Raw genomic sequence first — 144,179 nt, 5'->3', positions numbered from 1 at the left:
TTCTTGCTAGGTCTTGCTTTTGCATGGTGATCTGCTGTCACTGTTTTGCAGTGAAATTTCAGTTGTGGTGAATTGTCAGTTGGTTGGAGTGTCACCTGGAAGGCTTCCCCTGTTGAAATCTTATTTTGTTGACATAAGTGTTGACATAAGTGACGTGAACAGGACATGGAGGTGTGAAGTCTTTAAGTAGCCTTTTAGCTCATGGCTGCATTTAATGATAATTCACCATGATGGACTATACCATAATTTGTCTTAATCTCTCAGTCTACTTTTTAGAAACAAAGATAGCAACCATCAGCTTTGCAGAACTAGTCTGTCATGCTACAGAAGATAGTATTTTAACCATTGCTATTAATACCTTAAATGTATTATTCAAGGCTTACCCCACCCTTGCCTTACAAACTGTAGCTGTCTGCCAGACTCAACTCCATTTGCTCCCATTTAATAAAGTGTTGTAATAGTTTCTCCAAGAACATTTTTTTGCAGATCTTCAATGAACCATTGCTATTTACTAATGAGAAAAGTCCTTGGTGGTATGTATCTTGGTTCCTTGCGATAATGAAGAAATTGGCTTACACAGTGAATAGCTCTTCCTTTGCCATCGACTTTATGTTAACATTCACAGTATCAATTACACAACATTTGAGGATCAAATATGTGACAATAACTGGAGGGGCTGAAATAATTGCAAAGGTTAGGTCACAGTGATCAAGCTTCCAAACGCATTTTACAGACTGCTGATGTGAAGTCTGCAGGTTATTTCTTTTTCCTTCAGGTGTCAGAACTCATTTAGGCTTTAGACATTGCCATAAAAGGCAATCAGATCTTCCTTTCCAATCTCCAGAATCATTTTAACACAAGTAATATCAACAGAGTCACATCATTTAAAGCCTTTTCCTACTGCCATACAGCTGCTCAGGCAGTTAATTACAATATGTTCCTAGGATGAGAGACTGAATAGGCAGCCACATCTCTGCGCTTCATTAAAATGAGCTTAGCAAAATTAGGCTGATAGGGTAATGGGGATACCTTGTGCAGTTTCCACTATTCCCAGCAGCAAGGATGATGCCAGATGTTGCTCTCTATGTATAAATTATATACCTTGTATTTGTTGACTAGGAATAAGTAATGGGCACACGCTTTCATCTTACATCAGGCTGCTAAACAGAATTATTTTCAAGCTTTATAAATGAATGCAGCTTCTACTCATGCAAAATAACAGTATATCTACTATCAACCTTATCATTTAGTGCTGAGGAGAGATAGGAGCTTGAAATATTTTTGTTAGGAAAGTACAGAAAATGAGCCACTCCATGAGAACAGGTGCCTTATATGAAATACGACAGTTTTGCATCTTCATCATTTCAAGTAGAAATGTGCTTTCTAAGTTTATGCAGCTTTTCTGTCTCACCTTCAAGAGTTATGAAGACTGGAATTTCAAATTATTATAATAGCGATGATTTGTCCATTGCTGATTCATTTGAAATGGGTCAGGGCCCCAAAGGCGCGATTCATCTCATCTGTCTCTCTGAAAAAAATGTCAACTAGTTAGCTACATTCAGTGTAAAATAATTAGGGGAACAAACTGTCCTTCAGGGGAGTCTGTCTTAGGAGAGGAAACACCTTTGATTACTGAAACAGCTCCAAAACCAGCTTGAGACAAATCAGCTAATTCAGACCAAAGAGGCCCATTTTTTGAACCCATCCATTAATAAGCTTTACAGGATTAACAGAAAGATGTCAGATTCCGGTAAAATAAAGTCATTTATTGATGGTTGTTGTTTCTTTGGGGTGGTGGTGGTGTTTGGTGTTTTGTTTTGTTTTTCAGGCTGTACCTCTTAGTTTCTATTCTTCCTTTTCATGGTAACAAATGAGGGACTTTGGCACTCCCTAGCATTGCCCTCTTGGCTTAGCACGGAGTAGAATGAATACAGCAGTGCAGATTATGCTTTCCCAAGTCCTTTTAGCCATTTCTCTGAGTGGATAATGAGGGGACAGTGTGTGTGGCTCCCATGTACGAGGTTAGGGAATGAAAAGCGCTATGTCCTGTTCCAGAAGCTGGTTTTCATCCTCATCTCTGGGACATCTGCAACAAGCTAAGTAGAAACTAAACTGGAGACTTCCAAGACCCAAACAATGAACGTGACTGTTAAGTCTGATTTTAGGTGACTTGTTTGTCCTCAGGTGTAACCCACTGGATATTGCAGACCAGTCCCTTTGCAGAGGGAGCATATGAGGCATATTCTTCTGGATACTTCAAACATTACACCTGCAGTCTTGGAGTTTCATGGTCAAATGCCAAGTCAGAAATAAGCCTTCAGTATCTGTTCCTGTAGTAACCACACTGCAATGAAAATGACAAATAGTGTGAGGCTATTACTTTTAAATGGCCACGGCGGGGAAGTAGGTGCCCCTTTCTTTGCTGTTAGCAAGAGCTGAATTCTAAAGATAAGTGAGTGAAGCAATTGCTGAGAAAAGTAAGATGTTATTCCGTACACCATCCATCACATATATACCTATTATTTATGATATATGGACAAAACAGGAAGGATTTTAATTTTTTTTAAATGCCTATTGTTCTATAGCACTGGGGTGTGTGTTTTTATGAACAGACATAAGTGTAATTCCAGTGTGTGCAGTTTTATTGTATTCAGAATTGATGAAAATAATTAGACACAATATCAATTTCCTTTCTTGAGATTAAGAAGAAGGTTGAGAGCAATGGAGTTATTATGAATAATTTCAGAGCAGTAAATACAGCTATCTAATCATCTATAATGGCAGGCTAGACATCTACATTTGACTGAAATGAGGAAATATATTACTGCACATTCTATTTCACTGAAAATATACATACATCTATCTTGCATGCAGCAAATGTGATGTACAGAAAACATTTTTCAAAACATATAATTCCTTCAGTGATCAGCTCCTAACCCTTACTCTTGCCTCCAAAGTATTAAAACCAAAACACTAGATAAAATATTGCACCTATTCTGTTATGCATCTTGATCTACTAAAAACTTGGAATACTTTAAATATATTTTATATAGATATAAAACCCACTCTAGATCAAAGTCTACATCCTGGAAGACAATGAGAGTCTCACTGATTGTTCAGTTGTTAAATTGATAAGGTCCTGGAGATCTTGTTGACATTCAGTACTGGGTCCACATCAAAAATACAAGTCAGTAGTTGTGGAGCTGCATTAGCAGATGGGACTGCTGTTCTCAGCTCTGCAGCATGCAACGTTCATGCCCCGTCAGCAAAGCATATGGTCTAATAAACAAAAATGAGGGTCAACATTTAACTCTCTGCTCTTGAGGTATTTAGTATTCACTTAATGCCCTTCTGACAGAAAGCCTTATGGGACATATGTGGCCAACACTTCCCATACAGCGTAAGTATAACCATTTATATTCTGCTTGGCACATACTGTTTATGCTTCATATTTTTAGTTTGTGAAGGCTGCAGCATTTAACAACTTTTGTGATGCTACATTTAGAGATGAGATCAGTAATATAGAGAGGCAGCTGAGGCTGAGCTTGTCACAGATTTTGCAAATTTTATTGTCTTTGGAGAATCTCAGTGATACAGACTGACTGTGACCGTAATCTGGGCTCCACGTGTTCGGTGCATGCACTGGCCTGCATCTGCTGGGGCGGGCAGTACAAGCCAGAGCTCTCCCTCACAGGAGGAGAACCAGGTGGGCTGACCCTGCAAACCGCAGCTGGCTTTGCTAAGGTATTTTAGTAGATTACCTTTGCCATGATATTTTAAGAGTCATACACTTTTTAAAGGAAAGTTAGACTCTCAATCAGACTAATGTTAGATGAAACTCCCTAGTGCTGGTTTCCTGTTTCCAGGTGAGATCACCTCTCTGCTCGCATTCACTAGTCATCTCCCATCTGCCCACAGGTTGATTTTGACTCAGCAGGGCTCATGGTGAGTTGCTCTTTCCCGATGCATTCCCGAGGTATGGCTTCTGTTAGGTGCTTCCATGTGTTTTCTCACATGGGCCTGATTTATTAAGTGGAGCAGGTGACTCTACGTGACTGAACTGGCCCATCAATATCTGGTATTTCATTGGCCTGGATGTGGTTTACAAACTTTATCAGGGTTCGTGCAGATGCACTTATTGATGACCTTCATCAGAAAGATACCAGGTGGCTGACAAAGGTGTCTTCTGGGGATCAGGTAGCTCAATATTAAAGTTTTTAAATATGTTCATAATTTCTACTTATTTACTTTTCTAGTAATTGTATGACAGTACGTTATAACTTGAAGGACCTTCACTACACAGAGCATGCAGTGAAAAAGGTGACCAGTGAGCAGCTTAGGCTTGCTGCTGTAAGTGGCCTTCACCCCCCCAGATGACATTTAACTCTCTCTCCATTTAAAAATAGACCAGGGTTGTTAGTTCATATCTCTATGGCTTTTCTGAGTTTGGAAAGTCTTTGGGTATTACTTTCCATCTGACAAGGAAGACAGGTAAGAAAACGTATCTATTCAGAAAATCAGCATCAGGCACAGCTTTTCAGAGAGGTTGTTTTTTTTTTTTTTTTTTCTCTTTAACACTTTCAAGGTTGTATCACCAGACACGATAAATAGTAAATGTGCTGTGAGAAGACATTTAGCACAGAGAACATTAGCATCATCGCTGCTACTAGTTTAAAAAAAACAAACAAACCAACCCCCTCCCCAACAAAAAACCCACCCTCCAATGATTAGAGCTATTTTCTTATGTAATTAAACCCACTATCTCATTAGCATTAACTATACTATACATTCTAATGACCCAATTTATTTTAAACTACAGATCTAAGCAGATCTGATAAGGTTACAGTATCCTAATTCTGAAATAATTCCCAATTTAAAGCAGCCTTCTAGGCATTGGCTGCCACATCAAACCATATCCCATTGCAATTGGACTTACTCAGCAGACCAATCCAGTTCAATGTGAAGGAATTGAGAGAGAGAACTTACAAGCTTTTGACTCAACATGCTCTTTATGGGAATTTGCTGAATTTATTTTAATTTAAATGTGTCTAAGGTCTAAAAAGCAAAACTATTATGGAAAATGAACTCTTTTCTTTATGGTACAGATTCTTCTCTCTCCCAAGGGCAGCATCTGGCAGATGGTATGATACGTTGTACTGGAATGCAGCTCACACGTATCTAAGAAGCAAGCTGTAACTGCAAAGACAAAGCTTAAAGGGTGATTTCTTTTGACACAGGATTTTAGTCCCAAACACCAGCCAGATCTTGGCCCTCCTTGGCTTTAGCGCTTCCCGTAAAGAACCATAGATGCATTCCCAGTAGTTTTAGAATGCATCCAGACAGTGACCATGCTTACATGATGGTGACTACCTCGGAATGATGAACTGCCTGTGTTCTGAGCCCCCAGGATCCAGCCTGGGTGCCCTGCAAAAGCTGTGTGACTCCATCAACACAGTGCTGGGCCAGACCTCCTTCTGCTTGGTGCCACCTTAGTATGGTCAAGGGGTTTTGGCCAGCTCAAAGCACAGGCAGAGCGTGTTCACATCTTCACGCAGCATATCCCGTAGTCATACGTTGAGTGGAGTCACTGGCTGCCACACTGGGGTCTTCCCTTCCACGCAACTTCAGTGCTTATCAGTGATCCTTGTTAGGAGAGGATTTGGAGTTTAAATCCCGTAAGCTCAAGTTATCTTCAAAGAGGAAGGTCATTTGCTGTGATCAGAGGAGACACTTGCCTTTCAGAAAAGCTCCATTAAATTAAAAAATAAACCTCTCATTAGTGAGGAATTTAGCTCAAGTTGCTAAAAATCTACACCCTGGTATTGATCCTGGACACACCTAGTAGACATTTTAATTTAAATGTTTACTGTGTCTAATCTTTCATTATGTGCATCTGGATGTTTCATAAACCAATTTACCTTAGGTATGGAAAGATCAAGCAGTAGAGATACAAACTATATATAACTTCTATGCAAGAGTATCAGAACATGACATTAATCTCCTTTCTAATTTCCTACACTCTCATTTTTGTCATACGAGGTGACATCCCTCACAGCAACTGGGTGATTTATACTGTGGAGGGTAATTCTTAACTGTCTTTAATATTGGTGCAATAGCTCATCCATCTTAAAGGAAACGATATATGCAAGATTATTTATTCAGGACAGGCATTGAATCGTTGAAAAAAAAGTCTTATTCCTGAATAAATACAGCATATCTGTGTTTGTCTCTCTGGTATCAAGTAAATTACATGTGTCCATTACAAGTATATGCAACCTTCCCCAAATAAACAGACTGTAAAATCTTATGGTGACATACCCCTGTGATACAGAATAAGAACTTGAAAAATAAAACTAAAGAGAACTTATCCTCTTATTTCCACAATATAAAAATTGATATAAGTACCATGACATGATGTCAGAAAAGCAGAACCAACAAAATAATTGTATGTAGTCTATTCTAGTCTAACGCTGTCAAAGATTTTTATGTGGACTGCATGAAGGGCAGCATTATTGTTTATCCTTATCCATCTATTAACATCTTTACGTGTATATAATCAACTTCCTCAATAACACTCTAGTTTTGTTAGACTTGAAACTTTCTTTGTTATTTCTCCCCAAATTGATAAAGGCTGTCAACTGTAATTACTTCAAGTTTCTGCTTGCTTATGTCTGGGAATGAATGAGGTTGGGCTCTTTGACTACATTCTGGTGACCAGAAGTTTTCCAAGATCTCTTTGGGTTGACTGCTTTCCATTGAGAAAGCATGTAGCAAATCTAATCTCCGAGGGCTGCACGTGTTATGTGTGGAGAAGGGAAGAATGATGAAAGTCTACTGTTTCTTGGCTTTAAATTGACAAATGCTCTCTTTTACTAACTGGAAACACCCTGTAACACAGGGACATGAGAGGAAGATGAGGGGATTCCAGTGAAAGGCATGGGGTGGTGGAAACAAGATACTTTCTCCCAGTTAAAACACTGAGCTACTATTTAATGTCAGCTGGGTAGCTTTTCTGAGGCCCACACAAGAAGGGCTCATTCAGGACCACTCTTCCCTAACTACCTTTTGAAGGTGTTGTGCAAGGCAGCATCAAAAAAAAAAAAAAAAGCCTTGTAGAGGCTGGATATATGGTGCCTGCTGCTTCTTCCCCAACCCAGACCTCTTGGTCATTCACAAACAGTATTAGATTGCTCCGAAGTGACATGGCAAATCCAAGTCTGTAGTTACCTGCCACTTCATTCTCTTCTAGATATTCACAGATAGTTTGATTACTTTTTATGCTGTTTTTCTTCCTACTACCATGTGCTTGCATCAAGGGTCCCCCCCAGTATAACAGCCTCTGTACTTTGAATTCCTCCATAATGATAGCAACAGAGATAGCAGCTGCCATCATTACTAAGTTCAGGCCAGTCTTGACCATTTTTTTTTCCTTCGATTCATTTATTCTCATGACAATATTGCTCTCCATCTCCTTTCCCTCCCTAGTAATTGCCTCCTTGTGGGTGAACTGCCTTGTCTCTTCCAAGCTTTCGTTTTGCTAAGCCAACAAGTCAATTTTCTACAGAAGTGGCAAAGTAAAATATTGCCCACATATACTAAAATCAGAGATAAGACAGAGGTAGAGAGAAAGTTCAGAACAGACCGAGGAATTCTGGGATAGCATTGGAGCCCTGTCAAACACAAGTTGAAATAAGCAGTTTTAAAAATTTTTGGTCTTGGTTTTCAGTTAAAATGCTCATATTCAATTGTCTGCCTCAAACTAAACACACAGCCATTGAGAGAGGAGGGACTGTTCATTTTTAAGCACATTTGGCTATGTCATGCTGAAATCTAGGAAAATAAAAACCAGCAGTCGTAGAAAACAAAGCAGACCGCAGCTTGGCCTGATCCAAAACTCATGGAAGTCAATAGAGAGATTGTTGCAGTCCTCAGTGTGTTTTGAATCAGTTCTCCTTGAAAGCAGCCATCATCAATTCCTGCTGTGAGGAGGACAGAGGAAAAAACAAAGACAATTGGAATAAAAATCCAACCCTCTACTGAAAAATCCCCTGGTCTTTATTTAAGTGTCAAATGTAGAAGAACAAATTACTGCATATTTTTCTTCCATGGGAATTAACCAAGTAACTTTTTCCTTTGAAAAGTTGGGGTTCATGTTTTGTGGCATCACTTTTCTTTCTTTTACAGGAATTGCTTCAAATATAAAATTCATGCCTGAAGAAAGAAAAATCAATCAAAGCATAATAACTTATTCAATAGTATAGACTAGTGCTGCCAGTGAAAATTGATAAAGGAATAATCAGAGTGCATTAGACCTGATCCTTTCCTGAATTACATGAATGCAGCTCTTGATGTAGCAGAGGCAGTTTTGATACTTCAGAATCTATACAAAAAGCATGGGCCCAAATCTCCTTCCATATTAATTTTATGCCAGGGTAATTTCATACATTTTAATGAGATTACTTTGAATTTACACCAGTGACAGAGACAGAAAAAGCTTCCACAAATGCTGTCTCTTTTTTTTAAAATGTGGAGAAAAACTATAATTTGGACATAGTAATTTTCAGAAACATGGTTCTTTTCCTTTGTGGAAGGGTGATCTACAATACCATAAATACAAAGAATGGCCATTGAGCAACTTTCATATATTATACTGTCAACAAAATACTGACCCGAAGACCCAAAAATGAAAAAAAACAAATCTCTAATAAAAATATTGATTTTAACGTGGGGTCAAGTAAATAAACTCTTTGTTATAAGAGCAGCCGTCTAAAAGGGGGAGTTTAATCCGGAACTATTTAGCTTCCTTTTTTTTGTTGTTGTAATTTTTTTTCTTTAACCTTCATTCAGTTTGTATCCTGAAGAAGGTCTCCCTGCTAATAAGGTTACTCGTTCAACCCTCCTCACCTCCTGTAATTTGCCTAAATTACGGAAGGCAAATTAAGCCAGCTCAAAACGATATTAACAGACTGGTGCAACCATCATAATTAAATCAGAGCAGATGCAAAGGGACGATGGAGACTTGGTTGTAAATATATCAAGTGGTTCTGATGACAGTAATGCATTTTATTAGGGAAAACTGTCATCATTTTTATGATCAAATGCATATTTACCCTTTTCTTGCCCTTCAGTCACCAGGTAGGATGTAAGGTAAGTTGGATTCCTGTATGTTAGTGGGTTTTTTCCTAGTTAACTGATATTAATGTTATATTCTACATTACTGAGTGGTTGCTCTTGCACCTGCACTAGGTGCTATCGGTAAGGGAAAATCACTTTTTTCGAGAGGTACTGGTGTCCTGTTACCTCAACAAGAGCCTCATCCAATGGGCTCCACAAGAGACACAGACTCAGCTCTGCCTGTTCTTCCTCTGAGCAGCCAAAAGCCTCAGTGTCCTAAGATGGACCCAGCAGGAGACGAGAGGGCTGGCAGGACCGTGAGGAGCATAGGACAGAATCTTCTCCGCTGGGGGGAGGTGTGAACCTGAACTTGCAGTCTCTGGCGGTGTGCACTAATCACTCGGATAACATCAGGCCCGCTGCCTCCTCCAGCCATAATTTAAAAGCATGCAATAGGATATTTGACAGAAACAGTGCTGTGGCTTAACCCCAGCCAACAAGTAAGCACCACACAGCTGCTCGCTCACTCCTGCTGCGGTGGGATGGGGGAGAGAATCGGAAGGGTAAAAGTCAGAAAACTTGTGGGTTGAGATAAAGACAGTTTAATAGGTAAAGCAAAAGCCGTGCACACAAGCAAAGCAAAACAAGGAATTCGTTCACCACTTCCCATGGGCAGGCAGGTGTTCAGCCATCTCCAGGACAGCAGGGCTCCATCACGTGTAATGGTTACTTGAGAAGACAAACACCATCACTCTGAATGTCCCCCCTTCCTTCTTCTTCCCCCAGCTTTATATGCTGAGCATGACGTTGTATGGTCTGGAATATCCCCTGGGGTCAGTGGGGGTCAGCTGTCCCAGCTGTGTCCCCTCCCAACTTCTTGTGCCCCACCAGCCTCCTCGCTGGTGGGGTGGGGTGAGGAGCAGAAAAGACCCTGACTCTGTTTAAGCGCTGCTCAGCAGTAATGGAAACATCCCTGAAATATCAACACTGTTTTCAGCACAAATCCAAACCAGAGCCCCATACCAGCTACTATGAAGAAAATTAACTCTATCCCAGCCAAAACCAGAACATTCCTCACTACTTATTCCATACTATTTTTGTCATGCTCAGGTCCCATACTATCCAATACATCATCATAACCATCCCCCCCCTCCCCCTTCCCATCCCTTGATATAATACACAGGTATCGTTCCCTTAGTCTATGGACCACCCCTGTGAGATGTCCATAAAATGCCCATAAAATGTCCACAAGTGACCATTGAGTTCATTTAGTCCACAGCTTTGGGCTCCATCTGTTACGGTGGTCAGTCAGGACAGGAGAGGTGGTGTGTTGTGTGGAGTTACTGGGCACCAAAGCCAGCTCAGGTCTGGTCACTGCTGCACTTGCACTGCTTCTTGTAAGGCTTGTCCTCCGTGGTTCAGGTAGTTCCTGCTATAGTAGCTCCTATAACCTGCAACTCAAATCATGGGTTACAACAATTTAAAGGTGTTTCCATTACAGTCTACACCCCTGGTCCCTTTGGACCAGACCTTAAGGTTTAACATTGCAATGCACTTCTCCCCTTGCCCTGCCCTGGCTTGGATTTATCCACAGCCACAGTCGCTTTGAGGTGCATCTTTTCCAGCGTGGTCTTCTCCATGGGCCACAATCCCTTCAGAGCTCTACCTACTCCAGCGTGGCCTTACCAACAAACACAGTGCCTTCAGGAGTGAACCTGCTCCAGTATATGGCCTTACCCATGGCTGCAGTCCCTCCAGGGGTGTACCTTGCTCTGTTGTGGGCTTATCCATGGCCACACATTTTGAGGTGCTCCAGCATGACCTCATGCACAGCCACTGATGCTTCAAGGTGTACCTGCTGCAGCATGGGCTTATCCACAGCCACAGATGCTTCAAGGTGTACCTTCTCCAGCGTGGAGACTTATCCTTGGGCCACAATCCCTTCAGAGCTCTACCTGCTGCAGCACCGACATAACCACAACCAGACGCTTCAAGGTGTCCCTGCTCTGGTGTGGACTTATCCACAGCCACAGAGGCTTCAGGGTGTCCTGCTCCCACGTGGATTGATCCAGAGGTCACAGTCCCTTCGGCTCAAGTTCACGCTGGAGTTCCAGCCTGTCCAGTACAGCAGCACGGAAACCGCAGCGATGCCCTGGCCATCTGCCAGCCCAGGAGCATCACCATTGCTGTTATCAGAATGTTCCCAGGCACAGCAGAGTAAGACGATAAGCAGTACAGCAGTGCAGCAAGCAGCGACAGCAAAAAGCAGCCACTAATGAGCAGTAGACTAATATATAGTAAGGCAAGCAAGCCCCATGGCAAGCACAGGAGCCTGCTGATTAATAGCTAAACAGCAATAACAGCTATAAGTTTGATCTGGCACATTCCAGTCAAACCTGTCTTGAATGCTTTGAGCCCCATGTTGAGTGCCAAAAATGACTGTCGTGGTTTAACCCCAGCCAGCAACTGAGCAGCACACAGCCGCTCACTCACTTGCCCCCAGTTGGGATGGGGGAGAGAATCAGAAGGGTAAAAAGATGTGTAGTTGGAGCTGAGCATCGAGGAGGAAGGGATGTGTCACCTCAAAAACTCAAATGTCATTACAGTGTCACATGATATCCTGTGCAAATGGGGTTAATGGCACCTTAGGATACATGGGCTTGGACACCTCAGATTCCCAGGCCAAAGAGAAATGTCAGTACTTGGTGACTGCTTAGTGCCTTCCTCTTTTCGGCTCTGCTCCAAGGCACCCTCCTCTCATCCTGCTTGCAGGGCAAGGGCCTCAGGGTTAGCACTGCTGTGCTCCAAGTGCTGACCAGGAGTAAGCACACAGTACGCTCCTTATACTTGCAACATGCTATAGGGTTGCCACACATAGCCTACGTCTTTGGGTATTTATGAGGTGTGGGTGGCCAACCTTGGAGATGTTGGTGCTTTTCTTGTCCCCACAGGACTTTGGGGTGTACTCAGCTGTGATATCCTTCATTTGATTTCAGCTTGTTGGCTTCCTGTGCTACCCATTCTACACATCTCTGCTTGTTTACACTTGAGAAAGAAAACCAGCTCAGAAAAACAAAGCTCTTTTCCTTAGCTTGGAGCATCAATCAAACCAAGCAAAGGGAAATGAAGTGGAAATGGAGTGTGACATCTGGGGAAAAGCCTTCCTTTGATCTTTCTTGATATTGTTGGTTACAGCTAAAGGGGAAAACATTTCACAATTCCTTCATTACTCTCTGGTATGTGAAGTAATTGTTTCGGATAAGGGTAGTGGTTGAATGTCTACATCCTGCAGCCTATGCTAGGGAATAATGTTGCGATGTTAACGTAGTACAAACCACAGAGGACAGTTTATCTCATGGGAAAACCTAATTTATAGACTTGTGTTCATCCAGACTTACTATTACCTATAAATTGTTTAACAAATTTTAATTATGTCAGAAAGGCTGCAAGATAAAGACATGATTGGAATATTGTAGACACTTTCCATCGCTCTCCTTCTCCTATTACAATGCTCTGTGTGCTTGCTAACTTGCCTGTATGTCATATCTGTTTACTGGATTAGATATGAAATACCTAAATTTTCCCCTGCTAATTAGCCCTTTAGTGTTATCCGTGGAGAAAGATAGCCCTACTGACTTCTCGGGTTTGAACTGCTGAAATGAAGGTCTGGGTGGCTTGTGGCTGTAGAATAGGTGCATGAAGACTTTCTAGATAGCACTGTAGTTTTTATCATAACTTTTGCTGGCACCAGGACATAGTAGCTTGAATCAGAAGAAGATATTTCTCATAATCAGAATGAACAGAGAAGATATTTTGATCGTAGATGACATCTGAACTCTCAGTTCAGCAATTATGAAATTCAGTGACCTACAGAGCATTTTTATTTTTATTTTTTTTCCTTTTAATGTCAAACAAAGCAAATTTTCCCCTGGAACAAGTGATGGCTTTGCCAGTCTAAACTAGAGGTTTACACAGATGAAGTTAACATTTGGCAGGTTGTCCTTTACAAACCCTTTACAGTCAAAACCTCTCTCTCCACGTAGTCAGAGAATTCCGATAAATCCATGCCATGGGTGCTCTTTTCAGACATATATCAAAACATTCAACCTTCCAGAGTGTGACAATCTGTGCTTTATGCGGGGGATCCCTACATAACAATTAGAAAACAACAGCAGAAGGCAGCTACCTGTGTCTGGAGGAGCATATTACACCTTGCAGAGTACATTACACTCAGTACCATCACCGACCTTAGTTTCCACGGTATCTTGGCTAGCTAGAAGACCTGGTCCCTTCTTAACATATGATGATCTGAATGCAGTTAACCACCCTTACATTACTTTCCACTTAGATGACCGCTGTTTGCTTGCCAACCTGTGGAAACTCCAGTTAGCGCAGGACATCCCAGTGGCCCCTGCAGCGAGGTGGGCTACCTTGGCATGCTCAAACCTCTTCTAGCCTCTCCAACTCCTAAGTCTTGGTCCTCATTATCAAGGAAACCAGCAGACTGGCAGAAGCATTTCTGAGTGGTGCCCTTATAGTTCCCATTCTAGAAATGTGATCAACAGTTCTGCCTTTCAGCCATAACAGAGTTAGCCCAAAAAGCAGCTAATTCCCCCAAGACTCAAGGGGACATTTCCAACACCTGTTTCTAATTCCCCCAAGACTCAAGGGGACATTTCCAACACCTGTTTCTTCCATTTTTCTAACTTCTTCCATTTTCATAACTGTTTATGAGAACAACAGACATTAAAACCATGCAAACATAAAACTGAGACTCTCACACCGACCTTCTCTGGAAACCAAGAGAAAAATGAGCCATGCGTGACAAAGACCAGGGACATCAGTGCAGTGCCAGGAGGTGAGGAGGTGCTCAGTGATGGGGTGGTATGGGCAGAATAAGACACCTCTGCAGAAGAGAACAGAACTGAAATTCCATTAACAATTCACTGTTACAGTTTACAAGTTAATTAAACCAGAAAAGCTTTCAGCCCTAGCAGCTTGTGAGGCCCTCCTTTCTTCATGAGCTTTACAGTTCTCCTGGTTAAGCAGGCAAAGGCTGGTGACTGCACAGTCCCAGTTAGTGGCTTCTAATGCTGCCCCCCACTACATCTTTTTACCCAAGTGCCTCATGGTCCATTTATCTTCAAGCTGCTCTGTGAAGCCTGTTCACTATCCTAAACAATCTGGGTTAATATAGAATATAAATTCACATAAAGGATACTTTTTTCATTATATGTGCAATAAAATCTCTAGCAAGTTTCTTTTTCCATGGCCTAAGCATCATAAATGAAAAAACCTCACACAGCAGAATACTGTGGGATCATTGCACATGTCTTTCTCCAATCTTGTTGGTGTGACAGACATTGAAGTAAACGGTCCAAAAATGGGGTTTTGGTTGTTTTTTTTTGTTTTGTTTTGTTTTGTTTTGTTTTTGTTTTGTGTGTGGTACAGCAGCAAAAATAGGATATTGTTTAACCACTTTTCTGAACTATTCAGAATTTGAGAAGCATTAGATCCAGATCCAAAGACTGTGATCTACCTCGCTAACAAATGATCAGTTAAACCCGGGCATCTAGTTTTGAACTTCGTGTTTGGACAAACCGCAATGGTCCACATCAAAACCATGCAGTAGAATAGCTTTCATCTCTGGTCCCAGGTCTCTTCTTCTCCCAGATGAGGGATTTTTTTGTTACTAAATTAAAGCAAAATTCACCAGTCACTAGAGTGCCCTGAAAAACTGAGAAACAAAGTGATTATTACAAGTTTCTCTACAGTAGCAAATTGCTTCTGTTTTAAATATTTCCCAGGAAGGACATTTTTTTTCCCAGGTCCCTCAAATAAAGCCAATTCCAGAGAGGGTGGCAGTACTTATATTTATTATCTGACAAACCTTATGTAGCAAAAAATTACATCTGTCTATATTTTCTGGCAGTTTTGTGGGAGCTGATGCCATCAGAAATGAAATAACCAACTTCTGAGAATGCTTCTTTTTGGTTTATTGCCTCATTCTGTTTTATGAATGCAGCCTCCATAGCTTTTTGTTTTTATTCTGGCTTTCCATGTTGCTGCGCCTGCTAGTCTAGCTAGTTGTGTCATCGCTTACACTATAAAACCTAGGGGCTCTGTCTGGACATAAAAATACACTCATATGAAATTTGTGAACCTCCACAAAATGAATTTGGAAGAAAAACAATAATAAAAAGCTTCATGCATTTAGAAAAAAATAAGTTTGTCCTTTTGTAATGTAAAAAAAAAAATCTTAAAAATGAAAGAGGATGAAATCCCACCTTTGCCTCAGTTGCAAGCCCTCTCTGTAACCAGTCAAAGGAACAAATTTCTCCAGCAGAGAAAGCCCATACAGAGACCACGTGTGCAAGCTTCTGCTCTAACCAAAACCACCCCTTCAATGTAAGGAAGACATTGCAAGAGAAAAGAGCTGGGGAACTGCCTTTTTATGCCAATTTCTATTCAACATATAATCTCACAGGCCACAGGGAATGAATGCACGTGGAGATGGGAGGGAAGAAGAGGGATATAATTTTCCCTGAATAAAATGCAAGTTACCTCAATAGATGTCTCCCTCCCCGACTCCCAAGAGCACAAATTTCTATCAGATCTTTCCTGAACCTTATTTGATTCCCAGCAGTCCTCCATGCCTTTTCCTCTGGAGGCCTTGCACATATGCACGTATTCCAGTTTTCATTTGCTGTGCCTGTGCCTTCTATTTTTCAAAGCTAATAGACGAGTCTGATTTTTTTTTTGTACTATTTTATATTCTGGAGAAGTTTTCCAGCAAAAACCTTGTGAAAAATTGCAGTATGCAGCTGTAGCTCACATGCTGCATGTTGCCCCATGGAATTGGAGCCCTGTGATTTTCTTCATTTGCCCAAGCAGAATAGGCTCCATGTGAGGCAGAGATGTCAAACGCACTCAGAGAAAAAGGACAATTACTACTTTTAGCCATGGTCCGTAGCCTGCATCTGTAAAGTTTCTGCCTCATATTACACTCAATAAACAACCTCTCTTTAAACTAAATATAGACCACTTGCTCATGCAAATTACATTATCCCGAGTGGAGCATACCATTACAGTAATTGCATTTACAAATTATGGGAGCATGCTAAGCCTTTTGGGAAAAGTTTTTTCCTCCACCTACATTAATCTTAAGATTCAAGCCTCCGTTGAGATGAAAGGCTTGTTCACACCTCAGGCTCCCTGTGACAGCCCTCCATCAATTCAGGTTGGAGAGCTGCCCTGGGAAGCAGGAGGAGGAGTGGGCATTTGCCCTCGATTCTCCAGACTGGTGTGACCATTCACATCTGAGAGGTAAGTGAATATAAAATGCCCTCAAGTGAAATGGGAACATTTTACACCTCCTTTGTTCTGAAAGTAATTGTGTAGGAAGAATGACAGCATCAATATGAAGCTATAGTTTAAAAAAAAAGAAGTAAACCAAACAAACAAACAGAGTTGCTATCCTTAGGAAGGAGGTGCATAAGGAGGTGAATAAGGCTGCAAAGAAAGCTGAGATTATGGCTTTCCCCACCACCTTTCTACTAATATTTATTTTTGAGAATTAAAAATCTCTTTGCTAATGCAAGTAGTTACGTAGAAAAAATGACCTTACGAACCACTATACTGCCTCCAAATCTTTCTGGAGTGAAAACCAGCAACCAGCTAGTAAAAAGGAAGATGGGAGTTCAGGTTCAGAGGAAAATACCACATCAATAAGAAGGTATTTTTGGTGCCTAAGATATAATGTGGTATGGGGAATTTAGACAAGCTTTCAACACTTAGACTCCATGGCTTATTCCAGAGCTGTAATGAAGATGTGATGGCCCAGAAAAGGCAGATCTGGGAAGACCTGTCTCATCTTAGAGATAAAACTGTAATTCTGGTAAATGGTGTCTTAGATAACAGAGAAACTCAGGAAAAAGGATAGGCACAGTTGAATAACCTACACCAGACTGATATAACTGAACAGATTTCAGGGAGGGCCTGCTAAGGCATTTTCAACAGAAAAATGGGCAGTTGGATCTGCTAGGAATTTCCTTGCCCTCCTGTGGGGAACAAAACTTCCAAAAAAGTGGGCATGACCATGTCAAAGCAGCTCTGCTCCTACCACCGAGTCAAAGGGAGCGCAGGGCACTCGCTAGGTAGTAGAAACCATTAGGAACCATCGAGGCTAAGAGTGAACTTGCAGATGTTCCCAAGGATTAAATAAAATCATGAGGGTGGTTGCATGGAAAGCTAAACAAGATTAAAGCAGTCTGTAGCTTGATGGCACATTCCCTGAGTGACAGGAGACACCCCTAGTCATAGCGAGAGCTCGAAAATATGCTAATGTCTCTTGGAGGAGGTAAGGACAGAAAGGAGAGAGATGTTTGCAGAGAGTAAATCTCTCCCGGGGAGGGGAGGGGGGCAGATGAGCAAATCAGATCGATTGTGAAGCTCTGCGGCAGCAAATGCTCGTAGGTGGTGGGTGGAATAGTAAGCAGGGAGGAAAAACCGTCTCCCAGATGGGTGCAACGAGCCCTGCGCTGGGCTGTCAGGGCAGCGTCAGCCTGGCGTTATTGCGTTGTTAGCAATGGCAAAGGGTGAGGGAAGACCTGTCTTCTGCAGGTCTGGTGGGACCAGCCAGGGCACCAGGGATGGGATGTTGCTCGCTGCAGGTGGCGGTGGGGATTTGCAGCTCCGCCGCTTACGACTGCTGGGTAAGGTGTTGGCACCACTGCCGCAGCAGCGTAGCAAATCAGCGTTAAAGGCTGTCAGGAGGACACTGTTATTAATGTAAAGCTGCTCTTAATCATTTCAAGGGAGCTGCAAAATTAGCCTCCCCTAGGAGAGCGGCTGAACAAATGTGGCACGGAGAACAAGAAGGAGATTGTTCGGTGAAGTCAGTGCGGGGAACGTGGGCTAGAAACCCTGTGATTTCAGTCCCAAGAAGGGAAAGCCATAAACTTAAATACATTTGTGTCTGCCTTTCCCTCCTAGTCCCAACGCTTCCCTTTCCTCTCAACCTGTCATTGGCAGCACTGGAGAAATGGAGAAAATACAAGTACAACCCTGCTGTGCCGTGGACTTCAGGGGCAGAAGGGTCAAACCAAACTTTCCCACGTGCTATCCACACGGCCAGACCTGAGGCAGGGTCCTTCTGCTTCCCTGGGTGCATGAGCGCTGGCAAGGCACAGAAAGCAAGACACCATCAGCAGCGAGGGGAAAGGTATAGGAGAGAAAAACCCTCTCTGTGGATGACCTTTAGAAGTGACTGTATACAAGCATCAGGCAGAGATGAGGAGGAAGAATGAGTAAGAGAACCCACCACTGCATGCAGTGTGATTTGATCCCAGGGTAGAGAAGGAGGGAGGGAGGGATTTGCTGCTGTTGTACAGAAACACGACAAGTGAATTTCAGCTGGCTGGAGCCTTAAGGGAAAGCGTGATTGCGGTAGCAAACATCCTGCTTAGCCTTATTAAACCAGAAAGCTCCAAGCTCTGTAGTATAGGCGTGCTGTAGCATTGCTGTTGTCTATAGCTCTGGGATGGCTTTTTTGCTGGAGTTAGATGGAAATGCTCGGAAAGCAGAGTGGGCAGCTCTCAGCTCATCCCAGGCTAGCTCAGCTCCGAGAGCAGCCGCCCAGGATGCAGCACCCCGTGGCCTGGCAGGACCTGGGGACCAAGAGGACCTCACCAGCTGCCCGCAGCAGATACCTGCAGGCAGTATCCTGGGGCTGCGAGGGTGCAGTGCTCTCAGGAGCCGGCATTCCGGATGGGGCTCACCCCCCGGTATGGCAAAACACGTGATTGCCCTGCATCAGACATGCGCTGAGCCCTCTAGACATCAATTTCTCTGCAAAGACCCATGTACCCCTGCCTCAGAGCCCTTTTGTGCAGCCAGACCAGCGAAAAAGAGTTTATAAATGCACCGGTTATAAAGTCGGGTCAGCCTCTGCCAGTCCCCAGGCAGTTTTCGAGTGAGTTGTAGGCATGCAATGTAAGATTCAAATACACCATCTAATTTGTTTCGAGCAAATCTTTCTCTCCAGGACATAAAACACTAAATAAAAGCTGCTGTAATGCCTGGGGTATTCAGTTTCTCTAATGGTATAAAGCAGACCAGCCTCTTAGGGATTTTTCTAATTGACAGAAGGTGATTAAATGGAGAGCAGTGAGACAGGAAGTGCCCTAGGTGTTAAATACTTAAAGCTGTTTTGTGCCATTGTGAGTAAATGGAATCAATGCTCTGTATCATTATTTAAACACTATAATTAAATCTGGAAATTCAGGTGCTTAATATTCCCTCTGGCCCACAGCCAGAAAAAATTACGGTCAAAGGAGAGGGGGCCAATAAACCAGCAAGGCAGCTCAGGTGCACTGGAGATCAGAGGAGAAATTAGTTCCAGGGTACTAATTGAAATCAGTGGACTTAAAGTGAGGCCCAATCAATCTCAGGGAGCTGAGTGAGGTTTGCTCTCATTTTGTATTGGTTCGGAGGGATGTTTTCTGGCACTCCGTGCCTCCGCCTTGGGTTGCTTCTCCATCATTTCTGTTGAAGTGACCATGGTGCTACCTTGGGGAGGATTTTACAGTGATATTTCCCCTTGAAAATCTGCTGTTCTCCATAGCATCAGCCAAAGCACAGCTGTTCTAAAAATATCTTTAAACTTTCACAAGCAGAAGAGAAAGGGACCACTGTTTCTAATGACGGAGCCTCGCTCCCAGAAGAAGGATCTACTCCTGTCCCTAAACAGATTGTCACTGCTCCTAGGTGGCCCTTGAGCACTTTTCTGCATGCCCTCCAGCAAGGGACAGCACTGACGCTCTCTTTGGCACCTCTGCAATTCAGTCCTTATGTGGCTCTGAGCTGATTATTTAGATAAGGACCAGAGAATGCCTGACCCGGTATCAGCCCACTACTTATGGTTTAGAAACTAGCAGACTTGGTCTAAGTTATGCTATACTAATTGAAGCAATTTTTGTGCCTTCTTTAGGTGGATGTACCTATAACCGCAGGCTGAATAGGAAGCATTACATCACGTTCTCTGGATACTGCGTTTTGGTAAGGCATTCTCCTACACAATAGGAATATTGTGTTCATATCCTTATATTTAATGTAACAGAATGGGGCATGATGGTAGTAATATTTCTGCCTCCACCACCTACAGAGGATAATTTAATTTTTGTTCCCCTCAGGTAGCCTAATAGCTGGGAACTGATGTCAAGGAAATCCATAGTGAAAATCAACTTTGATTGGCAAGGCCAGTTAGCCACTGGAGCGGATTGCAAAGATTTTCCAGCTGCAATGTCTTCAAATCAAGAATGGGAAATTTTCTGGAAGTTACTGGTTGGGCGGTTTACTGAGCTCAGCATAGAAATAGAAGATCAAAAAGTGCCTGATAGTAGGATAAAGTCAAACTAACTGATCAAACAGTCCTGTCCAGTTCTCATCTGTGAGACTCTATGTATCATTAGTGCAAAAAGTTTTTGCAGCCACTAAATTTGTGATGCAATGTTGGATTTACTTTTTTTTTTTTTTAATTTCAAGATTAATAGCTAAAGATAATTGGTGCCAAGGTTTTAAAAGCAAACTTCGTCTTATATATAACCGCAGGACAGCAAATTATCCAATCATATTTATGCTACTTGTGGCAACCTGTACCTCCCATTGCTTGAAAAATAGTATCGTGGAGCAAGGTTTGTAAGGAGGTTTCTTATTTTCATCTAACAAATTTTAAGGTCAAGCTCAGTAGTTTGTCACTGACAAGGTTTTTAGTCACTTTGAAGAATTGGGGAAAATAGGGCATTGAGTGGTTTTCAATGCCTTGTCCTACCAGTGTTGCATTCAGAGAAGTAAGTGTCCTTATTCAAGTTGCGTTTCTTTTAGCATATTTTAACAGGTATATCTGTCTTGGGCAATGCACTCTAGGGAAACAGCAAATAAAGATCAAAGAAAATTACAGTGTGAATTGCAGAAAGATACCTTCAAGTAGCTTCTATAGAGATGAGATTGCCTACTAGAGATGATCTTTAGAGCAGTTTCCATGGTATGTGCAAACAGCCTTAATGCAAAATTATGCCCGAGTCTCTTTCAGATGTTCCTTTATCTAAACAAAGCAGTATAAGTAGCTCATTCACACCACTACCTTACTTCACAAACAGTGCCACTGAAATCAGCAACAAGGATAACAAAATCAGTCCCTGGGTAATCATGCTTTTCAAGAGGATTTCAGTTCTCCAAGAGGCTCAGCAAATCCTGCAGAACTGACATGGACTTGGAGACAATTAAGACTTTGCAGGATCAAACTGATAATTATCAGGCTTTGATTAGTGTTACCTCCTGGGTATGAAGCTTATATTTCAAGTTTTGATCTCACAAGTAATTTCTCTAACTTTTTCTCATTGCCGCTTCTTGAAATAAAGTCATCAAATAACTTTGGCACACAGATATATGAATACTTCACAGTTTACTGGAGGAGGTGATGCTAATGTCTTTTGGGGCATACTAATTAACCCAATGATTCTTTTACGTTGACCAGGCTTGAGTAGATACCCTACCCCCCCCCCCCCCCCCCGATTTTCAGATACATTTCCCAATTTGTTTAAAAAAAAAAATATAAATAAATTATATACACAGACATTTTTATATAGTGAGGTGATAATTCTTATCTTGCTGAAGTACAGCCTAAACAATACACGTTACTTAGATGTGTATCTCTCACCCTTGCATCAGAGGTGTCACCCTTAGATCAAAGGTATGACCCTTAGGCAGTAAAGTCCTTGGAGCAGGCAACAGCCGTACTCTTGTTATGTAGTAGAAAAAGTTGACTTTACAGTCTGTTTTGTGCTGGTTTGTGCTTATGTGTGTATGAAAGAGGAATAGAAGTAGGACTTTTTGTCTTTTATAGTAATACTTACATGTGTGATGGGTTGGATGGAGAGATTAAGGCTTTTGATATGTAGGATAGGCAGACATAAGGTGAGTTATATACCCACCACATTCCATCTCAAGAAATGTGGTGGGTATATCGTGAATGCAGAGGTGTGGAAAGTGTCCATCGAGGATCAGTGCTTCTGGTGCTATGGAGGTTCCCAGCAGTGGTGGCTGTAATAAATGAGACCTCCACAGCCTGCTCCATGAAACAATATTGACTTCACAGTATCTGCAGTTAAAAACTTGCTGATATGTATGCTGATCCACCAGACATTTTGAGATTTCAGATGTTTTGGTCTGAAACCTTTGGGACCACAAGCCTATGAATTAGATCATTCATCTGGGAGGGAGGAGAGCTAGTTTCTCAAAAAGGAATAGCCTTTTAGAAAATAATGTGGATGGGAATTAGCAGGCTTGGGAAATAGCAGGCTTTAGAGTGTGTCACTGCCAGTTTACTTCTACATTTGCAGATAAAGGCAGTAGTACACACATGTGCTACCTCAGGTTGTGGCTGCTCTTCTGAAAAGGGTTTTAAGGCCACAATTTATTTTTAGGAGAGGATCCTAAAATGAATCATTTTTTTTTTTTTGGCAAGAGCCATACTTGGGGAAGGCTAAACAACTGTCTTAGCCTGGGCACAGACACACATGGGGCTGCATTTGCTCTGCAAATAGAGAGCTTCCATCTCCAGCCCCTGCTGTCTGGCACATTTCACATGTATTAATTCTATAGAAAAAACCCACAACATGAATTTTGTTTTTTTTTAAAGCAGATGTCTAATTAGCTACTAGCTGCTATTTTTCTCTCAGACATGCTTTTGGGAGATTAATGATAATGAAAAATTGCCGAATCCTCTTTATTCCAAAGAACATTCATTCCAATACTTTACATCCAATGCCATAACCCACAACATACTGTTGGATGCTCTACTGCTTTCAAGTATAATCCCCATCTCTGGTTTGGGGGAAAGGAGGGTCTGTTTGTTTTTGTACATCCACGTCTGCTTTGATTCATACGTAATTTATGGTGTGATTTCAGCTCTTCAGCTAACTTGCCTTCTGTGCATATTCCACAAAGTGAACAGTTTATAAGTAAGTCAGTTATACAAACTTGGAAGAGTTCTACTTTTTTTTATTATTTGATGGATTACATTATTTGTATAATAAGATGTGGTGCACACATTCTCACAGACCATGCTTAATGGATTGGAAGTAGGAAGCTTATAAAACCACTGTGACCATAAGCATCCGCTATGTTTGCGGGCTACTAGTCAGAAAAATCAACTGAAGCAAAACATGTGCTGCCAAAAAGGAAAGTTGTCTGCTGACAGTTGGCTGTTTCATCGCAGTAGGAAGAAAGGAGGCAGTGTACTGTACCCTCTCATTGCGATGGAGGCAGGGAGCCTAAAGATCTCTGTCTGTAGGAATTTCCTTGAGCTGAACTGTCTTCCTGAGCTCCAGTTCACTCTCTTTCTCACTTTCATTCACTCCTTTTCTGCTTCTGCCATAGACCTTTCTTCTCTGAAAACCCAGGGATGAAAAATCACTCTCAGTTGTAACCAAAAAGTTAAGGGAGATGGCCCAAGGGTGGCTTCACACCTCCATTTTAGCTGCTTTTGGACTGTGGTGGTTTAACCCCAGCCAGCAACTAAGCACCATGCAGCCGCTCACTCATGCCCTCCCTGTCCCAGTGGGATGGGGAAGAAAATTGGGAAAAGAAGTAAAACTCACGGGTTGAGATAAGAACAGTTTAATAAAACAGAAAAGAATAAACTAATAATGAAAATGATAACACTAATACAATGACAATAGTAATAATAAAAGGATTAGAATATACAAGTGATGCACAGAGCAATTGCTCACCACCTGCTGATCGACGCACAGTTAGTCCCCAAGCGGCGATCCCCCACCCCCACTCCCCCCAATTCCCATACTAGATGTGATGTCCCATGGTATGGAATACCTTTTTGGCCAGTTTGGATCATTTGCCCTGGCTGTGTCCCCTCCCAACTTCTTGTCCCCCTCCAGCCTTCTCACTGGCGGGGCATGAGAAGCTGAAAAATCCTTGACTGAGTCTAAACACTACTTAGCAACCACTGAAAACCTCAGTGTGTTATCAACATTCTTCTCATACCTAGCTCAGAAACATAGCACTATACCAGCTACTAGGAAGACAATTAACTCTATCCCAACTGAAACCAGGACATGGATACAACCTTCACATCAATTTTTGTCATATTTTTTAAAAAATGATGCAGCCCTGACCTTCTAGCCCTCCAGAATGTGGGTAGAAACTCTTCATATAACACTATATAAAATTTCTGTGTAATTCAAGTGCTCTATTGAAATAGAAACTCAGATGTTAATTGCACTGAGACATCTGAGTCTGGAAGAATATTCTTTTTCTTAACAAGTCTCTGCCTATTTGATCTCTGCAAGACAAGTGATGAAACCCCACTATGACAGCAGTGATGGTAGATCTCTCTACCAAAAGGGCATGGCTTCAGTAGAACTATTTTTATGAACACTTTCAACTGTTGTCCCATATGTTGAGCACGCTTGGGAGAGGCTTGGCTGTGCAATGGGGCATTTCATGCCAGATGAAATGACAGATCCCTTAGGAGTAAGTTATTCATACTGATGTCATGACCTTCCATTAAGACACTCACTTTGAAAAATAAACTTTAATTCTTTTTAATAAGTCTCCCTTGCTCCCTTGCTTTTCTGAACATCTTTGTCCTGGTTTCAGCTGGGATAGATTTTATTTTCTTCCTAGTGGCTGGTATAGTTCTGTGTTCTGGATTTAGGATGAGAATAAAGTTGATAACACACTGATGTTTTCATTGTTTGGAAAAAGTATGCTGTCACCTTGGCAATTCCAGAGACACACAAATCACTGCAATGTGCTGGGGCCTGGCCCATGCCTACTGAGCCCTGTTCAACACTACACAGTACCCTCAAGGGGAAGAGAAGGTCTCTGGATCTGGCAACAAAATGACAGGCACTGCAGCCACTCCAACCCCCACGACAGGTACTGCAGCTGAACCAGAGAACCAACCTGTGCCGGTATCAGTCATCTCTATACACAAGAAGAATTATTGGATGCAAAAGTTAGCTTGTTTAGTAAGGGAAGAAACTCCTACTAAGAAGGGGAAGGAGGAAGAAGTGGATGAGACGGGCTAGCCAGAAGCAGGGCTATCATGGGAAGAGGAGGAGGAAGAAGCAGAACTCATAAATGAGGCAGTAGCCACCCAATCCCTAACCCTGAGTGAGCTGTGAGATATTGCGGAAAGATTTCACCCATCATCCAGGTGAGCACATGGTCACCTGGCTGCTCTGATGCTGAGATAATGGGGCCAGTGGCTTAGAATTAGAAGGTAGGAAAGCCAAGCAGCTGGGATCCCTTTCTAGGAAAGGGGGCATTGGCAAAGTGATTGGAAAAGGGGCACAAGCCCTCAGCCTCTGAAGACAACTCCTAGCAGGTGTGAAGGAAAGGTACCCTTTCAAGATAGATGCTGTATGTCACCCAGGCAAGTGGACCACCATGGAGAGAGGTATTTGGTGAGGGAATTAGCCATGCTGGAGATGACTTATTATGAGCTGGACAACACACAATTACCCAGAGATCCAGATGAAGTCCAATGCACACGACCCATGTGGTGGAAGTTTGTATGGAACGCACCATCATTGTATGCCAACTCATTGGCAGTAATGACCTGGAAAGATGGAGAGGGACGAACAGTGGATGAATTGGCTGGCCAACTCTGGCAATACAAAGAAAGTCTTTCTTCCTCTCTACAGGCCTGCGTCTCGGCTGTGGAGAAACTGTCCCGGGAGTTCCATCAATTCAAAGACGGTATGCCCTACTCCCCACATGTATGGAACGGTATCTCAGCTACTAGGAATAAGTGCTCCTCTGCTCAAGAAAGAGGATATACTGGGTACACATCACAGGCCACCCTGTGGTTTTACCTGCGTGACCACAGAGGGGACATGAGGAAGTGGGATGGAAAATCTACCTCAAACCTAGAGGCATGCATACATCAGTTGCCAGGAAAAACAGTCACAAAAGGGGGTTCTTCCAGGAAAACTGCTGCTCCAGTTTCCAGTGGGCAGTTCCCCAAACAGTGTAGAACGGCTGATCTTACTTCTGATCTTAATAAAGGGACTTCTGATTCATATTTACAAGAAGTGAGTAACGAATACTATGACCAGGCCTAGAGGGGCCCTGCCTCTGGTCAGGTGGAGGAAGGGGACACACAGGTTTATTGGACTGTGTGGATTCAGTGTCCTGGCACATCACACCCACAGGAGTATAAGGCTCTAGTGGACACCAGTGCACAGTGTATGCTAACGCCATCAAGATATAAAGGGGCAGAACCCACTTGTATTTCTGGTGTGACAGGGGGATCCCAAGAGTTAACTGTATTGGAGTCCGAAGTAAGCCTAACTGGGAGTGAGTGGCAAAAGCACCCCATTGTGACTGGCCCAGAGGCTCTGTGCATCCTTGACATAGACTGTCTCAGGAGAAGGTATTTCAAGGACCCAAAAGGGTACTGGTGGGCTTTTGGTATAGCTGCCTTGGAGGCAGAGGAAATTAAACAGCTGCCTACCTCGCCTGGTCTCTTGGAGGACCCTTCTGTTGTGGGGTTGTTGAGGGTCAAAGAACAAGGGGTGCCAATCGCTACCACAACGGTGCACCAACGGCAATATCGCACCAACTGAGACTGCCCGATGCCTGTCCATAAGCTGATTTGTCAACTGGAGAGCTAAGGAGTGATCAGCAAAACTCACTTTTTAACAGTCCCATATGGCCATGTGAAACTCTAATGGAGAGTGGAGACTAACAGTAGACTATCGCGGCCCAAATGAAGTCACACCGCCACTAAGTGCTGCCGTGCTAGACATGCTAGAACTTCAATGCAAACTAGGGTCAAAGGCAGCCAAGTGGTACACCACAACCGATATCAATAATGCGTTTTTTTCTCAATCCCTTTGGCAGCAGAGTGCCAGCCAGAGTTTGCTTTTCCTTGGAGGGGCATCCAGTACACCTGGAATCGACTGCCCCAGGGGTGGAAACACAGCCCCACCATTTGCCATGGACTAATCCAGACTGCACGGGAACAGGGTGAAGCTCCAGAACACCTGCAATACACTGATGACATCATCGTATGGGGCAACACAGCAGAAAAAGTTTTTAAGAAAGGGCAGAAAATAATCCAAATCCTTCTGAAAGCTGGGTTTGCCATAAAAGAAAGTCAAGGTCAAGGGACCTGCACAGGAGATCCATTTTTTTGGAATAAAATAGCAAGATGGACATTGTCAGATCCCAATGGATGTGATCAACAAAATAGCAGCTATGTCTCCACCAACTAGCAAAAAAGAAACACTAGCTTTCTTAGCCGATGTGGGTTTTTGGAGAATGCGTATTCCAAATTACAATCTGATTGTGAGCCCTCTCTGTCAAGTGCCCCAGAAGAAGAATGATTTCTAATGGGGCCCTGAGCAGCAACGCACATTTGAACAAACGAAACGGGAAATTGTTCATGCAGTAGCCCTTGAGCCAGTCCGGGCAGGACAAGATGTAAAAAATGCGCAGCTGGGGAGAACGGCCCTACCTGGAGTCTCTGGCAGAAAGCACTGGGGGAGACCCGAGGTCGACCCCTGGGGTTTTGGAGTCAAGAATACAGAGGATCTGAGGCCCACTATACTCCAACAGAAAAAGCATATGGCAGCATATGAAGGGCTTTGAGGTGCTTCGGAAGTGGCTGGTACTGAAACACAGCTCCTCTTAGCACCCCGACTGCCGGTGCTGGGATGGATGTACAAAGGGAGGGCCTCCGCTACACATCATGTAGCTGATGCCGTGTGGAGTAAGTAGGTCACACTGATCACACAACGAGCTCGTATAGGAAATCCCAGTCACCCAGGAATCTTGGAAGTGATCATGGACTCGCCAGAAGGCAACAATTTCAGAATATTGCCAGAAGAGGAGGTGACGTGTGCTGAAGAGGCCCCACTGTAGAATAAACTGTTAAAAAATGAGAAGCAAGATGCCCTGTTCGCTGATGGGTCCTGTCGTATTGTAGGAAAGCATCAGAGGTGGAAGGCTGCTGGATGGTGTCCTATAGAACAAGTCACAGAAACTGCTGAAGAAGGTGAATCAAATGAGTTTCCAGAAGTGAAGGCCATCCATCTAGCTTTAGACACTGCTGACCGAGAAAAGCGACCAGTGCTCTATCTCTATACTGACTCACGGATGGTGGCAAATGCCCTGTGGGGGTGCTCACAGCAATGGAAGCAGAGCAACTGGCAACGCAGATGTAAACCCATCTGGGCTGCCACACTGTGGCTAGATATTGCTGTCGCTGGTAGACAACCTGGTTGTAAAAGTACGTCATGTAGATGCTTACATACCCAAGAATCGGGCCACTGGAGAACATTCAAACAACCAGCAGGTGGATCAGGCCGCCAAGATTGACGTGGGTCAGGTGGATCTGGACTGGCAATATAAGGGTGAGTTATTTACAGCTCGGTGGGCCCAAGACAGACACCTCAGGCCATCAGGGAAGAGATGCAACATATAGATGGGCTCGTGATCGAGGGGTGGACTTGACCATGGATACTATGACACAGGCTATCCATGAATGTGAAACGTGCTGCAATCAAGCAAGCCAAGTGGTTAAAGCCCCTGTGGTATGGAGAGTGATGGCTGTAATATAAATATGGGGAGGCCTGGCAGATTGACCGTATCTCACTCCCACAAACCTGCCAAGACAAGCACCATGTGCTTACAATGGTGGAAGCAACCACCGGATGGCTGGAAACATATCCCATGCCCCATGCCACCACAACACTCTCCTGGGCCTTGAAAAGCAAGTTTTATGGCAACAGAGCACCCCAGAAAGAATTCAGTCGGACAACGGGACTCATTTCCAAAACAACCTCACAGACACCTGGGCCAAAGAGCATGGCATTGAGCGGGTATATCGCATCCCCTATCATGCACCAGCCCCTGGGAAAATTGAACGACACAGTGGACTGTTAAAGACTCCATTGAGAGCAATGGGAGGTGGAACCTTCAAACATTGGGACACACATTTAGCAAAAGCCACCTGGTTAGTCAACACCAGAGGATCTGCCAATCAAGCTGGCCCTGCCCAATTAGAACTTTTATGTACTGTAGAAGAAGATAAAGTCCCCGTAGTGCACATGAAAAATATATTAGGGAAAACAGTCTGGGTTACTCCTGCCTCAGGCAAAGGCAAACCCATTCATGGGATTGTTTTTGCTCAAGGACCTGGGTGCATTTAGTGGGTGATGCGAAAGGATGGGGAAGTCGGATGTGTGCCTCAAGGGGGTTTGGTTTTACGTGAGAATAGCCAATGAATTAAATTGTATAATGTTAATTGCTATATAATACTATATGCCATCACTACTATGGTTGCTATATGCCATATCAACGGTATTACAGTAAGAATTACCCAAATTAATGAAGAATGAATTCTGATGAAACTGAGCAGAGTGCAGCAGTGATTTACCCAGAACTGGCTTCAGTATGCAACAGTCCAACACCACACACCACCTCTCTTGCCCTGAATGACTGTTATGACAGGTGGAGCCCAATGTCTTGGACTAAATGAACTCAATGGACATTTTAGAGGGATGGCCCATAGACTAAGGGAATGATATCTCTGTGTATGTATCAAAAGAGAGGAAAGGTGGTGGTGATTAATTGGGATATATTGGAAAGTGTGGGACCTGGGCATGATGTAGATGGTATAGAATAAGGGATAGATATTGTCCTGGTTTCTGGTGGGTAGAGGTAACTTTCTTCCTAGTAGCTGGTATAGTGCTATGCTTTGGATTTAGGATGAGAATAATGTTGATAACACAGGGATGTTCTAGGTGTTGCTGAGCAGTGCTTACACTAAGTCAAGGACTTTTCAGCTTCTCATGCTGCCCTGCCAGCGAGGAGAATGGGAGTGCACAAGAAGCTGGGTGGGGACACAGCCGGGACAGCTGACCCAAACTGGCCAAAGGGATATTCCAGACCATGGGACGTCATGCTGAACAATAAAACTGGGGGGAATTGGCCAGGGGCAGGCAGCCTGCTGCTCGGGGTCTAGCTGGGCATTTGTCAGCAGGTGGTGAGCAATTGCACTGTGCATGACTTGTATATTCTTTTATTATTCTTTTCCCTTCCTTTTCTGCCCTATTAAACTGTCTTTATCTCAACACATCAGTTTTAACTGTTTTCCAATTCTCTCCCCTATCCCACTGCAGGGGAGTGAGCAAGTGGCTGTGTGGTGTTTAGCTACCTGCCGGGTTAAACCACATTCATACTGATGTCGTGACCTTTCATTAATATACTTTGTTTCAAAAATACACTTTAATCTTTTTTTAATAAGCCTCCCTTGCTTTTTCTGAACATCTTTTTCTTTTAACTCTGGAACAGACAGATCCTAAAACTGGAATGTAAATTCCTGAGAAGAGTCTTTTTTTTTTAATCATTCTCTAACCTTTTTTGTTAATAAGCCTAGGAAATCAAGAAAAGTTCCTATATTCCTTTCACAAAACACACCAGTAATTTCACCTTCCATGGAAGAAAGTCACTGCAGCCCTATGTAATTAAACTTCCTACCATAACCTACTAATTACATGCCACTTCCTTTAGGGAAATTATTTCCCAATACCTGTATCATATCACAAGAAATGTAAGGTATAATAATACTGATTTATTTTTACAGATATGTCCCTTCTCATACAACTAATATCTCTTTCGTTCCCAAACTTCTCAGCTCTTTAATATTTAAGAGTTCTTACATTCATATTAGTAAATAATAGATCTTTAAATTTCAGCCTCTTCTAAGAGTCTTGCATTTTTCAAATATAAGGATTATCTCAGTATCATGATTTCTAATCCAAATTGAGATTACTTGCCTTGTTTAGACTTCCAAATGCAGCACAAAGCTTTGCTTGCATGCCTTTCTTTTTCTTGCATTTGCATTTGCTAACAATGGGTTTGTAAATCACCTCCTCATCCCCCAGCCCGAAGAGTATCTTTTAAATGATGGCTGATACATCTTGGGTTTCATCTAATTAAACCATACTCAACTGATGGATGCGCTTCTGTTTTATCTTTCCTGGTGCAATGATATTCTTCTCTTTACTAGGCTTTGTGGGTCACCTTCCCTTAGCATTTTTAAAATCCTGCAAAAATTCTGAAAAGAATACTAGGACAATTTATCCTGGGAGTCCTAGTTCATTATTTCAGATAGCATCTGATCCCATGCCCAGTGAAGTAAATAGAATGATGCCTTTTGATTAAACCTGATGCATTCAACTAGGTTGTTCTCAGAACTCTTAGAACTAGACCTTGTCTTTCTTCTCCTCTTCAATAGCTTAAGCATGGGCAAGGGCCAAAAGAAAGTTAGGCTCTTTACGTGACTGCTACAGAATAGAGATCTTTCAGTGAGGCAAAAGAGAGGAAGAGAAACTCAAAACTGTATAGGTCAGATATAAAGACCTGGAGACTCTGCTTGTCTCCCACTGCAGATACAACCTACCCCTTGCCACAGAGCCCACACTCTCAATTCTCACTTGACTTGAGAATCAAGAGTTGACTTTCCTCATATCTTCTTCCTGGATATCTATAAGTCACTCAGGTGAAGCAAAGACTTTCCCATCCTCTTGAAAGGTGAATGCACACACATCCCACCTCTCAAGACCTTTGAGACACAGTCTGTGATCAAGAGCAATTATACTCCCTCTTTCTTACTTTTATAAATGAAAGTGGTTAAAAGCATATGGTTTTCTACCCATCATCACAGCCTGAATTTAAACACAGATTTTGTGGCTGTCTGGAAAGAGAACAGCATCATTTCTTAGGGAGCTATTCCAGCGACAACTGTTATTTCATTTTACTGGTGGAAGCAATGCTAGTTCTTGGCTCTGGCTAAGATTATGGAAAAGGTGGCTGGGTTCAGAAAGGGGAACTTGATTATAATCAACAGTGCTGAATTTTTGGGCTACCTATCTATAAGGCACCTTCCTCCTTAGTGCATTTCTTTGTGTTCAGGCTTCATACAAGACTTCGCTATTGTTAGACGTCCAGGAACAGGGGTCACAGAGGTCCATGTGCTGTGCAGAGAGCTCTTAAACTTAGCCAATAGGATGCTTTAAGGGAAGGGTTAAACTCTTTGCCCTCTTAGCAATCTTCAGTGAAGTTTCTTCTGTGAATTCACACATTGCAGTGCTCCCTAACCCCCCTGTCAGGATTCAGGGACAAAACTATTACTGGGGAAAAAGTAAAGAAAAAAAAAAATAGACACATGGAAAAGAAAAAACCATGCACCTCATTTTGTACTTTGGTGATAAACTTTTATCATTTTGTGTGGGGTAACATCAAGACCTCTAAGGGCTATATGGGTTAAGCATTTACATAACATAAGGGTTCAGATGAGGCAGAGTACTGATGTGACCATGCCTCTTGGACATTTTATGTGTCCTAGCCCCTCTCCTGATGGTTAAACAGATCTACTCTAGTGGGAGTAGGGAGTTTTCAGTTCTAGTTTCAGTTCCTAGTACCATACCCAAAGGCCAGCAGTCCTTAGGGTAGGGGCCAGGACCATTAGTGAAAGAACCTTTCTCAGAAGGTAAAGTTAAGAATACAAATTCCCCCAGTCCATGCTCTTCTTGATCCTTGGTGAGCTACTGTATAACGCTTAGATGGGAGGCATAACACTGTCCCTTCTGGTCATCTTCTGTGAGGACCTTCTTCCAGTGTTTGGTAGACACGGTCCAAGCATACTTATGGGACTATGCAAGCTTCTGGGTATGGAGGCACCCCTCTGTACATGCCAGAACTGCAACGGGGAGCAGAACTATGCCCTCAGGCCATCTGTCAGTTTGAGGCTGTTTTAGGCAGCAGTTCAAACTGAGAGCGAGCTCGGATTTTATCTTAGGGATCTCCAGGATGGTTGAGAACAGCAACTCTAAGCAGCCTTCCCTAGTTCAGACACCTGAATTCCACTTGGTTTGAGTCAAATGTGATGTTTACATGTTCAGAATCTGGATCTAGGCATTTAATTCCCTCTTGTACGCAGCGAAAAATGAGGTCCCAAAATCTTTATTTGGGCAAATTGCTGTCAAATGTACTTAGCATGTACTTTTACATCTGACAATTTGTTTATATAGCTGGGCAAAAATACATGAATCTTTCTTTAAGTCTCCAGTTTTGAAAATCTTGTAAAGCTTACATGGCTCAAAAGCTTCCATTTCAGTGATTTAGAAAAGAAAGAAAAAGGCCGAGAAAATTGATTAAAGCAGAATTGTTCCTGGTGTCAAGATACTGTCAAGGATAAATATCAGCACAAGGATTTGCTTTATTTATACACATATTTGAAACAGACATGGAGATATATTCCTGTAGAAGTCTGTGCTACTTGTACCGAATGCAGCACCTCTCAGTTTTCATGTACTATTCTCCTTTGCACTTGATCTATTTGATTCAATATTCATTTGACCTTTTTGTACTGGATGTGCAGCTAGTGCACTAATACTAATTTTGGCATAATTTGGCATATCAGGAAGTAATAAGCCAACCTCAAAAGTTTCATATAAGCACCTGCAGTCTATTCCCTATACCCTGCAGATATTCCCTTCTTTTCACTAGTTTTTGGGAGCTAACTTAGCCAACCACATAAAACACCATCATCAGCTAAAAAAAAAAAATAATAAAAAAAAATTGCAAAACTTGATCTTTTCAGAACTGACTCATTCAGATCTCAATGCCCCTATTTGAGCTTCCTTGCTTTTGATTAATAAATCAGTTAAAAAAACTTGATTAAACAAAACATTTTTGCATCATGCTCTGAAGATAACCAACTTGATTCACCAGCGATTGCTTTATAAATGAGAATATGAATATTAATATTCATGTGATTTGTTGATGAAGCTATTCACACCTTTTCAGAATTCTGCATCTTAAAAAATATACTCCCTTCTGTACCTTCTTTGGTGTCTATCATCTTAATAAAGAGCACATTTAGAGCCTGCTTCTTCAATGTGCCGAGTGCTCTACTTAAGTCCTGAGTGCCCTTGCTTCGGAGAGCTCAGGGACATTTTGTGGAGCGCTGTTCGTGCTCGGCACAATAACAGCATATCCAGTTTCTTTGCTTTAATCCTTTGGTCCTTCTGTTACTTAAATAGTTGGTTTATTTTAGTTTAGACAACACTGCTTCAAACAACTCTCCTTTTATGAATCCTATTATCCCTGTCAAGGCTACAGAGAAATGGCATCTGATGTTATTTGGTGCAGAGGTAGGTGTTAGTAAGTAGATCTTCAGCTTAGCAGGAGTGGCCCAACCTCCCATCTGCCACAGGGTCTGTTAGGACAAGAGCATGGCAGACCCTTCCGGGAAAATGTTTTTACAGTTTAATCAAAGGACAAAGTTAAGAGGCTGCAGTATTAGGAGCTGTGACTGAAATATGTCTCCTGCTTAATTTCCCCAAAAGACTGAAGACTCAGCAGCAGACACAGCTACTACTTTCTTTTGGGATCTTGCCTCAAAGTTACATGTGCAATACCCAAAGCTAAAGAACTGCATAAGAGTCTTGCCTTTAAAAGTTTTGAAAACACAAAGCGTGCTCACAGATTAATCTCTGTCCTGAGAGGATGCAGTGGGTGGTGTTACAAGGTTTCTGTTATGGATTTGTGTATCTAATGCCAGCGTCAGGATAATACAACCATGGAGCCGAAGCAGTGCTGGTATGTGCATGCAACGGTCCCTTGGGATTCCATCGGTCGGTGGCACAGGACTTAGACTGGGGAAACCACAACCTGTCCCTTCCTACCATGCCATGCCACAGCTTTTCTCAGTTCTCTGCATCCACTGGGGGACTGGAGAGAAGTTGCAATGCCCTTCACAAGGCTGTAACAAGGAAATAAATGGAAGACAACTGAAGGTCCTTACCTCTGCATAACCTGTCCCTGACAGTATGAATACAGACTGTAGAAAAATTCAACGAAAACCTTTTTTGCTTGGTTTGTCTCCATCTGCAGGATCTACCCTTGGCTGCCCTATTCCAGATTGTAGGAAAACCTGAGATTCTGAAGCAACTGGCCTGAACAGTGGCATTAGTTCTTTCTGGCTTCTCCAGCAATGAGTCTGAGCTCCCAAGCTTGTCCTCTTCCTCGGATGATGTCCTGTCTTCACAATTTTTATCACCTTGCCCTGGGCTTGCTGGTCTATAATAAGCAAGTGGCTATCAGAATGTTTTAGGCTTTAGTTGTTGGGTAAGGAAACAGCATTTTTTGGGTGTACGTAACTGGCCAGATGTATTCTATACTGGGTTAGGTTCGTGTACGTTTTTTGTGCTGGTTCAGGCTATCTGAGGACATTTCTCTAAAATATGAGTACCTCTTTGGAGTGGACAGAGTCCATCAGCTCATGTTGTAGAGAGTCTGCTTGCCAAAAAGCTGTCAGGTGATAATGCCTACAGCCTCTCTTGCTGAGCTCGAAATGGTGACCTGGTGAGCTGGCTCTGAACCATTGGTTTGTTCTTCCAGGTGGCAATAATTCTGTGAGATCAGCACAAGCCTGTGGGATCCTGGTTCTGCTCTCATTACAACTCAGAAAGCGATGCCCAGGTTGATGAGGCAGGATCTGCAGCACCCACACTGAGGGACATCTGGTTACTTGATATTTTTTAAATGTTAAGTGCACTTCAAAAAAAACCAACAACAAACAAACCCCAAAACTAAGCACCCACAGCTTAAGCCAGTAGGCACATGAACATCCATGGGAAACATAAAGTTTTGCAATTGAATAGCTTCAATTTTAATTTAATTTTACAGCTTTATTAGCCTGAATAATCATCTCCCAGGAAAAAATCTCAAAACTCATGGTCTGGCAGGAAGAAAACCAAACAGGACAAAACATTAGCCAAATGTGCAATAATGAAGACTAATGGTGTCCTGGCAATGAGAAGGAACAGATGATCAAAGAAGTCTTTCCCATCTCAGGCCATGGTGGTTCAATAACAGCACCCTGCCAATAGTTGCCTTCATCAAAAAACAGTCCCAAATTTCTAAGCACAACAAAACATTATGAAAGAACTGAGTTACAGGCAAAATACTAGATTACATCATCTTTGCATTAAAGATGAAGAGTTATTTCTAACATGTCTTTAATTTTGAGCTCTTCACTTCTCAGCCCCAGAGTAGCTTACAAAAATAATTTCATATATGGAAAAACCAGAAAATGTGTAACTCAATATCAGAGTGCTCTATCTAGGTCATCAGGAAAGTTTAAGCTTTTAAATCCATAGCTCCAGATACTACAACTTGAGTGAATGGCATTCCTGATGCAAGCGAAGGCCCCTGTCTTCTAGGAGGAACAGTCATTAGTAGCATCTTACGTTTGTGCACACACAAGTGAGGAGTGAGGTTTCTTCTAATTTCTTCCTTGAAGTAGATAAAGTGGGTGTGAGGTGAAGTGGCTTGGGAATGGGTGTAACTTGTGTCTCCTTCCTGGATGTTTACCAGTGTCTAGGTCTGGGACTGAAAAGGGGGAATGAAATATTCCACATGCAAACAATCTTTTATTTGTCATCAGAAGCTGGAATAACAAAACCTGGGTACTAGAAAACATGTAAAAAATTGTAACTTCCAACTGTCCATGTGCAGAGGAGTATGTAGCAAACATACCTTGAACAGTGTCCCTCATTGTGCAAAAATAGGTGCAGTATTTGCAAAACAGGAGATTCAGAAAGTGAGAACAGATTACCAGTTGCCATCACAGTTAGGTCCATAGTCCGCATCTGGGATATGCCTAAATTGCCTCTGCCACTAAAGGAGTCCCTCCTCTGACCTCAGAGCAGGTTCCCAAAACCTCCCTAATTCTCTTACCAGGTTTGGTGGTAGGAAGGGACCCCAATTTTGAGAAACTACCTACCTTGGATAGTTAATCCTGGGACCCAGAAGCAAAAGCAAATAAGCAGCATGCATTGAGCTTTGAAATGGTTGCACAGTGGTCCTCGGCATCATAAGTTGCATCTTGTCTTGTTGGCAGCTCATACAGGTATTTAAGATTTTAAAAGCTAAGCAGCGTCTTCATACTTCCCAAGGGGATCCATTAGTATTTTCCAAAGTTGGAGTAAACCAGAAAGGAATAAAACAGCCGCACCACAGCCTATGTGAGGACACTGGGGTGCGTACATATACACGATTGTTTGCATATGGTACAAAATCTATAGCAGCACTGACATTTGAATCTACAAGGGAAAGAATCGTTTACAGTCATGGCTCACAGCTTCGAGTGATTTTCTGATTTTAACTTGACATAATTAAAGCCAAACACTGCCCATTAACATGGTGTTTAGGAAAACAAGAGAACCTGTAAGATGTTTTTCTTTTGGAATAAATTCTCAAATATCATTTATTCCAAGTCTTCCCTCCCCTTCAGCTGTGCTAGTCCAAAGTTTACATATTATAGAGTACTTGCCTTCTCCAAATTAATTGCAAAACTCAGTCTTTGGAATACTGACAACTGTAAAAACCCAAAACTACAGATGGCACAATTAGAACACAAAGGATGTGTTGACAGGCTGATAAATGGACAAACTAAGCAAATTTGCTCTAGAAAGTTTTAGGAAAGCATCTCTTAAAGAAACAGGAGATTTTTCTCTTTTCTTTGGCTCCATGTAAATATTTTTTTCTCCACAGCATTAGAAAAAGAAGCTTTATATTGAGAAAAGGTTAACAAATAGTGTCTTCAAAGACAGGAAGAGTAGATTTCTATCAAAACACTCAGCTGAAGAAATATGCTGAAGTTATTTTTACTTCCGAAGTCTTTTCAATAATTTTTGGCTCTGACTTGAGTGCAATTCTGCTTGAGAGAGTGAGTAGGCAACAGCAAGGTTTTCTTACTCAGCATGTTTTCTCCCTGTGTATTTGCAGAGTCCCATTTGCCTAATGCCAGAAAACTGATCTGTTTGTCCTGTAGTGCTAGCAATCATGGGAGCTGGAAATAGGTTTCATTTTGGCTTATGTGTCATTATTGGAGCCTTAATTAAAATATCTGATCTGATAACTTTGGCATATGAGTCACCAAGATGGAGAGAGTGATGAGTTTATGTTTGAAAATGAAATTACAAGTCAACTGATGAAAAAGAAGGGAAAAAGCAGCGATGGAACATTTTTATCCCAAATTTGATGGAGAATCAAAGGGAACAGCAACTCCAAAGCTGTAGCACAACAGCTGTCTTTCTTACATACAGTCCATACACCCCAGATTATAAACTTTCCTTCTGTGTCAAGTCCATATTAGCAACGCTTTGTTGGAACAGCCAATTTCTGAGTAAGAAAGGGGCATAAATTTAGGAGGCATCATCCGTAAACCCAGGTGGTGATGGAATTTTTTGACAGAGCTTTTTGATGACAACCTGCCTAGCTTTAAGAATACAGAGGCTGTTCCCTGAGGTTGCAGGCAGCATCCCACAACCCTTAGTAGAGCAGAATTAGATCTAGCATGGCACAATGGGCTTCAGCACCCAGCAGCCAGCTCTAGCAGGAAAAAATCAGGACCAATACAGCTGAGAAAATATTCAACCACCCCAGTCTTCAAGCCCATGAGTAGAAACCAAGGCAGTTCAAGATTTAATAAATAAATAAATGTTTCACTAAGCTAATTAATTTTCAGCTGTGAAAATGGAAAAAGAAAAACACACAGCAATTCATGGCTTGTAACTTAATATTACTGCCCAGAATCAAAAAATAAACATAAATCTGAAGTACTATCTGTCACAGTGGAATATATCACGTCAGGTCTTCATGAGGGAAAGTAACCTTTTTCAGTAAGTTATTCTTGGTATCTGAGTGGAAGTGGTGAAAAAAGCTTTTTCTGAAACACAAGGGCTGTAACTGAAGTGGGAGTTTTAATGAGAGGAAGTTCTGACATTTTAGTCAACTGCTTCAAAAGCAGTTTGGCAAAGCTTTAAAAAAGCCTTCATTAAAGTGTCCATCAGCTGCACTAATGTTTTAAACAGAGTCCATATTTTCATAGCGGCATGTGACTGAAAGGTGAAAGGAACTTGTGAGCAGCAGGTTCCATCTGTGTGAGTGGAAGGGAGACATATGCCAGGTGATTCCCTCTTTCAAGCTCTGTAATTCTTCACAGGAAGAGCATTATTCGCTCCAGTCAATTGGGGACATAGAAAAATCCTATTGAAAAATTGTTTCTGGTCAAACTAAATTTAGATTATATATATATTTTTGTTAAATATTCTATTAATTTCAAAGCTGATGAAATTTTATTTGAATCTAAATAAAACCTTTCTTCTTCATTTGGGGTTGTAGAAATACCTTAAGTACTTATTTATCTCTCTCTTCCTCTCTCTTCCCTTTCTAGTGAACGTTATTGTTAAACAAAGATGCTGCTTTGAACAAAATACAAAGAAAAATCTTGTTAAAAAAAAAAAAAGGGTCAAAACCCCCCATACTGACATTTTATAAATGAAGCAATGTAACTGCAAAGAGGATGAGAGTGTGATGCAGTTGTGGATAATAAGATATAGCACCATTCCAAAGAAAGAATATGATGAAGAAAAAGAAACTTAAAAAATTGTCTTCACAATGAAATGAGAGACTGAGCTCCTGGACTTTCCACCATCACTCTTGAGAGAGCTTCTTGTTCATGGAATACTTAAATTGGACATTACAGGAGGCACATACATGAACAGTGATAGAAATGGCCTTTTCAAGATGAGTAGTTCAGCATCATAGTTCAGGGGCCCTTTAGAGAATCAAGATAACCAAACTTTATTTTGTCTGCAAGATCTTGTCCTGTAACATTTGTAACATTCTGTAACATCCCAAAAATGAATCAGATACATTCCCAGATGTCCCTATGTTTATAGTTAATCAACTATTTCTTTTTCTTTTTCAAGGATGGTTGAAAAATAAAATGCATCAGCATGACATAAACACAATTTGTTTATTTCACTTTGACACTCAGAAATGAAAATTATATTAGATTATTTTCAATTCACATCAGCATAAGAAATGCCTTATGGACATCAACCTTCAGCAACGCTCTCATGGTATGCACAAAAATGACCGGGGAGTGTAGGTCAAGGTAAGAGGCAAGGAGATTAAATGCTAAAATAAACATATCAGAAAGGGTGGTGGCAAGAGAATAGTGTCTTTAGAAATGTAGGAAATGAAAAAGAACTGCTGTCCCTCCTTTCAGTATTCCTGTCTGCAAGGGAGCTGCACTAACCCGCCCTAGGGAAATCCTCAAATCCGAGACAAATGGACTTTTCTGCTGGTGCTGGAGTTGGAGAGGCTCCTGCTGTAGTCGCTCAAGTTTAATCTCTTCTTGAATTTCAAGATAAAAAAGTCACATGTTCTTTAATGCAAAGGAAGTGATCCATCCTATTCTAGAAGACTAAGTCAATGGACCACCACTCAGCATGGACATGATTGTCTCCTCCTCTACCTGTAATGCAAATCCTTGTCCTCTTCTTTGGGAGGAGGCTTTCCAAAGTGCATCTGGGATATCTCTCTCTCATTTTGGAAAAAGAACCAATAAAATGTCAAGAATATGAATCCTGAGCTTTCTTTACCTGCTGTTATAGGGCTGTAAACCTGAAAACTGAGATGCCAGGAGACCCTAGTACTGAGAAGCCTTCAGGCTGCAGGTCTAGATATCCTGGTTCACCTGGAATAATTTTGTTTGGAAATTTTTCTTATAGCTGATCTGCAAACAAAACCCAATACCATCCTTCACAACGACACAACTCTGGGAAGAGTTTTAACTGTTCAGTTTTCACATTTCCCAGTTTTACAGCAACCATTGTTCATAGACATTCAGTGTTTTCTATCATTCAACAGCCCATAAGCAGTGAAGATCAACATTCCTGGTTTTTTTGGATAGGGAATTTCAGAGGAAAATTAATTTTACAACATCATCCTATGAATAGGTGGCACAGTTCAGGACTGTGAGCTGTTTTACTGAGTCCTGAAAAGCAGCAGGAATATGGTTTTATTCCCACTAATAAAACTACTACTACTACTACTACTACTAATTAAAAAAAAAGTTTCAATAGAATTTTTTTAAGAGCTGAGCTATTCCCCTAGTACACAGGAAATTTTTATGATTTTATTTGGTTTTGTTCACTGAAAACACATTTTTCTAATTAAAAAATATATTCCAATGGGAAATGTTAACCTAACCTGTTTCTAGTTCCTTGCCAGATCTCAGAGACGATAGGTCACAAATCTTAAGCACTGAGACAGGGATTTCCTTTCAGCTTATTATTTTAATAAGCCACGAGCAATGGATCTACCTATTCTGGAGCTTTAGTCAATAAGTGTCAAGGGCTGGGATTTATTAACTGCCCACTTATGCAAATATGGTTTTCTGCACTCAAAAGATTTGCAGTAGAAGACAGCACCTGAGCTGACTTCCCTTATCTCCACATTCAAATGTTCCCCAATGAACCAGAAAGGCTGGCAGCAAAGTGTGCTGCTACATGCACAGTGATGTGACTTATGTTGAGCCCGTTTAGGGGCAACATAAAACCTGGTTGCAGTTTCCACTAAGGAAAAGAAAAAAAAACAAAGTGAAATCAATGGAATAGTAATTTTCAGCCTTACTAATTGTGTATGATACCAGCATCAGATAAATCCTCCCCTTAACTAGGTTAGATAAAGCTAAATTGTGTTATTCTTTAATACAAACACAAGCTGATAGAAATAAACATGTATAAACTTCCAGTGCAGTCTATTAAACACACTCCTACGGCTTTTGCAATCTCTTTGAGTGAGATGAAGCGCCAGTCTTCAGGTTGTAATTAACCTGCAATGATCAGGGAGGTAAGAGTTTGGGAAACCTTATCTCAGGCCAGTAACCACTAGCCACACTCAGCTTCAGAATAGATGGCAAACCGTTTTTGCTTTATTGAGCAAAATTGATGATATTTTCATTTGCTGTCCTCCTGACAATGTTAAACTACATCACAACAGTTTGGGACAATGACCGCAAGCTATAATGGGCATAATGGGAGATTTAAACTCTGTATGGAAGCCAATTAATGTTTTGCTTTTAATCTGAATTGCTTCTATCAGAGACATAAATATTAAATATTGCCCATTCTGTGCATAATGAATGACTCCCTTAAAAAACCTACAAAACTAAGTAGGAAAACAATAGTAAACTACTATTTTGTGATTTGAAACAGTATAAATTAGAGTTTCTCTTTAACTTTCCCTCAGCGAGGGGAGGTGGAAAGCTGCCTTCTGCTGCTGACTAGTTTAGGAGCCTCTCTAAGCCAAAGGAGAGGTTTAGGGAAAGGCAGTGATAGGACACAGGTATGATGCCATCCCACCAGGGGATGCAGGGGCAGTTACCTTTTGCTGTGGAAACACCGCAAAGACCATCTCACAATAAGAAAAAAATTTCTGCTCTTCTCGATGCCAGTTACACCATGGGGACTAGGTGCCTCTGCATAGCGATGCATAGGGGATCATAGGGTTGTAGGATAATCCAGGTTGGAAGGGACCTCAGGAGCAATCTTGTCTAACCTTTTCCTTAAAGTGGGGTCAGTTATGGCTTAAACCAGGTTGTTTGGAGCTTTATCTGGCCTAGTCTTGAAAACCTTTCAGGATGGAGGTAACAAAAATTCTCTAAGCAACCTGCCATACCGCTCAGCTGTGCTCACAGTGAAAAGTTATTCCTTATATCCAGCCATCTCTCTCCTTTCAACTTATGCCCATTGTCTCTCATCCTTACACCATGCACCGCTGCAGATTCCGGCTTCGTCTTCTTGATGATCTCCCCATAGATACGGGAGGCTGCTGTTAGATTCCCCTGAAGCCGTCCCTTCTCCAGGCCGGACAAGCCCTGGTTCCTCAGCTTCTACTCAGTGGGCAAGTGGTCCATCCCAGTGACCCTCTACTGACCTTGCTCCAGTTTGTCTATGTTCTTCTTGTACTCGGGCAAAAAAACAATAAAGTTGTGATTGAACATGTTTTTATGTGTAGGACTTAAGCCTACGTGGTCTTAGGCCAGAATTTCCCTTCCTCACAACCAGGTGTGTAGCAGTGTGCTGTAAGCCACCCAGGTGCTGACCTTTCCGCCGGTACCTACTTCACTTCACAGATTTTAAGCTAATGTGGTCTGATGCTTTGCACAAAGATGGTCTAGAGATACCTATTGATCGCTGCGTAAGCCCCAAACGGTTTATAGATGGTACATAGAAATAAGAGCTTGGGTTTTTTTCAATCGCCAACAGGACTACAGAATATCACATATTCTGAGTAAAATGCAAAGGTATGGAGAGTATGAGAGAGAAGTAATTATTGCTGGTTCCTCTTTGGAATGTCCACATTTAGCTTTCAACGCATCTGTTCAACTATTTATGTTTAAAAATAAAAGACCATCTGGTTCCATGGAGCTCTGGCACATCTGGATGGTATATGCGAGGAACATTTTCCATGGTTCCATGGCATCATTCCCCTTTTCCATACTTTCCAGTGCCCCAGAACTTTCTGTTTGGATATTAAAATGCAGAGGCAGGAGAGGGGCAGGATCACAATACTTCAGTGCTTCAGCTGTTTTTTTATTCTGTATGAAATTTGGGTATTAACTCAAACACATTCACTTCCTTAAATTAGGGTAGCAATCAAGCTGAGATGACGATTGTTGTTATGACTGTTAACATCAGATTTTCATGTCTATAGAAGGTCAAAACCAGGTTTCAATCATCAGACCACACTATTTTGTCAGAGATGCTCGCTCCTCAAACTAGATCATGTATTAGGTGTGGATCATGTGATACTTGGTAATGAAGCAAGAAAAAGATGAAAACGGAGGGGAATATAAACCACCCTTGAATGTTGATTTCAAAGGAAACAGAATATTAAAGGTTAGGTCCTTATCCTTGTGGCCTTATTTACTGACAGGGTCCTACTGACTTTGATGAGAATCTAATTTAAACAAAAGTGGAGTTCCTGCATTTAGGAGAAAGGACCATATGAAAGCAATGGCCAAATTCTTCCTTGTTGAAATTTTTGTCTTTTGCTGTCACTCTCTTCTCCATCTTAGGTGAGCTAAGCTTGAACCAGCTATTCCTCATGCATCTATAGCTTTCTTGTGGGTAAGCAGGATGTAAGAATCCAACTTATATTTTGGAATTTGGAATCGTCTCTTGGTCCTTGAAAAGATATCATTTTCTCTTTGAGTCCAAGACGTATCTGATGATCCTGTGTAATGGAAAATGCTCAAAGTAAATAATTCTGTTTTTTATGGATTTTTCTCTCTCTTCCTTAGCATCTTCTTTCCATGGAAACACATTCTGTTTAATGTTTCTTTTACTTAACAAATTCAAGCCCTAGTATGTTATACACCCTAACCTCTGAGAACTTGAAAAAAACCCCATAGGGCTCAGGGTTCCATGATGAAAATCTGCCAGAAAAAATTGTGTATAAATATCAAAAACAATCCTGCAAGCTGTTCTCCAGTCTGTTTTCACGGAAGAACTACTCTAGACAAATCACAGTACACAAGTGATTCCTCTTTGGATGAACTCAATATTTGGTTCATGAGAGATAGGACTGATGCCCACAGAGATTGTCACACCCTAAGCTCATGTCATGCGAGGGAGTGCTATTACACGCACAACGGCTTGTGGGAAGAGCGATGCTGGCAGCAGATGCTTGTGCTCAGAGCACATGGAGTACCCAACAGACCTACAGTCTCACTACCACAGTCCACACATACCTCGAAGTATTGACTTGAATCTCTGGGTGCAATAAGTGAATCATCTTTGAGGTGCTCATTGGATAAGGGTGTGGAATGATTGCTGGAGGTGACTTACTGATATGGCCCCCTCCTAGGGGAAGGTAAACCTCCAGGGTGGAATGCAGTGGATATACACAAAATCCCTTCCATAAGAATTCCCTAAGCAACGTAATCTGCAACATTAGGGGTTAGCAACACCAGGGGAGCTTGGTATGCTGACTCTGAGAAACAACAAGGAGGGTGGAGCGGAGTGGAGACAACGTGGTCAGGGTCTGTGATATCATCGCAGGGATAGGGAACTGGAATGATAGGAACCAGAACAGTAGGTCCCTGCATTGAATCCACTGAAGCAAGAAGGTAAAATAATGGGGTTTCTGTCAACCTACTGCCCTACTTTTCTGATTTATATCATAAGTGCCCTGTTCTGCATTACTGACATGGAACTTTGCTCATTAGAATCTCATTATAATACCAAAACACACCTCCATCCCCAAAACTACCCACCTTCAAGGTGCGCCCACCCCTCACTGAGCATATGCTCTGAATTTTCTCTAGCATATACCTTCAAAAGTAAAGAGAGGAGATTTTACACCAATCATCATAAAGGTATGTATGACTAGAGTCACTCAAGCTCCACCTAAAAATAAGAAAATATAAATGTGCTTAAGAGAGGAGGAATACAAGGGAAGATACCATCATAGACAAGTCAGAAGGACATGGCTGACGTCTGTGATCAGTCGATGGGCTGGACCTCTCTTCCCCCCCTAGGGATGCCTGTTGAGTAAGATTCAAACACTCAGTTATACTGAGTGCTTCCTTGGGAAACTTAGAAATCTCTTTAGAGTTTTTCCATAATTTAGTGTGCTTGTAGTTGACTGTATTATTATTTGCGTGTGTTTTGCAGACAATGTATTTATCACTGGCAATCCAAAAGAACCTGTACTCCTGTTGCTTTATTAAACTGTACTATTCATTCAAATCTAGCCATGATAGTTCATTGAACACGGCCAAACTCCCTAAGTCTGGCTGTTCTAATTCATTGGATGCGGCACAATTGAAAGTACAGTGCACTATTAGTGCATCCATAATCGTGATAATTTTAATATATTGAACGCAACGGGACTTATAGTGCTGAATTGGACATCACTCAGAATCTAATCCTAGCAGTCCCCAGCCCCTCTGATACCTGAGGACAAGCTGGAATGCAAGGGGTTTATTTTCTGCCAAACTTCATTACACTTTAACACAACAGAGGATCGACTCATCTCTTGGAGATGCTGCTCATCACTGTGACACTGAGACACAAGGGCTCTTGTTGGAGTTGGACCTGCCGCTGTCTAGAGAGAACTTTGTGGGACCCAGCGGAAGGACTCCGAGTGAGGAGTCCTATTGCGTGATCCTCTCTAACAATCATGAAATGAACTAGTCAACTCAGTTCAGATCCTTCTGCAGAATAACCTGTTTAGGGAAACCTTTCTGTAGCAACAGATTGTAGATAAACAGAAAAATGAAAGCAAAGTAAAAAACCCCAGAGTTTAATGGCTGAGTTCAGATACACCAAAGCAATATCCACTTCAATCCAATTATAAACCAGTTAGTATATAGTCCTTTGCCTGGAATACTGGACAGTGATGTATGACCTTCATATATGTAAGAAATAAATGTTCAGAGCCCATCAGTAACCAAGTTCAGCATTAATTGCATTACTGAGCAATATGTTGCTAGTCAGATGTCCTGAGACATGCCATAACAGAAGCAGTTGTTTTCCCTGAGATTTTCTTCTGGCTGATGGTGTCATCAAGTACCACCTCTTCTACAGTAATGACTCCTTTTCCTATAAATATAAAATACAATGCTGGGAAAAAATGTTCTCCACCCTGTAGGAGTTTTCTTTTTTGCCTCACGAACCCAGAATAACTCATGATGATCATTTGATTGTACTTCTCAAAGAACACTCAGATAGACTAATTTTCTGCACAGAAAATTAATAATAGTAATAATTAATAATAATATTAAAAAATAATTTCAGGGATTTACAATTCTTAACACAGGGGTTTTATCTGGGTAAGATTCCTTCAGAGCTGCTAAAATCATTGGGTAAAGCCCAATGCTAAACTTCTGTTTGATGGCCACAATCTTCTGGGGAATTTTTGTTCCATTAAAAAAAAAAGGAAGATGTATCTAAACACCTGGCTTCATGGGTACTCAGGTTCTATCTGTTCCTCATGGGTTTTGACATTAAGTAACCTCCTCCTGCAATTTGTTGATGGAAATATACTGAAGTATTTTGCGTGATTGATGTACATTAAGAATTCTCCAAGACATCACTGAATTGCCTACTCAAAGAATGCAGGGAAAGGATTTCTACCACATAGAACCCAATTAGCGGATGTTTAGGTGTCTACAAACTTATGTGAATTTGGACATGCAACTTTGGCCATAGTTTTGGAATTTGGCATTTAAACATCACATAAGTCTCTTGTTAGACTCCGAAGGACCATATGATATTCAGCTCTAATCGGCCTGCTAAAAGAAGAGAAAACTCCAGGCCACAACAGGTAGCAATATTCTATAACACTAAGCAACAAGTTAGAAACAACCAACAGAAATAACTTATTTTAATAGATGTTTGCAAATTGTATCTAGTTGTCAATCACCTAGCAAACTTTAACATTACCTTGAAATTATCACCACTTTTCTGCAATGATCATTTTTGCTAAGAAGGTTGCCTTGAACCACTTAAATATCAGGTGATAATTGAAAATGTCTGTTTAGGATTCTAAGGAGGTGTTTTCTTATGAGTGAGCTTTGCAAGAGAAAGCAGTTCTTACTTAAGCTTCTTTAAGATCCGTTCTTCCTGAGATCAAAAATGTCACTGTAAACGGCACTTCCTCTTAGCCTAATTGGTAAAGGCTTTCATATTTAGTCAATAATTCATCAGAGCTAAGTAAAATGTATAATATGAATTTTATATAAATTCATAATTAGCACATTATGAGGTCCTTTCCTGAGCCAGTTTCCTGCTGATGCACACTTGCCCTGACATGGATCCGTGTTTTCTGCTTTTGAAGTTTGCTTGGCTTAGGTGTCCTCATAATGCCCCACTGTATGATGCAAGTGTTGCCTTTCTCGAGTGAGAGGACCCTGGGTCATAAAATGCTGTTTGTACAAGGGACATCAGAGTTCAGTCCAAAATCTGATGTTGCGTAGGTTTTTAGCATGTATTTTTTAGACAGTTGTTGACATTTTGAAATGTCAGTAACGAGTGAACTACTAAAGGAGGGTAAGTTGCTTAGTAAACTACACAGAGCAGGATGAAACAAATCTGTAAGCCAGGAGGCCAGGACAGAAATCTATCTTTATTAGTCAAACAATATTTGTAGCCCAGAAAGGGAGAGCTTCATCTGCAGACTCTTTCCAAAAGGCTGGGAAGAGCAACACATATACCTGATTCCAGGTTGTCTGTTAAAATAAAACACTTTCCTTTTCAATGACTATTTGAACAACAAAAAGATTTACAATGTTCATAGCCTGTAACTAGTTTTAGAGATCACTGCTTCTATTACACATCTGAGAAGCCTAAAATGCTCAGAAACAAAGGTATTTTTTCCAATTGTATCATGCTCTCTAATATAATCTCCCTGCAAGTCTTTCTTCACTTGTGGACTTAAACTATAAGAGTTACAGCAACACTGTCCTTAAAAAGAGATAAAATCCCATGGGATTACATGAATAACTTGAATAGATCAAGCATCCCCTTGGGCAGTGCATCGGGCCATCCGTCGTTCCAGAAAAAAAAAAGAACTTCTTATTCTTCCCATTTTCTGTAGCAAATGAATTCCTAGTGAAAGCAACATAGCATCTATCCACACGCTCTGTGCATAGTTAGCGTCATGCCTTCCTGTGAGGAATTTGCAATATACAGGACTGGGAGTAGTAAAAAGGAAATGGTATCTTCTGTCATTGAACAGATAGTCACACCAATATCAAGAGACATGCCTGAGATTTCATAAGATGTCTGTAGCACAGCCAGGAATTGCTCTATATTTATCTCAGTGACAGGCCACTATTATCCATAAACCCAACCTTTTCAGGGCTGAATTAATACAGAGGCATCTGAATGAGAAATGAGTGCAGCATGTTGATTCTGCAACTTCAGTTAGAGATTTTTCATTTCTTTGTTTGCTTTTTCTTTACTGCATTAACACCATCCAAAGGATGGAGGAAAATATTACAGAAAGCATTCATTGCATTTCAAGGCATAAGAAAAACATTGGTAATACTCTCATTGCCTAAATGCAAAATGAATCTCAAAGCAATTAGAGGACAATAACAATTTTAAATTAAAATGTGTACAGTGTACAAATTGATATTGCTAAAGGCGAGCATAATGGCAAAAAGTAACTGGCAAAGTAGCTTTGAATATTTAGATCAAGTTTATTTCTTGATAAGGATTCCTAGAAAAGCCAAGAAACACTGGCTCTTGTGTTTATATACTATAGAATTTTTTCTGCAATTTATTGTTTAGTCTGCATATCCTTAGGTGAAAATGCAACATCTTCATTTTATTCATGCATTTGTTACTTTTCCTGTTAACCTTTGAAATGGGAGGCTGAGAAAAGGAACAGTGGGGAAGATAATAGCTGATGAGCCGATGCTTTTACATAGAGGCATGTTAATCAATCTTCTGTTCCAGAAACAGCTTTTCAGCACTGGCTACAGCTACTGTATGAAGCAGATCAGTAGCTTTTTATGTACAGTAAGGCCCCTGAACATGCAACCAAAAGCTTAAACACCTTCTGCTGTCTGCCACAGGAGGCTTCTAGCAAACAGAGAGAACATGCCTACAACAGGCACAACTTCAGGCCAGTGTTTCTGAATTTCCATGGAGCAAAGAGCATTCACGTGAGCTCTCATGCTGGAGACTGAATTGTATTGTTGGTTGGTAGGAAAAGCCATGGAGAGCTCCCACCGGGCAGCATCTGTGCCAAATAACAGTGGTTAAGCTCCTGTGCATCACTGATAAATTTCCTGTTAGATACCGAACTGTTTTCTTGAACAGTTGAAGGACACTACCATGTTGGATTTAGTCTCACAACGGTTTTGGAGTTCACCTTCCTTTCCCTCCTGTTGTGCTGTTATTTACTTTTCCTTTATCTCATGCATCTGATTAAAAGAGTGCTGAGAACCAACAAGTTTATCAAACTGCTCAGTTTTGATAGTGCTTTCTCCGGTACCTGATTTACCCAAGAACTCAATACGGAGACTTGACTGAGATGTGTTAGAGGACTCCACTGTAAAAGATTAATGAATGAATGGAGCAATCTCTAAGTACCATTCATGTATACACTGCTTTTGGGGGGCATGGAAAATCTAGTTTAAAAAAATCCTTTTTTTTTTAGCATAGTAGTTCCAGGAGATAGGTCTCTGGGCAAAGAAAATCTCTGACCTCATCCAGGAAATCCTCTTTCTTTAGAAATGCAAAACATACGAGGAGTTGAAGGCAAGGAAAAGCATCAGTTCCAAATTTAGTTTTCCCATGCATCGCTATTAAATTATGGCAATGTATTGCTTAATTTTATGACTTTTTAACTACATTTGAGCATAACAACCCCTACAAATCTCTACTGAAACTACTTCTACAGAGACAACCCTTTACCTGAATTCCTGGGTTCTAGTATAGGGAGCCTTTTACATTCAAAGAAATATATAGTGACAATAAAGCATGTGAGAATGGCTTCATCTCCAGGGAAAATAGGTTTGATAGCCACATTTTTTCATGGCTATTGTTGTCCATTAGTCCTTAAGTGAACTGAGCTGTGGAAGAAGAATGAGGAAAATAGGCATGCTTGTATCTTATTTTAGCAGAGTTAGGACTTCCCTAGTTCAGGAGAAAAGCGGGATCACACTAAATGGATATCCATTGGGCGTTTTAGTACTGATGGTAGGGAAAAATATATACAGTTACATGTTAATTTGGAGGCTATGTTAAACAAGAAAAAAATCCTCTGGACAAGCAATGTTGCAGTGAAAATGCTGGCTCTCCCTGCCATCTCTAAGTCTGTGGATGTAGGAAGATTTTGATAGAAGAGGCATATTTCATTTTTATATTAAAATTCATTGACTGTATAGATAACAGAACCTTTCATTTCAAGGAGTAATGTACGTGATAACAATTTTATTGTCTTTGCCAGGTAGAATGACAGTTTCACAGCAAATAACAATAAAATACATAAATACATGTTAGCAGTTAGAAATTAAAATAGCCATAAGTCCCACAACTCTCAAAATCCTAGACAATAGCCAGCACCTGACAGCAGCTACTACACATCCTGAAAGTCTTACACTGAAATCTTACTACGACAGACATATCTATAAACAGACCACCATTTCTTTTCAAGATCTTTCTTCCACAGCCATCTGTGAGTGCCTTTCTCTCTGCACCATCATCATCACTGCAGCTGTGAAGTTTCAAACTCACTGTCGAGAGGTTAGCTGAGGTCTCATGGCTGCCAAGTGCCAAAATAACAGGTAGCTCAGTACCTCTCTCTGCATTATCCCATTTTGATCTTGCAGGGGAGAAGGGTGCTTTTTTTTCCTAGCTGCTGTGAAATGTTGATTTTGCATTGAAAGGGCATGTTTCCTCTGCTGAAAAGTATATTGTTTCCCCACATTTGGCCCTTTGTTTCATGTAACATATTGCAGACATGAAAACCAACTCTACATACACTGGGGAAAGTCAGAGACATTTTATAAGCCCAGCTGGGAAGAAACACTAAGTAAGCATCTTTTTTTTTTTTCTTTTTTTTTTCCTTTGCAAGAGCTGTTGTGAACAAAGAATCATCTAAGTCAGAAAGAACAGCACGGTGGTAAAATCATTCTGCAATATTTTTTTTTTACATCAGCTTACATTTCATTTCAGCTCCTCTACATACAGTGTAGGGACTTTGTCTGCAGTTCCTGGATGTCTGCAGAGTCTTACGACCTCTGATCAGATGTCTTCTGATCTCATGCATGCTCTCTCTTATGCATTTGCTTGTAATATTTCACTGGATCAATTGATCTCAAATTTCTGTATCTGTGATGCATTTATGTCCAACACATGACACCTAAATCTGTCGAGAAACTTAAACATGTGGGTCCTCTGTCAATTTATTGGATATAACAGATTGCTTTTTCTCCTGCTTTTCTCCTTCGTCCTCCACTCCTTTATTTCTCCCTTCTCCTCACAAAAGTGGGGGAATAAACTGACATCTCAGAAAATGATGGAAGATTTGGGGTTATGTCCTCAGCTGATATGAATTATGATGTGTTAGTGGGTTCTACTTCAACAGGAAACCTCATCTTTGGATTTCTCACACAACATTTCCTGTGTCTGTAAATAACAATACCAAACAGAGACAAAGACATGGCACCCGTTGACATTTTACCACCTCACATCTATGCACACTGTGTTCAAGACTATCAGATCCAAACTCTCTGTTAATTTACCCTGGATGTAGCACTTGACATTGTCTCTGTAGAGGTAAAGAAGACACCCTAAGGAGTAAAAGAAGCTGATTCAGAAGATGAGGTTATTTAGGTCTCCATTATTGCTTCTATTCAAGCAGCAGGGATTATGGGTTAACACTAAAGAACATTCCACACCATCAGGACAATAAATCTTACCTCACATTTTGGAAATGAATATGAAAAGCACGCTCATGTTTTATAGCAGACACTTGTAAATGCACTTTTCGGTTTGTGGCTTTTTCTGTACAAATGGGTGTTAATTGGCGTTTCCTGGGAATCGATGCAATCTGGTAAAATTGCAACTGAAAGATGATTATACTAGCAGAAAAACAGCTAGTTGTGTTGTAAAAGTGTTCTACCCAGTCATCCCACTATTATCAGAGCTGCAAAATGTTCTTTAAAAGCCCTGGGAAGTTACAGCATACCATGAGGAACAGGGTGTAATCCTAGTAGGCTGCCACTGTGTGAGAGCGATTTAGTATTACTATTCATTTTATCTACTGTGAAAGGTGCCTCACTGGGTAGGGTTGTGGGGCCTTTTTAGCAGAAATGGATACCATTACAAAACCACCTGTCTCTGAGGACGTTTCTGCAGCACTGATAAAGAAATGACGCTGTTGTTCCCCGGTTGGTTTTGAGCTGTGATGCTGAATAAAAGGAAATGTAATAGGGACAGTGGCTAGAGAGACATCCTCTCATGAACAGAAAAAGAATAAATAGAAATGTTTCCCTCTAGGACCCACAAAGCTCTCATTTAAAATGCATGTGTACCCCACACACTTCCCTGGGGTTATCATGTCTTTATGCTCTGACATTAAGAAATTTCATGAGAAAAGACAGACGGGAGCTAAGCTGAAAGATGCTTGGCACAGGGAGCTACAACAATAAGACTAAGCAGGATACTGATTTCACCCTGGGGTCATCCTGTGAGCTGTTGTACACAGAATGAACCCAGCTTCCTCTGGTGGAATATTGAACCGGTCATTAAACATTGATTTTATTTTTTTAGTGGGACAGACAATCTCTAGTCACTTTAGGCTTGGTACAACTGTGTACAGTTATGGCTTATCTGCTGTGGAGGCAGGTTTTGCCTTAGGCAAAAGTGATACATGGAGTCCTGGGACCTGTTTCAGCAGTGGGCAAGTGTCATGGTATAGGAATCGATGTAGAGCAAATGAGTTAACACTGTTCTACCTTACTCAGATCCACCAACACATTTTCTTTTGGAGGCTGCCCGGAGACTCTTGACTTTCAGGGTAGCTTGCATTTTCCAGGCCACTTTCACCAAGACTAAGCAGACAAAATTGCCAGTGTGCTGGGAGAAGCCCAGACATTGATCTGGGTCTAGCCCAAGCTGACTCCCTTGGACTTCCCTTGTTATTTCCAGAAATGCATGCAGATTTACTAGATGCCCACTACATCCAACTGCTACATTTTCACCTAGGAAATCACAGGCTGATCTCTGTTCCAGGATTACACATAAATCCCTACCCTGTCCTCTGATCTTATATGTATTTCCCAGCCATGCTCATCTTTCTGCTCTCCAGGGTTAGAACACAGTTTAAGAAGAAGGAAAATGATCTGAATGTGGGTTTCTCATGTTTTGATGAAGTCTCTATGTAACAAACAGTCGGATGAAAGAGACAGTAGGTCTCTCCTATTTTCACATGGGACCCGAAGTACTAAACTTGCTGTAAGAGTACTTTCTAAACTGAGCCCCAGAGGTGGGAAAGGTATAGGAACGTTTTGGGAAGCTTGAAGAGTTTAGATGTGAGGTGGACTTTTAGTGCTTTAACAGGCATCTACTAACATTCAAAACACATCTTTAGAGTCATTAGTGTAAGTCATAAGCACCTAATGGGTTTCAAGTGCCCCCAGAATTCAGTAGCAGGCAGAGAGGTCTGGTGAACCTGTATTTGCAAGTACAGAAAGTGGCAGTGATCTAAGTCCTGTCCAGGGCATCAGTCTTCAAAATGGGTTGGAATTCAGATCCTGAAACGCTTCTGAGGACCAGCTGCTTTCTGTCATGCACTGCATGAAAATGAAAGATGCCATGTCCTGCACTGCATATGTGTCTGCAGTTGCATACTGTATTGAGGAATAAACTGTGAAAAGCCATTTTCCTTCAACTCTAGCTGTACGTGTCTGCAGTTGCATGCTGTATTGAGGAATAAGCTGTGAAAAGCCATTTTCCTTCAACTCTGGCTGTACTTGCGAGCAATGGAGGGTGCTGGGTGTCTCAGGGTACTGAACGCAAAGATCACTGAGAGGTAAATGCATGTACCTCTTTCTGCAGCATGAGCTTGATGTGTCTGTGCATTCATTTAACAGCAGCACTCCCCTGATTTCAGTGGTGCAAGATCACATCCATACACCTATCCCCTTGAGAAGTCGTGAAAAGACAGCCAGAGATTATTTTATTCTTATTATTTTATTCTTATTATTCTTATTATTTTATTCTTATTTTTCCCGCAGAAAAGAATAGTCTTAAGTGCAAAAAGGAATAAATGAGGAGGATTAAAGTTACAAGCATAAAAGAAATGCTGAAAAGACATCAGATTACAGACCTGTGCATACAGAATAACATTTCAGATTGTATCAAACAGTGCAGCAAGACTGTCCTGTAGCTCATTAGCCTGACTTGGTGTTGACTTTGGAGAGCTCTTTACATATGTCATTTAATGTAATATTGATTTTTCCTATGTGAGTTTCATTATTTGTGAGCTCTCCTAAGATGAGCAAGCGTGGTGGAAAAATGGAGTTTTTCTGTTGACTGGCATTAACACTTTACTTTCTCTCACACTGCTGTGTGCATAGCACAAAGATGCACTGAAATGTAGCCAACACTAAATCAGCGCCTTGCTCACAAGCGTGTTTGTGTCCCATGCAATATTTCACATCTCCCTGGCGCTGCATAAATATTCCCATTTTCAGTCTCTCAGCCCCAGGGAGAGAAGGAAGGTCTGTGCACACTTCACAGGTTAAGGAGGGTGGATCGATGTACAGAAAGCAAGCTGCAATAAACTGGTGCCAGAGCTGGGTCGAAAGCACAGGGTTTTCTGGCTGAGTCTCAGATCCTGCTTTACTCTGAGGATGTGGACTAGGACAGGAAGGAGCAGAAATTACTAAAAACCAAGAGAGATTCTGTCTTTAACACCCAAGCTTGTGAAATGACATTCCTTGGACAGAGCAAGACCCAGAGCCCAGTGGCTGGAGGGGGTGGGATTCAGCAGCCAGTTACAGACCCTCTTTGGTCTAAGTCTAGTTTTCATTCCCCTGGCTTTTTATCAAGTTTAGCTCCGAGGATCCCAAGACAGGAGAAGGCAAGTCAGACTTGCACCAGCTCTAGCAGGTATAATTCTTTTTACTCTTTGACATACCAATTTTCTCCCACCTTCATGGGAGAAATAGCGCTGGCAGCTCAGATATCATATTCTTATGTTATCTGCACTAAGATCATGTTTATTAAACCTGATCCTGGAAAAAAATGCTACCAAAAAGGATGTGGTCTTATTGAAAATAGAGAGGTAGTTTGAGAAATGAAGTTTAGCTGTCTTAGCAGATATACAGGAACAGAGCTAAATGAGATAGCCATCTCGCAAAGGTTTTCTTAATTTTATACATATGACCAGACCCCACTGCAAGGAACATACGAACAGAAGCATGCCCAAGGTGCCAACAGAAATAGATGCCACCCAGCCCACCCCCTCATCTGTATACAACTGTCTCACAGCCGTGTGGGAAAGCAGCTGTCACGTACCTCCACGGCTGCCCGGATTCCCTGTGCCCCTAGATCCAACAAGGGTCCAAGAATGTGGGCGACCACTCCGGGAACATGCTTACCTTGTTTTTCTGATCATACCTTTCATTTGGCTGCTCAGGGACTCTGTATTGTCTGAGAGCTTCAATAGAATCTGCTGGGTCAGATGATTTTCTTTGAATTTTGACAAATTAAATGCCTGTATCCTTTCTTTGTCTAACTGAAATCAATTGTGTGGGGGTTTGTGCCTCTTTTTTTTTTTTTTTAAATCAAGTAGTGATTAAGAACGTGGAATAAAAAAGGGGAGTTAGGGTCATATGAAAGTAGCTTTCATATTCTGAGTGAAGACAGATGTAATACCATTACTTTTTGTGAGAAATTGGGATGGCTAGAAATTGGATGGCTTTTAATTTTGTTTTTCAGTACTTCCTTCAGTGTTAAGTTAATTAACTGGAAGGTGGCCAGATAACTTGGAGTCTTTACAATGTTTGGGGGGTTTTGCATAAAGAGAGACAAGCCCACTACTTGGTGAAATAATTAGATTAGCCTGAATGATTTAAACCCTTTGGAGGAGGAGTTGTATAAGCTTTGTGTACATAATGCCAAAGCTCTTCTTGATTTCTTAGAGACTTACGGAGGCCCTGGAAAACCAGACCTTGTCTATCAAACATTGCTCTGAGAAGTTCACAAACCAAACAGAGAGCACAAAAGGAAGCAGAGGGAGCTGCCAGTGGTTACCCTGAAGCAGGGTAGATCCAAGCAGTGAGTAGAGCTCAGATCTCTGCGTGCCCATGCATTATAAATACCCTTTTTGACCCACGCACAGATGAGCAGAGAAGAAATGAGGAACAGTCCCAGTGCTGTGTCTGAGGTTGTGGTGCTGCTCAATCACACCTGCCATGGAGGATGCTCTCAGATGACAGCATCCCTGGGACATGTCTTGCTGAGCTCCTGGCCACGTGAGCAAGGGCTGTTCAAGTTCTACCTAGCAGGTAGCCTGGCCTCTGACTGGCAGACTGACACGCGAGGTAGGGTTTTGGCACATGGGTACCCACTTTCCTCGTGGAAGAGTAAGCCCTCACATGATGGTTTCCTCTCAGGATAAATTGGGCCTTCTCTGAAGATCCAGGATGTGGATCTAAAGTTATGTCAAAGTCGACACAAGATATTATATACCGGTGAGTATCCAATGGATCTGTATATATAAAGACAGCGTTATCCAAGGCTGATTAATTCTTCCAGGAAGGGGTCCACCTATGTTTGCCTTAGTGAGTAGGACTTCCAGCTGATTTCCCAGGCAATGACGTTGCTTTACCAGAGGGACCACTGATGAGGAGCCGTGACAGAATCTTTGCATATGACACCTCACTACCCCCCCCCCCCCCCGAAATCAGAGAACTACTTGGAAAAAAGGGAGCTGCTGCATCTAAAAGGCTTTGGAAATAACAATGTGTGTGTGTGGGAAAAACCAAAAACGCTCTCTCTATGTTGAAAATCAGTGGCACAATGCCAGCAGGCTTCCTGTGAATACCATACCCTGTGCCATGTGCTACTACAAGGGTTCAAGTCCACTGCAGCTGCTAATGAGATAAGCCTTAAATCATGCCCTTTTTGAGAATACACCAAGTTTGCCGTTTTACAGGAGTGTAACCTTGCTACAATTAGCAGGATAATAGATGTGGAGAAAAATACGTCTGTAGTATAGCGAGACCATAGGTCACACACTCAAACCCAACATATTGAGCTGAGGAACTGGAATTTCCTTCATTCTTCTCTAAATGCGTGTTCCAAACACAGCTGAAATCAACAGGAAAGCAGGCTCTGAGCAAAAATGTTGAGATGATCCATCTGCCTTCAGAATTTCATTTAAACTCTATTCCCAGTTGGAGTTTCATGTAACTGTTTGCAGCTGAACCTGGCAGTCTCTCTGTCTTTTGTAGTACTACATAGGTAATATCTTTCTGCAAGGGTGAATTATTCTTGTACTCTTCCATATTAGGCCCAAATTCAGACTCTCAGTCTTTTCTAGGCATATCTTATTTTCTCCTATATGCCTTTTTAATATAGAACTTTACGCATATACTGATATATCTTATTTATAACCTTCAGGCATTGGATTATTTTTATTTATAAGGCTGATGTTATTAGATTCACTAAAATTCTCATGCTAAAGACCAAGTACGTAATGCATATGACTCAGGCACTATAGGAAGAGCAATACATATTAATTTAGTAGCTCCAAAGTGATCCCAAATCATATGGAAACATAACTTTTGCTGACTCTTTCTGCACCAATTAGCTGTCATGCTCCCTGTCAGTTGAAGAACTACCCACTGCTACTCCATCATTTCATTATGAAGGCAAAATGCAGTTTGCCCGTATAGGAGGCTCACTATAGGTCCGTTCCCCCAGTGAATATATCAAATGTTTGACTGGAACTTCTAGCACATGCTTTTGGTAAAGCTACACTGGCCGTATTAAAGTGTCTTAATCTCTTTTTTCCTCCCCCTGGAATGTTCTTGGCCACTAGAGCTTAAATGACCCCCAAGAGACTTTCCCTGAGCAATTGTTCGAGTTCCTACTCTGAGTTTCTTGCTTCTGGGTGTGATCATTCACAGCCTTGAAGAGCAAGTCTTGAGTTACTTAGACTGTTCACCCATGTCTGCACTGCTCTGCTAGATAACTCCCAGGGGTTGGAGCACCCTGCTCAGACGACACTGCGAGCCTCTTGGACATCTCCAGACCAAAGCAGGCTCAGCCTTTCTGAAGCCTGTACAACCTTGTGAGCCATCCCCACCCAGCTCTTCTAGCAGTCAGCCTGAGCTCTGCCTCCACGTCTCCTGCATGCACAGAGATCCCCCCAGTCAGGGCCTTGGTCAGCACTGGTGCTATGCCCAGACAGCACGGAGGACACCTCGGACACCAGACAGTTATCCTACAGAGCCATGAAATCACCACAATCAAGTGTAATAACTTCACACTTGGAGCGCTAGAAACACGTAGTATTTCTACCAAATGCATCAGTGTTTAAGACACAGCTTAGACAGGAGTGTTTTCTTTAAAACCATTTAAAATCCTGTAAAGCTTATATTAACAAAAGTGTTTTCCTTTAAACTGTACGTTCTCATCATTGTGCGCTTTCTCTTCTTTTCTCATATTTTCCATCCCTGTGATGCTTAGATTTCACATTGATGTCATGCATGTACTTCACTGCCCTGTACTTATAGAAAGCTGAATTTCACTGAGGATTTTGAGAAGCTGTACATAAGTGACTTGTCTGGACTGGCTTGTTGTACTTGACATCACTTGCAATCAGAGCATGCAATGAGGTATCTTTTCTGGGAAAACAAAACATGATAAAAATCCCAGTCATCCATGACCCCACCCTAAGCAACATTATTATTTTAACATGAAACAAAAATTGTAAATTATTGCTTAGGACATGTAAAGAAGCACGACATAAAATGAGAAAGTTATTGGCTGTAGCCAGTGAAGTCATACAGAGATGATTAAGAGAAGAACTGAGACAAGTAAAATTCCTAGTTACAGATGACTTCTGTTGTGTTCAGTTGATTTATGTGGTTTGTGTAGTAAATTACAATGAAAACCAATTTGGGAGAGGAATATTAGACATATGATTCAGACATGGTTTTCCATTTAAGAAACACGGTAATATAAAGTGTGCTTAGTCAATCATCCCAAGGTGATTACTCACAAGGTATACAATCAGAGAGAAGATAGACCCCAGTAAAAGGGGAAAACACATCAATCATAATCTCACTTCTTCCCATGCTGAGTAGGCTCAGTTCAAATCCACTTGGTTTCTCAGCTGGAGTCCAATAATGTCCTGAGGAGTACAGATTTCCCAGTTACTCCCAGTGTGGTATATTTTACATGTGATGAATGTAAAGTGTATTAAATTAATAGGTCTTAGGCATGGGCATGGCTCCAGGACACTTGCATCTGGGTGGGAGGATCAGTGCAGGATGTTGATCTTTTCCCCAAGATTCATCCCCACCTACTCATCTGCCTCCCAGCATCCTTCTTCTCCCCTGTCCATTTACCTCTAGTGTCCAGACTTTCAGACGCACAGAAAATAAGGATACATTCAGAAGAGTAAACTCAAAATCCCAGGTAAGGGTTCCCGGCATTTAGCCTGTAGCTAAGTATCTAAGGCAAGTGACATAAACTTACAGGCCATGGTATGCTTCAGATGTTCTCACTGCACCCATGAAACTAAGCTGAGCTGCAGAAGGGTGAATGGCAAGTTGAACAGGAGTCACCAGTATGGCCTTGCTCTGAAGAAGGCACTTGTGAGACCACGTCTGGAGTGTCTGGTTTTGGGATACCTGGTACAAGAAAGACATTGCGGAACAGCAGTGAATCAGAGGGATGGTCTCCAAGATGGTCAGATGGTTGGAGAATAATGACATTTGAGGAGATGCTGACAGAACTGGGCCTATTCAAAATTAAGAAGAGGAAGCCAACATCCTTATTGTTGACTTCAGCTGCCTGGTGGAAGGACATAGAGAACATAGAGCCAGACTCCTCTCGGAGGTGCACAGGGAGACAACAAGGAGTTTCTAAACGCACACAAGTTGCAATTTGGAAACAAATTGGGAAACTGCATTCAGATAGAATGAAAATAATTGTAACCATCAGGGTGATCAAATACTGGAATGGGACCAAGTTAGCAACTTTTGAGGTATGTAAAACATCTGACAAGACTCTGAGCAGCCTGCTCTAGCTGGATCTACTCTAAACAGGGGTTTGCACCAGATGATCTCCAGGTCCTTTTCAACCTCAATTGCTCTGTGGTTCTGACAGCCTTTGTAAAACCAAGAAAGACTTTGGTCATGCAGATCCACACTCGGAATATACAGAGTCCGAACTAGGAATATTAAGTAAGCAACCCCGAGCTCGTTTGAAGCTACTCTACTGCATGGCTTGGTGGATAATTTATATTCCCTGCTCTACCACTAAACTAGGGACTTCAGATTTTTTTTTTTTTTTTGTTGTTTTCCTGTTTCTTCTTCTTTCATTTCTCCATTTGGTTTATTAAATGTGAATTTTTCAGGGTAAAGTCAGCATCCACAGGCCACTTAAAGGTTGGGCTAATGTCTCTGCCATCAATGACAACAAAAGGGAAGGATTTGCTATAGCATTTAGACTGACAAATACACTTGTAAAGAAAGGTGTGTATATTTATTAATGCTTAAGTAAGTGCAGTGGCTGCTTTTCTTTTGTACAGTATTTTCTGTTTTGGAAGTATCCCAAGACATTTCAGGTATTTCTGTATTTGAAATAGTAATTGGGAGAACAATTGAAGAGGATTGAGCACATAGTGAAGAAAAAGCAGTAGGAGGCAAAGATTTCTTCAGAAGAAAATATAACACATTACAGAAATTGAGTGCTCTGCTTTTAATAAAGCAAGCAAATAGACAAGAGGAAACCAAAGAAAAGGCACAATGGAGACAAAAAAGGCTTATTATGACAAGAAAGCCAGAGCTGTTAACTATCAGTCTGGTGATAAACTATTACAGTATTACCAATGCTGTCTCCTGAAGAATGTAAATTATGTGACAAGAGATTTGGCCCCACACAGAGATAAAGAAAGTGCATGCAGTTATATTTTCAAAAGGACAAGAAGATAAGAAAAAAATGGGGGTGGGGAGACAGGGAAGTCAATTTATCGTTTTAAAGTCACTAGCTCAGGCAAAAATACATAAAAAAGGAACAAATGAACAAACCCTAGAGTAAAATAGACCAACAGATCAAGCTTAACTTATGCAGATGTAAAGAGAAAGCAGATCTCACACTGGGTGTTGCTGATTTGATTTTAGTTGAAATTCAGTGCTCCGTTAATCAGATTTCACAAATACAAGGGGATTTGGCTCTCAGGAGACCCTGAGAAATATTTATCAATCAGCTAGGAAGAAAAACACCCTCCTCAAAGACTGTGGGTGTCCACAGAGGGCCTGAAAACTTACAAGAGCAATCAGAGAAAAATAGAGCAAAACTGTCTGGGGGCTGGGAATGGTACCAATCAGCTCAAATATGTTTTCTTAAGTGGAATCATAGGTTGCATACACTTTCGGGGAGAAGAACGAAGCAGTGTTTTCTCAATGTATTGTACCTTATAGACAAATCTCTTAACAGGGCATCCATGCAGAATTACAGATATCACAACCACACATTATTAAAAGCATGCTCAGAGAGCAAAAGGGATCCACTGCATATGGAGAGCTGTTGTGCTCTGTCTTGGACAGTGGAAGCATCTCTTCTTCACTGTAAATGATCAAGGGAGCTGCATGATGGTCTCTCATTGCTATTTTAGAAGAGTTTTATCATAGAGACTGCAATATCTTGCACACCATGTTCTACTCGAACTACATTTAAGCCTCTCATATCTGACAGAGCACTACACCCTCAGAGAACTAACTTCCATCTAACACATGTAGGAAAACAGAAAGCACTCGCACCCCAGGTAATTTTATGGGTGTTATGCGTATTTTCTCCTGTAAATGCAAACTGAAAATACAGTTATTTTTGTTGCAGGAGGCCCCGCTGGCTGTCAGGAGGAGAGCTCCCAGGCTTCCCTCACCAATGCCAGGAGAGATGCAAAGTCCCTCCTGGCCATAGAAGCAAATCATTCACACATACTAAAAACTACAGTGATCAGGTGCAAGGCTGCCTGACAGGGGCACCTTGTAAGCCAGCCGCCTCCCAGATAAACAACTTGCCACTAATAACTTTTTCCCCAGTGGTCTCAGGTTTGATACATCCATACCCAAATCTGGTACTTCTGATACTGTTACTTAGGTGATACTTATGTAGTATTACTGATATGGTTACCTTGGTACTGTTGGCCTTGAAAGATTTGTTTCCCAAAAGACCCCCGAAACTTTCCTTCAGTTACCTGTGGAGTTTGGCCATTGCTCCCTTTAACGGCCAGTGAAGCCCAGGCATCCTCCGGGCACTATCCGTAACTTTTTTCAACTTCTGTCACTGGTATCAGTGGCTTCCAAAATTTTTTGTCATGCCCAGCGATTTCTTATGACCTGTTCAACTAGTTTAATCTCAGGCCAGGGACTAATCAGCAACTGGGTATTTACTTGCAGCTGTGACAATCTGTAATCAAGCATCTTCACCTTCGTGGGAGATCGAGTATATTATGGTTGGGCTGAATGACACTGGCCTGGAAAGCCCTGATCCAACAAGACACTGCTAGTTTGGAATTTTAACCATACTGCGTTTGGATGAAACTTTAGAAGCTTTATGAAAACTGCATGAAGATGTATCCCAGAGCAGCCAATAGTCTGGTGGGTGAGAGTCTGAGATGGGATTGCTTGCATGCTGTGTAAGTGGACGTGGCCTCTGGGCAATTGGCTGTCTTGGGACAGATAGTCATCTTTTTGACCAAATATTCTCACTTTGATTAGGAAATGTTCATCAAGGGAAGTTTTATTCAGCTGCTAGCTTTTAAAGGGTGTTTTATTTAAAATATATTTAAACTTTCTCAATTAAATAAAAAAGTTTCATTAAGAAATTTCCACCCAGGTTTTCTTCAGCTGTTATATACATGAAGTTTTGCAAGAATGCTTCCTGCAAAAGTTAAGGGCTGCTGTAGCACACAACACTATATTTTATTGCTACAAAAACCAGGAATAGAGATTACTGCAAAATTTGTAAGAATCCAAGCTGTCCTGAAAGCAAAGAAATGAGAGCAGGCTGAGAGTGTGAAAAGCTTTATTAAAACAACTTGATTCTGAAAGATTATTTGCTGATTCTGAGCAAGGAATCCAAAGTGATTCCTAGCACATCTGTACCAGGGCTGTACCCAAGAAGCTCCAAAGAAGAGATCTTCTGACAGCCTGCTGGGAGTCTGCTGGCTGGTGGGAAGGGATGCTGGAAGACTCTGAAAAACCCCAGTAGAAAGTAACCACATTATCAGTCAGTAATACTGGCAGGTTTGACAATGCAGGAGTTCTAGCAGAGGGTCCAGTCCGCCTCTGGTTTTCCAGAACTGATGAAAAAAAATCAGGTCGGTTGAATCCTTCCAAACCTAAAAGCCAGAAAAAAGGGAAAGTGGATGGTACTTCTATGGCATTGTCCTTCCTATATGGGTGTTTACTGTTGCCTGGGGTCACCCGTGCTGTCCTTGTTAGCTGTTGTTTATTGTTCATGGGTGGGTGGTCCCAGTTTGATAATTCTGGAGATGTCAGCGCTAGCACATTTGCTGTCCAATCCTCGTCTCGTAAACCATGACCAAAGCTTCTGTCTGGTAGCAAATATTCAGATAGCTTTATGGTCTCAGAAGGATGACCCAAAAATAAGTTGTTAACATGCACAGATGCCTGTGACAAGGTACTACTACAACATTATAACAAATAAGTCAATAAAAAGTGAATACGATTACTATGTCTCCTTTTATAAGGCAGCCAACATGATAATGTATTAAGCTTTGCTTGCATCTGCTGGGTGTTCAAAACCTTCTCATATGGCATTGACATATTATGCCATTATTATGTAAATACTAATATTATGCTCACTGAATAGGTCTCCCTTACTCTTGTCTTTCTTCTCTCTTTCTCTTGCAAGGCTGTCTGTTTCATACCTACCTCTTGGCCTTGTAAATAGGACACTATGTGTAGAGAGTTCATCTACTGGGCACAGCTTCTGTGAGACCTGCTTTGATTAATACTTTTGATGAAATTATATGAGTCTCCATACTAATCAACAGCACAGCAGGGCCTGGATTACTCTCTGCTTTGTGATGTTATCTACCGGAGAAAGACAGCTGGAGCCTGGTATCTGTTAGAGCGCAAGATTGCATATAGGCGTAGGAGCTTGCGGACAGCAGGGCATGGCAGAGGCGGGTGGTTCTCATCACGCAGTGCTCCATGCTGAATAAGGCCCCTCAGGAGCCCTCTGGAGAGATGCAAGCAGTTTGGCAGCTGCTGTTTCAGCCCAGTGTTGTGCTTCAGCAAGTGAAAAAAACCATAGCGTAGGCATATCCTAACAGACTTTAGACACCGATCACACCCCTCGCAACCTGTGCCTTGATCTTAACTGTCCTGTTGATTATTTTACAATCCAAATATTCCTTTTTCTCCTTTTATTTAAACATACACAGCTATCAGGGCACAGAGCACATATTTCATGTACTTGAGTTAAAAATTCGCTTTGTACTCAGACCAAATATTTGCCTGTTCAGGATCAAAAGAATTTTTTTTTATACCTTCTCATATCAGCAAATTTAAGTGGATGGTCTTTCACTTTGGTCTGTTAATACTGCTGGGTTGGTAACAGGACATTTCCTCAACCTACCGTGCTGTAGCGTTATTCCCATTAGCCTGCACTACCATCCCCAGCAGCCTGGAGTCCATGACCATCGTTTTGTTTGTAGTTTCATAAAGCAACTAGAAAAGAAAACCCACACCTCAAACAAAGTTTATTTTTGGTTCAAATGAAACAAGAGTCACCCGTCTCTTCCTCTTGCCCTCTTCTTGCCTCCTCATGAAAAAATAAGGATTATCTTATTTTTTCATAACACCATGAGAAAGTTTTGCCTCCTTTTTCGTAGGAGCATGTAACGCAAAAGAAGCACAAGGAAGAAGATGTCTTAAAGGGTAAAAGCCAGCTTAGTGTAGAATGCTTAAATCACACTCCTAAAGACATCGTTCTACAGGATGTAATTAACATTGTTCAGATGTTTTATTGTGCATGTTTGGATTTCTCTTCAGTGTAATAATTCTGTTTCCTGCATTCAGTATGTCAAGGGTTTGGAAAAATGCCTTGTAATGGTTTTCTTTATCCCTTAAATACCTGATATACACTCCCATTCCTGTCTCATTTTTAGGCAGACTTTTAGCTGCTGAAATCCTACAGTTCTTTATATTCCTGTGTTTTCTCCTGTTCTTGCTTTTCTTCTATTTGGTGTTTGTCCTCCTCCCCTTCCCCTCCCTCTATTGTGACTCCATTAATCCAATTTGTATCAGACAGGGAATGTCCAAGGAGGACAACTTGGTTATACCACTGGAATAGGGACCCTTCTAGATCTGTTAGGGGCACTGAGCGACGGGGATAAAGTGAATGACATAGCCCAATAGCTCAGTATAAGCAATGGGTCAAACCATCAGCCCATCCAACAGAAAGAGCAGCAGAAGTACATTTCAGTCCCCTTTTTCTCAAGGTTGTGGTGTCTTTTCCTACAGTAGAGAGTTACAAACTTATTTTGCCAGGTGTCACCATTAGCAATAATTACAGAGCCCAGCTGGAGCTGCAGCTCCTGCCTCTGTGCTGGGCTGTGCCCTCTCAGAAAGGCAACACAAATGGAGCTACACGGTCTTTGTGTTTTGGACTTTACCACTTTACACAGTCTGTACCAAGAGTACATTGAATTGTGCACAAATAAACATGTTTTTAGGGCTTTATCAATTTACTTCATTTCTAAGCGGTTCACAAAGTCTTTGCTCAGGTCCCTTTTGGTCCTGCTCTTAAGAAAATATTTAAGAAAACACCGAAAGCTGAGATTTATTTTGACCCAGAGGCTCTAGACTTTGAGGAAGAAAAAACTGCTTTTCTAAATGCAGAGCTTATTCCTGGAGAAACAGAAGAGGCAGAACTTTGAAAAATTAACCTGACTGTACATCATTAGAATGAGGAGGGAAGGAGACGGTCACATCTCTTGGGAATCAAGCAAATGAAACCGTAGATCAGTGGATTCGCCTCCAGCCAAGTAACTTTGACATTGTATTATCTCTGCTGTTTAGTGATCATCTGACCTTTCTTGAGACACTTTATTTTCATATCGCTTTTTTGTCTGAGCCCAACAGCTTGTTATTGAATAAATCACTGGAGCCTAAAGAAAAGCTTCAGCTACCAACTCAGAAATATATTAGATGTGCTTTCTTAGATATACTATTTCCATCGTATCCACCACAGGTACAAGAATATACATGTTGCCTGTGCCTAATCAGTGTGAGGTAGTTCACTATTGCTTTGGATAACCATTTCTTGCAAGCCCAGTCACACGTTTGGAAAATCCCTACACTTTGCTTACGAAGTACCTGTGAAAAAATTCAGATCTCTTAGGAATTGTTTTTTTCCTCCTTAGGCACGCTTTTTAAAATGACAAAGTTGAGGAACGTGCATAGGGGTTACTGTGCTTTCCAAGCCTAGTCTGTTGTTTTTAAAGTGGAGGTCGTATTTCAGGAAAGCAATTAAGTAGACGTTTAACTTCCAATGCTTTTTATGTACCCTGACTGCTACTATAATACTCATAAGATTAAGCACATGTTCAAGTGCAGGGTTGCACCAGAGGGCTTCATGGCCAGTGTAATGTGAAATATTTGGCTTCTTGCTGGTGTTCTGGATGGACAGGCTGAGTCATTTATAAACAAACTTCTCCTTTATTATTTGTCATTTCTGTGTATATGTGTATATGTAACTTGATAAATACGTTTATCGTCATTATATTCTTGAGCATCCAGATACGATCTTTCAATTTAGGGAGACTGAGAAAGACAGTTCGTGCTTCTTTAGTGTCACAGTCTAAATGAGACAAATATAAAATCTGAGATGATGAACAAAGAGGAGTTAAAGAAAGGGGTGATAAACCACATAAAAATAACTTGGGCTATACTGCTGTCAGAATGAGCCATATTTGTAAAAACTTAAACATAAGAAGGTATTTCAGGGTTGTTTCTTTATTATTATTATTATATCTGTACATTTATATACCTATACATCTTTGTGTGTGCGTGTGTGTTTTATCCAAATGGAAATTGTCATGACAATCATATAGTTCAAATGACTTTTTGTAGGTTTTTTTCAGTGACAAACCTACCATCATATTTTCCCACCTTTTAAAAACCATGTAAATCCAAGTTGCCAGATAAACTGAAATGCTTCTAATTTTCCATACCAAAGAGAACAGGTGGCTGGGAGTGGAGGTGTTACATGTAATTCTCCAAAGCATTGTAGATTTTTTTTTTTTTTTAATGCAATAAAACTGCTTTATTCCTGCATATTTTTTTCAGAGGGAGGCTGTTTCCCAAAAAGGAACACCAATTTTTAGCTGAGAGAAGGCCAGGGAGGAGAGGAATGGTTAGTGTAAGGCTGAAAATGTGGCAGTGGAGGAACAGATGAGAAGGTGGGAGGAGGCTTGAAAAAAGAGAATAAAGATGTTTGAAGTGATGATGCTATTCCAGTGGAAGGGAGTGGCAAGAAAAGTGCCAGGAAAGAGAGAGACAGAGAAAAAAGGCAGAGAAATGACAGGGAGGCCAAGGGAGAGGAAAGAACTGAGCAGAATGGTTGAGCAGAGATAGCGGAGCAGGGACCTCCTAAAAGTGGGACAGAGAGCCGAGCAAGGTACCAAAGGTGCAGCCAGAGCAGTGCGAAAAGACTGTATTGTAGCTGCTAAAACCTGAAAGGATGAAGAGGAGAAAATTAGAGTGCTGGGAGAAGAATACAGTAGCACAGATGAGACACAGCCATGATAGGAACCAATGATTTTATAGTTTTTCTGCCTTAAAAAAAAGGTGGCTGTTGAGGCACACTGCTTTAGCTCACTGGGAGCGGGGCAACTCAGGGCTGAGGCAAAGGCTCTGTTCCAGCAAACTGAAGCAGGGATGGAGCAGGGCCAGGGACATCAAGCAAGGCACAGGCTGTAGTGGAAAATTGCCTCGGTCTGGCTACAGCTGCACTGAAATACGGTAAAGAAAGTCTCTTTGCCTAAGGCTGAGGTCAGCCTCTCCCCAAGGTGTGCTGAAGGTGTGATTTGCTGCTGTGCTGAGGATGCTTGTGGCTTGCACGTGGGCATGGTGTGGACCATTAAATTACTGCTACCTCTGCTCTGCAGGTCTTTAGAGATGACTTTAGAGCTGCTGGCCTGGCATCTTCTGTGAACCCTAACAGGGTAGGAAAAACTGTAAAAAAAGAGCTACTGCTCACAGAATGTCCTGCCTCTCACGGGAAGGCACCTCTAGGGCCAGTATACCTAATCTGAACTCTTTGATTAAATGTGGCCAACATAAAAATTGTCCTTACTCATTTGTTTGGAGACAGGGAACAGTGATCTTAATAAACATTTAATTCCAGCCTCTCCAGACCATTCAGGTAATTCAGGCTGGTAGATCTGGAGAAGGCAGTGAAAAGGCTTCAAAATCTGAGTGGAACTGGATCTAACCTGTGAAGACAAACCCTTTCATGTGAAAGAAGTCATGTCAATCATCAAGGTATGTCTGAGAGCAGACATTTTGTATATCCAGACCTAGATTTTGCACCTCAGCTCTACTTCTTAAAGGAAGTGATCTGAATGGATCAAAATATCATCATCATCAACAAAGGGTGCAAACACTTCGCAGTCATGGAGGGATTTTACACATATACTAGAGCCATATGAAATTATGTAGGTCATGTCATCCATGTAACCTGCAGGAGCAAAGCCTAAGCTGTGTGCCTGACACAGGCAAAGGGTCAAGAGTACAGTCAAGGCTCTCAGACGTCAACCCACCATGGTACACACGGCAATGTTCCTCCAAGTTCTTGAAACTGCCAGAAAGGAGTTGGCTAATTGAAAAGAATGGACTGAATAATTAAATTGAAACAGGTGCCTGAAGGGAAAATAGTAATAAAAGTCTCCAGTCTTATCTGAAAAATGATCTGGAGTTTAGAGCTGTTAGAACGATTACTAACACAGCTGCACCTCCAGTTCCAACGCATTTCCTCAGATAAGTAATATCAATCATATTTCCACATCTGGCTCTGCCAGCAAGCACATAAATTTTATACTTGCTTAACAGAATATATAATGCAGAAAAGTGACTGTGTATATTTCAAATGCTTTCGCCCCAACAAAACCCAGTCACCGTGTCTCATTGCCAAAGGAAGCTACAAATTTATCAAGGCAAATTGTACCGAACGTGTTGCACAGGTGAAACGTACTGAGCCAGCGCATGTCATCTCTAATCCCTGGCCACTCATGGAGCAGAGAGAAGAAATTGCTGCCTGACTGCATCCCATCCACGAGAAGATGCTTCATAACTTTGTCCCCAGAAGACCAGTGATCCGCTTCCACTGAGACTGATGCTTTCTTCCACCCCAGTATGGTGTCTCTGCTGCCCTCTGCCTCCTGCCAGGCAGCTGCATGAAAGAGGCTGGATTTAACTCTTCTGATTTAGAAGATGGTATGAGACAATATCTGGTGGCAGCAGACCCATGGGCAAAGACACTTAGTGACAGGACGTTAATTTCTCTTTGAGGAACCTGGGGGGTCATAAGAAACCTTTCTATGGGGAAAGACTGATGGGGTAAGTAGGAATGTCATAAACAAGCATGCAATTAAAAAACGCTTTTTGAATTCGATTTATCTTTCATACTCGGGCTTATTAAGACTTCCAGCTGCCCTGAATTGCCTGTGAAGCCCTGCCTCAGATGGGCCAGAAGTACTGAAAAAGAAAAAAAAATCAGAAGGAGCAATCACTCTTATTTCTACTGCCACGGGTTCTGGTGTGAGGGAATTGAGGAGCTTATTAGAACCTGCAAACCTGCCAGGAAGTGTTTTTTCCCCTTTGGTAATAACGTATGAAAGGAAGGAAGGGAGTCTGAATCACAAGCACGCATCAAAGAGATACAGTCTGAAGTGTCTATCAAAAGTCATTAAATATTTGTCTTCTATAGAGAGCACAACAGTGGAATAATTGTCGTGCTGGGACACCGGGAGGAGCTGAGCAAAGTCTTGTTCCTGCGGGAGGTCTTCAGGCTTTTCCACACACAGAATGTAGTACCCTGTAATGACTTTATTCAAACGCCTGATCTTAAAAGCGCAGCAGAAATGCAAGCAAGGCTGTGCACTGCATACTTACTGTCAAGGCAAAACATGACTGCGAATCATGACAAACGTTTTTGAGAATGCCTCACTAACCTTCATCTCCCACCCCCAATTCCCCTCTCCCCAGACTGCCATTTCTTAGAGACGAAAGCACTTGAAATCAGTTTCTAGCAGTGGTCTATGGCTGCCTTCAGCTAATCCAAGGTTTCACTGGTGTTGATGGGGGGTCACATTCTCACCACCTCCACTCTTTGGGTTCATGGGTCGGAGCAGTCAGCCAAACCTGGGTTTTTCCAGTCCCTCCCAGTCACCTTATTTCATGGCCACACAATGCTGATACAGGGAAGACTTAGGAGTAATTTAGCAGATAGGAGATGTGTCCCTGTGAACTGTCACATAGCAACTTGAAGTCATCACTTTTAGAGCTGAGGCATAAGTAAGTGGCACATCTACCCTGGCTGGGTGACATGGCTTTGCTTCATCTCTGTCATTCATGAGCAGTGCTGTCAGAGTGAGGGATTTTGGAAAACAAGTTATATAAGATATATATATAAAAGCAGATGATATAAATATATAATATATAAAAAATATATAAAAGCAGATGTCTCTCTGCAGTGGTATACACACTGGGCTGCATCATGAAGACGACTCTTCAGTCAGGTGGGTATGGAGTGGGGAAATGAGGACAACTGGAGAAGTTTGGGAGGTCATGGGAGCTACCACACCATCCTGGGTTTTTCTGAAGAGAGCATCTGAGTGGTTTGTCACAGAATGATGCTTTAGGTCCCTCCATGTGGTTGGAATTCTTTTTCAGAAATAAATCAAGATGAAGGAAAATGCTGGAAGTGCAAATATTTCTGATTATGCCAGACTTTGCTTTGTCATATCAATTTTCTGTCATTTTCTTAGCTGAATGAGCTCTTTCAAATAGCACCAAACCTGGGTCTAAGAAAATACAGCAAAATAGCTGCTTTTCCCCCTTCACTGTGTCTGTTGGCCTAAGATATTCAGTCTTCCAAAGAAGGTCTTAGGATGGTAATTTTGATAATGCACGGCTGGTTATCTTTAAATAAGGGTAATGCATATAAAAGCTCCATAATTATGTGCTTTCCCTGACTTAGGTGTCAGAATGTGTAAAGGTACTAACATCACATTAAAAAAAGCATGAAAATTTACCAACACTATAAAATAGATTATAAATTTATATTAACATTACCGTGGGTTCCTGTTCTTGCTTTGAACCATTCACTAACTGCCCAACCAACAGATTTACCAATTACAGTGAAAGAATGAAGGTCTGATTCACTCGTTTTCGAGAAAGGTTTGCTGAAATCAGTCAACCCACTGTGGCATAAATGACACGTGAAGCAGGCCTGCAGAGTTAGGACTATAAAATTTCCTTTAGGCAAAATGTTTTTCCATATAGGACATAAGTCTATATGGCACATATATGTGCACACAGCTACATTGGACTGTCTGCTGATGCTGTCTTTTAGGGACTTTCATGAGCATCATCTCAGACACAGAGATGCCAAACTTCTCTGTACAAGATGCTCATGTTATGCCAATAGAGATCCAAGCTCCAAGACAGTCCTCAAGTCCAGAGTTATCTATCACACCACCACAATCCCGTGTTCAAATGCAAACTTAGGCTGAACTCCTGAATGCCTTGATGCAGAAAAAAGGGCCAGCTCTTGATCTTTGAACTTAGCATTTCCTAAGCAGATCCTGGATGTTTCACACTGAGCAATGAGGCAAATAGCCAGCAAGGCAGATGGAAATTGCACAGTGCATGGGACTTCTTATCTTTGAGCTGATTCTTAAGGCTTGTCTTTATCCTGTAGTATAGATATAACCTCAGAGCTATTCAGCATAGGCCAGACTGCCCAGGTCACACCATCCCATTCCTGAGTGCTGTGATGCCAGAAATAGGCAATTACAAGTCTGGGAATTCAGTCAAGAGCCACAGTCATTTAGAGGTTATAAAGAGTCATTTAGAAACTGTATCAAAGGAACTAAAGATGGGCAAATGTTTTACCTTGCTGAGCAATAATTAAAGGGGAATGTGATATTTTACAATAAATTGTAGGGAATAAAAAGCATTTTATCCATCTAAGGGTTTGCATTAATTTTAATCTATGTAGCTTCTTTATACCACCTGTGCACCAAACGTAGCACAAGGAAAATAATTGAGCATTCTTCCTGACAAAAAAGAAGCTAACCTAACCCAAGGAGACAGCTTTGGGTTTTTCCCACTGGGTTATAGCTGAAAGTAACAGGAAGATGCAGACCCTACTGTCACCAAATCTGGCGCTGGTAAGCAAACAAAGGATGACATCTATGAAAAAAAGTTTGTCTTTTTGGAAAGTTGTAGCTAGTGGGTGTATGTACAATGCTAGGATCTGGCAGGACTGTATCCCTCTCTCCTAGAAACTTCAAAGTTTTCTGCATCTGTGGTAAGGACGTGAATTCAGTCTGTCTATTTTATATGAGCCAGCTGTATCATCCTCTTACAGTTCCAATGGTAAGCAACCGGGGGAACAACGTCTTGTATCTAGTACAGATAGAGGCTATTAATATTCATCAGCATAATCTACCTGGCTAACTCAATGGATACCCCATACCTACAGGGTTTTTCCTTGGAGAATTTAGTAATTAAGCTGTGAATCCTGCAAAGAAAACAATGGCTTTGAACACCTGATAAAACTGACTTGGTTTCACTTGCCAGAAGTCATAAAAAGGATGATTCTATTTAAGTTCTCACTATCATCACATAATCACTAAACATAGATGTTTGGTGTTATCTGAGGTGCCTTTGTATGTCCAAGACATCACTAAGAGCTGGAAGACATGACACAGGAGCAATGGGAGACCTGCACACTTCTCAGAGGTGTCTGGAGGCCAAGTGGGGTAGGATATCTCAGATGTCTGTAAGTGGGCAAATGAACAAAGTCCTTGGTCCACACTAGCAGTGGTGCCTAGTGAGGTATTCAGCTGGCCAGTCAGTGGGTATCTACTGCAGGGGGAGCTGAACTGTTCTGCACCCGCTGACTTATACATCTATGCCTTGTTTCTGTTTTCTGTATACAGGTATCGATGCCATTTGAGATAACTTCAGGTATCCCACCTGGCCTCCAGCTGCAGTTTTGGAAAGGTGGGAGTCTGCCACGTGTTCTGTGACATACTAGCCCTGAGTGGATGGTTTGGATACCAGGTCCATGGGGTCACCATATTGCTGGTTGGTTTTTACTGAATGTCCAATATGCACTTGCATTAGCACTGTAGTGCATATACTGCTTAAGAGTGCCTCAGCCTTTTCTGTAGGTCCTTTGGGACTTCACATCCCTGAAAAAGAAAACCAGTCCTTTCGGAAAGTTTGGGTCTTAATGCACATGCTGCTCAGACATATACAGCAGTTGCCTCTAGATCCATGTTGGAATGACTTTCATGACAGAAGAAAGAAGAAATGCCCAGGGCTAAAGGAGCTGATGTGAATTATGACCTATGAAGTTGCTCCAAAGGCTTCTTGTTCTCAGATCTTTCAGGTTACACTTACAAAAAAATCAGAGAAAGGGCCAAGATCCTTCTCCCTCAAGAAAGTTTAAAGCATGGACACTGATAGTCAGAAAAGAAATAACAGAAACAATGTTGTGACACATAAAGAGCCTAAACCGGTATATATTAATGAACTGTCCATACCAAGAACCAGATGCCTGGCTATTACAAGTTGGCACAGATCTATTAATTTTAGCAGAATCCTGCTACTTTATGGGAAGACGTGGCATTTAAAAGTTCAGTATATTTAGCCTTGAATGAGAAATGTGGGCTTTTTTCCCCACAAGATCCAGACAGTGAAGATATTACACATTTTGGCACTGCAGAATTATAGCATGCTGTTCTCACATACTAATTCACAGCACTTTACAAAGTGTAAAGCCGTTTCAGTTCACAATAGATCACAGGAAAAAAGAGAAACTAGTGAACTCATGATAAAAGAAACACTGTGCAGAACAAATTGATGAGAAATCTTTAAAATATTTAGCAGTCTTGCAAACACAATAAAGAACAACTGACCTGTGACCAGAGATTTGTTTCAAAATGACCCTCATAGAGCAGAAAATGAATGCTCAGAGAGGGTGTATTAACAAAGGGATTTGTTCCTACTGCTTTGGGGCATATATCCAAAAGTTAAATACTCAAAAACTGTTTCCAGTTGCTGAGGAACGTAAATTCCTCATGCAACTTAAGTGTCCAATAGTAAAAGTTACCTAACCATATCATTTTCTGCCAGTGGCATGCATACAGCTGGTCGGGTCCTGGTGACATCAATATGTTCTATGATCTACCCAGAAGCTTTTTGAAACCTCATGCTAGGAAGGATCTCCTGATACTTTAGACTGCTGTCACTACTGTTCCTACAGGAAGGCTGGTTTTGAGCTTCCTTCTTCATGCAAAGCCTACTTCAACCGATCTATAGCCTCCACCTACGTTTTCTTGTATGCTCTTGCTCTTTGGTTTTAAAACCACTTTCTAAACCTTTTTATAGTTACTCCTTTTCTGCATTCACAGGAAACAACCATGGCAGTTACAGCAAAACTATAAGGATTCTGGTTGGTTTGTGGCTTAACTGGATACATTAAATTCGGTCCACTAGGATGATGGTGAGACTTGGACTTTCATATCAGCATGATTAGCAAACTGGAGACTAGGAGAAACATACAATCATTCTGTATGTAAATATTTTTAAGTATATAAAATATAATGATAGCTTGGTCTCTACCAATTAGTTCAGTTGTAATTCTGACACTTATGAGTGCTCAAAGTTTTCAGGCCATATCTCTCTAAAATCAATGAAGAAAGCCCCAAAGTGAGTTTTAACTTTTAAAAAGTCATTGACATTTTCTCAGGCAAACCACAAATACAATTCCACTTTTTGTGGTTTAAATCATTTAAGCCACAAAGCCTATGACTACAGGCTTTGCGGTATGAGAAGTTGCATCTTGATTTTAAAACAATTCAGATAGAAGATGCAAAAAGTTCACCCAGAGAACCTTTATTTTTAAATATATAAAATAAGCAGAGTTATTTTTGTTAGTTAAAATTGATTTTTAGAAGATGAAATATAAGGCAAAATAAGCAGCTTTGTCTCCAATGAAAAGTTGCACTGATTTCATGTAAATCCTTTTTTGCCTTCACTTCCCAAATGCCATAAGACAAATAGAAAATGCAGGCATATAAGAATTTTCAAATAAAAATCTGTGAAATTTTGAGTTCATAGGTTCTCAGTTGATAATTAAAGAAATTGATGGCATAAAATAAGGGACCTTATGTTCAGCTCACTCCAAAACATCATGAAAGGTGAGGGCTCAACATTACTATGAAGTTAGTAAGGCTAGCAAGCTTCAAGAATGTGTCTATCCTGTGCTTTGCATTCTCCTCACCTGCAGCAAATTCAGGTTAAGGTGACCCACAGTTCAGCTCCAACATATGTTTTAAGCTGCCACTGGTACTAAAAGAAGTGCTACCTTTCCTCTTTTCTGGGCTGATCATATCCAAAACTTACATGAGCTTAGAGGAAAGATAGAGCTGAAAACTAACCAGTCTTCAGGATAACAACAACAACAAGAACAACAATAATAATAATAATAATTTAGCTTCCAGCTGGATCAGTTCCCTGATTTGCTTTACCACACAGGTGTATAGATGTTTCAACCAGTAAAGAAAAGGAGTGTGGAGACTAAATATCAGTGGCGAGAATGAAGGACAGTTTCTTTCAGTGTCACATGATGTTGTCTTGCAGTAACAACTAAAATACCAATGTAGCGAACCTAACTTTCCTGCAGGCTACACGAAATGTGATTCTCAGACTGTTGCTATGGGATAAGAGTACACATAAGGGCAGCTACTGCAGCTCCACTAATGCTTGGTAACTCCTTAAATTGAGCTAATTTAACAGTGGGTCTAAGCCTTGAGAAAAGAATTTGAAAAGAATCAGTCTTAATTATCACAATAGCACCAAGTGCATAGCACTTCACATTTTCATAGTGCTTTACCATCACTATCCAATTAATCAATTCAGTTCCTAATGGCATACTGATATAATGAGTAATTTCAATGTCTTTTGCTTAAGGCTGGGAAAAAAATGCTATTAAATCTTCACTCAACTCATAGAAACCTTTCTGTAACCAGAAGCATAAAAGTGCCTGACCTATGTGAATGTTAACTGCCTCTTAGTGTGCTGCTTGCTGGGCAAGGCAGGCTGTGCTTTTCCCAGGGGAAGATGGCAAGGTGCTCTAAAGGCCAATAACTGCAGAAATAAAGGTGTTGCAAGAATATGGAGAGGTATGTTAAGTGCTAACATTTCCAGGAAACCAAGGGCTACAAAACAAAGACATATGAAACCCATTTTCATTGGTTTCTGAAGCACTTTTGTTGATTGCTAACTGTACATGAGGCTAGCACATGCAGAAATAGATGCATTAGGACAGGGTACAGGCACTGAAACACCAGGAAGAAAGATCAAAGCCTAATTCTGTAAAAAAAAAAAAAAAAAAAAAAAATCTTCAGAGCAGAATAATTTTGAAGAACTATGGCTTCTGGGAACAGAAAATTTGTCTGAGCAAAAAGAGAAGGTGTTACAGAAGGCACCCAATGTGTTTGCTTGGAGTCAGGGAGTCCAGAGGCAACTGGAAATGGTCCGGTCCTTCCTTGATTTCATCCTTAGAGACTAATTTTCAACTGGGTATATATAAATTGCAGAAAAAACTGGGTTAGAGATCTATGCTACCATACTAAGGAATTAATTTCAAATCCAAGGAAGGAATTCTGCTTTGAGTTACTGTGGTGTGGAGCAAGAGGAGCACAGTAGGGCCATAGGGCCAGGTTTAAACTGGTGAAACTTTGATTTTCTTAGGTGGTGTCCCCAGTTGGGCCTTCTGGCAATATTTGAAAAATGGTTGTTCCCTTTTTACAACTGAATTATATTAGCAAACAGATTGTAATAGAAATGAGAACAAACCCTTTATCTGCAGCAGTGTCAATATGTTACACTGAAAAATAAATTATGTCCTGTATGAGCTTTTGTTATTCTCTAATATTTCATCCTATACCTTTATTAGTGCAGTAATCTCATCCTCCATTAATCTCCCGTGTTTGTACTTGCGTGTAGGAATGGGAATGTGCAAGAAAAAAATGTGGTGAGGATTCATTGTTTTATTTTTCCTTAATACATTTGTTATTATTATCAACTAACATGAGAGGAACTTAAAGACTTTTTGTTACATTGTCCACAAGTATTCTGCATCTGTGGTCTTTTGTATTAATGTTCCCTTTCCCAATACAATGATACAGGGAAATTTCATTTATTTTGGTATATGCAATGTAATTAAACCAGCTTTCCAGGCTGAACAGACTTTTCTGGTGAGGATTTAGACCAGAGACAGGACCATCAGCAAAATCATGGTGTATAAAATATCTCATTGTATTGAGGCAGAGGAAAAGGGGAAAGACTGCTCAATTTAGATGCATTTATTTATTTACTTGTTTTGTTTATGGCAACATTTTGATGTGTGGAAGACATGGATAAGGGCAGGTGTTAAAGACCTGAACTTTCAAGCAATCTGCACAATATCAATTATGCAAACAGCTGGAAAACTCAAGGAAGAGGTTTTCAGAACTGGGTCCCGATTAGATGTCTCGCTTTCTGCTTCACATACACTGATTTTCCACTGGAACAACTGCACTGTCTGTCCACCAACTTTAACAAAGTTGCTCTTGATTTAATAGTTCTGGACACAAGAGGCAACTCAAGCTCTCGGGGTAAATTATGCATCAAAGCTTGGTTGGAGATAGAATAAATCCACGCGTTAAAGCCAAAAGCTTCACAGTTACAGAATGGATGACACACAAGGAAATGAAACTATAACTCTGACTTGTCAGTTCCAAGAACAAAGGCCTTTATCTCCCGGATAAAAGGAGATATCTTGTAAGTATTCTTGGCAACTGGTCCCTTCTCATCATTACAGGTCAGTTACTGGAAGGTGGACACTCGTACCTCCAGAGCTAGTATTTTACAGCAACTGGTTCAGCTAAGGATCAGTTCAAAAAATAGCAAAGTTTCCTCAGCTGTTCATGAGTAACTTTCATAGGAAAGGGAAGAATCGTGTCTGATGTTGAAAGTCAGAGGGAGGACAGAAAGCTAAAGAGAAAAAGACCGCCTTGGAATACCACGAGAACACTCATTCAAACAGCTGTTTCTGTGAGTTTTCAGTAGAATCCAGATCAGGCAAGGGCAGAACAGGTGATATATGTCACTATATCAATGTGCCTGAACTCTGATGAAGTGGTGGAGCTGCCTTTGCAGGTGACTGACCAGATGTTGCCCTTCATCTTTCCTGAGACTCTCAGCAATATAACCGTTAGCACTAAATGTGCTTTAAATAAAAAATCAAAACCATGGCTTTTGGTATTATTCTTAAGAAAGAAGGCATCAATACCAAGATGTGATAGTCAACGTAGTGAGAATTATGGCCTAAAAATTTTATGCTGATACTTTATTGCATGTTGGAAATAGCTTTTGTTTTCATTAATGAACATCTTATTTTCCAAGACAAAATATTTCATCAGCTCCTATTTAGTTGCTGTTATCTAATGAACATGACTACTTTGTCTTGTAGAAAAGGTTAACATTCAGAAAGATTAATTTCTTCTTTCCCAGAAAAAACATTGTAATTAAGTTCTTAGGGAAACAGATGGACAGTTCCACCCACAAAATAGACGTATTTATGCAAATATCACTGAACTAATTGATGCTCAGTTGCATCAAAGAGAAGCACATAAGATGCTTTCATGGTCTCAACATTTCTGACTATGATTTACTACGTTAATGATTTCTCATAGTGAGCCATTATCCTAAGGGAGAACAAAACCTGTAACTCTTGGACCCAATTTATTTTCCTGATCAATGCAGTTGCATGAAAAGAAAATACATTATGTTAGCCTAACAGTAAATGACACATACATAAGAATGTGTAGATCAAGTTTGCTTGGACTTCCATAAAGAGGTAGTCATATAAAAAAAATATTCCAGTTTCTCAGGATCCTCTGTATTGTATCATTTTAGAAATAATATGCATTTTAAAATTATTTACTTGTAATTAATTACCATTCAGTTAATTTATAGTTCCTGAAGAAAGAGCCAAACATGAACACCTCATTAATTACAGTTAATCAACAGTAAAACATTCAGAGGATCACATGCTTTAAGCCCTTCTTAATTAGAATGATCTTTACCAGACTACTATGTACAAAACCCTCTCAAACTGTAGGATGGTTCACATTCTCCACAGTCCTTAAGACTAGAACCCTTAAAAGCAGTTGTAAAAGGGAAAATTCATGTTTTGCAAAATGCTGATGGGACCCATATCAGTCTTGCTTTAACATTCCTTTATTGGATACAGAGGGAAACATTGCCACCAGAGATGAGGAAAAGGCTGAGGTACTTAATGCCGCCTTCGCCTCAGTCTTTAACAGTGAGACCAGTTATCCCCAGGATACTCTGTCCCCTGAGCTGGAAGGCAAGGATGGAGAGCAGAATATACCCCCCATAATCCAGGAGGAAATATTTAGTGTCCTGCTATGCTGTCTGGACACTCACAAGTCTATGGGACCAGATGGGATCCATCCGAGAGTACTGAGGGAGCTGGCAGAGGTCCTTGCCAAGCCACTTTCCATCATTTATCAGCAATCCTGGTCAACAGGGGAGGTCCCAGACAGCTGGAGGCTTGCCAATGCGATGCCCATTTACAAGAAGGGTCAGAGGGAGGATCCAGGGAACTACAGGCCTATCAGCCTGACCTCGGTACTGGGGAAGATTATGGAGCGGTTCATCTTGAGTGCGCTCACACGGCATGTGCAGGACAACCAGGGGATCAGGCCCAGCCAGCACGGGTTCATGAAAGGCAGGTCCTGCCTGACCAACCTGATCTCCTTCTATGACCAGGTGACCTGCTTAGTGGATGAGGGGAAGGCTGTGGATGTTGTCTACCTGGACTTCAGTAAGGCCTTTGACACTGTCTCTCATGGCATACTGCTTGAGAAGCTGGTGGCTCATGGCTTAGACAGGCGTACTCTTCGTTGGGTAAAAAACTGGCTGGCTGGCCGAGCCCAAAGGGTAGTGGTGAATGGGGTGAAATCCAGTTGGCAGCAGGTCACAAGTGGTGTTCCCCAGGGCTCAGTATTGGGGCCAGTTGTGTTTAATAGCTTTATCAGTGATCTGGACGAGGGGATCGAGTGCACTCTCAGTAACTTTGCAGATGACACCAAGTTGGGAAGCAGGGTTGATCTGCTGAAGGGTCGGAAGGCTCTACAGAGAGACCTGGACAGGCTGGATTGATGAGCTGAGGCCAATTGTATGAGATTCAACAAGGCCAAGTGTCGGGTCCTGCACTTGGGTCACAACAACCCCATGCAGCGCTACAGGCTTGGGGAAGAGTGGCTGGAAAGCTGCCCGGCAGAGAAAGACCTGGGGGTGCTGATTGACAGCCGGCTGAATATGAGCCAGCAGTGTGCCCAGGTGGCCGAGAAGGCCAACAGCATCCTGGCCTGCATCAGAAATGGTGTGGCCAGCGGGAGCAGGGAGTTGGTTGTTCCCCTGTATTTGGCACTGGTGAGGCCGCACCTCGAGTCCTGTGTTCAGTTTTGGGCCCCTCACTACAGGAAAGACATGGAGGTGCTGGAGCGTGTCCAGAGAAGGGCAACCAAGCTGATGAAGGGTCTAGAGAACAAGTCTTATGAGGAGCAGATGAGGGAACTGGGGCTGTTTAGTCTGGAGAAAAGGAGGCTGAGGGGAGACCTTATCGCTCTCTACAACTATGTAGTGAGGGGGGTGCTGGTCTCTTCTATCAGGTGGCTGGAGATAGGACAAGAGGAAATGGCCTCAAGTTGTGGCAGGGGACATTTAGATTGGATATTAGGAAAAAATTCTTTACTGAAAGGGTTGCCAAGTATTGGAACAGGTTGTCCAGGGAAGTGGTGGATTCACCATCTCTGGAGGTATTCAAAAAGTGCATAGAAAAGGTACTTCCAGACATGGTTTAGTTGGCATGGTTGATGGTTGGACTCAATGATCTTAACGGTCTTTTCCAACTTAAATGATTCTATGATTCTATGATTGTATGTGTAATTGCCCTGCAGGTGTAGATATCATGTATATAAAAGCTTCAAAATATTAAACGACATGGGGCTAATCCATAAACCTATAACTTGAAATGAACTCTGTTACCTTAACTGTTCACCTGGACTTGAGAAATTCATGGCTTGGAGAGACGTCTGATAATTTCACCAAGAGTTTGTGAAGTAGACTGGGAAGACATCATCTGTGTCTGAAGGGTAATTTATATGCAGTCGATTAATCTGAGCAGAACATAAATATCAGATATCATTGACTTGAATAAATACTGTATGCATCAGAATGGAAGAGAGTCTTCGGGAGAAACTGATGCTTTTGCAGGCCCAAAGAACATACCTGAAAAGGAGGTGAAGAAACATGGGCATACATTTTCAGACAAGTATGAGACAAAATGGGAGGTGTCAAATTGGCCCTTAAGATATGGGAGGTTGGTGGATTATCAAGAAGTGAAAGAGCAGGGTGAAAACCTAAAGGTTCTGATTTGCCTAGGTTACCTTTAAATCCAGTAGGATGGTAAGAACTATCCTATCTAGGTAATAAAAAAATGAGGTGTTTTTTCTCTCTTTGTGTTTTTCTTTTTTTTCCCAAGATAAAACTAGATGCCACGAAACTGAGTTCAGCTCAACACTACTCAGTGCACTTAACTCAGTTATAATTTTGGTAATTTTATCATGAATTTGTTGTTCTTGGTTTTATTGCTATTTTGATCTGTCACCTTCGCATGTAAAACATGGAATTATTTTTTTTTTTTTCCTCTTGCTTGGAATTATTTCTCATACCTCTTAGAGATGCCACATTTCCTTTCTGCTATTGCCTGTATGTAGGACAATTATGAACATGTCTTCTCTTACCTCCTGGGAAAGGTTAACAGTAAGTAAAACTAACTCCTTTACTTCCAGCAGAATCATTGTAACTTCCATCATTACTGAAACAGATGGACAATTGCACCCAATAAATAAAATTTTAGTATAAATATCACTGAGCTAATTGACGTTCATCTGAACCAAAAGAGGGAAAACAAGATACTTACATGTTGCTAACAGCTGTGAGTATAATTTACAGCATTAATGGCTCCTTACACTAAGCCATTATCATGGGCACAAAGATTCTGGAATCTAATTTATTTTCTTGATCAGTGGAGCTGAATGCAAAGATATCATGCAGGGCTTATTGTATAGTAAATCATACATCTATGGCAATAAAATGCAGACACCCTCAAATATTTTTTTTTTTTCCTGAGGAGAAGATAACATCAGGGTTTTAATTTTTCATCTGCTTTTAGTTATATAAGAGAGAACATTTTTCTTTAAAGAATTTTTTTAGACATTTCTTCCTCTAGAGAAAAGTACAAGATTTTATCTATTATCCATCCATAAAACCTGACAAGTCTGTGAAATTTCCCAGAAGATTTACCTCGTTACCACTGAGAATGGGATTTATTCTTTTCAGTGAAAATATGCAACAGTTTCACCGAGACCACAATTATGAGGACAAATTTCCTGCTTGAAGCTGAATAACAAGTATGTAACATCGTACTTTTAGAGATAAAACAGAAAAACTAGATGTTCTTCTTGTCTGCCCTGATTTTATAAGTGGGCAAACCCAATACCCGTTGGAGTGAGACCAGTGTCACTCAAATCTCTGTAAAGAAATTCAAGAATTCTTTTACTTTAAATCTGCAAAGCCTTTAATGCAACATCTCACAGCACAGGACGATGTCCATGCTCACTAAATCAGAAGTCAACAAGGTGGGTTTTTTTCTGAATTTCTGAATCTCACCATCTGCACTGATGGCTAGCACCACTGTTTGCTTTTTTTGTGGGAAGGATGAGATTTGAGTCTGGCACAGGGATTAAGTAATCATGTTCACACAGCTTCTATCTAGGTCAAAGCTTGGAAAAGAGCATCTTATCTGTTTTTGCAAAATACTGTTCAGACACACTAACAGGTGCCACTATTCAGAGTGGGGCATATAAGACATGCTAAAATGATAGGTGACAGTGTGCAGCTGGGAACTATGACAGTGGCACCTCACCCAATGGGACCTCCTAAGAGTTACCCTAATAATTAATGAATAAGATCATTTCACATGAGATTTGCTCTAGTACTTATGCCTAAAATTTTGTGACAATAGTACTTTTACTTTGAGGATAAGGCCATTTTGTTGGTTTTTAATTTATTAGGTTAAGGGCTTGAAAAGATGCACGTGTCAAATTTTAACAGCCTGGAAAAAATCCATGCAGAAAATGTGTAGGGTGTTTTCCTTCATAACCGCCTCCAGAAATCTAAATCTCTGGGCACTGTATAGCAGTTCAAGCTATAAAAGAGTTTACAGATTTCAAATGCTCACTGACTATTACATTTCCTTTTCCAATCCAAACACTAAAACTCTTTTCCCCTCATTTTTCATAATGTGTTGGGTTTTTAAAAAAATCATTGACAGAAACAAAGGACTGCTGGTGGATGCAGTGCTGACTCAAGTAATCTCTGATAGCTCTCTAACAGATAACACATCTTGCTACACTGCACAGTCACATTCAGACAGATAATGTGCAATTCTAATTCAAAAAGTGTTTGAACATAATGATTCTGTCTTGCTGCCTGATCTTTCAACTTATGTTTCTTTGCAGTGTTAATTCTTATAATTATGGGCCATTGACTCTTGCAAAAAAATAAAAAAAAAAAGTATTTCTCTGGTTGTGTTAGAGAACTTTTTTATTCATTACCTTTCCCACCACACACACACTGCTGTATCACTGAAAAATACAAGAAGAGGAGTATAATATAGTTTCTTCTTCACCGGTGAGGCTGGCATTCAGAATTTGTCAAACCCAGAATATAAAATGAGGACCTGAGGCAGAAAAACATTACCATGACACTGAAAACATTAGGACATATGTTACCGCTGAATACTCACGAGAGTGGAACAAAGATGTCTGTCTGGGGAAGACCACCTAAGAAGTGCAAGTTCTTTTCTCCTTACATTCTTCAATGCATTTCCTCCAGCTCCCAGAAATGGAGAACAAAGCTATATTAAAATAATGAAGACTTCAAGATGTAAGAGCATTGGAAGGTATTTAGAGAAAGAAGGATCTTCTTAGATAATGGAGTCTGCAGGAGGAATAGAGAAAATAATCTCCTGGGATGAAGTCTGGCAGGATTGAGCTTTGAGAATGAAATTGCCTTAAATCAAAGAGCTTCAAAGTAAGAAATCAATGAAAGAGATGATGAAGTTCATGATATCTTCATACATTGTTGTAAGGCATAAGGAAGAGGAAACTCAGGTGGACAAGAATACAGTAGTGAACAAAGGTGGATGGACTGAAAAAAGTCGACTTGGTGGGTGGACTGAAGAATCTAATGAGGGGATGGACTGAAATAAGAAAGGGAATGCTAATATTGATATAAGCAATCATTACAAAGTGTCAGTGTTAGTGAAACAGCAGTGCCTAAACTGGCAATGGTGAAGAGAGTGAAGGAAATGAGAAGTCTGTATGCAAAGCTCAGGCAACAAAAGATACAGATTTACTGGTGGTGTTGTATAAAAATATGTCAGAGGTAACATAGAGAGGGTGAAAAAGAAATTATAGCTGGACTGCAGGTATTGAAGACTATGAGCTATCCCAGAAAAGCACAAATTTAAACAAAATGATGGGAATATTAGTTAATATACATGTATGTCAAAGCACCTCACCCATAGTCTTTGATATGAATTTGGTACACTCCATCTTTGCCTCTTTTCCAGCAGCTTTGAGCAGGGAGGATCTTCCAGCTGAGTGAACTTTACAGAGACGACCTCCTGCTGTCTTTCTGATCGGCTCCATAGTTTGTTGCCTGTCAAAGTGCGTTCATCTCATTCGTGCCCATGTGACCGAGGAGGCTGCTGCCCCTGCACTCACCAATGGTCCCACCATGCCAGCATGCTTATTGCTTATGCTCCCAAGACCATCCAAAGACGCCCAGATTTACGCATTCCTTACCCTCCCCATAAGTGACATTTGTAATTTCAACGCAGCTGAGGGAGACAGTTCCAGCCATCTGACACAGAATGGGCTACAGATTTAAACATTTCCATGTGGTACTGCAAGACTCTTCCAAACCAAAAGATTAGACATTCAACATTTTTCTGTGAGTAAAGAAGGAACATTGCCATAGACAGTTGATTCAAAATCATTCTGGAGAATTTTTAAAGTTCTACGGTGCTATGGAGCTGCAGTTTTCTGCAATGTTATTGGAGAGAGAGATCCCTATGTCACTAGGGGAAGCTTCTCTTTCTCAGTTGTAGATTGGTGAACAAATATTACTGATAACACTGTTACAAAAATATTTCTTTGTGCAATATCCAGCATTAATTCTTCACAGCTTGGTTATGGAACCAAAGGGCACGTCAGACTCACATTTGATATATAGCAAAGACCTTATAGAAAAGCTATTAACAGAAACTAACTGTGGATCATGATCTGAGTGATCATTTACCGAAGCTGCCATAGAAACAGAATATATGACTTCAGGTGAGATACTTCTATTAGAGTGAAGGAATTAATAATTCTATAGTCCAAGGCACTGATGAAACCTCATCTGCAATACTGTGCAACATTCAGGTTAAAAAAGGTGAATTCAAATGGAATTGATGCAGAGAGCATTCCCAGGTCATCAAGGAAATGTGAAAATTACCTCAAGACAGGACACTAATGACCTTGAGTGTTTCGGAAACTAAGCCTGGAAGGAGATTTGGTTGCTGAGTATAAATGCATCAAGAGATAAGCACCAGGGAAGGAGATGAACTATTTAAGCTAAAGGTCAGTGCAGGTACTGTAACAAATACTCACATGAATACTTGGTAGGAAAAATTTTCCAACCATCAGAATGGAGTTTTGGGACAAATTTCCTAAAGAAATAACAGAGCAAAACCAATTTGTATTTTTAAGGTGGTGTTTATTCATTTTGTGCCAAGGAGTTAAGTATTGAGTCTCCCCTCACTAGGAGTGAGACAGAGGGAGCAAGAAAATAACAGAACACTGGAATCCAACCACAAACTCTTTTGTCAGTGCCCTGTCCAGACACGAGATAGAATTGTCATTCTTTCAGCAAAAAAGATTGCAGCAGCAAAAAGTTGTGTTGTGTAGGAATCCCATTGACGTTACTTGCCCATCAGAGTTGGGTAAAAAGCCTGGAGAGTTAAAAAAGTATCTGAACAGCTAAAGCTCTTGCCAGTTCAGGGATCCAAAAAGTCAAGGCCATTCATCTTTGGTGCCCCATTTTAGATGCTTTGATTGCCCCTGACTCATGAAGGAAAATACTATGTCATTTTAGAAATCTCGCTCTCTCTTCTTGTCTTTAAGGTATTTCATTTCTGTCCTTAAAATCATTAATTATCTTGAAAAGCTTAGCTGGGAAGTGTGAGGAAAACCCTTCCTAAGGGATTACTTCACTCTCATTCTGAAGGACAGTGAGGGGAAAGTATGAGACATTTATTCATGCCTCCAGGTTTTGTTATTCAAGAAATACCACACCATTGTCCATGTCCTACAAGAAAGGTGTAATTACAACTTTGGGAATTTTTACACCACAGTTAAAGAAAGGAAGTAAACAAGGACAGCTGATAAAGAATGGGGAAACAAAGAACAAAAATCAGCAATTAAAAGACTTGGAAAATGCAGACTTTCTAAGAAGTGCAGTAGTTCAACTAGAGATAGGTCCAGCATATGGCAGAAGAGAAAATGCAACAAAGTCATTGGTAAAAGGAATGCAAAATTCTGAGAATGCAAGGGAGATTAATTTCCTTATGGTGAATTTCTTCTGTAGAACATAAGGATGTGGCTGCTTGTTTCATCTTAGGATAGGAATAAGAGAAAGAAAGAACATTTCAAGTTCCAGGAGAAAAAAAAAAGAAAGAAGATTAAAATAACAGTTACACTGCTTTTCCCCAGCTCATTTCAGATGGAAGTGCTAGATGACTATTTTTTTAATTTTTCCAGTTTCTCATCACATCTCAGCATAGCAGTTGCTGAAGGCTAATAAGTAAAACCAGACAGTATATTTTTCCAGGTTTCAGCCCCTCCTTTCTGCTAATTACAGACACATTTCAAGCTTTTCATCCCATCTTATTTGTTTTTCAGCATATATCATCTTCGCAATTAATTTCCATGAATCTGATTATTTCCATTTTCTGCTTCACATAATGAATCACATCTTTGTTTCAAGAGCTCCTTATCTCCTGATCCCCTTTGGGATCAAAAGCATGAAATTTGATACATTAGCTGTTCTATCCCATTACATTAATTAGGAATGAAGATCATGTTTTGAGAAATTGCTTGAACTTTATGAAACACTTATTGAAATCACTGCCTTTTAAATATATACAATTGCAGAGCTTCTCAAACAAAAAGTAACCACATAGGAGAAACAGAGAAAGCTAGAAATCAAACTATCATGACTGGAGCAGACATAATTACTCTAAAATTATTGTCTCCAATTGTCTCAGTCTCATAGGCAAAAATGCCAAAGGTAAATGCTAAAATGCTCCTCTTTTCAACATGAAAGACCAGATATAATTTCCTGTAGTTAGAAGGTAGGGTATGTTAATGGTTTGATTAGGAGTAGTGTCAAGTCCAGAGCAAAGGTTGACAAACACCACATTGTGGAGTCAATTTTTGATCAAGTTTCTTCTGGGAGATGTTTTTATCAGAATTCAATGGCTCAGTGAACAGAAAATAGGACAGCTCTCCTTCCTCCATACCTTTAAAGGTTTTAGTTCTCGGTCCTTTCAGTTTCAAAATATTGCACCACCTCCATTATAAGGAGGAATTTGCAAAAGGCCTATGACACTGCTCTGAGAGACAAAATAACACCCTGTCTCCCTGCCTCTGCTCCTGCTTGCGCCAGTGCAGAGGTGCCCAGGTGCTTGCACAGATGTGATTTTATGGCACTGGAGCGGAGCTGGATGCCCAGGGGACAAATTCAGGTCTACTCCCATGGCACAGAGCACTGCTCTGCCGGAGTTTGACAGAGAACAGGATGGAGAGGAGGGGATAGGAGCAGGGTAGGGAGAAGGCAACCCACCATCCTTTCCTCCTCTCCTCTCAGACAGCGGATCCATCTGTTGGATCACTGTCGTGGTTTAAGCCCAGCTGGTAACAAAGCACCATGAAGCTGCTCCCTCACTCCTGCCCCGGCGCTGGTGGGATGAGGAGGAGAAAATACAAAGAAAAGCTCGTGGTCGAGACAAGGACAGGGAGGGATCACCCACCAGTTGTGGTCACACTCCAATCTCCCCTCCACCCCGCCACTGCAGGTTCCCCATCTTAAATCTGTTCTCCCAAAGGCGCTACCACCATCGCTGATGGGCTCAGCCTTGGCAGGTCCAACTTGGAGCCGGGGAAGCTTCTAGCACCTTCTCACAGGAGCCACCCCTGGAAGTCCTTCCCCCACTTCCAAAACCCTGCCACACAAACCCCAAACAATCATCCAGCAGTTTCAGAGCAGTGTCAGAACAAGGAAAGTTGTGTGAAATTCCCACTCTCTTCCTGCTCCAGCAACACAGACAAGACTTTGGAGTCTAGATCTCATGGCAATTATATGATGCAGTGAAGTCCTTCTAGCAGATGCTCCAGGCCACGGCAGTGCAGCTCTCTAAGCATGTGATTGAATACAGTTGAAATTAATGAGTTTTGGTGAGTAGAAATAGCTTATGGACGAGCTTTAATCCAAAGCCAGGAATACAGGCTTTGCTGGGTCTGAGTTTCAGAACATTTTTTGTTTGGGACTGTGGGATAACATATCCAGCTATGAATGATCAGATATGTACCTTCAGTTTCCCCTGCTGTGAAAGTGTTTCTGTGCTCTTGGCATTATTTCTAAAGAGAGAGAATAACACCTCCCTTTAGCCAAGGGATTTCTGAAAGCCTGTAAAGATTACTCATCCTCCCTACAGACTCAGAGCAAAGCAATTTGTCCAAAAGTCCTCTCCAAGCTGTTTTGTTCTACAGCTTCTGGAGAGGCATGTTCTCCCTCTAAATATCTCAGAGACACAAAACCTAGGAGCCAAAGGAGATATAATGAAGTTTAAAAAAAATTGACTGAGTGCAAACACAGGCCAAACCACTCAGCCAGCTTAGACAAGTTTTGGCAGAGCAGCTGAACTCTTGAGTGCTCACCAGCATGGAATACAAAAAAATATAGTCTCTTCCTCTGACTTTGTATCATTTTCTTTACAACTTTGCCTGTACTGTCCTTTTGTTTTCATTCTTTCTTTTGGTATTTTTGTCTTCCTAGATAGCAGTGATAGGCATATTTATGCAGATCGCTTAGTAGGCAAATATATTCCTGCATGTGCTCTAATGTGTTTCCTGTCATGTTGTTCATTATTCCTTCAGACTTTAATAATGTTCTCAGCTTGATATGGTTAAGAATAATGAAGCATTTATTCCTATTCAAGAAGCTAATTAAAAGACTCAGTTTTATTTCTTAGGTGGGTTGATGGCTTAATTATAGATGTAACATTCAGAAAAAAACCTTTCTATGCTGGGTGGCCCTATTTAACTACACCATGTCTCTGTTTTCATTTTCTCCATGACATTGTATATTACAGTTCCATGAAAAAAGAACAGTACAATGAAGTTTGAAAGAAAATGCTTCTTCTAACAAACTGCAAAGTTGTGATGAGCAATTACTATGTGAAACTTAAAGCGAATGTTATTTGGAGCTGGAATGGAGTTTTGCATTGTATGTCTGAAAGCAAAATGGGGTCTGGCTATTGTCTCCACTTGCCACCTCCAACTCAGATCATAAGTAATGGTGCATGAGTGATACATGACTACGTGCCCATCCCAGGCTTAGTCCTTCAAATTGGAGAAGTCTATGGAAAGTCAGAGACATGCAATACTTCATGGGGTTTTGTCTTTGTTACACTATATGCTACGGGTGTTTTAGAGCTATGCTGTGATGCCTTCCCAACAGTTTTCCAGACTTATACTTGAGATGTATTGTCTTCTTGTTATAGTTTTGTTTGTTAAAGACCATAAATTGTGAGATAAGGAACGAAGACATAAAATACCTCTCTGAGTCACCATCAGAAGCGTAGTGGAAACAGAAATAACTATGACCTCTCCTTTCCATAAAGTCCCTGGTCCTGCCGACCTTCAGAGTCCACAAGAAATGCAGAAGGACCCCTACAGACTAACTCACACTGGAAAGAGAGGCAGAACTACATGGGGTACTCCAACCAGGAGATGGAGACTGGAACAAGATGAAAACCTTGGGTAAGAACCAGACCCTGCCAGGTGCCCAGCAGGGATCTGTGGGAATGACTGTCCTGAGAAGCTCTGGAAGGAATCTTCTTGTCTCCTGCAGTAGGATCTGCCTTGACTTCTACTTGGAGTCCTGCTGCAAACTGGACCCTGTCAAGTGGTTTATCTGAGTGGAGAAAGGAGAGAGAAGAGGTAGGTACCCTGCTGTGTTCAACAGTTTTGTATCACATGGGTTCAAGTCTTGAGAGGATCACAAAGGGAGCACTATGTAAGGACCCCTGCGTTTCCATTCAGTGGTAGGAAACTGGAAACAAGGAGGGCAAAAGCTTTTCATCCTCGTACTCTTTCCTAGACTTGTCCCTTCCAACAGCACAGCCTTTGTTGCTGCCACGTGTAATAATGCCTTTATTAAAGGAATTCAAGGCACAGCTGCATTCATCCAGAGTGGTATTTCCACCAAGTTGGATTGAAAGATGATGGGATATAGAGACCTGCAGATCTTGGAAGTCAACACCATGACCTGGCACAGGGTTTGGAGGCTTCTGACTGCACTTACTTGCAGGGGTTTTGCCTTTAAAAAATAAACATTCCCAGACTTTTTGTAGTGGAAAATTCATCTTGTTTGCAGTTTGGAGGCAATGCCAAACCTGCCAATCATGGGTAGCAGGGAATTATCTAATGACTGTAACCTCTCCAGCCAGGATCTTCCATATCTACTTCCTTGAGTTACAGACTGTGGAGGAGCTCTTCCTGCTGTTGATCATGGCAAGTAGAGCTTCTGACCATATTGACTGTCAATGCACTGTTTATTAACTCTGGCACTGGGGACTAGTTCCTTCTGACTATTTTAGGCTACAGTTTTCATTTCAGATATGAATTTCTCTTCTCCTTCTCTTTTCTCCTCTTATTTCTTTTTCTCTTTACTTTTTTATCAGTGATGTTAGACTGCAACTTTGAAAGCTTGTAACAAAAAGGCTAAGAAAAGATTTAAATGCATAACTACAGTAATGCAATAGCACTGACAGGTTGTGTCCTTTCCTGGCAAGCAGGTTTATCAGTTGTAGGGGCTCGTGATAATTTTCAGACAGTCAGAAAATCTTAGAGGAGAGAGAGCTGAAAAGTCATACAAAGAGGAAGCAAATATTTTACTAATGGAGATGGGAGGAAGGTTTTCATCCCCTTAAGATGAAATAAGACTCAGTAATAAAAGCCTGATGAGGGAGAGGAATTCAGTGTACGTGAACACAGGCCTCAGGGAAAGAGTGGATTTGAAGGAGAGGCATTGAAATAAGAACATTTGGTGTTTTTGAAATGGTGTCTACTTTCCTGTGCTTGCTTTATTTAGTAAATAACAATGATGGTTTTAGACCACCAGGTTTGGAGACAAAAAGCTCAGGTCTTCCGGACCCATCACAGTGATCTAAGGTATCTAAAAGATGGAGAGTTTAAATAGATACACCACTTAATAGAACTAATCTACAGGGTATAAATCACTATTTTTATTCTGGATGAACTGGTTTTCAGTGTGTTTGTCAGATTTGGGTGCTATCTGAAGACATCATTTGACCAAAAAAAAAAATTAAGTAAACATAGATACATACTTCCTTACTTGTAAAATCCACTGCTCAATTTCACTGGCATTTCCATAGCAACATACTTCTAATGTAGAATCCAGGATTACCCTTTAAATATCGGTGTCCAGTACAACATAGATTAAATATTTGTCTCCATCTCTGCTGGCACTCAGGCACAAAAGAACTCTGCTAAAATTTAAGAACTGACACTGTCTAAGCTTGAATGACCAACATCTAAGTGACAACATAAAGGGTATTTAGCAAAACTTGCTGCAAGATGCATAAGGACTCTGCAATGGGATCATCAGGGCTCCTAAGGTTTAGAATGTGATACTTGATTTATGGAGCAACATTTCCTAATTATATCTTGGGAATTGATGTCATTAAGAATTGGGAAGGTGTGTGCAGGAACTGAAGGCACAGGGGCTCCTAGAAGAAAGCTTGAAAATCCAAATTAAAAATTCTGCTAGAACAGACATTTGGAACCCTTTTTAACAGAAATGAAATATAACAATACTTCCTGTAAAGGCTGGACTAAGGAGGAGCAAAATGCAGTTCCATGATCATATTCGTTGATCTTTCAGACTTCAAAAAAAGCCAGCCACTTCAGGGAACACTCGTTAGGAACTGAAAACTTCCTGTCTCTGTATATGCCAAGCCCTTGTTGTCGTAAAGACACAGCTGTTTTGCTATGATGGTGATCCACCCCATGAAAAGCCTTTTGCAGGAAAAGTAGGAACAATTTCACTAACTTAACGTAGTGTTTAAGTGATGGGCTTTGCATAGTAACAAAATAAACCTTATCTGTTGATTTCTCCATAAACTGAGATTTCTCCTTTCAGCCAAGAAGTGAATTTGAACCTCTTTGGTTTCATGGATACCAGATCTCTGGTGTGAGGCTGAGATACGTGATGATCCAGTGCAATTAAATCAATTAAACCTGTCAGTCAGAGGACTCTGCTATCCTCTAAGAACAACCTGAAAGCAGCGCAGAGCATGTTTTGGTGCACTGCATGCCCACTTTCTGAATATATGGTAGCCTTGAAGAAAACAAGCAAACTGCCTAGGCAATGCTGCTGAATGGTGTTAATGGCACTATATGCCGGTATCTGCATCCTCTAAGGGCACGGCAGCTCCAGCCTAAACTGTGCTTGCAGCCAAATAGGCAAATCTTAACGTGCAGGGTTTTTCTCTGATAGCCCATGCCTGTTGGCACTGGCACCTTCTCCCTCCTGCCCCTCATGTCCTGAGGAACAACAAAGATGGGGGAAGGCCTCCCCCGCATCTGGGGGATGTTGTTCACTTTTGCACATAGCAGTTTGGTCACAGAGAGATGCTGTGCCTGATTGCCTTCATTACCCAACGCCACATGAAAACTTTCATGATCAAAGGAGAAGACTAAAACGGTGCCTGCCTACAGCTGATACACCAGAGAACTTCAAAGATTTTCGGTGAGTGGGAGATGAAATTCAAGCTCTTCCTGAAACCCAGCACCCGGCTAATTCACATGGGAAGGTTCCTCACAGGAGTCCTCTCAAGGTTAGCAATGTATTTTGGGGTATGTTACTCAATATCCACACGACAATCTTAATTGAAGTTAATCTTGCATAAGATGCAGAGGTTGTTTGAAATTCACAGTGGATGTTCTGAGTACTAATATATTTTAATTGAAAAACTATTGTTTCTGAAGATATGTGAGTTATAAGATAGGAAATTTAACACTGTGTCTTCCAAAAGGATTAACCAGAGAAGTCAGTGAGGCAGTGAGATATATTTTAATTGGAGTAGAAGGAAATATTGAAGAGAAAGGGGTAGAAGGGAGAGGCAGTGATTTAATCTCTTGCAGGATGATGTGATGCCCCAATGCCAGATGCTGCAGACACAGGGCAGGATAGAGACAAGGTGAAGATAAACAGAAAGCTGGGATGGCAATGAAGGCTGGAATAGACAAGGTACACAGAGAAGATGCAGGAACAGCCATCCTGCATGACAGAGACGGACCCAAAGACAAAAAAATCACCAAGAATTCTCCAGGTCATGCCACCCTTGGGTAGAAAGAGAAACTAAGGTACCAGCTTCCTAAATAAACAGACAAGCTAAAGCACCTGAGGAAGACTTCGGCTGACAACTGTAGTTAAGAACTGTGGGTGTTTTGTCTTACACTTTTACAGCTAGTTCATGTACAGTAAATACATGCTGCAAAGAAAAACCCCAGACTGTCTTTTCCAATATGTTTCCCGCTTTTGGTAATCTGGCCAGATAACTTCTTGTACCCCAGGCACACACCCTCTCATCTCTGATGCAGGTCTTTTGGAGCAGGCAGGTCACGTCTATCCTGTGTACTGGATGGAGCTAGCCCACCGTCCCTTTTGCCTCAATGAGGCAGGTCCTCCTACAACATTCACTACTCTGGCTTACGTATCTCCTGTGCCATGTGCGATTTCACCAGTGTACTCAACAGAGACGGCCCTGTTCAACACTACCACTCAGCCTCTGCTTTGCACATCCTGCATACTGCTTCATGATGCTGCTGATACGGGCAGAGCTTCAGCCATGGAGAATTGCGTCAAGACCAAAAATGTGCTTGCTGGAACAACAGAAAACACGAGAGTGTTGGTGTCTCCTGATGGAGTCTGGTTTTGGTGACCTGGTCCTTTACAGTTCTGAATGACACATCCCTGTAGAGAGCTTTGGGGGCTTCAGCAACAATGGAATGACAAGTGTCTCCCTGTATACTTGGCTACAGAAAGGGAGTAACTCACAGTGGATAAATGTGTCCTGCAGCACGTGTTGGTTAGAGACATTTTGGAAAACATCAGAGAGTGAGAAGAAAGTCTTAGGAGTGTGGAGGGTAATTTCAAACTACCTACAAAGCACAAGGTAGAGAAGAGGCTTTTCAAGCTGTTAGCTGCTCTTCAAAAGAGTAATTCTTTAGGAACTGTAAGCACTTAAGTCTATAGCTTTTATTTACTTCAGGAGTTTCTTTTAGCACTAAGTATTCCTTATAAATGGAGAAAGTGTATTCTCTACATAAAATCAGAACAGTAAATATAATTCAAGATCATTATTTCACTGTGGAAGTATAGGTAGTTTTGTGTGTTTTGCTTGCCATCAGTTTAGGTGCCAGTTTTTCATTGTGAACAGTTCAGTGCCCAGAGGAGATTAAGAGAAAACTTCTCTTTAAAGCACAGGAGTTTATATGTACTCCTAGGCCATAACTTCCTCTTTTTATGGGCAGATATGATTAAAAACTGTTGCTATCTTGGGATGCCTGGAACAACCATGCCCCTGAGTCCTCACTGTACAATCTTTGCCATGGAAACACATGCTTTGTCCCAGCGTGGCACCATTTCCATGGGTCAGGAAGGTAGATTTTTAACAAGGGTTGCAGGACAGAGAGATACACAGTGCATAGAGCTAGGCAATGAAAATACATTAGATTACTGCTTGTCCTTTCTCTTTCTTTCTTGTCTTTATGCTTTTTGTGTTGGTAAGCTCCTCTTTGGGGCAAACATTGGTTTTGCCATCTGCTTCTGTGTATCCAGTATAACTCTGATCCTCATTATTTATGATAGCAGAGCTAATACAATACAAATTACCTCTTTCAGATCTCATTTTTTTTGTTTCAGATTTCAAAGGTCTTTTTCTAAACCTGCAAAAAACTGGCCCTGCCTTGACTCAAATGCTATTGAAATCCTTATTTTTCTTTTCCTTTACCTGACTCCATGTCCTATAAATTTCAGCAAACCTTAATCCCACAAAATCCTCAAACTCCTTATCTCATATCTCCTACAAAACATGAAACCATCCCCATCCAAGACCCCACACTTACTTCCAGATACTAGACAGAAATGCCCTGCTTTTACTTCAATACTTCACCAGCTTGATTCACTGTTCCCAGAAGCCTGTTTGTATCCACAGCCATCATAACCCCCCTTTTCTTTCTTTTTAAATCCATAATCCTAGGTAGTGGAGAGATCATGTTCTCTATGACAATTTTTAGTAATTTAATATTTTTCCTCATTTTACCAGGTTCCCCATCAATCAGAATTAGAGGGGTGAAGGGAAGACAGGGAAAAAGGAAGAAAGAAGCAGTAAAAGAGTAACTAGATAAATATAGAATATTAATGGGGACATCTAAAGCAAATATAAATAATATTTCACTGGGTTTTCAAGTTTTTGAAAAACAGGTTTTCATCATGAAAATGCAAAAACTAGTTATAGAGATAAATAAAACACAACAGCCTGGCCAGGCTGATCTCCTCATTACTAATCTATAGACTTTAGAACCCTCCCAAAAGACTGCTTCTTGCTGCATCAGCTATGAAGGCAGTTTCTCCCTTTATTTTTGCAAATACATCTATAATTACAAATGCCCTTTGAAGAACTGTTACAACTGAGTATATAACTTCTAATTGCTAACTAACAATTGCCAGAATAAATGAGCATCAGAAACATGGGAGCTTTGGTTTTTTATTGTGTTTACTTGTATACTCATTAATTTGAGAAAATAAGTAAATGTCAATAATTTAGAAAAACACTGAGGCCTTAATGTGCTTAATTTGCTGAAGTTACTTCTGCCCTCAGAGGGCTAATGTGAAGTCTGTGCCTCATTTCAGATGCATATAGGACTTCTTTTCAGATTTAAATGGTGCATGTTCCTTTCCTAGGCACCTGACTGGGGTCAGAGGTGATTTCCATCTTGCTGAAGTAATTTGAGACTTAGTAAATCTTCAACTAGATACTCCAGTTTTCATAAGCGAAATATTTTTAGAATACAGTCCCATTGCATGACTCCGTAATTTACTACTGCTGAAAGTCAATATATTAATTACTGTCAAGGAAGGCAAGAAATTGGTTCTAGCAGGATCTCGTTCACTCTGATGCTAAAAATTGCCATTTCTATTTGAGCCTTATTCACTGCCTTATCTACAATTAATGGCCACTGTCCACAGCATAACAGACGAAGGACCACACTGTAAAATGAAGATTACAAATACAAGTAGCTACAGACAAATGAGAAGAAATAATTTGAAAATACTTCTGGATTTGTTCCTTCGGTAAGTTGTAGGACAGATATTTTAGAACTCCAGGAAAGCTCCAGCTGGACGCGAATGAGCAGCTATAATTTATATGCAACATTAATGCCAACTAAGATGGCAATAAGACAGTAGTTATTTTCTAATTATAATTGACAATAACAATCTTATTAGATTGCAATTGGTATATAAACATAAGTTTAAAGTGTGTAAACAGAAACCCAATCATTTATTTGAGTCAAATGAGAACTGTTTTGAAGCTGATCACATAGTGTGACTGATAAACCCAGCCTCCATTTCACTAGCAATCTACAATATTTGGTATATATTAGTTTAAGATAAATATGTTACTTAGTGTTACCTGTGGGAAAGAGACACAAACATCTGTCAGTCTAAATTTCTATACAATCTGAGTCCCAGCACACCAAGATCTAGATCCTCAAAAATTTCAGCTGCTTCAAAGGTATTTAGGAGCCTACATCCCCTGTTAAGTCGAAGAGTAGTGGGTGCATAAATTCTGTTGGGTATTGGACTTTTATAATTGTTTCAGCAAAACTTAGTTCCTTAGCTGGCCAGATCAGCATGGCAGCTTTAATTCTTAGGGGTAGTGAGCAATTGAGCATAAAAAATGAAGTGGGTACATGTTATCAGATCTTGAAGTAACTGATTCACTGAGCATGTCCTGAAAAATGTGTTTTGAATAAAAGCCTTTGTCTCACCCAGAAAGACGTGCACAAATGCCACATGAAGGAAAGTGAGGTCCCTGCTTTTATCAAGGTCAGCATGTTAAACCTCGTTATTGCACAGAGATGATGCTGTGAGGTGAAAGTTTTGAATGTCAAAGGCAAGTGTGCAGATTTGGAGGCCTGATACAAGGCCAGGAAAATCAACAGATGTCTTGCAAAGTCTTTGTAGGTCCTGATGTCTTTTTCAGATTCATGATCCATCATGAGCTTCTGGAAGCACTGTCATATGGATGAGGCATAAAATAAAACTAACAAAGCATAAGTGAAAAGCTCGACATTTCTGGTCATTAAAGTGTCAAGGCACTTTTCTGAGAGTCTAGCCCACTCATACATAGCGTGACAGCCTGTTCCATTCTGGTGACCAAAGCACATGTACAATACAGATCCGTGTGGGGTACAGGTGAGCTTTTTTAACTCAAAGTTAATAGTTTTCTTCCTCATGTATGTCTGGGTCAAAACTCCCTGTTGCTGTCCTTCAGAGAGCTATTTATTAAGTTGTGCCAAGCCAAGAAGGTCTTGCTCAAATACCAGCTCTAGACATCCTGTTGCAGCTCCACAGAAACCCTCAGCGCACTTCTCCAGCCTGGTCCATGAGGAGACTTAAGGGCTGCTCTCTGCTCAGAAGATGAAGGTGGTTTGGGCTATGTTGCTTGTGAGATGCTTTGATTCCAGAGCATCACTCTGTGATTTACTGACTTCCATATCAGAAGCAATTTTAGACCCACAGAGGCTAAACCACTGCCCCCCCTGAGAGGCAGGACCACCCCACCCACTGAACACCCAGCACTGCCTACCTTTGTCTAATAGTTCTTCACCATGTTTCCTGGGTTAGCAGCAACTGTCCTTGTTTCTCTTCCGCAGAAACACTCTTGTCTTCAGTCAGGGACCACTTGAGGAGATGCCTGTTTTGATATTACACCAGCACAATCCCATCACAAAGGGCACCAGGATGGCTTCAACCACCTAACCATTCCTCAACAGAAAACAAGTAGTCTGCCATGAATTATCAGAGATTAACAGGAAGGTATGGCAAAAGGACAGCACAAGGCAAAAGACAGACCCAAAACAGACAACAAAATAAGAGACTCCCAAATGGTAGAGGATTAGTAGCTGAGCAATGTGCAGAAAGAAGTGCTTGGGTGCAAGCTGCTCGTTATCTAGCTTGATGATTCAGTCTGGATAATGAGTTATTTGTTGTTTTTTGACTCCAAGGGGATTGCGTGACAGATTGTGCTGCAGATGTCATTGTCTAAGGGATTTTTTTTTCATTAGCTTTGCTTTTGGGGAAGAAAAATGAAGTGGCAAGCAACATTTATTGTTGGTAGTTACCAGAGTTATTTCTGGAAGCAAAAAGTGCTATGAAGTTATGAGCTGGATAACAAAACTGGGTACATTTTTAATGCAGTGTTATTTCGTTTCATGGAGTAATAGATCTGCAAATGGGAATAAGAAGGCATTGTAGTCAGAAGATTTAAAACACATTTAATTGGGAAATGCTGAAATTTTATATTATTTTTGTAAGCTTTTCTCAGGGAAAACAGCCATTATTATTACTAATTTTACCAAATGCAGAAAAATTCAGAGAATAAATGAGTCACAAGAATGCCATAAATTTCAAGGTATCCACGTTGGAATGCAACTTTCTCACATTTTAATATACATACATAAACATATCTGGCAAAAACATGTGTTTACGTGGAATTTAAAGCAAAACCACACTGTATAAAGCAGATACAGGTTTTCAGTAATGAAGACCTTCTTTTCACTCTCACTGAGGTCAGTAGTAGAACTACTGTTAACTTTTCTAGAAGTAGGATCAGCCACTTTTCTAGAAGTAGGATCTGCAATTCTGAGAAAACAGAATAAAATCTGTTATTTTTTTGGATTAAATTATTAATGTTTGGTGACTCAGTGAAGAAGAGTAAGCTGACAAACAGAATCAGGGAAAAGACAGGAAAAGAGTGAGTGGACATTTCCCAGAGGTGCTTGACATTAGAAGCATGATGAGAAAAAACTAACTTCCTTCCTTCCTTCCTTCCTTCCTTCCTTCCTTCCTTCCTTCCTTCCTTCCTTCCTGATGTACTGGAAGGAGGAGAAAGGCAACCTTCTCCTCAGAGCAGCGTGTTGCTGACAGGCAGCTTGTTTCTGCTATGTATCCCGTCTGTGAGTAACATGTTCCCTGTGAAGACTGACATGGTTTGCAGACTGTTCAGAGGGAAATGGCACTGAAAACAGAAGGCAGTGCCAGAGCAGGCAACTTTATGAATTCATTTTCATTCCAGGCTTCATTCACTAACAAAAAGATACTAGGATGGTTTAAAATTGTTAAGCCTATGGCCTCATCCCTTTGCAAACAAGAACAGAGATATAATTTTCAGTTGGTGACTTTGCTTGCTAATGGAGTATTAACCAAGTGGTGTTGAGCTATGAGCAACTTGGCAGCACTCTCACTGGCTAAGATTTTCAGCTGGCTCATATGGGAGGTCAGATAAGTTTACATAAACCTTTCTACTGTATCTCAAAGGTTGCTTTTGCACTGGCTTCCTAATTTTCCATTTGTCATGTTATTCTATCACTTCTTGCATTGTTTATGAGAAATTTCAGATAACAAATTTCAGAAAAGTAGCCTGCAAATGCTCACTAGCAAATTGTCTTGCCAAATTCATGAACAACATGAAGTACTAATATGTACAAACAGAAAGACACACACTACGTATTTAACTCACGTCTTTAACTCTCTTGCTCAGAATATGGCTAAACAATAAGTTCACACTGTGAATGAACAATTGGACTGTTTTATTTTATACTGACAAGTAATTTTTTAGGATTTTTGAAACTGCATTTGGTGCTTTCATAATTTAAAACAAAGTACTTCATGTGCATTATAAAACTTTCCACAGGGAAATTATCTGCATGGTTAACTTATTCTACGAATTAGCTTAATAAATGATATGTCGTAGTTTCATATTTAAAACAGTTTGTGTTTAAGTCACAATCACTCTTTGAGTCAAACCAGAGCACAACTGCAAATTACTAATATAGGAAAGTATGCAATAAAGCCTGAATTTCAGTATTTACAGATTTCCTGTACATATCTTTAATTAAAATTAAATTTGATATTTAATCACAGAAAACAGCAACACATTTTAAAAGCTACATTCTTTTGAGGAAGCATATTTCCAAAGAAAGAAACTCATTGCTAACCAAGGCAAACCATTCCATCAGTGTTATATTATTACTGCTTTCCCTACAATATAATTGGATCTTCACTTGTTTTACAAATTTAAAGAATAATTCAGAAATTGTCATGTCTTTAGGTTAAGGAAGGGACATTGTGGTTCATCATACCTTAAATAACCATATGACACATATATGAGCCAAACAGAATGTGCTTGACTGTAATGACATGGTTGGACTCCAGTCTTTCAGTGCTTTGCAGCCTGAATAGCAAGCTCTCCTCAATTCATTAACATCTGTTCTCCTTCTAGAGGAATAACAGTTGATTCTTGCATATTATGCAAGCTGAAAACTGTCTAATACTTAAGTACCTTGTCAGTTCAACTCTGTGCAGATCTGGGCTGAATCACAGTCTCTTTCTGGTCAAAGTCATCTGTCTGTTACATGTGGGACACTATAAATTATCTTGTTACCTGTCTTTGCTACTTCTGTCTTAGTGCAAAACTGCACCTGTAGAGCTTGCCTCACCAGAGATTATCAGAGATTTTTTTAACTAAAATATCTGCCAGTGATCTTGGCCACATTTCTTTCCTGTTTATTATCAAGATCCCTGCTACATCTTTCACATCACAACATCACTAAGCTTTTGCTTTGCATTTCCTCAGACATGATCCTGGGCAACCTGCTCTAGTTGACCCTGCTTGGACAGGGGTTTTGGACTAGATGATCTCAAGAAGATGCACTCCAACCTCAGCAGTTCTGTGATTCTGTACCGGACAGGGCTACTATTGAAAACAGTTTCTCAGTGGTATCCCATTCCGCAAGTACACCATGAATCAGAGCTTCTCGTCGTTATGCTGGCATCTTCACAGCGTTTACAGAAGACTTGAGATTTCACTAATCAGCTTGTTGTCTACCTGTTTACTCTTCTTACTAGTTGCACTGCTACAGTAGAAAGTGAACTGCAATGTAATAGCTGCAGCAGTACAATGGATTTTGTGGGTGTACTCCCACGATACTGCTCTTCCCAATAGCTGTGATCATCACCATTCAAAGCTCTGACTAAGCCACTTCTTCAGAAACTGCAAATATATCCTGTAGTTATATTTGTACTGGAGTGTTTTTCATGGAGTCCAACTTTAGATTACTTGGGTCAGCAGTGATAACAAGGTTGCCACTGAAGTCTGGATTTAAGCACAGGTCCCAATAATCAGAATTTCTCTGGTGTGAGACATTCTACTGGAAATAATCCCACAGCTGAGCAACCAACTACATGGCTGAACCAAGTGCCTGATTTGAATATTGTAGGCTGAATTTCAGTCTCAATAACACCAGAGGAATAACCAGAGGAATAACTCCTGGCAAGGCAACGATGTAAAGATGGACTACACGATATGTTGTTTTGTGTATGGGGGGAGACTTGATGGACTTTTTACAACCATAGATATAATTTTGTCAGCATGGGAAAAGACTTAAGAATATTTCATGAGCCTAGGTCTTTTCTGATTGTCTAGATAAACTGAATGGTGGTGATAAGTGTCGAGAGATCTGAGCCTGAAGATTGATCCTATATCCAGAAAATACTTCAGTGTTTCACAGAAATGAAATAAGTGAACAGAGTAGAATCAATACCTGGAGGCACAAGGGATACTTCAGATTTAGTAGCATTGATTAAAGCATGATTATTCAATATCACACACAGGGGAATCATAACTGTTTTCAGGAAGAATAATATTCTATGCAATATCTGAGAAACAAGACAGGAAAACAAAACCATTAAAACAAATGCTAGGAATTAGCCAGAACTTTTTACAACCAGAGCATATAAAAGTACAGAAGATGAGAGTGAGGGTCATTAAAGCATGTTCCTCAGTATAGCATAAGAATTGCAGTAGTAGCCACTGTCATTAGGCTGGGAGTCTTGTTCTTGGGTTTAAAACAAAGACAGACAGTTCCACACTTTGAGTTCTGCTCATGAGTCTGACTAAGTAGAGTAACTTAGGTGTGGATTTATCCTAAACACATCCTGAGTTAAAAACAGAGTTGTCCCAGATTCCCTCTACAGTCAATTGGGAAAGATAGACTGAGATGTAGATTGCAGACTGGCTGTCACCCCTCCCGGAGCCCTTATTTTCCAATTTCTATTTTTTTAAATTATTTTTATTTTTCTTATTTTTTTTCCCCAGTTCCTTATTTTTAGCACAATGACTTGTATTTGGAGGCGGACTGTACTGGGACAGCTGAAGAGGTTTTAGCTCACAGCTGTCTCCTGTGCTCTTCTGATAGAGGTACACAGGCTTACAGCTGGCAACAGCTTTAGTACTGATTAAGAAGTTCCTGAATTACATATCTTATAGTATAGTGTATGAAGAAATCCCCAGGCCTGTTGTCTTTAATATGCTGGGCTACATGCTGCAGCATTTCCTCAGTCAATTCAGGAGTCGTTCAGCTCTCTTCCAAGGAGTGGTGGCATCTATCTTAACAAAGGATGGGCAGGTGTGGAGGTATCCTTCCTGCATATATTATGGGAGTTTAACATCTTCTAGCTCCTCCATTAAGTGAACCTGTGGAGTTGGATGGATCCAGGCCTCCTCCACAGATTTCTGCATGGCACTGGCATTTCTTTCAGATCTTCCCCTAAGAAGCATGACTGTGTACTTCTAAGCCCTTAAGCCCCTGCGTACATCTGTCCTGGGACAAAGCTCAACCCTTGGGCATGTGATCTTACAGCAGAGTCCAGAGTGCTGGCAGAGATCCGAAAACTTGGTGAGAATGATGTATTCAAAATGTCCATTTCAGGCCTTTAACTTACATCAGTCTTTTGTAAGTGCTTCCTTTTTTCTTTCAACTAGATAGGGATGTTTGTCATCCCACTGTGTCCTCTGAACACAGGTGATACGGTCGTGAAGTAGACAGGAGGAATAACCACCACCCTCACCTTACACATACACCAGCCTCCTTAATGTGTTGAAGAGAAAGGGTTACCGTTGCAGAGCAGAGCTACACAAGCAAACAGGCTAAGGAAGCGGTGCTGTTTTGAGGACAGGTAGGAGGCATTTTCTTATCTCTCTCTGGTCTCTCATACCCCTGAAGATGCATCTTTCCACACAGCCTTTCTGTATAACAGGAGCTATAAAGCCAAGGAGGAGTTACACTTTAAAAATGAACTACCGAAAATACTTCAACAAATCTCATTTGCTGCCAGTATTTTGTTACCTCATCAAAAATAACAAGCAATCTCAGGTAATAATATCATAATATTCTCCTAAGTGCCATGTGTAGTATTACAAAATCAAAGACGGACATAGCTTAGTATTTATGTTTCAGAGCTTAGTTGTGAACCTGTCAGAGTCTCCTGAAGTATTTTTGCAAGGGAAAATAACAATACTTAGCATTTATATAACACAGCACTGTTCACTCCTATAGTGCTTTCAAGTTATTACCTAATCAATCCTCACAGTGTCCCTGTGTAGCAAAGATATATTTCTATCCCCATTAGACAAATTCCCTATGCTATAAGAAAATACACACCCCTGAGATCTCTTACCAGCTTAGCTACACACAAAAAGTTTGGATAAACAGCCAAGGTGAAAATCTTTGCTTAAACCAGTGAGAGTTTTGAGATATACATCAGTATTGTCAGGCCTTCACACCGATATTCTGCATTGTTCATATGAGAAGAGCCAACGCTAGCTGCACTTCTTATAGGTTCCTGTTATTGTAAACTACACCTATATAGCTAATTGAAATAGGGTGTGTAGCCTGTGTAGGAGCGTTTAGGGTGCAGGGAGCCAAATCTTGTCAGTGCTTCTGATTGGGATGGATCTCCTAAACGTAACACTGCTAACAAGACTGCTTGTTGATGTGCAGCAAAACCATGCCAGGGATTATGCTGACAAGGAGGCAGTAATGGCAATGTCAAAGCACAGTGTGTGGCACTGTTTTATCTAGCGGGATGAAAGCAGCCTGGGATACACACTTCTGCCATTCTGGTTAAAAACAGAGATGGACCAAATCCAGCCCCAAGCTGAACATCCCTCAACTTTCCAATAAAAAACATGTGTTCAGAAGCCATTAAAATATTCAAATTTTCTTTTTTTCTTCTGACTTCTGCTAGTGCTCCAGACATTTGGAGGTCTGGACCCGCATGTCTGATTTTATTCAGTGAAGAAAACTGCAATATAGGTTTTGAGGGAAATAAAACATGTGAGAGGATTTTGGTATAAAGGAAAGACTTGGTATCTTTGCCTTTTCATATTCCTGGTAAAAGGCTTGCAATGACAAATTGTGGATGTAAAAAATATAGTGGGTCTTAATGCAAGTTACAGTAAGGAAATGTCTAAACTATAGGCAAATGCCTCCTTTAGTTGAGTTATATATATTTGAGTTGACAAAACCGAGTAAGAACAGCAGAATGGAAGAGGACTCAGACTGTTTTATACGAGACCATGAGACAGTAACACCTCGCCTCCATTTTCATTTTCTTAGCCCCCAAAAACAGGTCCCCTGCCAGAGACTTGTTGAGGAAAGTCTGTAGATATTTTGCTGTCACAGAATCACAGACGCACAGAATGGTTGAGGTTGGAAGGGACCTCTGGAGGTCGTCTGGTCCAACCTCCCTGCTCAAGCAGGGCCAGTTGCTCAGGACCCTGTCCAGACGGCTTTGGAACATCTCCTAGAATGCAGACTCCACAATCTCTCTGAGCCAGTGTCAGTGCTCAGTCACTGTCCAAGTAAAAAAAACAGTTTCCTGATGTTAAGATGGAGCATGCTGTGTTTGTGCCCACTGCCTCCTGTGCCGTCACTGGGCCCCACTGAAAAGAGCCTACATCATGCCTTCATCATGGCTGTTATAACCATGACGGTCCAAGGACATGCGCAAAACAAGATTTATAGGCAGATGTAATCTGTTTTATTAGACCAACTGGTATTGTTGCAAAAAAAGAGACAAACTTTTTGGTAAACAAGTCCTCCCTCGGGATTGAAATAGATATTCACAGGCAAATACAAAGTTGGCTGGCCGTTATTTACCCTAAGAGTGTTGCAGTTTTTATTCCCTGTTGATTGTCTTGGAGCCTGACTGAATAAAACCAAAGCTACAAAGACTGCCTTATATGTACAAATCTTGCCACAATCCTCCTTAAGCAGAAACATGTAAGATTGTTGCTAATGCAGAGCAGAAAAATCAGAATCAAAAAGTGCCAAGCATTTGATCCTTCCTTTTGAAAAGAGCTATTTCTCATAAAGGCAAGTTGTGACATCTTTTATTGTCCAAGACAATAAGGTAAATCAACAGCCTTCAAATAAATCTCAATATGTGAGCATCAGGTCTGTGTATCTCTGCTTAAAAGGAGACCTTTTTTCTGCAACTGGAAGATATAAAATTAGCATTATTAACTGAAATCTGTGAAATTATTCCTGCTGTTGTCTTTGTAGGATGACAAAGTTTAGATTCTAGATTTCTTGGCCAGACTAGAATCAATTCGGCACAATACAGCTGATTTCAATTGAGTTATGCTGAATTGTACCAGCATCACTGAAAGAATAATCTGCCCCAGGGACTACAAGAGTATCTTATTACGAAAGCCATAACTTGATTAGAAATAATCTTTTGGGAAGAGAAAGTCAAGATAATTCAGATAAATATGAGAAATGAAATTGTGTTTGGTTTAATAAAGGATTTAATTTTTTGACTGTTCTTAAAACATGCATTTAGAAAAGAATCTTTATCATCATTTGTGTAAAATACATTGGGTTTTTTTTGTTTGCTTTCTTTATCGGTTCAACTAATGATCAAATTCTGCTATTATTGTCCTAAATAACACAAGTTCAGTTGGCTTCAGTGAAGGTCCTGCTATGAGAGGAATTTTGTCTGTCTGTATATTTATTACTAGTTCTGTACTGTTGAGTACCACTAGTAGATACTGTTAGAAAAGGCTAGGGTTTTTTTCAGAGAGACAATAGCTTCTCAATACTTAGAATTTCCTTTTACAGAAGGTCAGATTTTTCTGTAGGGCAGAGTGGTCTGGGATAGGACTAAAAAGAACTAAAATTAACCCAATGGTTAATTGCTACATTTACAGGGCGTGCAAAAAGCTGAATAAATTTTGAAGAAACCCACAAGTGCTTGAAGTGTTTTATTTTCAATTTTACACTATTAATAATTCTACAAAAGGCTATACTGTTATTTAAGCCTTCCCATTAACTCAGAAAAATTAAATTTCATATTTTACTGATATAGGATTCTGCCAAAGGCAACAAGGTTAAAAATACTATTCTAGTTGGGTGAACTGAGGAGAAACTGCTATTGTAAGACTCCAGATCTAGTGGGGTTTTTTCTGTGGAAAGTAAGATATTTTACTCTTCCTCTTTTTCTTCAGTTTTCTAGTGTATTTCTGGAAGATACTATGAATTATGAAGATAACTCTGTTTATATATTTTTTCCTTAGTAGTTGCAGACTTTGCACAATTGTTTGATAGACTTTATTTAGAAGCATATAAAACTATTACTTCTTAAATGAAAAATGTGTGTGTGTGTGCACTAGTTTGTAATTTCTTTGCAATTAAAATTTTTTACAATGGTCTAATCAACTTTATTTAGAAATGTGCTAACTTAATATGAGGCCATTTTCCTTTATAAATGGGTAACAGAGACAAAATCAATATTTATTCATTTATTTGTAATCTGTCCAATAAGAATTAAATCTCCTCTTTGAAAACCTTTTTTCCTTAACCCAGATGGATGCCAGCACCACAAATACAGATGCCTAAGAGAGACGGGAGTCTTTACAATGGTTGAGAGGAAACAGCAAACATGTAAGGCAAATTTTCTCTGTGAAGAGGGATAGCAATAAAGGTATGTAGCACAGATTAATTTAGGAATCTAATATCAAGACAGAGGACGCAGAGGCCTTCTAAAAATATCCACTGAGGAGGTGTACAGGGGCTGTGGTGTGGCCTTGACTGTAAGATTTGATTGTGCTGAATTTTCAGAATTTCCTGCAGGTTGGATCTGGAAAAGGTCGCTCAGTCATTTCAGTCATTGGTTTGACTTCTGATACACCATGGGACTTTTGAGGCTCCATTCAGCTGAAGCCTGAGGAAGATGCTTAAATAATGCTAGTGCCCATGCTTGGGCAATTGCATCCTGTACTTAGCCTTATAGTAACCTGTAAGTATCTCTTTAAGTTACTAAGGCAAAAGGTAGGATTAATTTCTCCTAACATAAGCCATTGGTGTCTAGTCTACGCAGATCATACAGTGCTCTCTCCAGTCAGAGGAGAGAGAAAGGTCCCTACAGAAAATAATTCGTTCATCTTTAATTTAGCACCCCAGACTGGGGGACAGGAATGAACCACCATTTGCATGTGCCTATCAGTCACCAGTGATCCAAATGACTGTCTTTAATAGTGTACTTAATTGTAAATGTCTCAGGCTACAGTGACTTTTTCCACAAAGCTCCCATCCTCTTAACACACTGTGTGTGATGTGCAGGACCTCAAAGAGTCAAAACAAAACATGTTTTGTTGCCTTTCAGTCATTTCTTCAAGCGCTCCAGATCAGCATCATGTTTTCTTGCAATTTGCTACTCCACCAATCTTTTCTCAGTTGCAAATTTTGCAGGCAAAATTAACTAGTTGATCCCTACCACCACTTTTCTCTTTCTCTTCCCCTGCCCCCTCCAAATAATATTGGGCCATCAATTAGTTCCTGGGGTACCCAGAAAGAAATACTCTGAATATTGTCCTTTTAAAACCTGGATTTTGAACTTTCTGTGTGCTGTGTTGAATAGCTACTATGTCCCTTTTCTGTTCTCACTAAACAAATTATTTTTGACAAAATACTGTCTGGTACCCATTCAAATTGTATAGGGAAAACTAGTCACACCAGCTACCTTTATGCATCATCCAACAGTTTATTTTTAAAAAGGAACAAAAGGGGGAAGAGGTTTATTTGATCAAGCTTGTTTTACAAGAAGTGATGGTAAGTGAGATGAATAATATCAATGAAGACGTAGAAGAAGGAAACAATAACATTGTTGATTACTTCTGGCATTATTTCAGTAGGGATTTATATCTGACTGCCTGATCTCTGGCTCTCTCAAATACTGATATTATACAGATAATCCCCCAGACTATGGGAATTTCCTTGTTTCTAAAAATGTGCTCAGATAAACTCAGCCATGAAGTTGATTAACTAATTATTTGAAAATTTCTTGAGTGCAAGTTACCTGAGTCTGCTTCTTGGAAAATGTTTAATTTGAAGAACCTATGCTTTGTTTTATTACTATTACTATCCTACACTTTGTTTTATTACTGAGGAAAAGCATTCTATTCCACCCTTACTATTTTAGATCATGGATACTGCTTCACTATTTGTAGTTTCATCTGTAATTCATTTGTAATTCTAATTCCCATCAGTTAATTTTTCCCAGGATGGTCTTTTTTTTAATACCTTGCTATTTTCTTTAACCACATTATCATTGACTCATTTGCTTCTCCCATCAGTCACTGACAGATTTTAATTTGAAGCTCATATTCACTGCCCTTTATATTCTTATTTTCAACCTCATCTATATTTTTAAGCATTTTAACAGTGTCGTAACACTAGATGGATTTAACCCAGAAGAACTTGCTTTGCTCACTTGTGGGAAGTGTCACTTTGGGGTGTTGGGTAGGACGCCTAGGAAAAATCTTCATCAAGATCTGAAAATTAAATACTCTCAGTGACTTGTGCCAATAATTGCATTAATCTTTTGGAAACTGTTTCTTTTTCAAGATCTGTTTTTATGAATGTTGGGGAGGCACCATAATCTGTTTGCACAAGAGAAGTGCAACCAGCTTTGATACTTGCTTCTAGTTGAGTACCTTCATTGTGACCATCATAAGGACATCTTGTCTGCCTAGGGCAGATGCCTGATACTCTACCAAACACCTGCCTTCACCATTAAATTGTGTCCTAACCAGCTTCTGAACAGATTTCCTCTTTTCATAACTCTCTGGGAACATAAAAAGATTTCCAAAACCCACATTTTGTTGTATCTCTTCTGTTGCTTGCTATAACGCCACGGTGGACTTCTGCCAAAAGCATATCTTTCTGATGACCCCGGTATTTTGCTTATTCTTGTTCAAAATGTGGACGACTATTTTTGCACATACCTCTGTTAACTGCAAAACAATCTTTGATGAGTAAGTGGTCTGTCAATCTGTATGATACCAACACTGGGCTGGCCTTGCTGCTGGCCATCAGACCAAGCATCTGATGACCAAGCGTCCTTGCTGAATACTCTTTGAAGAGCTTAAACAGAATTGTATAGGTGTGATGGAGAGGGACTGCTATTGGGAGGGCCAAAGGAATTCTGACCCCCGTATAGCATCATACCAGTTAACAGAGCTCAAGATGACTGGAAGAAATGGATCTCCTCAGTCCCAGACATCATTCTATTACTGTTTTGAGTTTCCAGAGTCACTTTTCCAAATCAGAACAACGTCTAGAAAGAAAGGTGAAAAATGTGAGTTCCAGGAGGACATAAGAAACAGGCCTAGCTGGATAAGTAAAGATTCCATTGTGGCTTTATTTGCAGGAGAGGTCGAGGTGTGAAATGGAATTTGACAAAAAGTCAGTATTTGAATTAACTTTCTTTCAAGCTCAACAAGCAGGTGAGCCTGAGAAATGAAAGACATGTTGATGCCATTCAACATTGCCATTTCTTTCCACTTAAAAGAGTATTATTAACTGGCTAGATATGGATTGGTTGAATCAGAAAGTTCTGCGGTGTTACAAACAAAAACTTCCGATATAATCAGGTATGGTGATGTTTTCAAAGGCCATTTTTGGCTGCCTGTTTCTGCTTCTGCTGCAGCTAAGGTGAGATAAGCACAGAATTGGAGAGACGGAATGACCGTGACCCAGAAGACTTGCCTGGAACCAGGTTCACTCATGACAGATCTCCTGAATGACCTTAGATGGTACTTGACTAATTTATATCTCTGGACAACTGTGAGAATGAAAGTGTTAAGGATCATGAGGACTTCAGAAAAGCTAGCTGTTAAGTCCCTATGAATCTCTATGAGTAGATTTTAGTGGGGAGTTCAGGACTGAACTGTGAGAAAACAGTTTGCACCTGTATAACTATTAAACTCTCTTAACCTCCAAATCCTGATGTTTACATCCAACCCATCTGCCAGGAAACAGTCCCTGGCCCAGTCTAACTCTTTCCTGTGCCTGGGAATTGCTTGGGAGTGAGTGAGTGAGCCTGGACCATGACCAGAGACATGTTTAACAATTTAATGTTGCAAACAGTACCATTTAAAAGATGTTTGAGGTCCACTGCCTGGAAATATTTCCTGGTACTGTTTAATTTATCAGTGCAGACAGAGCCTGTGAAGCATCATAGAACGCATAATTATCCAGACAGACCCACACAGAAAGAAGAAAAAAATCCTGAGACACTGCATTTTTTCTTCCTTGTAACAAAATATTTTGATTCAATTAGACAAATGAATTTATATCAGAGGAAATTGGCACTAAATATTTAACTTCAGTTGAAACTAACTTCAATTGAGAGCTAACATTTTCCATTAAAAACCCCACAATGTAGTAGACATGACATTTCTTTATGAAAAAGTTTGTCTTGTACAAATTTCCTGTAGAAATATTTTATCTAGTGACAGTGCTTACACCTCAGCCTATGCTGGGATTGTTTGCTGCGGTACTTTCACATGGCACAGGCCCATGCCCCATCTTTTCGGAGAGTTTCAGAACTTACTGTGGTGTAAGGGGCCTCTTTTACAGATTCACCAACAGTAGGTCAGCATCATGTACACTTGTCAGCTGTGCAATACCAGTCAGGAGATTATACAGACATCTTATTTTCTTAGACATTATTATAATTAACCTTTTCAGCATCTCAGATCTCTCAGAATATCCTTCCTTCTGTGCTGTAAATACCAATGCCTGCTAAATGAACTTCTTCATTATACATGGAAATAAAGGTTGCCTGTGCTTTTAGGGAAAAATCCAAAATTGTCAAAGACTGCACATGAAGGCTGACAGCAGGAGGTGCTTCAGTAAGCCTCCATCTGGAAAGGCAATGCATGCATATGGAAGAGAGATCATAACCTGAAGATTAACATGACAAAGCACTGCTGCAAATTTTCAACTGGAAAGACAGAATTGCTTTCAGCTCAGACAATAAATTAGATGATGATTCACATGCAGGGTTAATGGTAATATCTATGGTGTCAGAAGCATGCAGTAATTACAGCTGTGAAGATGAGCTCTGACGCTGTGGCTGGTACAACAGCTAATTATTTAGTGCTGCTGGAAATTCCTTTGAAAACACTGAAGCTAAAGCCTCAGATGAGGAACTCTGAAATAATCCTCTGTCTTTCTGTTTAATACTTGTTAACCTCTTTAACCTCTGTGTCAACAGGCACCTTATTTTCTAAAGCAAACAAAGAAATAAAACCCAAAAAAGTATTAGCTAAAACTAGGAAGCCTGAATGGGTCTTTGCTGTCATACATCTAGTCCCTATGCAAAAGGCCAGTTCTGTGCTTGGGAATATGTGATTGGGAAAGCCACCGGTCTGAAACACAGCAGATGACTGAAATGTCACCAGAAGGTGTTTGCAGGATCATGGGGCTACCCAAATACTCCCTTTACAAGTTGCCAGTCAGTCCTTTTTTTACTGACAGTTCCTTTGCCTTCCTTTATTTATTTCCCTTTGGCTTTGGAGGACCATTAAAGGGAGACACAGCTGCCATCCACTGCCGTTAAAGCTACCAGTGACAGAAAAGAACAGGCTTGATTGTACATGGAAGAGGAATGACTTCATGTTTTCATATGTAAGAGCAGATAGTCTTCTTTAAAGATACAAAAAACATCGGGGTCTCTGCCTCATGCACCTTCTCTTTCCTCATCCATTTACGTAGTTAAATACTGCACTTCTCTTTCCCAGCACTAAAATCAATAGGCATTTGGACAGAAAAGCACCAAACTCCAGAAGAGGTGAAGGACACCAAGACACACGTTGCAACAACTGATGCGTGTTGTTTCGGTAGTCTTTAGCCCAACAAAGACCTGCAAGGGAAGGTCAGCTCCTTTCTAGTGAGGAGCTCACGTGTCACTATGAGAAATCCTGCCTCACATGGCCTGGGGTAAAGAGGCTCATGCTCTCCCTAGAGATGCTTTTATTTCAGAACTGAAATGTCTGTCACACCTGTGACATCATAGGGAGGCAGTCATACCTCAGACCAAAGAGGCAGGGACACTCCTGAGGGACTGCAGCCTGTGGGTGACCCACCCCAGTGCAGTGGCACAAAGAAAAGTAGAGCAGTGGAAAACCAGTAAGAGGCAGGGAATGGTGGAGGAAAACCGGTAAGAAGCAAGGTTTGGCAGGAAGGAACCAGTCAGAAGCAATGAGTGGCACACAGAAACTGTTATGGACAGAAAGACAGACAGGATCCATTACGGACAACCTCTTGCACCCCTTCACCTCACTGGAGGGATTGGGATAGAGTGAGTGTAACCTGTGATGAAAATAAGGGAAGTTGAGACTGGGAATGGGTAGAATAGGGGTTTTTGGGCTTAAGATGAGCCTGGAGAAAGGGGAGGAATGTTGTTTGCTGAAGTACTTTTTTATATTTCTCTTTTTTATCCATACATGAATGAGTGATCAGAAATTGGTATTAATTTGCAAGTAGTTAAATTAATTGCCCAAGTCATGACCATTTTGTCTATAACAAAGTCACTATATGGCTATTTTTATAATCTTCTTAGGGTCTTGCATTCTGAGAAGCATTGAATCATTGCCCAGAAGGTCCTAATGCTACATTGGGAGCACAAAGCCATCTACTGCATTACTTAGTCCACTCAGTACAGTGTAGGGCTATGGCTACTGTCACTAGAGTTACACCCTGAAATCAGCCTGTTTTGCCAAGAGAGCAGCATGGTCACAGAAACCAGTAAATTGACACTGAAAACAGGCGGTGGGGCAGAATAAGAAACTCCTTTCAAGACAAGTCAATCTCAATTTGCTTGTTGAACTAAAACCACTTTTTGTAAATACAAAGTCAGTAATTACTACCTGCAGAATCATTTGACTCTCATGCACTGAACTCTGCAACAAATAAAGGCAGTAAATGTTGAGATAAATGTGCATTTGCATTTATACTCTAGCAAATGCACGTATCTAACATGTGAGGAGTCTTAGGGTAGCTGGAATACTGATGAAAACTTTTCTGTGACCCTCCCTTTCGGTGCAGCCTGGGGTATTATCTACTGGGATACAGTCTACTGGGACACAGTTTCTTACTGCCTCTCCTCTTGGGTGGGGAAATGAGATGTTGGTGGTTCCTTAACTTTTCCTTTTCACTTTCCATGGACTCTTTATAGCCAGAAACTGTTTCAGAACAATCAGAAAGGTTTTGTAGCCTTTGATAAGACCAGAGGAGACATGATGTGTTTGCTCTGTGTCTTCTTCTGCCTTAGATTGCAGAGAGCTGGGCTGTTCTCTTTCAGTCCCACATTCCTATGGGGAATGAGCTCCATGGCCAGGGGACGTGGGAAGAGGCAGAGCCTCACAATGGGAGCTGTGCGGTGAAGCCCACCGCACCACAACCAGAGCAAACAGCTGGCCACAGTCAGTCCTGACCCTACTACTGCTCTTTGGGAATCCCTCTCCCTGGCAGTAAGTCTCCTGTAACGAACTGTGCTCCTATTAGCAAACTTTTGGGTGCAGTAAGCTCTAGTCCTGCCAGACTGCTTCGTAATCTGCCAGACCCCTTCTTCTAGGTCCAGTATTGGCCTACAATTCTGATTTTGACAGTAATCTCAAGGTGGCATCTGAGGACAAACTCAGATATATCCCTTGTGGATTTTCCTATACAGAACAAGGATAATACTTCTGATCTCATTCTTGCCATTAATTTATATTTCTGTTCCCAAACTCACTGTCCAAGGCATTATCTTTTCTGTTTAAGCTATGCCATCACCTCTGGGCAGTTGTGGTGTATAAATAACAAAATCATCAAGAGGTAAACTTAGGCAGTGAGGGGCTTGGGTTTCTTTGAATGAAAGAAAACTAATTTCTGGATTCAAAACCAGACTGGGTATACACAACATCAAAATCACCCTCAAAAGTCAAAAAAGCAAAATTTTCTTTCCAGGATTGTCTGCACTCTGACTTTCCCACCATTTGGAAGTCAGGATGCCCAGCCACCTCCTCTGGGTTCTCCCTCCCAGCATTGGGGAAAGCATCCAGATCACTCCTGAGCGCGCAAGAAAGTCAGATGCAAGCACAGTTGGAGCAACAACGCTTTTGCAGTCTTGCTCCAAGCTGTGTTGATCAGGCTCAGAGCTGCTTGACAGGGAGCTGTGAACATGCGATTTGGCTCACATTATATTCCCTTTTCCCCTGCAAGATCTTCCCCTTTACCATTCTCATCCCCTCCCAAATAAACAGCTCATTTCCATGTACCATTTCCTCATCAACCCTGCTTTTGCTGATTTTATAACCCTTAGCTGGTATTTATGCTATGGTTCCCCTGTAATTTCTAACTTTGACAGCAATTTTGTCAAGTTATTTCCTTTTTTGCTATCTATAGTGTCCTGCTGTTTCTCATTCTGCTGTCCTGTCAGTGGCACCACAGGTCAGTGTAGGCCATCTGCATATACATTACTTCCTTTTGTAATCTGTAGCATCCTGCAGTTCCTCATGTCTTTATCTTGTCAGAGGCACCGCAAGACAGAGTGAGCCATCTGTACGTACATCTTAACACATACCTGCCTGTACCATCTGCCACTATATTAATAGGCAGAGGTAAGTAAAAACCGTAACTGGAAAAAAACAGGTAGTTTTATAAACCAGATAAAACAGAAAAAATGACAACTGTCTTTGAAACCTATTACCTGAGAAGTCATCAAATAAAATCACTTGCTACAGCTGTGCTCTACTGGTTCTTGATTTACCTTTGGAGTCATGTTTTAATGCATCTTGGAATGGTGTCCTGTGAAAGTGAAGGCACAGCATACCTTGTGTTTCCTACTCAGTTCCAGTCCCAGCTCCCACAACACACTGGAAACTCAGTCCTGAACCCACAGCGGAACACAGAAAGAACCAAAACACCCTGTTCTACCCAAGTGGGTATGTTTGGCTGTGTGGAACTATGGACACACCATAACTGGCCTTTCCCATGCAAGGAGGACAGAGTGATAAATCCTTCATGAAAGCTGATCATCACCACAAGTACACAGAGGTGTTGCACTGGCCCACTACAGTCGGTGCCCTCCTGAAATAGGACTTCCACCATGTCTGGGCTTGGCTTTCCCAGCTATTTCAAAGCACCTGATTTATGCAGGTTTTATTTAACATGTACCACTAGCAAAACAATGATCTGAATGTTTTTACTCAGTATGTTTTAGTTATAGCTAACTTCCCAGAGATGAATTTCATTAGTGATCAATTCTCACTCAATGCTGTAGACTTCAAAATCCTTTTCCCCTCAGTGGGGCTGCACAGTAAAGTGCACTGTAATTAGAAGCAAATGTGAGATCACTGCCTTTTCTTGTTTAGACAGAATAAAAGAAAGGATTATTTTGTTTTCTCCAAGAGAAGTATAAACTAAAAACGACACAGTAAATTCTCAAGACTTGCTTAATATTAACACATTTATAGTCATAACTTTCAGCCAGAAGACCCATATTGTTTTAAGGACCAGCCAATGGGTCAGTCCAGGAGTCAGGCAGAAATACGCTGCTGAGGCAGAAGTGGAACACTTGACTCAGTTCCATGGACAAGTCATTATTTGTCTCTTACCTCCATTTTCATCCTGCAGAAGGGTCTTTGGGGACTCTTTTTTTCAGTGTGTGCATTTATATAAGCTAAAGCCACAGATCTTTGGTCCTGTAGGTTCTTTCTTGGTAGGACAAACAAAGCCTTTCCAGACACCATCTCTGACAAGAAGAACACTCCCAGTTCCTCTGCCCCCTCTCTCTACACTGCACCAGGAGATCCTCCCTAGCTGTAAGGATGTGATCCGTGATAATGTCAGGGGACATCTCATTATACAGGTTATTACAGCCTCAGTCTGGTGGTGTTGTGCCTCTCTTTCTGCCCCATAAGGAGGCATGCTTTCTAGAGAAATGATCCTACTGTGCCCTTAGGGATCCACAATAATTCATTGTCCTTTACACTGGACACACACCAAAGATGTGACGTGCTGTAAAGCCCAGGGTATTTTTTTTTTTTTCAGCAGGTTTTTAGTGCTGTGTGTTAATGCTCTGATCTTGCAAGGGAGACTGTATGCACAAGATTTGTTTCATGGTCTTGGTCAAACTGGCTGAGAAAGCCTGCCAAGCTGTGCTCTGCAAGCAAAAGCTCTGTGAACTGCATATAGCTTCGCCTAGGGAAATGCCATAATCTCTTAGCACTAAATATTTCACTTGTGTGGAGATTGTATGTCAGAGATAATGGGCGTAATTTGAGGATGGCCTTTTACAGAAAGTTTAATATCACACACTGGGCTCCTGTGATGGGACTTTTGCCTTTTACACTTGCAAAACAGCATCCCCCAGGCTATGCCATCAATTGAGCTGCAAAGAATTGTTTGAGGTTGTCTCTGCCTGACAAAGTCACACTTTATTCTCCAATCATTACCTGGATAAGCCTGAAAATAAGCTGCAGACACTCCAGAATGTTCTGGGATGCTTCTGATGAAGGTGTGTGTAGTGTCACCCCTTCTCTTCTTAATAAAGGTGATGTAAATGTTGCCTTGCTCAGATTACATGTTTATTCAATGTGTTGGGACTGAACAGGCTATAGAACTTGTATTTCTGTTCAAATAAGAGGAAATACCATTTATGGTAGTTTTAATTGATGCGTGACCAGGAAAAAACTATCTAGAGATTCTTTCCAAACTATTCAAACAGTATTTTAAGCCTAAACCTGGTGCTTGGGTAGATCTGCTCTTCCCAGAACCTGTGACCCATCATTACTTACAGTAGTTTAAGACCCAATCTTCCCTGCTTCTATTACCACTTTATGTCAATCACCTTCATGCAATCCTTGCAGAGGTTCCGCTCATTATGGAGTGGACCAGTTGCCTACACAACCATTTATAAGCATTTTCCACAGGTAGCCACTGTTTGATACAGTCTCTTTCCCAGCTGCCCAGACATGCTTGTCACCACAGGCTGCACCAAAGGTTAGGATGAACCCTTATGCCAGACACAGCTAGTTACAGATGTCTTTTCCATCCATTGTCAGACATGAATGATGATGTTTTATTCAACTTAAAAACTTCATGGTACTTCAACAAAAATCTCTCACATCACCAAGTTATAGACATGCAGATGATGTCTGGAGCCTTCAATCAATCATCCTTGTTCACCAGCAACTGGGGGCAGAGGATCCTCTCTCTGGGAGGTTTTTCTTTGACTGGGAAGCTTCAGGGGCTGCCTTTGCTCAGTTCATGATGGATATCTCCAGAGGCTCCCCAGTCAAGGTACTAAAGCTTACAAAAGTAAAAAACTTTGATTTAAGGGAGAAAAGAAGAAGGTTTATGAATGCTCTTGAATTATTTTTTGTCAAGTATTCCCTACAATGGGCATGTGATCTAGTTTTCAAACTTCTCCAGTTTAAGGTGGGGTCAGAAAACATTTGTGGCTGTAGAGATATGTTTGGAGCTCTAACTTCAGGGCCATCCTGGGTTCTTAGCCATCATCAAGCTGTGTTGAGTACCCTTCAGTTGTAAATTAGTCATCATAATTCCTCAAGACTAGTTAGAACAAGCACAACTAAGAATACCAAAAGATTCAAATCTTAATGTTTGAGTTCTTTCCTTCATTACTTTAAAAAAAAAAAAAACACAAACCGACTCAGACATTGCCTTGTTAGCATCTTCTATTTTCTAACCCCAAAACTCATTTCATTTACTGCAAAATAAGTTTGTTAATTCCTTGATCTGAAAAGCTGACAGCTCATGTATTGATTAACCACTCAACTATGCTGCTGCACATTATTTTCAGCTTACAGCCTTGTCTTAGTTGCATCAAGCTTGTCTAAAACATTAGTGCCTGGAGTCACAGCATTTGAAAACTGATTTGAACGGAGGGCAGGAGGAGGGCAGCGCTGCACAACACTGTGAATTATACATCACAGGAGCACACACGTAAGATGTTGTTGTAGAGGGTGGAGGAAAGAGGGGGCAGCACAATGCGTCAAGCACGCAGATAGGAGGTGCATCATCTCCTCTTTAGTTAGGATTCAAATACTTCACTGTCACTGCTATGCAATTGAATCATGAGAATCATATCAACTGTTTAGCTTGGAGACTGAGCTGTAATTAAAAGTAGATTGACTAGTCTTTACACCTTATATAAGATAGAATAAGCCGTGGCATGTTTCTGCCAGGCCTTACTCCATCCTTCATGTTAATGCCACATCCAAGTTCTCCACACTAATTTTAATTCACAGTCATGTCTGTGAAGGATACTGCCACTGCATCTTCAGAAGCCTTGGTTTTGGTGACAGAAGACAGAGCTAAGATTCAGGACCCCCAACTGCTAGTTTTGCTGGTACCTATGGTATGAGGAGAGGCTGAGACAGCTTGGACTCTTCAGTCCAGAGAAGAGAAAACAGAGGGGGATCTTATCAATTTGTACAAATACCTCATAGGAGGAATGAAGAAGAAGCAGCCACACTCTTTTAAATAATGCCCACTGAGAGAGTGCTGTGGTTTATACCCAGCCAGCAACTAAGCACCACACAACCGCTCTATCACTTCCTCTCTTCAACTGGACAGGGGAGAGAAAACATAACAAAAGGCTCATGGGTCAAGATAAGGACAGGGAGAGATCACTCAACCCATTACCCTCATGGGCAAAACAGATTCGTCTTGGGGAAAATCAATTTATTGCTAATCAAAACAGAGTAGGGTAATGAGAAATAAAACCAGATCTTAAAACACCTTCCCCCCACCTCTCCCTTCTTCCTGGGTACAGCTTCACTCCCAAATCTTCTTCCTCCTCCCCCCAGGCAGTGCAAGGGACGGGTAATGGGGGTTGGGGTCAGTTCATCACACGTTGTCTCTGCCGCTCCTTCCTCCTCAGGGGGAGGACTCCTCACTCTTCCCCTGCTCCAGTGTGGGGTCCCTCCCACGGGATACAGTCATCCATGAACTTCTCCAACATGGGTTCTTCCCATGGGCTGCAGTTCTTGATGAACTGCTCCAGCATGGGTCCCTCCCACAGGCTGCAGTCCTTCAGGCACAGACTGCTTCAGTGTGGGTCCCCCGTGGGCTCACAAGTCCTGCCAGAAAACCTGCTCCAGCGTGGGCTCCTCTCTCCACAGGGCCACAGGTCCTGCCAGGAGCCTGCTCCAGCATGGGCTTCCCACGGGGTCATAGTGTCCTTTGGGCATCCCCCTGCTCCGGCGTGGGGTCCTCCCTGGTCTGCAGGTGGAGATCTGCTCCCCCGTGGACCTCCCTGGGCTGCAGGGGGACAGCCTGCCTCACCAGGGTCTTCCCCATGGCCTGCAGGGGAATCCAGCACCTGGAGCATCTCCTCCCCCTCCTTCTTCACTGACCTTGGTGTCTGCAGGGTTGTTTCTCTTGCATGTTCTCACTCTTCTCTCCAGCTGCAGTTTCTGTGTCACAGCAACTTTTTTTCCCCTTCTCAAATCTGTTCTCCCAGAGGCACTACCACCATTGCTGATGGGCTTGGCTTTGGCTAGCAGTGGGTCCATCTTGGAGCTGGCTGGCATTGGCTCTGTTGGACATGGGGGAAACTTCTAGCAGCTTCTCACAGAAGCCACCCCTGTAACCCCCCAGCTACCAAAACCTTGCCATGAAGACACAATACAGAGGGCAAGATGGAGCGGGCACAAATTCAAACACATGAAATTCCATCTGAACACAAGAACAAACTTTTTTCCATGCTGGTAGTCAAACACTGGAACAGGCTGCCCAGAGAGGTTGTAGAGGCTCCATTTTTGGAGATATTCAAAAGCTGTCTGGACATGATCCCAAGCAACCTGCTCTAGCTGATCCTGCTTGTGCTGGGGGAGAAGATGCGGGGGGTATGGACTAGATGATTTCAAGAGGTCCCTTCCAACTTAAATTATCCTATGATTATCTAAGTAATTTCAGGCAAATTTCTTCTACCATTTGTTACCTGTTTAAATCAAGATCTCTCTTGGAATGCTCTTTCGATGGTCTGTTCAGTCATGTCAACACTATATATATGTGTACAACTTTTCATCTGGAGTCTCAAAATATGAAACAAATATGAAACACAACCAATAAAACTAATCTCAGATCATTACCAAGTTAAAGGGAAATTATACAAGACAAGGAAACGTTAAAGAAAAAAAACAACAATTATGTCCAAAAATAAGACAGTAAAAAGAATTTATGTATAGTGCAAGAGGGACAATGACTTACCCTGCTGATCGCTGCAAGCATTTGGAAATGTTGTTACTTTTAATGGGAAGCATTTTGTTAGGAATCAGAGCAGGGTGCTAGGAGACTGTTTTTTCTCTGCTTCTGCCTCATGTCATTTCGAAGCAATGTGAAAACTATTCAGAATCAGAGAAAACAGGACTGGGAGGGACTGTAAGAAGCTGTCCAGTCTATGCTCACTTTGGTGCTAGCTATACCCAAACCATTTATTGGAGATGGTAGTATGTGCTAGACTCCCTATCCCTCGCATAGCCTGTGCCAGGGCTTAGTTTTCCTACTCATTAGATAGGTTTTCTTAATGCCTAGTGGATTCCTTTTTTGTTTCAATTTAAGATGATCTTTGTTCAACTCATTGGGCATGGAGAATATATCTGCAGCTATTTATCAAAATTCCTCTTTAAATTTTAAGTTTTCTAGAAAAAACAGCTCCAATTTCTTTGACTGATTTTGTACTGGTTTTGGCTGGGATACAGTTAAATTTCTTCATAGCAGCTTGTATGGGGCTATGTTTTGGATTTGTGCTGAAAATACAGTTGGTAACACACTGATGTTTTAGCTATTGCTGAGCAGTGCTTACACAGCCTCAAGACCTTTCTGCTCCTCAGACCGCCCCGCCAGTGAGTAGGCTGGAGGTGCACAAAACATTAGTGGAGGACACAGCTGGGACAGCTGGCCCCAACTGACCGAAGCGATATTTCATACCACATGGTGTCATGCTCAGCAATAAAACTAGGGAGGAGGTTGGGGTGGGGGCCTGCTGCTCGGGACTGGCTGGGCATTGTTTGGTTGGTGGTAAGCAATTGCTTTAATTTGCATCATTTGTCTTTCTTAGCTTTTATTATCCTCTTTCTTTGTTTTTTTCTCTCTTTCTTAGCAATTTTTAACAATATTATTATTTTTTTTTAATTATTAAGCTGTTGTTATTGCAGCTCATGAGATTGTTTCTCACTTTTACCCTTCCAATTCTCTCCCCCATTCCGGGGCAGGGGGGGGTGTGGGGAGTGAGCGAGCAGCTGTGTGGTGCTTAGTTGCTGTCTGTGATTAAACCACAACAGGTTTTTTTATGATCACTTAATTTACAGGTGTTTCCTTTTATTGTCAGGCAACATTGGTATCCTGTTCCACAGAATAGTTGGTGAAATGTTTGGGAGGTCCATCCTCCCAAAGGGAATTAGCTGTACGGCAACGCATGAGTCACGCTGAAGTGAAGGTGGAACAGTGGGGTTCGCTCTTGTTTCAACAAGGTGGGCACCAGGAGTGGGATTCAATTGACTAAAATAAGTTGTCTACATCTGTACTAGAGTGGAGTAAATCTGACCTTTCATCTTGGGGTAAGATGTGTTCTGCTTCAGGGACTAGACTGAGATCAATACTCATGGTAAGAAAACCCTACAATCAAGGGTCCTGTGCCAATATCAGAGATTTCCAAATTAGTTAGCTCACTTGTGTCCTTAACTTGTACCCATAAATAGAGCTGTCACTCCTCTGATACAGGATCTTGGTTGGACATGTAGCTCTTTGTACTGCCTGCATTTCCCTACCCTGGGAATAAGCATCTTTTCTTTCCGATTCAATTATGTCTCACTCAGGGGGCTCTACTGTTAATCAGTTGCATGATTTTCCAAGCACGTTATTGAGATACTGGTACACATAACCCTGGAGGTTAAAAAAGCTTTGAATGAGTTGACAGTAGTCTTGGAAAACCTTCACTTCTCTGCATTAATCCAGAGCAACTCTGTTGACTGAAGAGCTGTTTGCTCTGGTTTCACTCTGGTGTAATTCATGGCAGAATTTGATCCTGTGTAAATACTGTTTATTGAAAGACAGAAAGTATCACATTGTACTGATGTACTATGATTTGTAATTGACTGTTTGAATTCAAGCTGTATTAAGAGCAACATCTCCAAGTAAAAACAACATGAGAGTAGATAGAAATCGATCTTTTATTTGTTTGCCTCCCCAAGGAGGCTCTCAAAGTATTTCAGAAACATTTCCTGAGCCGTACAGGCTGCAAGAGAGATAAGAATTCATACAGGTGAAGATCAAATAACTTTGCAAAAGAAATCCTGTGTCTCACATGCAAGTTGTGATCCAATGCTGGGAATACTGAGTTAAATTTTATAACCATGTCAATTATGAACGTGAACAAGACATTGATGATAGTCTTTGTTGGCATAAATTTTATGACTTATCATCCCTGTGTGGAGTTCCAGGAGCACAAACATATTGACATTTTAAAATGGTAGGACCTTTGGGTATATTTGAGAGTTCTGGGCTGCTGCTTTAAGAAGGCCTGTTTTGGAAAGGAAACATTTTGTGGTTTTACGTTTGATTGTAAAGGAGGTATCTAGCTGCACAGCTTTAGGCATTTGATGTAGGTGTTTGGTTAAGAACTACGTTCCCAGCAGTGTCAGCGGAGAAACTGTTGTCTTCGGTAATTTCATTTGGCTTCTTGACTCTGCAGAGCCTAATGGTATACGTTGTGATTCTCTCTCTTAGTTTCACATGTTTATACGCTGCTTTTCACTCTTATCTGAAAAAATAAATCTGTCCTTCTGTTGTGGAACAAAGTATAATTAGATTATACTTAATGTGGTGTTTCTTGTTACTTAACTTGATCTTACATAAACTGATGTTTCCTTGCACTCATTATAATGACATGGTTGTGACTCACAGAAAATTATTTTCGGTACAAAAATGTTAGGGAGAAGGCTAATGAAAAAAACCCAAGCTATTCTAAAGTAATTAGGAGCATTTATCAGCTCGATGTTTATCACTGTTTTGTATGCACTATGTTTTTGTTTCCTGTTCCAGGACAATTCCACCCAGTGAATCATGGATGGCATTTCTATGGCATCATAAATAGAAACTTTCCCTTGATATGTTCCTGTTCTCTGCTCTAGCTGTTGTGTGATTGGGCACAGCTCATAGTGGAATGATATATTAAATAACATTTTCTACCCTGTTGCCACAGAAGCAGGATGTTGCCGAGTACAGAGACAGCCCATAGGGTAAATATTGCTGATAACTTACACAAAATTGTGAGCACCAGAAAGAGAGGAAACTGTTTCAACAAGAAGACGTTGTTGACACAAGGATGGCTAGGAAGAAATAAAATTTGAGTAATGGAAACTAGAAGAAACTTTCTAATGAATCAGTGGAATAGTGAAGTCTTGGTATTGCTGAGGCAAAAACGGGCAGCTGCTATTCAGGAAGGATCTTGATCAGTTTTATGGGAGGTTTATAGCTCACTGCAACAATGGTGGGTTGGATTTGGTGACTCTGAAAGACCTTTCTAGTCCAGAGTGCCCAGCACAGTCATTCCTGCTACTGGGAGCCAACACGTGTCACTCAGGCATAGGTAGGACAGTGTGCCACAAGTCACCAGCCCCAGGGTCACACAACAAAGCAGCAATGTCCCATGGCACAGACATATAGTCTCACAGAGCACTGCAAGAATAAAAGAAACTGCTTTTTGCAGGAGGGAGAGGTAACAGGGTTGCTGATATGGAGTGAATGGTTTCCACATCTCAGCTAGGAGTAAAATGAAATAAACACTTGACTTGAACATTTAGGACACAAAACAAGTATTTGGTTCAAATACTGTTCAAGGAGCTAAGATCTCCATATCTTTATGGAGTGTTCAACCTATATTAAGTAGTGCATAGAGGCAGAATTTAACCGTACTTGGAGTCTTGAATGTGGTGGTCAAAGTTAAAATCACAGGAAACTCATCTTTCAGTAAAATCAAAATATGGACATTAGACTGGTCACAGAAATGTTGCTGCATGACTACAGCCTGGAAGCAATGCAGTAGAGAAAAACCTATTGACAAAGGAACTGCTTTCCCCTGTTCTGCTGCAGTTCCAGGGAGCTGGGGTGACTCGAGGTGGGATAGGCTTTTGGCCCAGGCAGGTTTGAGGACTGTAGCCCTCCTATTTGGACCTCAGCACGAAATTCCCCTTCTCTATTGAAATAAATGTTTTTCAGGAGAGGATGTTCCATAGAAGACAGGCAACTACAGATTCAGTCCTCATATTGTTTGACTTCCAAAGGGAAACACAATACATAGCCCATAGTTTATGGATGCAGAGACAACTAATATAGAAGGAGGACAGCTGTTTATATCCCCTCTGCCCTTTGTGTAGTGTCTATGTGACTCCCCAAAGCTACATACTATTTACTGACTCCCATGTAGTAGCTGAGGAAATGGACAGATACAGAAACTGAGGATTCAATCCAGTAAGGATACAAGTACTACTAGCTTCAGAAGGACGTTTCATATATTTGAGATTAAGCACGTCTAAATGTCTTGTTCAGGGATCTGCTTGTTCCAGCAAAGTCCTGTGCAGTTCCAGCAATAACTTCCATAGAGCAAACTAAAGAACCCAGAGATCCTAAATTAAGACTAGCTACTGTCATTACTGCCAGGTTATCCTTCCTGTTGCTTTATTAGTAGTGACCTCAGTTTGAGAATGTCCGTCTTACAAATCAATACCTTGTTGTTGGTATCCACTAAATTTATCCAAGTAATATTCCCTTCTCTCATCTCATTGTTCCAGATTTAGAATACCAGTACACTGTGACCAAAGAAATGTCGAGTGGGTTTATCATGAGACTGTTATTTTGGGAGGCCTGGGAAGCAGACAGATTTTGTTCACTTTGGTCCAGTGGATGACAATGCCTTAAACCTTCCAGTCTCCCTGTCCAGAATTACATTTGGTTACTACGGGAATCCAAGTTGGGATCTGCCTTTCAGGCGTGCTCAGGTACTCACCTGAAGTGATACTGTATCCCTCACTATCTCCCAAAATCTTCAGCACTAATCTCTGTGTTCTGTGTGAAAACTGCTTTGAAGGACTTGGAAACCAAGCAAGGGAGAAGTCATCGGACAGGAGGAGTTGCCCAGAAAAAGGGAAGAAGGGAGAGAAGAATGGATAACTCTGGTACTTGGTGGGGGAGTGGATGACAAATAGAGATCTTGAGTGAGTTACACTAAGTTCCTGGGCATGGGAAAAGGCCAACAAAGGGGCCATGCATCTCCCAGTACTGTTGGGGAAAAAACGAGGGATTTATTACTTCAGGGTAGGGATGAGAGGAGGTCCTTGGATGCACAGCAAGTTTGTCACTTGAGGATTTTCACAGAGATCATAGATCTATCCAAGTAACCTATCCAGAAAACCTGCTTCAAAGAAGTGGGGGGTTTTCTTTTTTTTCTGAAGCCATTTTGATCAGTAAATGGCAGAGCAACAACACAGCTTAAATGTCACATTTGGTGGCAGGACTTCCCTTTGAGGGATCATAAGTCATCTGCATCTTGATTTATGATCTGTCTGGTTTCAAAGGCAGCTGCTTTATCCCTTACATCAGGCATGAAACTTGGGGACTACCCTTATCCAAAATCTGCACAGTAAAAAAAATACCCAGTGTTCCCATTTTTCAGGATAGAGAAGCTGAATCTTTTTTGTGAATTATGCCTGGAATTGAATTCCAGTTTCCTCCATAGCTGTACAAGCAGGTAACATCCTCATGCCTTCTCTGCAGTCACAACAGGGTTGGAACACAGTTTTTCAACTTGTCTGGGTTTTGGAGTCTAGTATTCCACATTACTTGGGATTTGCATGTGGTCTTCCATGTGAGTACCAGCCAGGCCTGGAGACAAGTATCCAGGAATACTTGTGGGAAGCCTGGCATGCCATGGTCAAGCAGATGCCAGGAAAATGTCAAGGTTTTGGGCCACTGCTCAAACAGTGCATCTTTGTTTTACTTCTCAGGCCTCCTGTTATCTTGCCATCCATCTGCATTGGAGAAAACCTGCTAAAAAGCAGGAGTAATCATCTGCTGTGCACTGCTGTAATGAAAAATTGTTCAACTGCCAACTACAACTCAATTCTACAGGGTAAATATCAATTCCCTCTGCTCATTTGACACTCATCACAGATAGCCTTTTTTTTCCCTATAAATCCAGGTGCTTTTGTTAAGGGCCAAATGAGAGCTGACAGTTTGTGAGCTTTCCTCTTCCTTTCCAACCTTCCCCTGAACGGTATACCTCATAACACACTACTCCTTTCAGCCTGCCGAGTGGAGCTCAAGTAAGAAATAGAGGGTCCAGACTTAAACGAAGGAAGAAATGTCATAGTGTGTAATGAATCCCACACAGGGTGGTGTTCTGACTCCAGACATCATAATAGCAGAACTGGTGGTACAGCTAGGTTTTATTTTCCTATGAAATCGTGGGTGAGGTGCAGCTCACCCCTGTTTCCTCCAAACTGCCAAGAAAACTTCCATTTTAGATGGTAAAGTTACTGCAGAATATTACCATGATATGCCTGCTCTGGTCAACTCCTGTTGGTTCCAACATTGCAGGAATGTGGGACAACTCTGATGGATTGTTCCCTATGTATCTACAAACAAATGGATTGGGAAAGTAGCAGGTACATACCAGATCACATAGCCAGACTACAGGGATCAGTATTATACTGCGCCTGAGCAGACATTCAGTACAAGGCAAAAGCTGTCCCTTAAACAAATAAAAAGCATTGTGACTCTGAGTTTATTTAACCCACCGGGAAGACAAGAATATGGCATTGCCTCAAGTGGTTTCTTCTTCAGGGTATAAAACTTGGAATAATATTAACTTTTTCAAATTAAAAATTAAAGTGTTACCATCTGGGAATTGCTTCACTCCTCTTACTGCCGCCTTCATCTGCTATTTCTTCCAGTAGGAACTTCCAAAGCCTGGTCCCAGCACTGGCTGGACCATCCTTTATCCGATGGCAGAAGGCATTTCATATCCTTTAGCCTCACTAACGTAATCATAGTTTTCTCCAAGTTAATGAATAAAGTTCCTGTTATTACATATATTTCCCTCCTAGTGGAGGGAAATAGTGTTATCTGCTTCATGCACATTCTTCAGCACCACATTGTTTGAATGCCCCCAAGCACAATTTTCTCTTTAATAATACAATAATAAAAAAAAGGAGAGAGCATTTCTCCTCCTCTGCTGCCTGCAGGACACAGTTTGAGCTTCCAGGGTTTTACTGCTTGCTTGAAAGGGAACCGTTTGCATTAGATTTCTGGCACGTCACAGTTTATGCAGTATGTTTTCATCTTGACTTGCTGTAGCAGTAAGGAAAGGAACATCTGTAACAATATGTTCTTCCAGAGTACCTTTTATCCACTGCTCTCCAGATGCTTGAATCCCAAATTAATTTTCTCTACATTGCTGGAAGGCAGCAGGCAGAGATTTAAGGGAGAGGAGAGAGGACAGCCAAGGTGGCTTTTTACCTTCTTCCCCTGGCTTACATCTGCTGCTGTGTAGGTGTTCAACTGGCACCAACTGGGGCTGCTCACTGGGGATGAGGCTGGTCCGGTACTACATGTTACAGTGGCTGAAGGCAGAGGCTGCAGGCTGTCATCATGGCTGGGGATGAATCACCAGAGCTGTGGTCCCAGCCCAAATGTCAGCTTTCTCAAAAGTTGGCGCGGGCTCTGAGCATGGCCTCACACAAGTACCAAACCTCCTGTCAGAAGTATTTCTTCTATGAGATGGGATAGCTTCCCCAGTGGCAGTAAAGTGAGAGTACCATCACAGAGCAGACAAAAAAAAGCATCTAGACAAAAGAAGAAAATCTCACAAACAATACCCAAAGCTTTCCTTTTGGAAATTTCTTGAAGTGATGGTATTTCAGGATGTCCAGTTTCCTCTCTGAGTGAAGTATAATGTGTAAAGGAAAATGTTGAAAGTATTTTGCCCTTTTTTTTTTTTTTTTTTTTTTTTCCGGTTACCTGGCATATAATTTTGTTCCTTATTCTTACTTTGCCCATTGCCTTGATGTATATATGCATATATACATATGTATACATATGCATATGTATATGTAAATGCATATGAGTTTCATATAAGCAAAGACAACAAGCTTTACCCTTGAAGGAGAAGAAAAGACAGCAAGCTAACTCCATCGAAGAAATTATTAATTATTACAAATGTCATTATTTTTGAAAGTATTTCACCTTAACTAATGGCAACCTATGAAAGTAGACAAAGCAATTAATGCAGCAGCTATAGTGGCAAAATAAGTCTCTGCTAGAAACCACCATGCGTTTCCACAAATCCCTTTATTCCAAGTGATGCCAGTGAACTGTGGCACTTTTCATTGGAGAGCTTTCCACCTTTTCTTTTTTAACAGCAGCATTCAGAAGTGCAATTGAGAGCACGGCAGCGCTGCTGGGTGTCATACAGGCACACAGCAAGAAATTTTACATAAACATGGGAAAGCCTTTGTATCACTAGTTTCTTAGCAGAATAGACAAGGCTGGTAATAAACAGGCAAGAAAGCTGAAGTTTTTCCCAAAGTCCCACTGCAGGTTATTGGTGGAGCTGAGACTGGCTTTCAGGTGACCCTTGCAAGGGATCAAAATTTTGGCTATTGGATTATCCTTTCAGACGCATCTATGCACACGTCATTATATCACTTGGGATTGCAAAGAACCACTTATTTAACAGCACAGAGCAACACTTGCTGTAATAATTGTCCTGCTGTTAAGTACAGAAGAGATAATGTTTACCTAGGGGAGAGGAATATCACATCCAATGGCATTAATTCAAATATTTTCCCCTGTTTCAGCAACACTTCAGATTTTGTACTTAATTTTAACAAAGAAACTAGGGAAAATTTTACCTTATTGTTTCAGTTGATCAAAGCAGTTTGCTGATGTTTGTTAATTTGTCTCAAACATCTGCCATCAGAAGGCATTTGTCTCTTCTGTCAGCTCCCTCTCTCTCTGGCTTTCATGAAAGGATTTATATTGCTCAAAACTTGCCAGGGCCTTGTTAGTCTGACAGGCCCAAAATGTGCCCAGTAAGAGCTGTCAAGGCCATGGAGAGTTAAAATGCACAGCCTGGTAATTTAGTGGAAAGCATTGAAGAGTCTCTGCCTGTTAGAGAACATGTCTAAGGTATTTCAGTATGCCTTGGTCTGGTACAGGATTCTCCAGGACATGCCTGACAAAGCAGATGAGATATAGGTTTAGAAACGTGGTAAATCAAACCATCATACAGTAAATTGTGAGGAGGTTGGCACAAGCAGTTAATTAGCTGCCAGGAATTCATGTCCCATGTCTGACAGGTAGTCAACTAGGTGACAGAAATGTGTGATTGGGTAGCACGAGGTACACCTGCATATATTTATGTGAATAGAAGTACCTACAAAGGGTGCAATAAAAATTCTCTTGCACACATATTTAACCCTGCCCAGTCCCTGCCATCAGTCAGCATGATCACTCAACTGATGGCATCGTTAAAGGGCTATCTTGGTTAATCTCCACTTTATGTTTGCACACTTAGTCCAGCAGTGCTGCTGTAGATCTGTCAGCTCCCTGAAAGTAGGTAGATGACAAGCTCCTTGAGAGCAGCACCTGTACGTACACAAACATAAAGAGCAGGAGTATGTATGTTCTCCATCTGGCTCCAGGCTGGAGCTTTAGGTCTATTAATCATGCTCAGAGCCTCAAAGGCTTTTCTAGCTTGTTCATTGCCTGACCCAGAGGAGTAATGGTTCAGTGCTTGGCACTGAAAAGCCAGGGCTTTTGCATTTTATCCCTAGCTCTGCAATCAATTCACAGCACAGGCCTGAGTAAATCTCTTAGGATTAGGCCCAAAGGGCTGAAGACTGTAAAACTAGATCAGAGACATTTCTCTTTCCAGGATTTGACTACTAGACTGCAATCCAGAGTCTGGGGACAGGTGCCTGGTCCCTCCACATAATCTGATGAGGGGTGCAGCCATTACATCAACTGAGGACATCTCTATGGAGAGCAAAACGCTGGAGAAAAGGGCATAAACTAAATCTTGCCTCTCCTCCAGATGTGGATGCTTATCTGGGCAACATTCACTCTCTGCTAAAGGTCTCTAGTCTTCCTTCACCAAATCAAGACCTCTTCTGTGGTTTTTTTTTAATGGAGAGCAGTTTTGGTGACATCCTTTTATATGCATTTCACTGCTGAGCACACCATATGGGAGAGCTGGTACCAGTCACAGCTGCATGAAGTGATTCAAAGCCACCTCCAAGAACAAAATCTTCCTATTTCGGTGTGGGGAGGAGAAAGGTTTCCATTCCTCCTGCTGAAGCTGTTCTCTCCTGTGGCAAAAAACCCAAAGAAGTTACGGTATTGTCTTTGGAGATACTAAAGACTCAACCAGACAATGCCCTGAGCAACCTGAATTTTGAAATTCTCCCTGCTTTGAGTGGGGAATGGAACTACATGACATCCCAAGCTCTCTTCCAGACTTCTGTGAGTCTATGATTCTAGAATTGGATGGAAACTACTTTAGAACAAGGAATATGTGAGAGTTTCCTTGCAGCCTAAAGTTTAGGGCTCTCACTGTGAGGGACTTCCCTGTCCCCTAAGAACTACTCATGTATTTTATTCCATGTCCAAAAGTTATGGCCTTACCTCTTTTCCTTCCTTTTCCAATTGCTAGTCAGCAGATCCACACATCTACCTGAGAAACAGGATGCTGCAGCTAAACCCATGCAATGTCTGAAGCCAGACTTTCAGAGAAGGTGTCTTCTGAGATGCTTCAGAGCAGGTAGACAAGGTGGTCTGCAGTCTGTGAATCTGGCCAGTCCTGAACAGAATGAAACACAGAAATACAACTGAGGTATCTGCATGATGAAAGCCAAGAGTAAAGTAGTCTTGAATGGGAGAGGTTTGTGTTTATGTACCTAAGTTTTACCTACTCCCCATTGTGTGTGCTTACAGTTTTCTTAGAGAGAGCCCCAAAACCAGGATTCAAAAATCGTTACTTATGTTACTAAATAAGGGTTCAAAAATCATTGCTTATGTTACTAAATAAGTTGCCTGATTTTCATCTGGAGTTAACAGACACATATGATTTATTTCAACACTAACAGGATCATGACTGAAATGAAATCATACACAGATGAGTGTCCCAATTACTACTTTTATTAATCCTGCTGTTTAGGTTCATGTTTAACAGGAGGCATATGCAAGGCTCATTTGATATCAAAACAGTGAAGAAGCTCCTAATCTGTCACTGTCACAGACATCTGCAAAGAGCCACCTGCAGCACTCTTCAGCGCAGAGGGCAACTGAACAGTGTGAAAAGCCACCGTGACAGAGGGACAGAGATATTGATTGTGCAATGTGTTTTCCTTGTCAAAATGGAACGAACCCGTCTCAGAGAATCCAATTTTTCTACATCACACAGGCACACAATGGGAGTCACGAGATGCCACAGTGCATTGGAGGTACATTGCAGTGAATTATCTCTGTTATAGAATAAATATGCCTCCTGCCCTTGACACATCAGTGCTGGGCAGCAGAGTGACACTTGCCTGTCCTCTGTGGAGCACAGAGAGCTCATACTCAAACTTTTCAGCAATGTTTGCCTCAGATACTTTCCAAGATGGAGGAGCTCAGATCTTATCCCAGCTTTTAAAATGGGCTCACCCTACCAGTGTACTCAAAGACAAGTATCTCCACTTCTTCTACAGCCTACGTACAGTAAATCAAACCACACCAGGGTACTTTTACAGGCACTTGAGTGCAATCATCTACACACTGCTGAAATGGCTCCTCGCACAATCTTGGCCCAAACCAACTATAACTCTCCCAGACAATCTCTAGGCCAAACACAAACCAGGGACTATTTCCAGTAGATAGTCTGCACATTTTTCTGCTAAGCCAGTCTGTTCCTGGGGAATAAGAGAGTACCAGATGTGCACCTTTCCACACCAGTCTGCTTCAGCTTCAGAGAACTGTCTTGATCATGCTTAATTTACAACAGTAAATGAAGCCACAGACTTTTACTGGCTTATTGGTAGGAATGAGTCCCAGCTATTTTTCATTCTGGAGGGGAAGTCAGTGGACAATTTACTAGTGATACCTACAGAACAATGGCCCAAGTATATCTCACAGCACTTTGAGTTTAGTCAAAGATTTCAACAGTCATAGGAAGGTTTTCCTTCTCTTCATTCTGTGTCAGGTGAACCATTCATGCTTAGCTGGCTCTCCTGAAAGCCAATTCATCCATCTTCCCTCTTGCCGGTGTGGGACAGGGGAACTGCAGTCCTGGCTCTGGACCCTGGCCATTTACTCTGGTTGCTTGTTACTGACACAAGCCAGAACCATATCCTTCAGAGGAAGACATAGGAAATGGCACAATATTTAGGTTGAGTAATTTCCACCTCTGGATGCCACATTATAAACTCAGGGGCTGCTTCAAATCCTGAAAAAGTCCTGATTTCATCCCTAGGACTCTCAGAATGTTGGACAAAGTGAGCATGGGGAACCATTCCTCCCTCCTTAGAAATTATCATTATGGAGCTGTTATAATGGTCAAGGATACCTCTGCTTTAATTCCCACAACCCAATTTAATCACCCTGTTTTTTCAAAGCTGAACACGGTGGTGTTTCTTGAATATTAAAACAATAAATATCTAAAACATTTCCACACACGAGTCTGTATTGCATGAAGAAAGTGTCAGGCTCATAACACCTCTACAGCACATTTTTTAATAGATGTCTGATTTATTTTCTCCCTAATCTCCAAAGTCTGCCAGGTTCCTCTCAAAACCAAGAGAACATACAGTACAACTGAAAAGAACCTGTAACTTACATTAGTACATGAAATTTCTCTTGCCAAACAGACAAATATTTAACACTTTTCAAAGCCTTTTGTGGGCTTGTGAATGTGAAATCCTTTAAACCTTCTTCAGGCTTGCATCCCCTGTGAAGATTTCAGAGATTCATTTGCCTCATACTCAGAAATAGACAACCTCTCTCATTTTGCTCACAAATACTGCTTCTGGCCTTCCTTTTTCAGTCAGCCTTCCTCTAGGGTGGGCTTTCCACTTCTCATTTAAAGAACCTAAGCTGGTCACTCTCTCAACCAACTTTATAGTGTATCGCCTGTCAGAAAGGGTGCTGAGGCTTAAGTGCCTTCTCCAAAACATCTATTTGAATACCCACAGCTGCAGCTGGAATCAAGTCTTTGATTAATGTTATACTGAGGATACATTTAAATCCAGAATCCTAGTTATACCCCTAAGCCAACATGGACTTAAAAACATGCTTTTCTCCCTAATTTTTTTACACACAGAACTTGGGTACCTGGCTTCAGGCGAACATCTGCAATTCAGGACGCAAGTTGAGGGATCTTAAAGTCCAAGAAAAAACAACTTAACTTCTCATTGAAGCTGCTTCCATTTTCCTTGGGGTCTGAAAATCCTTCTCTTACACACCTGTAGCGGTTTAAGCCCAGCCAGTAACAAAGCACCACGAAGCCACTCACTCATTCCTCCCCACTGGCCCCAGTGAGATGAGGAGAAAATAGAGAAAAGCTCGTGGGTCGAGAAAAGGACAGGGAGGGATCACCCACCAGTTATGGTCACGGGCACAAAACCATACTCAACTTGGGAAAAAAACAAAATCAATTTAATTTACTAGTTAATCAAATCAAAACAAGGATAATGAGAAGTAAAACCAAATCTTAAAACACCTTCCCCCCACCCCTCCCTCCTTCCCTGCTCAGCTCCACTCCTGGTTCTCTCCACCTCCTCACCCTGGCGGCGCAGGAGGACGGGGAATGGGGGTTGGGGTCAGTTCCTCACACCTTGTCTCTGCTGCTCCTTCCTCCTCAGGGGGAGGACTCCTCACTCGTGCCCCGCTCCAGCGTGGGGTCCCTCCCACGAGAGACAGTCCTTCACGAACTGCTCCAGCGTGGGTCCTTCCCTTGGGCTGCAGTCCTTCAGTCCCAGACTGCTCCAGCGCGGGCTTCCCCACGGAGCGGCGGCCATCTTGTGGGGCATCCATCCCCCTGCTCCAGCGTGGGCTCTTCTCTCCCTGGGCTGCAGGTGGGCATCTGCTCCCCCGCTCCCCTCCGTGGGCTGGGGGGGGACAGCCTGCTGTCTGGTCTCCCCACGGGCTGCGGGGGCATCCCCTCCTCCCTGCCTTCCTCACTGACCTCGGTATCTGCAAAGGGGTTCCTCTCACATCCCACTCCCCTCTCCACTGCAGGTTTCCCTTCTTAAATATGTTATCCTAGACACACTACCACCGTCGCTGATGCGCTCGGCCTTGGCCAGAGGTGGGTCCAACTTGGAGCCGGGGAAGCTTCTAGCAGCTTCTCACAGGAGCCAGCCCTGCAGCCCCCCCGCTACCAAAAAACCCCACCACACAAACCAAAACCAACAACCCTGATACGGGGTGGTCCTTGCAGTCTGAATGTGAGTGGAAGACTACCCAGAGGTGTTTGTGGCTTTGTTATCTGTAGATAACTCTTTGTGTCCTTCCAGAACATATAGGGAGGTATCTACCATGAAAGGCAGGAACAGAACCCTACAGTAGTGGCTCTGTAGTACTTCTGAGTAGTCAGGGCACAGCAATCACTCAAAACTAGAGAGCTAAATAAATATCCTTATCACCTAGCAGACTTGTGAAGCAGCCCACATCTTTAATTTTGTTGGAGATGAATCACCTGTGGACAATAAAAACACTAAAATGAAAGCCACTGCAAGGACAAGACTGTGAAAGTACAGAGCAAGGCCTCAAATGTTTTTTTGCTTAGTTTTACTGATGGAAAGCTTCAGGCTGAACTGAATGGGAGGTGGCTGCCCTGAGCATGTCACAGGATAAGGCTTTTAAGCAAATCGTTAACACAAGCTATAAAAAGTCACCCATTGCTGTTGTATCATGGGAAGAAATAGACACTGAGCACATGAAGACAAGTCCTTATTCCAGTCTGAGCTGTTTCTAACAGTGCTTTCTGCACCCATCTACCATTTGCAACAAATTCAACTGGAAACTGTGATGTCTGAGTCCTGCCTTATTTCAATTATCTGTTTAGTTTGCTGACTGGCAGAAATATTTCTGATTTGCAGTGCTAAAATGAAGGGATGTTTTGGGTAGGTAGCAGTGCTCTGGTAATCCAGATATTCTCTGAATGCGTTTCGTCTGCTGCCTACATTTTCTTCAGAACTGAGTGTAAAAAAGGGAGTCCCTAGGACTGTTTAACACTCCATCTTTACAGTTTTGCAGTCCCCTTGATTTTGCAAATATAACCAACAGCTCTGTGGAATTTCTGTTGCTACAGTCTTTCGGGTAGTTTCTGGTGGCAGGACACTGTAAGCCAGGATTCCTCCCTGTGTGCTTTCAGATGCTTGAACACTTCCCTCCACCTCCTCTGGCTGTGGTTTATTTCCTCTGATGAGTGACTGCTTCATCACAGTAAGTGCATCTAGCTCATGACAAAATTGATAGCTCAATGCTTTTGCCCGCATGAGCTGGTATTTTATTGAAATGTTCACACAAGCTGCAATACACAATAGAGATCCAAAGACAAAAGAGTAACAATAACAATATTATGAGGATAGCTCATCTGAGAGCTCCATTGAGAGCCAGACTTTACAATATCCTAAATGGAAAAACACAGTGCACCCACAGGTTCATCGGTAGTGCAGCTTCCTCCATCCTAAATTTATGTGTAAACGTAGCCCAGGGGAAGGTAAAATCATAAATGAATACATCTCCTTTAAGGAGGTTTCAGAGAAAGATGAGTCTTAGGGTACTCCGTAAAAAGTCAGTTCAACAAGCAGCCTTTGGAGCCAGGCCCAGTCCATCTCCCACACACCCAAATACTGACCCGCAGTCCTGCTGTTTTCTCTTTTCGTGGCTGCCCAGGCTGCTCTGTCTGTTGGCTTGTCTCTGGAAAGAGACAGCCCTTTACCTCATTAGTGTTGGTCTTCCTTTCTTAGTGCTGGGGTCTTCTTGCCCAAATGAGTAACCCATTGCCTCATCAGCTATTGAGTCTACAGGTGTAGCTTTTCTCCTCTGCCTTTCAGAGGAGGATAGCAATACTTTTATCCAATACTGTAAGCATATCAGATATGCCAGAGCATTCCACCTAGTAGGGTTTCCTGTCAACATAACAGGCTGTTGACATATGCCTTGAAGGGTTTTTATTCCTGGTGACTGCAGAATCCTACAGACAACATTGTCCTTAATTATAACAGTCCCTAGAAAGGACTGTGATCTTAACAAGGGAGAGAGATGAGTCTGTGCTGTTTCTCCCTCTCTTCACATCAAATCTAGAGCTGATCCATAGCTCAATTTTAGAAGCAGACATGTCTGATCTGACCAAAGGAATAGTTGGGCCTTTTTCCAAGGAATGGTTGGTGGATCTTTCCTGTTAAGAAATAATCCAAATGTGGGCTACAAACATAGATAAGATAGCCCTGATATTCTTCCAGAAAGACAAATGTTCTACCTGAAAATTACATAATAGGATAGTAACCTGCAGGATATGACCACCTCTACCATATAAACTAAACCCAAATAAAAAAAGGTCATCAAGACTAGATGACATACATGGAAAAAAAGGCATGAAACAATGGATAATTGTGAACAAGATCAAGAAAAACTTTGGTCTCCCAAGAAGTAGTAGGCTTACCTAGAAAAGCACAAAACAAGTTAGGTCACTTGGCTGAATTCATCTGGGAGGTCTTGCAAGTGGTTAGTTTCAGCATCTGCCCTTAAAGCAGGGTTGATGTTTCCCTCTGCCATTCTCTCCTAGCAAAATCAAGCTTTGTCACACAATTACCCGAACCACAACCTTTTTAAAAAATATTTTATTTTTTGTTTTAACCCTGGAAGGCCTGCAATGGAGTGCCACCCACAAGCAGCTATGCACAAGTGTGACTGACTGTCACTCATAGTTTATAGGACTAGGCTGTAGAGCATGACAGGCCTCCTTCAGGGAGGCCATGCTCTAATTTTCAGCCCTGCTGTACAGCACTGAGTGGTAGTTACTGTTGTTCCTCTATGAGCCTCAGCTGTTTCTTCTTTTGCCATTAGACAGCTCTGATGAACTTTGCACTCTTACTCATGAGTTGCACAAACTTACTCTTACTGGGAACACAGGGGTTAAATTTCCTCTTCCTCAGGATGAGTTTGGCAGACATATGCCGTTTCTGTTTTCAATTGTGCCATTTCTCTCCCAGTGCATGTACAGGAACAGCTGTGAACGAGTTGCAGGTTTAAATTTTTAATGCTGGAGGCTATTCCTAGCTACCTCTTCAACATTGCCACCTCCACTGCATCCTGTAATGTACCCATGGAGGCATCCTGGGTTCCACTTAATTGGAACACCATTTACATCTGTCTTTCTGGTTTGTTTGTATCATCAAGTTCTTAAATGGAGTCTTGCTGAGGCATGGTAACAAGATTGTCTTTCTTTGCTTCTCCATTTGGGGGGAAAAAAATAATCAAAATACATTATCTGCAAACTGTTGCAAAATAAGGATGAAGAAAAGAGTTCTTAACTCAGAATCAAAGACATTCAGTTAATAAGGAGGAAAGATAATGCTGTTTATTAATGGCTGGATGGAAAATGGTTGCTGTGATTTATTTAATGGGATGAGCTGAGCTCAGGGTATTGTTTTCCAGAGTATTGTACAAATACAGAGCAAGAAGCAGCCTCTGCATTGAAAACCTAAATAGCAAAGACTTAAAAAATAGAGGCAGTGAAATCATCCTTATTTTACAGGACTGAGACAGAGAGAAGGTAAGGTCATACAGAAAGTCTTGGAAAATCTGGCAGCTGACTGTCTTTTGTCAGTTTAAGTCCTGTGCTTTAAACTGAACAGCATCTATTGGATTTGCAGAACTTCCACATATCCATATCTTCCACAATTTGGAAGCAAGCTCAAATCTATAGGAGCTTTAGGTAAAGAAGACATCTTTAGGAAAAAGAAGCAACACAGTCCTCTCTGTAAGCATCTCTGCAAGTCAATTTTTTTTTTTTTTTTTTTAATTTTTAAATTATTTTTGTTATGTGTCTTGGTTACTGATTAATTAATCAACTTCTGCAGGGAGACAGAGTGTGCTTCCTTCATGTTGGAATGGGACTCTGCCAAAATGAGCATCAGAGAAATGTAGTGTTGAATGGGAAAAGTAAAACACTGTTTCTTCTTATGCTGTATTGTGCAAAATCATTAGAAGCTCCTATTGTAGAAGAATTTAGCTCCTGCTTTAGCCTTAGGAAGTGTCATCCTCTCAGTCTCATAATAAAATAAAATAAATAAAAAAATCCTAGTTTGATGGAACTATTAAAACCAGCATTTGTATCATATTGTCCACAGTTAAAAAGAGTTAAAATCTCACTGTGAAATCTCCTGGCAATTCTTCCTCAGCTGGGGAACATGCTAATGAGATATTGCCTTACTGTATTTTAATCTGAAAGTTAGAGAGACGAAGTAATGCAGTCTTCCCATATAAAATTATTTGGTTTTGTTTTCAAGACACCCCACATATTAATGTTAACACAAGCACAGTCTGAAGGAGAGCAGAAAAGCTAGCTTCCAGCCCCTGATATTTTAGGAATAGTAAAGTTATAAGCTAGAAATCTAAATTCATCGAAGAATCAGTCAGGCCAGAATATAACCACTGCTGACATCCTTCTCATGGCCAGTATTACCCCCTAGCAGGCACAACGTGGCTCAGTATCCCCAAAAGTGATGGACCCTACTCAGCACACCCAGCTATCTATGCTCCTCAACACAGATGGACAAAGTTGCTCCTGCTGCTAATTAGAGCTGAAGCGTCCCCCACTCCAGGATTTACCATCACACAAAGGCAGGTAATGGAAAACTTCTGAGGGAAAGGTCTGGCTCTAACTTATTGATAGTGAAACGGAGGTCCATATTAACATGGGTAATGTTCTCTCAGTAAAAAGGCGACTGAACCAGGATGAATGGGGTGATAAAAGCCCTGTCAGCCTCTGGCATACATATCTGATGGTTCAGGGGCGAGTGTATGTCATGGATATTGTGCCATTCCACTTTGTCTCTTGGCTCACTGATGCTGGTCAGCTCTGTCCTGTGGCTCTTCATACACCAGCTAGACATTGCTGAGGGTGGAACCACAGCCAGCAGGTAAAGCAGTTTCCCCTGAACTGCAGTGTCCAAAAGCCACTGTCCCTTATTCCTGGGAGGAATGGAAAACATGCTGCTGGCTCGTGCCCTGTCCTAGGCGTATATTTTCCTGTTATATGCTTCTTTCTCACTGACTCATTCCCAGGGTCTCTTGTCCAAATTTGCGAAAGGCTGTGTGGACTGAGTAAGCTGGATTTATTGGCACCTTCACAATAACCTGAGAGAAAGCTGATGCCTAAACAGTTAATCACGAAGCAGAAAGGTTCTGGGTTTTGTGTTTTGGAGCATTTTTGACAATTGCATATAAGCTCTCTGCCCTCTTTGCTGGCCCTGATATTGCATTCAGCCCTCAGGGAGTTCAGACAGTCCTGATGATACCAACAAGCCATTTTATTGTCAAGTCCCCAGGATCAAAAATTCTCACTGAGTTTGAGAGAGGTCATTAGTAGTGGGGAAGCACTGGAGAATATTGTTATATTTCTTGGCTTGCCTCTGTCAGCCATAACACTGGAGTAGTGAAACAAGGCTCTCATTCAGCTCTGTTTGATTTTGTTGAGATTCATCTTGTTTCTCAGATAAATCTTCTCATTGAAAGATTCTTAATAATGATTAGCTTACTGACTTTCTGTGCTCAAGAAACTATGTTAAAGAAGGATAAACAGAGGAATTCAGGTTAATGGGAGGACCCAACTGGTAAAAGTAATTCCATTTGGGGCCCTTAGTACAGGAGAGAGTTTGACAAACAAGGGAGAATCTAGCAGGAAGAAGGCAGGTTAGTTAAAGAGCTGTAACACATATATCAGAGATAAATCCTGGAGAAAAAGTTAAGGATGGACCCAGTGTCCTCTGTCTAATGGGTGGCTGTACAACAGATGGAGACAGAACTTCTCAGAGGTGCACATAAAAAAGACAACTGGACAACTGGCATAAGTTGTAGGAAATATAAATACTGGAACAGGCGTCCAGAGAGGTTGTGGGATCCCCATCCTTGGAGTTACTCAAACTCAAGTGGACAAGGCCCTCAGAAATTTCTTTTAACTTTGAAGTTGCCCTGGTTTTGAGCTGGAGCAGGTAGGTGACCTACAGAAATCCTTTCCAAAATTTTATTCTGACTCTATATTCAACATGAGGATGGGAACAACATTTTATTATCTTCTCACTATTCCTCTTCCAAGTTTCACTAGCACTGCTTGAGTTATTTGTTAATCCTGAGGAAGATGCTCTGTCATATGTCTAAAATTTGAGAAGACTGTAAGGCACTGGACTGTCACAGTGTTTTTCATATATATATGCATTTATGCAGCACATATGGGCATCACCTCATATTAGGATCATGTTGAACCTGTTTGTGGCTTCAGTCTTTTAAAATGGTTGCAGCTGGACCTGAACTCAGAGACACAAACATACAAAGGCATTTTAAATGGAATTTAAAGAGAGTTTTGTTGAAATATGTTGTGACTTTATCTCATTTTTCTCTGCATATGTCAGCCTGCAGTCTTCTTATCTTGTCCAGCACCTACTTTCCTGTCAGACTTCTTTAAGGACTCTGCTAAGCCTTGGTGTCTCCTTGCCCTTCAAGGGAGAACATGAAGCCTCTTCCAAGAGACATGGGAGACAGCACATCTGCAGCAGTGTCACCTCAATGGCTATTGTCTCACAATAATCATGCCAGAAGCTTTATGGAACTTGGATGAAAGAAGCTGTAATGTCTGTCTAGAAAGAAACAGATGAAGTGATTTTCAGCAACACTTTGGGAAATGTGTCCTCGCATGTGAAATTGTCCTCTTTTACCTCTGTTCATGCAGAATACATTGCAGTGAACTCTGCTTAATTGGGGTGCCTGGTCATGCCACCCTCCATGGGATCAATTGAACCTAATTATAGTGATCAGTAAATAACCACTGCTTAATTAGGCCAAAATTAGCATAAATTCCAGATAATGGGGGAAAATTTCTGTGGTTAACAAAAAAGGTAAAGTGGAGAAAAATGTTGTTGTTAAAGACCCAAATGACATGCGACTGTACCTTATTAGGGACTTTTGTTAAAGCTTCAAGCTCAGAAGAACTAACGCAGGGTGACAAGCCATTTGAGGAAACCTGGTCTGGGTTTCACATCATAACCAAGCAACAGTGCTATTCATAATTGCATATGATTAGATGTGTTATGATGTGAAGCATGGAAAGTGCAAGAGCTTGACGTGGAAATTTTTGGAGTTGTTTCAACATAGAACTAACTGGGAAGGTGCAAATATAATCAAAACTAAGAGGAAGAAGGAAAACAGTCTGGATCTTTTAGCTGAAGGTCAGACTAGTTGAATTTCTCCTGCAGATTTCGGCTCACCTAGTTTACACCAATTATAGACAGGCTGAGTAGCCAGTGCTGTGGAAACAAATTCAACATGGGAAGTGGTTTCTCTGCTCTTTTGAAAGCAAAATGTCAGTATCAGGAGAAGAGAGATCTCTCTTAAGTTACAAGCCATTTGCAATATAACAGGAACAAACTTGTGGTCAGTTAATGTGGCTTTGCGGGAAAATGGTTAAATTACAGTGATACAGCACTTTGCATGTCTCTAGACATTCTCAGAGTGGTGGAGCCATGGTATTTGCAAAGTCATACAGTTGTGCTGGAAAACTGTCTCAATATTGACAAACAATTGTAATTTTGTTTCTGCTACTTTTTGTCTCTAAGCTCAAGAATCTTATCTGATCATTGGATCTGAGAAGACATGAATTAGAATCCCAGCTATATTGTAATCTCTTTATGATCTTAGTTACTCAGCTCATGATAACCCATTTTCTTCATCTGCATTTTCTCTACTGCAAAGTTCTGGGC

The sequence above is a fragment of the Accipiter gentilis genome, chromosome 2, assembly GCF_929443795.1.
Source record: "Accipiter gentilis chromosome 2, bAccGen1.1, whole genome shotgun sequence".
NCBI lineage: Eukaryota > Metazoa > Chordata > Aves > Accipitriformes > Accipitridae > Astur > Astur gentilis.
Note: the sequence above shows the minus strand (reverse complement) of the source record.